This window comes from Oncorhynchus keta, chromosome 14 (genome assembly GCF_023373465.1).
Source record: "Oncorhynchus keta strain PuntledgeMale-10-30-2019 chromosome 14, Oket_V2, whole genome shotgun sequence".
NCBI lineage: Eukaryota > Metazoa > Chordata > Actinopteri > Salmoniformes > Salmonidae > Oncorhynchus > Oncorhynchus keta.
This window is the reverse complement of record NC_068434.1, coordinates 67743583-67879402: the sequence shown is the minus strand read 5'-3', so window position 1 is coordinate 67879402 and position 135820 is coordinate 67743583. Positions and strand designations below refer to the sequence as shown.

At 42.5% G+C, this 135820-nt stretch overlaps 5 protein-coding genes and 1 pseudogene across 17 annotated transcripts; 2 read left to right on the top strand and 4 right to left on the bottom strand.

Annotated features, from left to right (window-relative positions):
* Positions 1-15820: 15820 nt before the first annotated feature.
* On the bottom strand, positions 15821-73132 carry LOC118393850 (nuclear factor of activated T-cells 5-like). 8 transcript variants are annotated; one of them, XM_035786985.2, is made up of 15 exons: positions 72808-73132; positions 52393-52519; positions 45942-46070; positions 30473-31133; positions 29101-29290; positions 28047-28237; positions 27695-27867; positions 26389-26523; positions 26217-26269; positions 25420-25552; positions 24731-24799; positions 24371-24474; positions 22299-24222; positions 21902-22158; positions 15821-20229 (listed from the first exon to the last, which is right to left on the bottom strand). In XM_035786985.2, exons 2-14 carry the CDS (start codon positions 52406-52408, stop codon positions 21920-21922), a joined length of 4017 nt encoding a protein of 1338 aa, XP_035642878.1. In that variant the 5' UTR covers positions 52409-52519; positions 72808-73132; the 3' UTR covers positions 15821-20229; positions 21902-21919. The 8 variants fall into 8 exon arrangements, with proteins under 8 accessions (XP_035642878.1, XP_035642879.1, XP_035642880.1 ...); XM_035786986.2 differs by having other exon boundaries at positions 52397-52519; XM_035786987.2 differs by lacking the exons at positions 52393-52519; positions 72808-73132 and adding exons at positions 31725-31787; positions 44205-44326.
* A 1973-nt stretch (positions 73133-75105) lies between these two features.
* On the top strand, positions 75106-80056 carry LOC118393849 (26S proteasome non-ATPase regulatory subunit 7-like; annotated as a pseudogene).
* A 160-nt stretch (positions 80057-80216) lies between these two features.
* On the bottom strand, positions 80217-103043 carry LOC118394164 (polycystic kidney disease protein 1-like 2). Its single transcript, XM_052460772.1, has 37 exons — positions 102719-103043; positions 99575-99733; positions 99246-99434; positions 98219-98221; positions 97611-97718; positions 97280-97427; positions 96962-97182; positions 96458-96865; positions 96109-96366; positions 95592-95784; positions 93563-93755; positions 93250-93429; positions 92454-92591; positions 92213-92365; positions 91028-91152; positions 90732-90852; positions 90392-90523; positions 89982-90207; positions 89667-89854; positions 89330-89560; positions 89035-89136; positions 88762-88940; positions 88498-88644; positions 88199-88398; positions 87881-88113; positions 85625-85847; positions 83423-83892; positions 83231-83327; positions 82656-83072; positions 82196-82526; positions 81952-82085; positions 81726-81853; positions 81447-81607; positions 81119-81329; positions 80860-80961; positions 80629-80760; positions 80217-80467 (listed from the first exon to the last, which is right to left on the bottom strand). Exons 1-37 carry the CDS (start codon positions 103041-103043, stop codon positions 80306-80308), a joined length of 7128 nt encoding a protein of 2375 aa, XP_052316732.1. The 3' UTR covers positions 80217-80305.
* A 5511-nt stretch (positions 103044-108554) lies between these two features.
* On the bottom strand, positions 108555-111084 carry LOC118393848 (polycystic kidney disease protein 1-like 2). The gene is made up of 3 exons (XM_052462235.1): positions 110734-111084; positions 110465-110639; positions 108555-108807 (listed from the first exon to the last, which is right to left on the bottom strand). The coding sequence occupies exons 1-3, from the start codon at positions 110782-110784 to the stop codon at positions 108737-108739; spliced, it is 297 nt and encodes a 98-aa protein (XP_052318195.1). The 5' UTR covers positions 110785-111084; the 3' UTR covers positions 108555-108736.
* Positions 110925-114452, bottom strand: LOC127907082 (polycystic kidney disease protein 1-like 2). The gene is made up of 8 exons (XM_052460771.1): positions 113959-114452; positions 113678-113847; positions 113512-113572; positions 113033-113128; positions 112013-112144; positions 111580-111805; positions 111279-111469; positions 110925-111161 (listed from the first exon to the last, which is right to left on the bottom strand). Exons 2-8 carry the CDS (start codon positions 113722-113724, stop codon positions 110925-110927), a joined length of 990 nt encoding a protein of 329 aa, XP_052316731.1. The 5' UTR covers positions 113725-113847; positions 113959-114452.
* Positions 114453-122575: 8123 nt separating this feature from the next.
* On the top strand, positions 122576-133387 carry LOC118393847 (beta,beta-carotene 15,15'-dioxygenase-like). Of its 6 annotated transcripts, none has more exons than XM_035786979.2 (12): positions 122576-122718; positions 125544-125632; positions 129327-129455; positions 129543-129672; positions 129804-129951; positions 130048-130195; positions 130294-130514; positions 130639-130908; positions 131266-131371; positions 131555-131649; positions 131750-131861; positions 131954-133387. In XM_035786979.2, exons 2-12 carry the CDS (start codon positions 125626-125628, stop codon positions 132112-132114), a joined length of 1527 nt encoding a protein of 508 aa, XP_035642872.1. In that variant the 5' UTR covers positions 122576-122718; positions 125544-125625; the 3' UTR covers positions 132115-133387. The 6 variants fall into 6 exon arrangements, with proteins under 6 accessions (XP_035642872.1, XP_035642873.1, XP_035642874.1 ...); XM_035786980.2 differs by lacking the exon at positions 122576-122718 and adding an exon at positions 125259-125404; XM_035786982.2 differs by lacking the exons at positions 122576-122718; positions 125544-125632 and adding exons at positions 126454-127648; positions 127848-128767.
* The last annotated feature ends 2433 nt before the right edge of the window (positions 133388-135820 follow it).

Sequence of the window (135820 nt, the reverse complement as noted above, 5' to 3'; positions counted from 1 at the left end):
AATCTGTGAGCTGCTCTGACAGTTGGTGCTTAAAGCTAGTGAGGGAGATAAGTGTTTCCAGTTACAGAGATTTTTGTAGTTCGTTCCAGTCATTGGCAGCAGAGAACTGGAAGGAGAGGCGGCCAAAGAAAGAATTGGTTTTGGGGGTGACTAGAGAGATATACCTGCTGGAGCGTGTGCTACAGGTGGGAGATGCTATGGTGACCAGCGAGCTGAGATAAGGGGGGACACTACCCAGCAGGGTCTTGTAGATGACATGGAGCCAGTGGGTTTGGCGACGAGTATGAAGCGAGGGCCAGCCAACGAGAGCGTACAGGTCGCAATGGTGGGTAGTATATGGGGCTTTGGTGACAAAACGGATTGCACTGTGATAGACTGCATCCAATTTGTTGAGTATGGTATTGGAGGCTATTTTGTAAATGACATCGCCAAAGTCGAGGATTGGTAGGATGGTCAGTTTTACAAGGGTATGTTTGGCAGCATGAGTGAAGGATGCTTTGTTGCAAAATAGGAAGCCAATTCTAGATTTAACTTTGGATTGGAGATGTTTGATATGGGTCTGAAGGAGAGTTTACAGTCTAACCAGACACCTAAGTATTTGAAGTTGTCCACGTATTCTAAGTCAGAGCCGTCCAGAGTAGTGATGTTGGACAGGCGGGTAGGTGCAGGTAGCGATCGGTTGAAGAGCATGCATTTAGTTTTACTTGTATTTAAGAGCAATTGGAGGCCACGGAAGGAGAGTTGTATGGCATTGAAGCTTGCCTGGAGGGTTGTTAACACAGTGTCCAAAGAAGGGCCAGAAGTATACAGAATGGTGTCGTCTGCGTAGAGGTGGATCAGAGACTCACCAGCAGCAAGAGCGACCTCATTGATGTATACAGAGAAGAGAGTCGGTCCAAGAATTGAACCCTGTGGCTCCCCCATAGAGACTGTCAGAGGTCCGGACAGCAGACCCTCTGATTTGACACACTGAACTCTATCAGAGAAGTAGTTGGTGAACCAGGCGAGGAAATCATTTGAGAAACCAAGGCTGTCGAGTCTGCCGATGAGGATGTGGTGATTGACAGAGTCGAAAGCCTTGGCCAGATCAATGAATACGGCTGCACAGTAATGTTTCTTATCGATGGCGGTTAAGATATCGTTTAGGAATAAGCATATTGGAATAGGCCGATATTAGCTAAAAATGCCAACATCAGCATCGGCCCGATGTCTAGTTTAACGCAGATGTGCAAAACCGATGTCAAAGCTGACGTACATACCTATATAACGTAGGTAGATGACACCACAAAAAATATAGCGCTACACGTGAAACACAGCATTCATAACCTAGCCCACATGAGCATGATGAGTCTGACAGCACAGTGGGTTAACAAGGATTTCCTACTGAGGAAAGCCGTATTGCCACCCCAAGAATGTGCTGGTTCTCATAGCACTGCTGCGATTTCAATGGCATTTGAGAACATGTTTTAAACTTGGAAACACGAACACTCCTAGCTCCATTCGAACAACTGACTCAAGAAATAAGGTCAACTGCGTCTGCAGCAGACGTGATACCCTCTGTCATGGCATAGAAACACCTGCTCAACAAAAATACCAACACAGACCGTCAGGTTAACTTCAAAAAGTACTCTACTAGAGGCTGTGAACAAGTGATCTGGTGGCACTTTCTCTGAGTCTACTGTGTCACCACCATGCTTGATGCTAGGTACAAGGACCGCTACTTCAATGCAGACAAGAAACAGGGTTTACGTGAAATGTTACAGACACAGCTGGACAAGATGGAAATGGACACAGTGACAGTGTGCACCGAGGGAGAGAGGTCACGGACAGACAGAGATGAAACTTCACTGCTTGACATGTATGATGAAATCCTGGTTGAGACTGAACAAATGAACAACAAAACAGCACAGCAAGTAAGTGAAAGAAATAGGTTTTCATTATGTTTTACTGGTAATGAGGACATATGTAAATGCCAACTGAATAACTTTTTGGTCAGTGTGTGTGTGTGTGTGTGTGTTTCAACTATTTAACTGTACTAGAATGCTTAAAAGGCTACTAAAATTTAAAGTTCCGGTTATGGGTATTGTTTTTTGGCAAGGAAAATATTGGATATCGTATCGGCCAAAAATGTCATAACTACAAGAATATACAAATGCCCCAACAAAAGCAAAAATACATTTTATATGGATTCATTTTCATTTCATTTATGGTAACATTTAAGTTGTTCACATGGTAGCTAAAAACACATAGGCAACATGCACTCCCCATACCTATAACCTGTCAGTGCTATCAACAGGTTCACTACTGACCCCCCAAAAAAATGCCAAGTTTGTTTGAATTAGGTGAAATGTGTTTGTCTTGGTTGACAAAAGCACAATCATAAAAATAAAATATAAACCCAGTGGCACACAGTATGAATACTATTCAAAAAGATACAGAAATAACTCATAGAATTACAATGTTTCGTTATAGTTTCCCCTATGCAATGAACAATCAAGAGAGGCTAAATAGATAAAAATATATATTTAAAAAGTAACAGATACACACTACCATTCAACAGTTTGGGGTCACTTAGAAATCCTTGTTTTTGAAAGAAAATAAAACATTTGGTCCATTAAAATACCATCAAATTGATCAGAAATACAGTGTAGACATTGTTAATGTTGGAAATGACTATTGTAGCTGGAAACGGCTGATTTTTTTATGGAATATTTACATAGGTGTACAGAGGTTCATTATCAGCAACCAATACTCCTGTTTTCCAATGGCATGTTGTTAGCTAATTCAAGTTTATCATTTTAAAAGGCTCATTAGAAAACCCTTTTGCAATTATGTTAGCACAGCTGAAAACTGTTTGTCAGAGTATCTGGAGCATCAGCATTTGCGGGTTTGATTACAGGCTCAAAATGGCCAGAAACAAATAACTTTCTTCTGAAACTCGTCAGTCTATCCTAATTCTGAGAAATGAATGCTATTCCATGCGAGAAATTGGCAAGAAACTGAAAATCTCGTACAACGCTGTGCACTACTCCCTTCACAGAACAGCACAAACGGTCTCTAACCTGAATAGAAAGAGGAGTGAGAGGACCCGGTGCACAACTGAGCAAGAGGACAAGTACATTAGTGTCTAGTTTGAGAAACAGACACCTCACAAGTCCTCAACTGGCAGCTTCATTAAATAGTACCCGCAAAACACCAGTCTCAATGTCAACAGTGAAGAGGCAACCCCGGGATGCTGGCCTTCTAAACAGAGTTGCAAAGAAAAAGCCATATCTCAGACTGGCTAATAAAAATAAAATATTAAGTTGGGCAAAAGAACACAGACACTGGACAGAGGAACTCTGTCTAGAAGGCCAGCATCCCGGAGTCGCCTCTTCACTGTTGACAGACTGGTGTTCTGCGGGAACTGTTTAATGAAGCTGCCAGTTAAGGACTTGTGAGGCGTCTGACCAAGGCCCTTATCCCCGATTGCTCAGTTTGGCTGGGAAGCCAGCTCTAGGAAGAGTCTCAGTGGTTCAAAACTTCTTCCATTTATGATGGATGGAGTCCACTGTGTTTTTGGGGGCCTTCAATGCTGCAGAAATTTGTTGGTATACTTCCAAATCTGTGCCTCGACACAGTCCTGTCTCGGAGCTCTACGGACAATTCCTTTGACCTCATGGCTTGGTTTTTGCTCTGACATGCACTGTCAAATGTGGGACCTTATTCAGTCAGGTCCATAAGAATTTGGACAGTGACACCGTTCCTGCTTGTTCTTGGGGCTATTTGCCTTCAGTTTTGCCTTCAGCAAGTGAAATGCATGCTCAATTGAATTCATGTCAGGTGATTGACTTTGCCATTGGAGAACATTCCACTTCCTTAACTTAACAAAAATAATTAGGTTGCTTCCACTGTATGCTTTGGGTCATTGTCCATCTGCACTGTGAAGCACCGTTCAAATAGTTTTGAAGCATTTGGCTGAATCTGAGCAGATAATATAGCCCTAAACACTTCAGAATTAATCCTGCTGCTTTTGTCAGCAGTCACATCATCAATAAATACAAGGGAACCAGTTCCATTGTCAGCCATACATGCCCACGCCATAACACCACCTCCACCATGCTTCACAGATCAGGTGGTATGCTTCGAATCATGAGCAGTTTCTTCCCTTCTCATCATTCTGGTACAAATTATCTTTGTCTCATCTTCACATAGGATGTTGTTCCAGAACTGTATAGGCTTTTTTAGCAAACGAATCTGGTCTTCCTGTTTTTGAGGCTTACTAATGGTTTACATCTTGTGGTAAACCCTCTGTATTTACTCTGGTGAAGTCTTCTCTTGATTGTTGACTTTGACACAGAAACACCTACCTCCTAGAGGGTGTTCTTGATTTGGCCAACTGTTGTGAAGGTTTTTTTTTTTCACTAGGGAAATAATTATTGTCATCCAACACAGTTGTTTTCAGTGGTCTTCCAGGCCTTTTAGTGTTCCTGAGCTCACCAGTGTGTTCTTTCTTTTTAAGAATGTACCAAATAGTTGATTTGGTCACACATAATGTTTTTGCTATCTCTCTGATGTGTTTGTTTTGATTTTCAGCCTGATGATGGCTTGCTTCACTGGCAGTGACAGCTCTTTGGACTTCATATTGAGGGTTAACAGCAACGGATCCCAAATGCAAATGTCACACTTGAAATCAGCTCTCGACCTTTTATCTGCTTATTTGTAAATGAACTAATAAGGGAATAACACACACCTGGCCATTGAACAGCTGAGCAGCCAATTGTCCAATTACTTTTCGTTCCTTAAAAAAGGGGGGCACATATAAAAAGTGCTGTAATTCCTACACCGGTCACCCGATTTGGATGTAAATACCCTCAAATGAACGTCTACACTTTCAGCTCCTTATTTCATTTAAACTCCAATATGCTGTGGTAGACAGCTACAATAATAATAACTTGGTCAATGTCCAAGAAACATCTCAAGGACGATCAATGGAAACAGGATGCACCTGACCTCAATTTTGAGTATCATAGAAAAAGTGTCTGAATACTTATTTGACCAAATCAAATATGTTATGTTTTTTATTTTTAATACATTTGCTACAATTTCTAAAAATCTGTTTTCACTTTGTCATAATGGGGTATTGTGTGTAGATTGACGAGGGAAAATCTATTTTAGAATAAGGCTGTAACGAAACAAAAACGTGAAGGGGTCTGAATACACTGCATACCAGTGTGCACAGTCTGTTTGATGTAATTAAATAGTATATTATTATTTGTATCATTCTATGGCAAATGTACATAATGTGTTTTGTAGTGATGTCTCCATGGAATATGTTTGTATTGGCTTGTGTCTGGCATGCACAAACGAGACTTATTTATAGATCTGAGAGGAGAACACTGCCATGTTATAGAAAAGCATCATTCCTTTATTATTTAATCAATCGTTTAATGTTGCCATTGTGTTACATGCATGAGTGAGAAAGATCAGTGAGAAAAAGTTGTAATGGACTACTTTCTGCACACTGTCAGTGTGAACCGGAGTGACTCAGTATTGCCACATGCAATGGTGTTCCCTGCACTCAGCCCCTCCCAAGCTTCATTATGGCACCCCTCATGTCTCTTTTGCAACTAATGTTCCTATACTTCTGAGTATAACAATGTTCAAAGTTTCACCCAGAATCCAACAGTGGCTAGCTATGACAATCTGTTTGCACTGTATGGGTTGGGATTATGGTTTATTGTTTGGCTAGCTAGATGGTGAAGCATGATTCCTCACTGCAGAGAATGCGTTTCCACTTGCTCTAGAGTCCAATGGCTATCTTAGGATTGTGTGCGGCTGCTCGGCCATGGAAACCCGTTTCACAAAGTTCCCAGAATAGTTATTGTGCTGACATTGCTTCCAGAGGAAGTTTGAAACTCAGTAGTGAGTGTTGCAACCGAGGACAGACAACTTTTACGCGCTACGCGCTTCAGCACTCGGTGGTCCCATTCTGTGAGTTTGGCAGCTGAGACATTACTCCTAGATGTTTCCACTAAACAATAACAGCACATACAGATGATTGGGGCAGCTCTAGCAGGGCAGAGATTTCACAAATTGACTTGTATGGTAGAAAATTACGAGATTGTGTTAATACTGTTTATGCATCGAATGCGGTTTCTCAGTACTTCCTCATCTTTGTCTGTGTTAACTGAGTTGGCCTCTGGGGTTTGAGCTAGCAACTGATTTAGGATGGTCTTGTCCTCTCTCAGAGCCTGGTATTCTGGTGTTTGTGTACTCTGAGGTACCAGGGAGGAGATGGCTCTGGTATGGACAGCTGATAAGAATAACCTTGTCTTAGGGGCCTAACTTTGGTTTCTATACAATTAGAACAGTTTTCACAGCAAATGATATCTGGCTGGGGAATACTCCTTTCTCAAATACAAAACCTCACCCTTTGACCCATTCCACACATGTTGTTTGTCATGTAGACTAAGAGGTTGTATCTTTGCCATCTTAACCCAACTCTGTTTCGAGGTTCTCAGCGATCACCAGATGATTGTTTGTCATTACTTCAGAGTCTCTCTCACTTGGTTAGAATTTCCACGACACCTGTTGGAAAGGTGGCATCCTATGCCACGTTGAAAGTCCCTGAGCTGTTCAATGTGGGCCATTCTACTGCCAATGTTTGTCTACAGAGATTGCATGGTTGTGTGCTCAATTTTACACACCTTTCAGCAACGGGTGTAGCTGAAATAGCTGAATCAACTGATTTGAAGGGGTGTCCATATACCTTTGTCCAATGCATGTATTTCATGAACATGTGTACATGTCTAGACAATTGTGACCCATCCACTTAGCTATTTATGGTTGGGGGTGGTTACAGCATTTCTTTCACATGAACCATGAATTTAGACAAGTGTGTACGGGTAAGCATCATTTAATAATAACATATTTATACAATATTTTCATCTGGACCCGTTCTATTTTTATATTGCAAAAGCAGACATGCAAGTAACCATTTCACTGTAGCTTTTACACCTTCTGTATCCTGTGCATGTGACAAAATTTGATTTGATATATTGTGTGTGTTTACCAGAGATGGTAATGTGAAGAACAACATGACCTGCACCAACATCAGATTAGAATTTAGGCCAAGGACTAGATAAAGTGTACTAATACTTTTTGCTGCTACTTTCACCACTTTAAGTCTTGAAAACTTTGTTTGTTTCGCACATGGCCTCACATGTGAATACTTAAAGAGATGGGTGGGGCTAAGGCTTAAGAGGGTGTGAACTCTGCTGAATGGGTATAGAGAAATAAGAACTCTCCAGTAGGTGTACCAAAACAAGGGCCATTTTCTCAGAAGTGGGGTTACAAGGTAACCAGTGTAGTTTTTGATATAAATATACTGTTTTTAAACAAAAATCATGCTTTCTGATTTGCCTAATATAAGTAATAAAAGTAATAGTATTTTTTACTTCTGAGAATTAAGTATACATAAAAACAAACATAGACTTTTCTCAAGGAATATATTTTATTCTGACTTTCACTTGAGTCATTTTCTATTCAGGTAACTTTACTTTATGACAATTGGGTACTTGTTCCACTGAGTAGGAAGAACATTTTCACTTTCATTCTGAGCTGATCAGTCAGACCTGTCACACCCTGACCATAGTTTGCTTTGTATGTTTGTATGTTCTATGTTTTGTTTGGTCAGGGTGTGATCTGAGGGGGCATTCTATGTTGGATGTCTTGGTTGTCTGTTTCTGTGGTTGGTCCTGATATGGTTCTCAATCAGAGGCAGGTGTTAGTCATTGTCTCTGATTGGGCGACATATTTAGGTAGCCTGTTTTGTGTTGGGTTTTGTGGGTAGATTGTTCCTGTCTTTGTTGCACCAGATAGGACTGTTTCGTTTTTGCACGTTTCTTGTTTTGTAGATTGTTCTATTTTCATCTTTATTAAAGATGTACAAAAATAACCACGCTGCATTTTGGTCCGCCTCTCTTTCACCAGAAGAAAACTGTTACAGAATCACCAACCAAGGACCAAGCGGTGTGGCAAACAGAGGCAGCAGCAAAAGCAGCAGCAGGAGAAGCAGCAGGAGCAACAGCAGCAGCAGCAAAAGCAGAAGCAGGAGAAGCAACAGAGGCAGCAGCAGCAGCAGCAGCAAAAGCAGCAGCAGGAGAAGCAGCAGGAGCACAGCAGCAGCAAAAGCAGCAGCAGGAGAAGCAACAGAGGCAGCAGCAGCAGCAGCAGTAGTGGGAGAGGCTGCACTATTTGGAAAAATGGACTTGGGAGGAGATCCTAGACGGGAAAGGACCCTGGGCAGAGCCAGGGGAATATTGCCGCCCCAAAGCCGCGCTGGAGGCAGCAGAGAGGCGACATTATGAGGAGCTAGCACGGCAGAGCGGCTGGAAGCCTGAGAGGCAGCCCCAAAAATGTATTGGGGGGTGGCACAAGGAGAGTGTGGCAGAGTCAGGAGCCAGACCTGACCCAACTCCCCCTGTTTACCGTAAGGAGCCATGGATGTTATTGGAGCTATCGGAGAAGCTGAGGGCTGAGTCTAAGAGGGTCGAGGAGTTATTGGACAGAATGGAGGAGAGTGAACGGATGGGAGATGAGGATACACTCGAGGAGGTGTTAATAGAATTGGGGGAATGTGAGGAGAGAGAGCAGTTGATTTGGCATAGTATGCACGGCAATCGCCCTGAGGAGCGTGTTAGCTGTCCGATGCCACCTGTGTCAGTTCCTCGTACTCAGCCTGAAACTTGTGTTGGAGTTCCGGAGGATTTGATGCAGGCTATACACACCAGGTCTCCAGTACACCTTCACAACCCGGTGTGTCCTGTTTCTTGCACTCACCCGGAGGTGCGTGTCCCCGACCCGGTACCACCAGTGCTGGCTCCCCGCACCAGGCTGTTTCTCCATCCCATCAAGACAGGTGCTACCGCCTGTTTGGCGCTACCAGAGCTTCCGCCCCTCAGTCCAGAAGCGCCAGAGCCCCTCAGTCCAGAGGTGCCAGAGCTCCTCTGTCCAGCGCTGCCGGAGCCTTCCTCCTCTCCAGCGCAGCCGGAGTCTCCCGCCTGTCCAGAGGCGCCAGAGCCCCTCAGTCCAGAGGCGCCAGAGCCCCTCAGTCCAGAGGCACCAGAGCCCCTCAGTCCAGAGCTGGCCGCCTGAGCTGGCCGTCTGCCCAGCGCCGCCTGAGCTGGCCGTCTGTCCAGCGCTGCCAGAGCCTTCCTCCTCTCCACCGCTGCCGGAATCTCCCGCCTGTCCGGCGTTGCCAGAGCTTCCGCCCCTCAGTCCAGAGGCGCCAGAGCCCCTCAGTCTAGAGGCCACAGAGCCCCTCAGTCCAGAGGCGCCAGAGCCACTCAGTCCAGAGGCGCCAGAGACTGCCGGAGCCTTCCTCCTCTCCAGCGCCGCCGGAACCTTCCTCCTCTCCAACGCCGCCTGAGCTACCCGTCTGCCCAGCGCCATCAGTCTCTCCCGTCTGTCCTGTGCCGCCAGTCTGTCCTGAGTAGCCAGTGCCGCCAGTCTGTCCTGAGCCGCCAGTGCCGCCAGTCTGCAAGGAGCCGCCAGTGCCGCCAGTCTGCAAGGAGCCGCCAGTGCCGCCAGTCTGCCAGGAGCCGCCAGTGCCGCCAGTCTGCCAGGAGCCGCCAGTGCCGCCAGTCTGCCAGGATCCGCCATTCAGCCATGATCCGCCAGTGCCGCCATTCAGCCAGGATCCGCCAGTCAGCCAGGATCTGCCAGAGTCATCAGTCTGTCCCGAGCTGCCCCTCTGTCCCGAGCTGCCCCTCTGTCCCGAGCTGCCCCTCGGTCCTGAGCTGCCCCTCGGTCCCGAGCTGCCCCTCAGTCCAGTGGGTTCATTTAGAAGGGTCGCTGTGGTTAGGAGGCCACGGAATCGGACAATGGGGCGGACTAAGACTATGGTGAAGTGGGGGCCACGTCCAGCACCAGAGCCGCCACCGCGGACAGATGCCCACCCAGACCCTCCCCAATAGGTTTAGGTTTTGCGGCCGGAGTCCGCACCTTGGGGGGTGGTTACTGTCACACCCTGACCATAGTTTGCTTTGTATGTTCTATGTTTTGTTTGGTCAGGGTGTGGTCTGAGGGGGCATTCTATGTTGGATGTCTTGGTTGTCTGTTTCTGTGTTTGGGCCTGATATGGTTCTCAATCAGAGGCAGGTGTTAGTCATTGTCTCTGATTGGGAGCCATATTTAGGTAGCCTGTTTTGTGGGTGATTGTTCCTGTCTTTGTGTTTGTTGCACCAGATAGGACTTTCGTTTTTGCACGTTTCTTGTTTTGTAGATTGTTCTATTTTCATCTTTATTGAAGATGTACAAAAATAACCACGCTGCATTTTGGTCCGCCTCTCTTTCACCAGAAGAAAACCGTTACAAGGCCACGTAGCCCAGAAGTAGCTAGCTAAATACACTAGCTAGCAAGCCATCCCATTACAGAAGTGAGATTATAGAATAATGCAAAATACTGATGAGTTCAATGTTTCTTCACAAAAATAGCACATCAGTATGACCTGCAAGGTTGGTGAATTTGGCAAGCGACTCATTATGATAAAGCTAAAAAGGCAAACACTTCGTTAGCTAAAACGTGGTTTTGTTAATCAGCCTACATGAAAACAAGAAACTTCAAATCAGCAAATAACCTTGGGTAATTTGTACGATGCAATATTGGTTTTGTAGTTATATCCACTCACAGAATAGGATGGAGAGCATGCATACGTGTACATTACTGAACTGCAAGCAGCACGTGTGATAAGCTGCTTGAACCTAATGGACCATTAGAATATGTATGTACATTCGCTATGGTACACTTATTTTTCCATCTTGCTTTATCTGATCTGATGCAACCGTGTGCAACAATATCCTACTGCTTTTATGGAATAATAACACGGAAGTGATCCACACACACCAACGTGTTGCACACGTCTTCATAAATGCTGTCCAATAAACGAGTGAATCGACAATGGCTTACTTTTTGCTTAGTTTCTCTGCATCCACCTCCGTAACGTCTGCCATCTTATTTTTCTCTTTTGCAAGGCTTTGTCGGGCGTTGGCATCCAAGTTATGGTGCATTACCGCCACCGTCTGTACTGGACTGTGGGCCAGAGCAAGGGAGAAATGAACTTCTACCTGCCAGCCATGTACGTTTCTCTTAAAAAAGATTAACAAATATTTGAGACTATATCTAATGACATTCTACTCAATATACTCTTTAAACTAATTTCCTGTATTCCCTTCTCCCCCATACAAGATCTCTGCCTCTCTCTTTCCCTCTCATACTGCCCACACTGTATCAATACATGCTCCACTGTCTCCTGCCATCCAGGACCTGGATGACGACCTCCAAATATCGCGCCATACCTGAGAGTAAACATCATTGACCATGAATGAAAACAACAAAGGCCTAATTACGCTCCCCAGCGGTGTATCGTTATCCACCTTGTCCTTCCCATCTGGACAAGAGGAATACCTATGTAAGAATGCTGTTCATTAACTATAGATCAGCCTTCAACACCATAGTACCCTCCAAGCTTGGGCCCAGAGTCTGAACCCCGCCCTGTGCAACTGGGTCCTGGACTTCCTGAAGGGCTACCCCAGGTGGTGAAGGTTGGAAACATCACCTCCACTGAGCTGATTTTCAACACAGGGGCCTGACAAGGGTGCGTGCTCAGCCCCCTCCTGTACTCCCTGTTCACCCATGACTGCGTGGCCACTCACCTCCAACTCAATCATCAAGTTTGCAGACGACACAACAGTAGCAGGCCTGATTACCTACAGGGAGGAGGCGAGGGCCCTGGCGTAGTGGTGCCAGGACAATAACCTCTCCCTCAATGTCAACAAATGAAGAAGCTGATCATGGACTTCAGGAGACAGCAGAGGGTGCACGCCCCTATCCACATCGACAGGACTACAGTGGAGACGGTGAAAAGCTTCAAGTTCCTTGGACTGCACATCATTGGCAACCTGAAATGGTCCACCCACACAAACAGTGTGGTGAAAAAGGCACAACAGTGCCTCTTCAACCTTAGGAGGCTGAATAAATTTGTCTTAGCCCCTAAGACTTTGTCTTGGCCCCACAAACTTTTACAGATGCACAATTGAAAGCATCCTGTTGGGCTGTACCACCCCTTGGTACGGCAACTGCACTGCCTACAACGGAAGTGCTCTCCAGAGGGTGGTGCGGTCTGCCCAATGCATCACCGGGGGCACACTGCCGGCCCTCCAGCACCCGATGTCACAGAAAGGCCAAAAAGATCATCAAGGACATCAACCACCCGAGCCACGGCTGGTTCACCCCGTTATCATGGCTATTAGACTGTTAAATACCCATCAGTAGCTGGTTACCACCCGGTCACTCAACCCTGCACCTTAGAGGCTGATGCCCTATGTACAGTTGAAGTCTGAAGTTTACATACACTTAGGTTGGAGTCATTAAAACTCGTTTTTCAACCACTCCACAAATTTCTTGTTAACAAACTATAGTTTTGGCAAGTCGGTTAGGACATCTACTTTGTGCATGACAATGAATTTTTTCCAAAATATTTTTCCAGTGGGTCAGAAGTTCACATACACTAAGTTGACTGTGCCTTTAAACAGCTTGGAAAATTCCAGAAAATGATGTCATGGCTTTAGAAGCTTCTGATAGGCTAATTGACATAATTTGAGTCAATTGGAGGTGTACCTGTGGATGTATTTCAAGGCCTACCTTCAAACGCAGTGCCTCCTTGCTTGACATCATGGGAAAATCAAAAGAAATCAGCCAAGACCTCAGAAAATAAATTGTAGACCTGCACAAGTCTGGTTCATCCTTGGGAGCAATTTCCAAACGCCTGAAGGTACCATGTTCATATGTACAAACAATAGTACGCAGGTATAAGCACCATGGGACCAAGCAGCCGTCATACCGCTCAGGAAGGAGACGCGTTCTGTCTCCTAGAGATTAACGGACTTTGGTGCAAAAAGGGCAAATCAATCCCAGAACAACGGCAAAGACCTTGTGAAGATGCTGGAGGAAACAGGTACAAAAGTATCTATATCCACAATAAAACGAGTCCTAAAATGACATAACCTGAAAGGCCGCTCAGCAAGGAAGAAGCCACTGCTCAAAAACTGCCATAAAGCCAGACTACGGTTTGCAACTGCACATGGGGACAAAGATCATACTTTTTGGAGAAATGTCCTCTGATCTGATGAAACCAAAATAGAACTGTTATAATAATGACCATCATTATGTTTGGAGGAAAAACGGGGAGGCTTGCAAGCCGAAGAACACCATCCCAACCGTGAAGCACGGGGGTGGCAGCATTATGGGGTGTGGGTTGTGGGGTGCTTTGCTGCAGGAGGGACTGTTGTACAAAATAGATGGCATCATGAGGGAGGACAATTATGTGGATATATTGAAGCAACATCTCAAGACATCAGTCAGGAAGTTAAAGCTTGGTTGCAAATGGGTCTTCCAAATGGACAATGACACCAAGCATACTTCCAAAGTTGTGGCAAAATGGCTTAAGGACAACAAAGTCAAGGTATTGGAGTGGCCATAACAAAGCCCTGACCTCAATCCCATATAACATTTGTGGACAGAACTGAAAAAGTGTGTGCGAGCAAGGAGGCCTACAAACCTGACTCAGTTACACCAGCTCTGTCAGGAGGAATGGGTCAAAATTCACCCAATTTATTGTGGGAAGCTTGTGGAAGGCTACCCAATTTTTTACTAGAATTAAATGTCAGGAATGATGAAAAACTGAGTTTAAATGTATTTGGCTAAGGTGTATGTAAACTTCTGACTTCAACTGTACCTCCATACAGAAAATCCTTTATCCAGTTCTACGTTCTTCCTCCTACCCCCATAATATCAAGCTTGATTAACAACCCCTCCTTCCACATCATATCATGCGCCTTCACATCAAAAAAGACTGCTACAACATTCTCCTTGTTCACTTGAGCCTTTGACCTGATGCTAAGCAGAGCACTGGGTCCATAGTCCCCCTTCCCTTCCTGAACCCACTCTGATGTGGTGATACTAGCCCCTTGCTCTCCAGGAAGGAAGTTAGCCTCGCCGTAATCATATGTTCCATAATCTTTCACACGTGATGTTAAATCTATTGGCCAATAACTTGTTGGCCTCGCTGGGTCCTTCCCTGGCTTCCGGATTGGTACCACTACTGCCTCCCAACTGCCTGGTAGTTTCCCCTCCTCCTCCCACACGTTGATGTACAACACCAATACCTTATCCAGTGCCCCATCAAGAAGATGGGTCGACATAACATAGCACACTTCATATTTCCCAGGTGAAGATAACCCAGCCTTACCTATTGCCCTTTTCACCTCTGCCATGGTAAATGGTGCATTCAACACATCATTTACATCCTCCCTCCTGTCCAGCACTCCTGGGTGCTCCTCTCTTTTTCTCTCTCTCCCCCTCTGCCCCTCTGACAAATTTGCTGTGCTATGCACTTGGACAAACATTTTGGCCATCATCTCTGCCTTCTCATCTGTTACTGCCATATCCTCCCCATTCGTCAACACTGGATAATCTCACTCCCTTTAACCCCACTTCTCCCACAGGTGTCGCCCTTCCAATGGTGTCCCAGAACCGACGCCAACGTGACCTCTTTGCCTGACGGATAGTTCTCCTCACCAGGGCCTTCTTATACCGAGTCAGATGTTGTAAGTCATGCGTCCTTTTCAGTACTCTAAATGTCCTCTTTCTACTCCTCCATTGCCATTGCCCTTCACACCTCCGTCAACCATGGGACTGCTTTCCCCCTCCTCCTTCCTGAACTCTTAGGTATAGCCACAGTAGCTGTCCCACTCAGGTATTCATACTATCCACATCCCCACTTATATCCACCCGAGCCATCACCTGCTCACTCAGCTCCTGAAACTGATCCCACTTTGCCCTTCCAAACACCCACCGGTCTACTCCACTGACACCTCCTCCAACCTACTGTACATAGTATGGGATAATGATCACTCCCTACTGTCAACTCCTCCCATACATTCCACTCAAAGGATTCCTGCTATCACACTAGACACCAGAGTGAGGGCCAAGGCAGACTCCTTCCCTGTGGCTACATCAATCCTGGTCCCTCGGCCATCATTCAGGCAAACCACATCTTTCAATACTATCAGATTTTCCATCACTTGGTCATTTCCATCGATCCGTTTCCCTACACCACATTACCTTACTTCTATCCTGGCCCTCCATCCTCTCCAGCTCCAAACGAGATCAACGCACGTACACACACTTTGACGTTGAACTGTACACAATGACGTCTCAGCGTGTTCGAGGGGATCAGTCACAGAAGACACTGCGCAAAAGTAGTACTGCACCCAGACCACCAGAGGGATCAGATTAGTTAATTTTGTTGTGGGCGGTCTTCATTTTTAAAAATGTATGTAACTAGGCAAGTCAGTTCAGAACAAATGATTATTTACAATGACGGCCAAACCCTCACCTTCTTCATTGAAGAACACAGGTCATTTACTAATTATACATCTCTAATCACAATATTAAATTACATTTTAATATGTGATCATATTCATCTGGTTTCTGAGCATGCAAGCATGTTTTTCCCTTTCTACTTCCCTCGCTCTCCTCCCTTCATAATGTTAAAACATGTTTTGGATGGACAACTAGGGTAAGGCCATGGCGCATATGTTACTCTTGAAACGTAATTAGATTGGTGTGCTTGTGATTTTGCCATTTCCAATCTTTCACGGTATGGGAAATTCATGTTGTCTTTGTCTCTCCTGAGCAAAAACAAAAAGTTGATCAATGCAAAAATCAAACGAAAACCAAACATCAGAGGGTGGGGAAATAAACTAGACAAAGGAAAACGTATCATCTATCTTTATTAATATAGATACCAGCAGGTTTACATAAATATAATTGCAAGAGTATACAAATGCCCCAACAAAAGCAAAAATACATTTTTATATAGATTCATTTTTTTAAAGGTAATATTTAACAGTTGTTCACACGGTAGCTAAAAACACATAGGTGATATGCACTCCCCATACCTATAACCTGTCAATGCTATAAACAGGTTCATTACTGATCACCAGAAAAAAACCTAATGGAAATAAAGCAGACTTTCACATCAAACCAAAGCCAGACAGGTTAAGGGGACACAAACAGAACAGTGTGTGAACAGACTAACAGATTACATTTACAATAAAAACAAAACACCCATGATGAAAATTCTGAATGACAAGTTTGTTTGAATTAGGTGAAATTTGTGTTGGTCTTGACTGACACAAGCCCAAACATAAAAATAAAAACAAATCCCGGTGGCACACAGTATCAATACTATTTCAAAAAGTTACATAAGTAATTCACATAATTACAATATTTCGTTATAGTTTCCCCTTTGCAATGAACAATCAAGAGAGGCTAGATAGATAAAATATATATTAAAAAAGTAACAGATATACATTTATATTGAATCAAGCTGCATAGCAGTTTGAGACAAAACTTCAATTGCAACGACGTTAAACAAATGCAATTCATATTTTCGTGAAAATAAATCAGATGCACCACAAATTGCACAACACTATACATTTATCTGGTCACTCATCTCTGTACGGCATTAGAAGTCGTATGAAGTCGTATGGCTTGCAAGATACTAGTTATCAAGGGCTAATAACCACTGACAAGTGTCACAGCGGTGAATAAATCAGGCAACACTGGTACAAGAAATCTGGTCTCTACTATAAAAGTTTGTCAAGGCACAAGTATATCATCCAATGTACTGAGCAATACTTCTAAAATATATTTGCTGTACACTGTGATGTCATAAATCATTGGTTAGTCTGGGTGCAAATATGGTAAAAATATAGATGAACTTTCAAGGTGACCCCTGCATTTCTGTCGTCATTGGTTGAGTAGGAAAAGTCGTACATTTTTAGGTCTTCAATAAATTAAACCTTTACCGGCACAATAAAGTATAGCGCCACTCAATTACAAAGACTCATGTCGTCATCAATGTAAAACATGTAGCCTACTTGACAAATAGGCCTCCTATTTTGTCAAAGCCCATACTACATGGGATATTCATGGGTTACATTTGAAAATAGGTATTTCTTTCCTCAATATCCTTATGCTTGAAAATAACAATAATCTTATTGTGTATTCATAACACAAAACATTAACATGTTGCTAACAAAATATTGTATGTATACTATATATAAAGAATGTACTTTATCATTGAAATTGGTCCAATGTTGAGTAAGGTGGCCTGATTAGCAACCTGCTCGGGTTGAGGTAACAAACACATTCTGCGTTTGGAGTTTTTTGTAAACCCTATTAACAAATATTTAATAGATGCTGTTTTAAACTGTCTGTATGGCTTTATAACTGGCATAGTTGTCCAATAACTTCCTGCTCTTTCCTTATTCAAGAGGTGAAATAAGTTGTAGATGTGACAGTACAGGTTAAATGTTTCATGGATGATGTCACAAGGGTTTGACTTAAACTATCAGCTTTGGACAAACATACTGTACAATTGATCTCAACCTGGCATATGAACAGAAATCTATCAAAGGGAAGAAAACAATGCACAGGAATGTACATGTGACTCAGTGTACATGTTACATTTTAACTCCCTCAATCATAAAGTTGTATCCCTGTCCTCACATCTACAAGGAGAAGAAAAGCTTCACTGACAGATATGTCACACAAGACCACAGCCAACTACAGTTTCAACAGGTGGGGAAGGGCCAAATCCACATAACTAATATTAATACAATTACGGAGTTAAATCAGAACCAAACTTGTACATCAAGTAATTTGTAGCACAAATATGATTGTGGGACACAATTTAGACAATATCTAAAACAAGAAATACCAAATAAATTAGATATGATTTCTGAAAAGATGTATTAGAACTACACCAGTAAAAAAGATATGATAAAATATTTGTAAATATGATAAGAATTCACAAATACTCACGACTACTGGAAACAAAACTACTAGTATTTCACAAGAGTTGAAGAAGGCCAATCACAGACAGCTCTTTTCTCCAAAGCAACTTAAAGGTTCATTATTCATGAGTAGGGTCCCTTTAAATATCTAAAAGAACACAGCTCAAGCTCTGGGATGGGGAATATGGGGCCCCACCAATCACATTACTAAAAATAATTTAAATACTCTCCACTCTCTGCTTGTTTTTAAAGTTAAAAAAGGTAATGATGTTCAGAACACACAATAAAATACAACACTAAGAGAGAAAGATGGAGGCACTCAACGAAGCTGTTATTGTTGTCATCAGAGACCAGCCCCTTGTTCATGTGTATATTCAGATTCAGACAAAAAACAAGACACAATCTTACCGTTGGCTCCACTTCAGCCCAATACTCACATGTAAAGAATAAAAGCACAAACCAGTTTGGCAGCAGTACAGGTGTAGGGTCTTAATCTGAGCCAGTTTGCTATAGCAGAAAAATAATCCTGCAGCAAAAGGAAATGTGAATTATTCTGTGGATTATAATTAATGGACATTTTTGTAGAGGTTGATACATTTTTCATTAGGGTAAATCAAGTCTGAAATTTCAAAGTCGAAATTTGACACACAAGCGAGCTGTGCGTCAAGAAGCAGAGCGGCTTGGCAGAGTCGTGTTGCAGTTGCAGAGTTGCAGCGATGGTACAAGACTAACTGCCAATTGGATATCATGAAACTCGGGGTACAAAGTATAACAAAAATATATACAAAAATTATAAAATACAAATAATAATAAAAAAGTTTTTCTTCCAGTGCAGGAAAATTCTCCGCAAAAAAAGAGTGATCAAATTAAGATCATACATCTGTATATCACGCCTGACACTAATAATCCAACTACAAACAACCATTCATGCTCAAGGCAAAACAGATAACTGCTCCAGTCACTTTCACCACTTTCTTCCTGTCAAAACATGGCGAGTCTCAAATGACAAATATGAACACACCAATCAATATGAGCCATAAAACTGGCCATTCATGAAGAGGAAAAAGGAGGCTGTGACTTGAGGCCTTGACTCAGGTCCTGGGGTGACCCACTGTAGGCAAGAGAGTTGGTATTTTACAGTAAGACAAACATACGGAAAACTCCTCTCTGATCTATGGATAAAAGTCCAGTTTGTGCGTGCCAGACGTGAGCTAATACAAACATCTTCCATGGAGACATCATTACAAAACAACACATTATCTACATTTGCGATAGAATGATACAAATAACAATATACTCTTTAATTACATCAGACAACCATGCACACTGGTATATAGTACACATATATGGTTCTGATTTATTAAAAATGTAGGCCTATTTAATTATGTAGACTGGAAATTAATAATTTAAAGGCTGGATGATTTTTTTCTCTTGATCCACATTGACCCTAATCTAGAGCATCTCTCGTACTACAGAGTCTAATCAGGGAAAGAAATCCATGGTGTAATACTGAAATATTTGGAGTTATTCTCATGAATGGGTAATGGGAAGATGGCTGCCAATAAGAAACTGGTATTTCATGAAAGGAACAATAAAAAACTAAAGCCATAATTCAAAACACATGCATGAGTAATAAAGTTGTCGAGATGTACTGACTAAATAGCTGACTAGCGAATGCATTGGCCAACTTAATGAGTAACTGGCCACAAAAGGAAAGCATCGTAAAGTGCTGAAAGAACTAAAGTCAAAATATATTACAAAGGTTTATTTTTCATGAATTGTATATTTTCTTTTGCTATTTCCTAAAATACTTTTAATATCGTATAAAAAGGACAACAATGCGTTATAAACAATTGTGAGCCCACACTCTGGTCCTGGAGAAGACAGAATGCTGTGCTAGCTTCCACCACCATCCTTATAAAACCACACCGCAAAGTGCTGCTCTGAGAACTGATGAGTTAGCCAAACATTACATAGTGTCATGTTTCATTAAGAGCTGGAGGCGACTAGCTGCGAGATACAATGACAGTTGTGGGGTAACTACAACCTATGTCCTATTTTGAGGTCCAGGTTTAGATGCAGTGGAGGACTTCATGTGTGGAGCATCTACACATGAAGACTGTCCTTGGAGAAAAAGGCAGCTGAGGCTTACATGTAACTTGGAGTTAGGACAGGAGCCCACCATTGAGTTTGTTTTCATTCTTATGCCGTCTGTAATGGGGGTCCACACCGGGGTCTTCTGCCATCTGTAATGGGAGTCCACACTGGGGTCTTCTGCCATCTGTAATGAATGGGGGTCCACACTGGGGGTCTTCTGGGCTCCTAAAGGGAGGGGCAATTACATGTTTAAAGACATAGAAGCATGTAAACAGTAGTCAGTGATTCAAATTGGAACTAGAATTCCAAATGGTTAATCGTGCTTTCTGAGATACCCTCAAAGATGTTTAAAATGAACAACGAAAGTACAACCGTTTTAACCTCTTAAGACTAGGCCTCAATACTGCCCCCTTTGGAGGAAGTGCGTGCCCATAGTAAACTGAAAATATTTTTCCCCAAAATTGCTAATATATGCATATACTTATTATTATTGAATAGAAAACACTCTAAAGTTTCTAAAACCGTTTAAATGATGTCTGTATGTAAAGCAGAACCCTCAGGGCAGCCTTTCTCCCAAACTCTCTCTTGTCAAGAGAAAAGTTGGGTCAACTTTGACGTCATCGCCCCCACCCTTCCCAGGCAGCTACCGATCTGGGAACAGTATGTATGTGTTCAGCGCGATGCCTGCTTTCAAATGGCGAAAATGTTAGTGTCACTCTCAAATACATGCACTCTATTGCGCGCGGCCGATTTGGGGCACGTTCTTTTCCTAGTAACAGCAATTGAAGGCAGTTTGTCTGTTCGCGCTGATCATTGTTTTACATGTTAAAAACATCATAAAGCTCGATTCTGCACATAGTTTGACCAGTTTAGTCGACATATAATATGTACATTTGAAGTTTTGATGCGCAAGAGTGCGGGATCAGAAGTCATTTTGGGTGCATTTCAGCTGAAGCTGTTAGCATATGCAGAGACACAACGTGAAACCAAACGATGTATTGGGTAAGTATGACTCCTTCTACGTCTCCTGATGGAAGAACATCAAAGGTAAGGGAATATTTATGTGGTTATTTTGGGTTTCTGTGGACTCCAAACGTAGAGGAGACATACTGCTAATATCTGTGCGCCGTCTCATTGTATAGCCAGTGTACAAATTCTGTAACGTTAAAAATAAATGTAATACAGGGGTTGCATTAAGAAGAAGTGTATCTTTGTAACTATATGTAGAACATGTATATTTAGTCATGTTTATTGCTTGTTATCTGACGTTATCTGTCGGAGCTATCATCATTTCTCCGGACATTTGAGTAGCATTTTTTGAAATGTCGTCATTGTAAACAGAGATTTATGGATATAAATGGCATATTATTGAAAAAAATTTTTATTGTGTAACATGTACTATTACTGTCATCTGATGAAGATTTTCAAAAGGTTAGTGAATGATTTATTTTTTAATCCTGCTTTTATAATTTAATATTTTCTGGGACAAAGTGTAACATGTACTATTACTGTCATCTGATGAAGATTTTCAAAAGGTTAGTGAATGATTTATTTTTTAATCCTGCTTTTATAATTTAATATTTTCTGGGACAAAATGGCTGCCTCTCGTCTTTTGTTTCGTTGGTGGTCTAATATAAATATGTGCTATGTTTTCGGCATAAAACATTTTAGAAATCTGACTTGCTGGGTAGATGAACAAGGTGTTTATCTTTCATTTGAGCTATTGGACTTGTTAATGTGTGGAGGATAAATATTTCTAAGAATATTTTTTTGCATTTTGCGTTATGGTAATGAGCTTGAGCCGTAGTCACGATACCGGATCCGGGATGGGTCGCCGCAAGAAGTTTTAAACACAAACCAAACTTTTTAACATGTTTATAGAGAGATGAGCATTCACCTGAAACCTATAGCAGGCCTAGTAGGAGCGAGTGAGGTTGTTGCCCTGCTCCTGCAGGCTGACAAGCAGGTCATCTATCTTCTCCATGTTCTGGGAGGCGGTCATGCTGTTCTGCATGCTCCCTGACTCAGACATGGACTGGTTGAGCAGCGACTGGATCTGGGCTTCGCTCTCTCTCTGGTTCTGACCAGACTGACTGATGGCAATGATCTGATCAGACAGAGTGGTTCCAGGAGAGGTTATCAGCTGGCCACACTCTGTATGGGGAAGAAAAGGGTAGTCACTGACTACATGCCACATGAAATGTTAACGAAAACCAAACAATGTTTTTCTGGAGCATATTAAAAAAAAGATGACATTTGATAAAAGGACAGATCACATAATCATGAATCCTTACCATTCTGAATCCCAAAGAGGAAGAGGCCTGGCTGCTGGGCCTCGCTGGGCTGGTTGAGGCTCCCACTGACTGCTGTCTGGAACAGAGACCCTGGCTGCTGTACGGGGGAGGAGGTGGTGGTCTGCAGGCCTGCCACCCCATTCTGAGTGCTGAAGATGCCTGTCTGCGGGAGTTCCCGGGCAGCCATGCAACCCTGCAGGGCAGACATGTTGGATTGGGGCATGAAGAGAGAGACGGGCTGCTCTGGGCCGTTGTTGGAGCTGGTGATCAACTGCATGGGCTGCTGCTCTTGGAACAGGCCGTGATGGCGAGGCTCTGAGGGGTTCCCCACCACCTGGCTCTGGTCCTGGAAGGCCATGGGCTCAGAGGATTCCTGTTGGCTAACAGTCACCATGCTGGCCTGAGAGAACAGCATGGAGGGGTTTTGGGGCTCCTGAGAGTTCAGGCTGCTGCTGCTCATGGGGGGCATCTGGCCCTGGCCACTGAACAGCAAACTGGGGGGCTGCTCTGGAGTGGAGAGGTGTTTGCTGCAGAACAGTAGGCCAGCCTGCTGCTGCTGGGTCTGAGAGAGAGTGTTTGCAGGTGGATGAGGGGAGATGTTCTGAAACATAGAGTTCTGCTGAGGTGGCTGAGGCTGGGAGGGCTGCTGCTGCTCCATGGGGGTCCCCTGCTGGATAGGAGAAAGCTGGGTCTGAGCCTGGAACACTGACTGGGGCTCAGGGGCAGAGGTCTGCAGGGCACTGAGGAAGGCCAGCTGCTGCTGCTGGCTGCCGCTAGCGGAGAGCTGAACAGGCAGGGCACTCTGGGGGAGGAACAGGTTGGTGGCAGAGGGGGGCTGCTCTGGGGAGAGGCTGGTCCTACTCAACACTGTCAGGGTGTTCTGGAAGAGGGTTGCCTGGACCTGCTCCTGGATGGGAGAGGCCTTCTGAGTGTGGAACAGCGCCCCCTGTGGGTCCTGTGCCTCAGCCAGGGGGCTGGGGTTATGGAAGAGGGGTGGAGAGGGATGAGAAGGCGTCTGATGGAGGAAGTTGGTCTGAATGGAGAGGAGCTCATTTGCTTGCTGAAAGAGTGCTGCTTGCTGCTGCTGTTTCTGTTGTTGCCTCTGCTGCTGTTGGGCCTGCTGAAAGAGGGAACCATGGTTCTGCACCATGCCCTGCTGGGAACCCTGCTGTTCAGCGTTCTCACCTAGAGAACCGCCCTGAAATATACCACACTGCATTGGCATCTGTGATTTAAACAGCTCCTGCCGCAGGTTCTCCAACACATGCTGTTGCTGTTGTTGGTGTTGAATTTGTTGCTGCTGAATTTGTTGCTGCTGAATCTGTTGCTGCTGAATCTGTTGCTGCTGAACCTGTTGCTGCTGAACCTGTTGCTGCTGAACCTGTTGCTGCTGAACCTGTTGTTGTTGCTGTAGTTGCTGTTGCTGTAGTTGCTGTTGTTGCTGAATTTGTTGTTGTTGAATCTGTTGCTGTTGTCGCTGTTGCTGCTGGCTGCAGTACCCTTTTGCCTGCAGTTGTCTCACTGCTTGTTCCAGTTGGGCCACATCGTCTGGGGGGAATATGGGCAGCTGGTGCTGCTGGGGGGCAGGTTGAGGGGCCTCCACTTGTTGACTGAGCCTCCCTACCGCCCCAGCATTGTTGCCAGCCCTGTCCTGACCTCTCTCTCTGGGCTCCAGGAGGAACTGCTGAGGCCCAGGTTGGAGTAGAGAGTCTGCAGGCGCAGGCACGGGGAAGGAGTTGGTGAGAGCGATGTCCTGCTTCTGTATGGTGCTCAGGGCGTCTGCACTGTTGAAGACTGCTGTTTGGGATTCGGCAGGGTCCTTGGCAGGCCGCGGCAAGGAGTTGGAGAACGGGCTGTTGTTGGGGGGAAGGTTGGAACTCATATCCAGCGTCTGCTGGGCCGAACACATGACATCGGGGGTCCGCTGAGAATTCAAAAAACAGATGATACCTGCTAGCTTTTCATATATATTGGGGGAAAGATCGATATGGTTCATATGGATATGAATGAGTCTACTATTTAATGAGGCATTATCACAGCCAAGGCTGGGAATGCAATTATAGAGCTTTTACCTTGAACACGCCAGCAGAAGGGAGGTTGCTGGAGACCTCCATTGGAGTGACCTCTTCTCTCTTCACAAGAGGCAACATTGGGGGCATCAAGGCACCATCAATTACTGTAGGGGCATGTAGGGACAATGTTACAATTTTGTCATACAGGAAGGAGCACACACACACACACACACACACACACACACACACACACACACACACACACACACACACACACACACACACACACACACACACACACACACACACACACACACACACACACACACACACACACACACACACACACACACACACACACACACACCTATGCATTACAAACAAGAACACACAATACAGCATGGTAGAGATATACTACACCTTTCATCCGTTGATCAAAAGAGCAGGGCTTGCCTGGAGATGGAACTTCTTTCTTCACAGATATGTCCACTGAGACATACACAGATAAGCAGGTTGAGTTAAGAACATGCAAATCAGATGACCTTATTATTCATACCCAGTCTCATTCTCCCTCGTCTGCATGTCAGTTTTCATATACAAAAAATATAATATGAAATGAAACTGTATAGATTGAAAAACAATCAGGACTAAATCTGTATGACTTGACTGTTTTGTATAGGACGCTGCCTAATCCGGTATCATGTTTAGTACATACTGTATATAGAAGGGCATTTTTGTTTTTAGATGGATCATCTACACTTCCATGTTTTGTTTCATTGTTTTAGTTCCTTTCCCTGTCACTTCCTGCTCGCTCATTGATAGTTCGTGCCACAGTGCCCAAAGGACATTTTGACGCTTGGAAGTGATGAGGAAAAAGGAGGAGACAAATACCCCCCTGTTCCCAAGTTGACATGGCTTCCTGTACTAAAGACTGTAAAGGTAAATTTAGAACAGGCTAGATGATATATCCACCTAATACAGTTGTCGTGGTAGAGTACTGGTTGTAATTTACTCTGGCTGAAGACATGGTCTGAGGAAATGTTGTTTTGGTCCTAATGTGGCGCAGAAGGTGAAACAAAAGAACATGTGTTCATGGACTTATCACAGACCTGGTTCTGGAGTGTATGTAAAAGGCTGCACGTCATGGGATCGGCCAGCATTGGTCACCACGTAGATTCCCACACACACTGCAGACGCGATGGCTGGGTTCTGGTAAGGAGGAACCTTCACAATCAAGTGATTCTGAGGGGAAACGCATAACAGACAAATCGACTTAGCAAACAGAAATGTACAGTAGCCCCAGTCTTATAATTACATACATCAAGTCATGTGACAAACGTGTCAACATCCCTTATAAAACAGGCGCAAGCGCATAATTACTTAGATGAAATAATCAAGTGATCTCAGCACAAATTTAGAGTTTAAAGAGAGAGAGAGAGCCACAATGGACATAATCCTGGCACAGACGATGAACTGGAGATTCCATACGTCATCAACTAGTTCAGATGTGCAACACCTTTCAAACTTTTCTGACTAGTAGAAGGTGTGGCGATGATTTACAGAGTTTGCCTGGTTACACATGGTTACAAATTGTGAATAACATGTGAAAGACATCTAAACAACTCAGGGCTAGACAACTGATTGAGGCTTAGCTAATGGGAGCCAGAGGGTCAGAGCTTCAAGGGCAAAGGTTTACGCAGGACTGTTGAGACCTACTTACCACTGTGGCTCACAGTAATTAGGTGACAAAACAATGAGGCCATTCACCTCCCTCAGTGAGTAGCAATTTAAGATGATTACATCTAAACCTACAAATCTCAAATGGCTGCTGTTATCTAACCACCCTGTTAAATCATTAGCATGAATCATTCTAGGACCACAATAAGCAGAGAATAAGCTTATTTACCTGGTGAAACAGCTCCATGTCAATTTCAGCCTCTGCCTTCCAACACTTCTCATCTTAGGGGGGAAAACAGTGAACAGTTTCATTAGTATGGTAGGTAAAGGAATAAATATAAATGTTAGTCATATACTGTAAGGACATGGATTTCAGACAATAATTGGTTGTGTAGACCTACCTGATACATTTTCCTGGAATATGACTTTGGTATCCTTGAGGAAGTTCTTCCCAATGATGAAGACCTCCTCACCCCCCCTCACTGAGCAACTGTGGAGGGACTTCTTCAGAATCTCAGGCACCCCTGCAGGCTGGGCTGTAGACAGGACACCAACATACCGTCAGGCTCTGAGTTCTGCTTGACCTAGCTACTCTAACTAATATTCTGTCACGAGTACAGAACTGCTGGCCTTCTCAGAGGAACCAGGGGAAGCCGACAGAAAAGCTTAAACCAATTGCTCAAGAGTACCTTGTGATTTCTTGGAAGGCACATGTGTAATCTTGGGGAAATAGTAATTGTGCTTTAATTGCTTTGCCAGGACAAATGTGAGCTGAGTTGGTGTTTAAAAAATGGTGTGTATGTGCATGTACTTGAGATTTTAAGTACATTTATTATTTGTTATTTTACAGTATATGATCATTAACCAGACAGTAAAATGACTGTACTATAGGTAAAGTTGACACTCTTTGCAGTCCCCCTTTCTCACAGGCAAATAGAAATCCCCAAGTTTCTATAAACAACAAGCTCAGACTCCTCCCACTCCTCCTCCCTCCCCAGTTTTCACAGGCCTTCCACACTCTCACCACCCCGCTCCACAACACACACAGACAGACGCCATTGGAGATTTATATTTTCTGGACAGATTTTTGCTTGGTTGGATTGCACTCTGGCATTGTAAACAAAAAAGTCCACACCTCTTTCACCGGCCTTTCTTTCTCTCCCTCGATTTTTTGGAGTTCTGCTTCTAAAACCACCGACAAATAGAATTTCTTATACCCCAGAGCAGTCTTTCCTGTTTTTGCCACTCATAGCCACACCCTATGCCCACAACGGGAGGAGCACATGATGCTGAAGAGAGTCTATAGACATGGTCTCTGAAAATGTACTTAAATTAGAAAATGATCTGCTAAGCATACATAATGCATTAGAAAATGAAACTTCTAGACTGAATCAACTCTTCAAAGTGTCCAAGTCTTCAGCGTGGAACTTAAAAACGAGATGAAAACAATAAAACAAACCTATATTACAAATGCACGTAAGACTATCCAGTCAAATTTGGACAGTAACGGCTCCCAATGGAGACTTCATTATTTACATAATTGTCCTGACCCACGCTCCTTTTCATTTTCCTCCTGTCCACCCAACCCCCTGAATGAACCTCTCCCTCCCCCTAATCCTCTGGTGACGTGCGTCAGCTCTAAGCTCCGACAGCGTTCCTGAGAGAACTCCGGTGGGCAGATGCTATGAATAACCTAAAGCCACTCACTGCACAGGATGGGGGACGACGGTGTCTGTAACGTGAGCACCGAGCCGTCCGGCCTGGAGATGTTGACCCGAAACACCAGCCTGGCACGTGTGCTCTTCTTTTTGGAGCCGGCCACCCCGATACGAGCTTCCACATCAGCGTTACGCAGCTTCAGGATCCCCACGCAGTCCACCCTGCAGAGAGAGACACACACAGCACAGCTGTTAGACTGGCAAGCATGCCTGCTGAACAAGGCCCCAGCGGCTGTAACAGCCCCCAAATAACTCCCATTGGAGGTCTACTAAGAGGAGCAGTCTCCAGTATGTGTGATTTTACAGAATTGCAACAGCTATGGCAATAAGCAGATACATACGCCAGGGTCATATTATTGCTGGGGTCCAGGGACACTTCAATGACAGTGGTGCCCTCGATGTCCACCTCCTTGCAGGCTGTGGTGTTGCGCCCCGTCACCCTGCAGGCCTGGTAGAACCCATGTGGCTTCACACGCCCAGCATCATTACCCACAAACACCTGCAGCACCACTGCCTCATTCACACCCTCCAGCTGTGGACAAGAAGGAAACAAAGAACACTCAAATCAGAAAATAGCACAGCTGCTCCAAAGTCAACTCTACCTATTTTTGTAAGTCACTAGAGAATTTTGAGCGTGGAATATATTGTGCAAGTGGGGTGGAGCTAAAATAACATACAAAGGTGAATAGACAGTGGCAGCTTTCTGCTTAGTAAGATGATATCTAATAGCATTCTATGATAACAGAGCTGTCACTGCACAACTGTCTGTTTTGCTGTCTACTTTGAGAGTAAAACATTTGAAATAAGGAATACATTGCTGATACTGAGATATGACAAAGAAATGCAAACAAAGTCACGATTTGCGGTTGTAATCATTTCAAGAGAATAATGATAGTTACCTATTTTCTCGGTGGACAAGAAAATCTGTTGTGTTTATGTAGTTTATATACTATATTGCATTTAGCAGGCACATTTATCCAAAGCGACTTAGTCATTCATTCATGGGAATTGAACCCACTATCCTGGCATTGCAAGAGCCATGCTCTACCACCTGAGTGCTGCCTTCCAAGGTGTGTTGTAACCGCTAGCTATTAAACCTTGTTTCATAAAAAGAAAATAACCTGGGGTTGATATGTTGCATCACTTTTTATACAAGTTTCTACATAGCCTGTGACAATCACTGAATCACTGACGTAAGCATGTTAAGCCAATGTAGAGGTGTTATGTAACAATGAGTATGGAGCAGGTTGATGGTGGCATTTGATGAAGGACAGATAAAGGCATACTTTCAAAGGGGTAGAGTCAAAACAGTGACACGTGTATGGGGCACTGACTGTCCACGAAAAGCCCTAGAGGCCACAGCCCCCCTGGTCCTGGTGCTGGTTTAAGGCATACCTTTAGGGTAGGGAAGCCCTGCTGAGTGCGGTCCTTCACTGACCCCCTGCTGCCCTCAGTCAGGTAGCGGGCTCTGTGCTGGGTCTCAGGCTGGACCAGGATCTTCAGCTCCTTGCACTCACTCTTCTGAGGGAACTGGCTCGCTAGGGTCCCACATTTCTGATGGGTTGTTTGGGAGCCATCTGCCGAACTGCAAGACAGACTGGTTAGCTACTGTGTCAGCCCAACAGCTCCTAAACAACCTACATTGAAACACGCAACACTAACATTAACTACAATACACTTCCACTTCCATATATATTTAATGCAGGGGACTGTTTCCTTTCACTCATTCACAGCACTGTCCCCTGCTAACCCTGCCTGTGACCTTGTAATCATTGGGGACTGAGGGCCGCACAACCTGGCGTTGGGTGACAGTGGCAGCAACCCTCACCCCCACTCCTCCTCTCCGCTCCACCTTGTGTTCGTTTATGTAAGGGGAGGGAAGATCAGCTCCACTGTTGGCACCAAGCTTCCTCTCAGTGGAAGAGAACTTGACAGGACTTGGAGACCATCCACTTACTATCAAAGTTCCAGCCAAGCTGTGACCCCCACCAGCAAATATCTGTGTGTGTTTGTGTGTGAGTGAGTGTCAGTATGTGTGTATGGTGGAGCATAGGGGGTATTTGGAACTAGAGAGCAGCAGGGGATGAGTGAGGGATCCCCAAATAGCTGCCATGGTTTCCCAGTGACACTAGTGAGCAATGCAGAGTTTGGAGGCTCACTACAAAGCAGGGTCCATCAGAACCTCTTAGGAGATGGACTTATTGGTTTATTTAATCTGCTCTGCTTTCTCAACGCTTTTCAAACAGGCTCAGTGTGATTCACCATGGCTGACCATTGTTTGTGCTGTGGTATCCTGCCCCTCCCGAGCCTCTGATCTGCCAGCTCTTCTTCAAGCACAGACAAACATTCAGCCAGTGGTTTGGTTCGATTTCCACTTGTGGTATAGGGGTTTACACATCTTAACAATGGGAATAAGTATGGAGCAAATTTAGATAAACTTCTTCAAAATCAGGCAAGGTATGAACAGTTCTGTTGAGATGTCCATTCAATAGTAGTTGTAATGGTATAAGTTTATCAGTGTTTTTCGATGAATTAATAATTTTATGACATTTAACTTGTCGTAACGTATTTCTGAATGTATTTCCATTCTGTGTTAAGAACAAGATTCAAACTGAAAACGGAAACTCAACCAAAGTCCATAGAGCCATCTCAGAGATGTAAAAAGAACAGGAAAGTTAACTCTGCAGACCAAAAGGAAGTAAACAGTAGGCTAGATATGTTTCCACATGGGCTAATTTCACTGTAAAAGAGATCCAGGGGCACCCACCTTCCTTTGGTACAGGTCTTGCTGTCTGAGCCCAGCTGTGAGAGCACAAAGTGAGGCCCTTTGGCACTGTCTGCATCAAACACGTCCATGCTGGCCTCCTCAGCCGAGGCAGGCTTGGGCCCGGGTCGCTGGCGGGGGGTGCGCTTGCGCGACTTCCGGGGCACCTCTGTGTTGTCGTTGTAGGAGCTGGAGCTGACGATGCTGAAGTTGGAGGCGGAGTCATCCATCCAGATGCTGTTGCTCTGCTCGGAGTCCTGGAGCTGATCCTCCTGGCAGGACATGCGGCTGTCGTCAAACAGGTCCTCGGGCGGAGGCGAGATGTTCAGCACCGTGCGCCGCTTGGAGGGGGTCATCTGGTGGTGCTGCTGGGCCTCCTGGGATGCCCCCCCTCTTCCTCCTCCACCTAGGGATCCGGCCCCTCCTCCTTTCTCGCCGCCAGCCCTTCCGCCACCAGCACTCCCACTGTTGCCAGTCCCGCCCTCAGCGCCAAGCATCTCCGCCACCGCTCTGCTACTTACACCTTCGTCTGGAGCAGCGATGCTGGTGTGAGCAGAGGTCTGGTCGGTGGCTGAAGTAGTGGAGTGCACGATGAAGCTGGAAGAGGTGGGAAAAGCACTGCGAGGGCCTCCCATGGTCATAGAAGAGGAGACGGTGGTGGCATCTACAGTGTATATAATTAGACAGTAAATAAAGGCATCTCAACCAGCATTGGCTAGCAGTCCCATTCAAGCAGCGAAATTTGTGCATAATTGTTTTTTTTGTTTTTTTCCTTTTCTTTGGTCATCCAATTATAATTTTCCCTTTTCTTTTATTGCATCATGATGTGTGAGTGTGTCTATGTGTGTGAGAGTGTATGTAGTGTGTTCTGACACAAAAAAATGGGGGAAAAGAGTCATATTATAGGACATAATATACATGGAAAGTCATGCATTTTCTGACATGAATATCTAATTATCTGAAATTGATACGTAGAGAGTTTCTAATTCAATCTGCAAAAAAATTGTGCCCCAGAACGTGCAGTAATCCAATTCTCTAGCCATCTTTCAGTGACACTGGACCTTGATTTTCAATAGCATTTGCCATGAACAGAAATTAACTGGGAAATCTACACGTAGAGGGATGTTCAAATGAAAATGAAGATTATCTGGTGTGTAAGATGATGCGTGCCAAATGGAGCTTTTTCTCATACAGGTTCAAACAATTTAGTTGGGACTGAACGTAGCCACAGAGACAAAATAAACAAGCTTCTGACCTATGAAGCAGAGAACTGCAGACCATTTTATATGCAGACACTCCCTGCTTCAGAGGGAACTTCCTGGAATAAAAACGAGACAGCGAATGAGCAATAAGAGCTGAACATTCAAATGTAATTTAAAAAAAATAATTAAAAACTGTTGAACAAAAAGTATATGTGAAAATGGAACCGTCATTCAAGGGTCTCGTTCTATTCCTGCTCAATATGTTTTTCTGAATGTCCTCCTAAAACACCTGAGGAAAATGGCAGCAAATGTGGAGTACATTTCAAAAGCATTCCTAGTTATCAGGTCCTCAATGCAGGGTACAGTAGAGTGCAGCTTCAAGCAGGTGAAATGGCAGATGCTGCATGGTAGATTGTCATCTTCCACTTCTGTGAAAACAAACTGGATAGTTTGGCTACTGGCATAAAAGGGCGACAAAAAACATGGGATTTGGAGAAAGCTTATGACACCCCATGGTAAGAAATAAACACGCAATACCCGACTGTCTACTCAAGATGATATGATGGAAGAAATGTAAGCCTTGGAGGCCTAAGGGCCTAGCTCTAGGATAAGGTCTGAGCATGGAGGTGAAATCCTGAAGACTGTTGCAGGAGAAGGGAGAGGAGTGAGAGGACGGGCAGACAAGCTATCCTAATTTGTAAAACCTTTATCGATACTGTGAATTCAACATGTCAATAAAAACAATTAAAAATAAGAGGTGCAACTAGGCGGCACATCATTCAAAACTGTAGCTACAGTGCTTTTGACTGAAAAATAAGATAGCTTTTTTTTGGCAATCGGAAGAATGCCAGATATCTATGACTCATTACAAGCCAATGTGGTGCATTGTCTATGAAGAAATTCCAGTCACTTTACATTCCACCCACAAGCCCTCTCACTTTTCCCATTCCAAATGCACTCATATGTAGGAACTATCCCTGACTGCAACAATATGGAACATAATTTTGCTTTAATTAATAGGTTTTTATTTTTCTCAAATTAATTTTAGTGGCTAAACTATTTTAATTTATTGAAGAGTAGCCATGATAAAAAGAAGAAATGGATAAAGCCATAACATCTATTTATGCTCTGATGAACAGGAATGCTTTCAAAACATACAGCACATTGTATGGATTTCTGCAAACAGAAGCAATCTAGCAAACAGACAAAAAAAACTCCACCTGATTGCAGATGGTAGGGAGCAGCTATTTTACCCAATAGATTATAATTAAATGTTTTATTCGAGAGACAGGAATAATTTTAGTTCGATTGGGATCCTGCAAGACAGCAATTTGTTCCCCATGGCAGCAAGAAAGCAATTTGTTCTCCATGGCAGTTGTAAGCTTCCTACCACAGAACCAAAAGAACCAAAAGAACTAGTTCCATTTTCACAACCATGTAATATCAAACGGAAATCAGTTTTAAAACAAGAATAAACATTTCAGAACAGTGGATTTGAAATGCTGAAGAATTAGTTCATTACAAAATGAAGTCAGGTACACAATCTAAATATGACGAATTCCTTTGAAACACATTTCATGATGTGCTGTTCATGTAGATTTTAGGAAGCGTAGCAAACATGAGAAACGTACAGGCCCTGCTAAGATTGGAACCGCAGTGAATGATTTGCAGCCACTTTGAGCGCCCCCTCACTACACTTAAAAACACTCACAGAATCTGGAGAAACAAAGGCCTCAAAGAAACCCAGTCCAGTAAATCTCTCCAGCTTTGTAAAGGTTCACAGCTCTTACTCTGCTCCCTCCAGACTTATTTATATGGCCTAAAAGCTTTCTGTAGACTACTGTACATTGGCAAATATGCCTGAGTAAATTGTCCCATCCGTGAGTTGTGTACACATTTCAAACAACTGCCCTTTTATGTCCTGCTGTCTGTCCAGAGGGAGGTAATCTAGTTTTTTCTCATATAAAACGAGTTGCCCTGCTTTGAGTGTAATGAAACTAAAGACAAACGTGTAATAAACGTCAGGAAAGCAAACGCTGTGGGAGAGAATGAAATCCCTCTGTTTTTGGCCTGTGCTGTGGAGCAGTAGAACTGTTGGATAGAATCTCCCTCTCCGTCTCTCCCTCTACCACACCCGCATTAGGGTTCTAGTCTAAACACGCAAGGCTGATTTGTTTAAAATGTAGCCAGGTCTTAAAGAAGAGAAAACCCAGAGACACCTACAGGGAGGATGGAGGAGAGCACTGCTGCATCTCTTTATCCAGGGTATAAATCATTTAAATCAGGAAGTCTGATTTATCACAGGAGAAAGGCACCTGGCCACAGAAAGAGACATTTATCACATAAACCTTTTAACCCCTGTTGTTAAGCCTCTTTAAAGCATAATGTGTCTTTTGGTTATCAACATGTCAAGTTAAGACTATTTCTGGACTAAAAAGCACTTTCATTGGAGAGTCTTTTTAATTCAGGAGTATGCTTAATCTGGGTCCAGGAAATTGGCCCTCGTAAAGCATTGCCTGGTGTTAAACCTTTTGATCTTGACAAACTATTATACCTGTAAACAGCACAGTACATCTGATAACCTTGAAATGCTGAGTGCCAGGTGGTAATTAAGACATCCTGTTCAATAGGAGCCCATCCATTCTAATAGAAAAAGACAGCTGGCCAATAGGACAGCTATAACCACCAAAATGGCTGACTTGAAGGGCAGGGATTCAGGATTCATTTCTTGCTTGAATTTTGAGTCATCACCTGCTCCGTTTGTGCATAATACCCTGGCTAACGAAATGCATTGCAATTCAATATTCAAAGGGAGTTGGAGGACAAAAGGTTGAAGGCTTCATGTATAATTACTCTGAGGAGGTTTGGTTCAGAGACATCCAGAGGAACAGAGTACAGATAGGTTGAAGCTAAAGAACTTCATACATAAAATGGTGTATATTATGAACACATTTTATACAGTGCCTTCAGAAAGTATTCACACAGTAGATGTTACAGCCTGAATTTAAAATTGATTCAATTGAGATTTGTCACTAACCTACACACAATACCCCATAACGTCAAAGTAGAAAAAAATGATAATAAATGCCTTGAGGCGATAATTATTCAAACTCTTATGGCAATCCTAAATAAGTTGAAGTAAAAATAATTTGCTTAACAAGTCACACAATAAGTTGCATGGACTTACTCTATGTGCAATAATAGCGTTTAACATGATACGGCGCACATAACGCTATAATCTGTAATGTCCCTCAGTCGAGCAGTGAATTTCAAACACAGATTCAACCACAAAGACCAGGGAGGATTTCAAATGCCTCCTAAAGAAGGGCAGACATTGAAATAAAAAAAGCAGACATTGAATATCCCTTTGAGCATGGTGAAGTTATTACACGTTGGATGGTGTTTCAATACACCCAGTCACTACAAAGATACAGGTATCCTTCCTAACTCAGTTGCCGGAGAGTAAGGAAACTGCCAAAGGATTTCACCACGAGGCCAAGGTGACATTTAAACAGTTAGAGTTTAATGGCTGTGATGGGCAAAACCTGAGGATGATCAACAACACTGTAGGTACGCCACAATACTAACGTAATTGACAGAGAGAACAGAAGAAAGTTTGTACAGAATAAAAATATTCTAAAACAATCATCCTGTTTGTATCAAAAGTAATACTGCAAAAAAATGTGTCAAAGCAATTAACTTTTTGTCCTGTGTTATGTTTGGGCCAAATCCAATACATTATTGAGTACCACTCTCCATATTTTAGCATAGTGGTGGCTGCATCATGTTATGGTTATGCCTGTAATCATTAAGGACTGGGGGCGTTTTCAGAATAAAAAAAAATAAAACAGAATGGAGCTAAGCACAGGCAAAATCCTAGAGCGAAACCTGGTTCAGTCTGCTTTCCACCATACAGGAGATTAATTCACATTTCAGCAGGACAATAACCTAAAACACAAAGCCAAATCTACACTGTAGTTGCTTAACAAGACAGTGAATGTTCCCAAGTGGCCGAGTTTTTACTTAAATCTCCTTGAAAATCTATGGCAAGACCTGAAAATGGTTGTCTTGCAATGATCAACAACCAATTTGACAGGGCTTAAAATAGGTGTGGAAAGCAGACGTACACAGCTGTAATCACTGCCAAAGGTGCTTCTAGAAAGTATTAACTCAGCGGTGTGAAAACTTATGTAAATTCAATATTTCTGTATTCATTTTCAATAAATTTGCTCAAATTTTTAAATACATGTTTTAATTTTGTCATTATGTGGTATTGCGTGTAGATGGGGGAGGGAAAATAATCATAAAACACGGGACGAGATGTTAAAAACTGTCCATTGTGCCAATAGATGGAATGCACTCACATGAGATTTGCCGTGATGTTGACAGAGTGGCATGGGAGGTTTATTTCTTAGACTGGGGTAAGATGTCAATTTTGGGACACATCCTCAGTAGTGTGCCTTCGAATCAGTGGGTGTTTTGGCCTTTAATCACTAAACACCCTCATCAAAGGTGGCCAGCTAAAGGGTAATCAAGCCTTAGCTTGTGTCCCATGCCCAATTAAGATGTCCCACGGGACTATGCAAGGCAGGGGCGTCCTCTTCCCTGAGCCAGCCATACAGCTGACCGCATACCTCATATGCCCTCCTCAAGTTGGAGGGATCTGAATTGGGTTCTCAGGTGGGGGTGGGGGGTCATGAAGTTATAGCCCAGCAAGGGTCCTTCCGTTTGATCCAGATCCACTGGCTGCCTCTTTCAGCTGCTTGAGAAACTGCTCTGACGGTCTGCCGCAGAGCCTGTGGATTCCAAGTTCTGGTCTTTCAGCAACCTGATGATGGAAGAAGCCACGAATCCTCTGCATCCCACTTCAACTGGCCAGACCTTTGCATTCCAGCCACGCTGAGTTGCGTCTGCTGCCAACTCTGTGTAACGCAGTTTCTTACGCTCGTAAGCCTCTTCAACAGAGTTTTCCCACGGGACTGTGAGCTCTATGATGTACACAGCCTTTCGTGAAGGGGACCAGAGTACCATGTCTGGCCTAAGGTTGGTAGAAGCAATCTCAGGTGGAAAAATTAGTTGCTGGCCAATATCGACAAGCATCTTCCAGTCCCGGGCCATGGCTAGGTGTCCAGTTTCTGGCTTTGTAGGAGGATACTTGGGCCTTTTCTGTCCCTCCCGGATGAATGTTGTTGTTTTGACGGGATTGCTTGTTTTCGGAGGTAATGAATTGGTTGCACTCCTCTTGGTCTCAAGTGCTGCAGCCAGGCTCTTGAGGACCTGATTGTGCCTCCAGGTGTAGCGGCCTTATGAGAGGCTGGTCTTGCAACCTGTCATTATATGCCTGAGAGTCGCTGGAGCTGGGCAGAGGGGGCAGGTCGAGTCCTCGCCATACCATTGATGTAGATTTTTTGGTGATGGAAGCACATCATAAACAGCTCTTATGATGAAGCTGATGTTGCTTGCCTCCATTTGCCAAAGCTCACTCCAGTTGATCTTTCTCCTCTCCAGGCCTTCCCACCGCGTCCATTGCCCTTGTTTAGCAAGAGAGACAGCCTTTGCACTTCTTGCAGTCTCCTCCTGTCTGCGCACCTCCTCGACCACCAGCTTCCTGCGTTCAGATGTTGTTGCCTTATGGAACGTTGGTTTGCTTGCTGCCAGGCCAAAGCCTCCTCTTCCATGCTGGATATTCCCCACAATGTCTTGGTGTCTCAGGGCTGATGTTGCTTGCTGCACAGCCTTGGATGATGTCCATTTCCGTCCAGTTTGTAGAAGAGGTGCAGCCTTGCTAATGGTCTGGTCTTTGGAGTCCTTCAATGTGAATCTGAAGTCTTACTTTAGAGCACTTGTACTCCTCCGTTAGACTTGTAAGAGGTAGTTCAAGGACCCCTTTGCCATAGAGGCCGATGTTACTCAGGCATCGTGGGACACCCAGCCATTTCTTCACGTATGAGGTAATGGTTCGCTCCATCTTCTCCACTGTTGTTATTGGGACCTCATAGATGGTGAGTGGCCACATTACCCGGGGGAGAAGTCCAAACTGTAGGCACCAAAGCTTGAGCCTCCCAGGCAGTAGGGTCTTGTTGATGTTCTCAAGACCGTCGGCGATGTCCTGCCTTACTTGCTGCACTTGATCTTTATCCCGGAGGCTTTCGTTGTACCATCTACCCAGGCTCTTGATGGGTTGCTCAGATACCGTTGGTATCGGGTCATCTCCAATGCAGAACCTCACATCTTTAAGCTGTCCCTTGACTATGGAGATGCTTCGAGATTTGCTTGGCTTGATTTTCATCCGGGCCCACTTGATGTAATCCTGCAGTTTTGCAAGTAGCCGCCTGGTGCATGCTGCAGTGGTGGTCAGTATAGTCATGTCATCCATGTATGCTCGGATAGGTGGGAGACGGAGCCCTTCCTTAGTTCTCTCACCGCCGACCACCCATCTCGATGCCCTGATGATGACTTCCATGGCCATAGTGAAGGCCAGAGGAGAAATTGTACAGCCTGCCATTATGCCTACTTCCAAGCGCTGCCATGTTGTTGTGAAGTCAGGTGTTGTGAAACACAATTGCAGGTCTTGGAAATAGGCCTTTACCAGTGTAGTGATGGGTTCTGGTACGTGGAAAATGTTGAAGGATTCCCAGAGGAGTTCATGGGGAACTGAGCCAAAGGCATTGGCCAGGTCGAGGAAGATGACATAGAGGTCTCTCTTGTCCTTCTTAGCTGTTTGGATCTGGTGCCAAATCATACTAGTATGTTCCAGGCAACCAGAGAAACCAGGAATGCCTGCTGTCTGTACAGATGTATCAATGTACTTGTTCCTTTCCAGATAAGTGGACAGCCTCTGTGCTATTATACTGAAAAAGATCTTCCCTTCGACGTTGAGAAGGGAGATTGGTCGGAATTGACTGATATCTGTCACATCCTTCTCTTTCGGGATTAGCACACCACCAGCCCTTCACCATGCCTTTGGTATTATTTCCTTCTGCCACACTATCCTCATGAGCCTCCAAAGAAAGCGTAGAACATCCGGGGCGTTCTTGTAGAGCTTGTATGGTACTCCATTAGGCCCAGGAGCAGAGGCCGCTCTTGCTCTTCGGACAACGTTCTCTACTTCCCTCCATTTTGGAGGGTCAGTGTCCAGATTGAATTCTGGTGGTTGAATAGGTGGGATGTCATGTGGGATGACTATCTGCTCATGCCTTTTTATGTCCTGGTGGACATTTTCCAGATGTTCTTCCAGTTCAGGCTTTGGAGTTTTTAGGATTCCGCACTTTTCCTTTGCGAAGAGATCTTTGACAAACTTAAAGGGGTTTTTATAGAACCGTGTTCTTGAGTGTACCTTCTTCCTACGAAGTTTCCTTAAGTTTTCCGCTCTTCGCAAGGTTGCCAGCCGACATTTAATGTCTGCTTGGAGTAGCATGAGACCTTCTCTCTCTGCATCAGAGGCCTTCTTCCACTGCTTCCTCAGCTGCCTTCTCTCTCTGACAAGTATCTCGATCTCCTGCTGTCTCCTAGATTTGACTGGCGGGGGTGGTGTCTTGCCACTTCTCCTTTCGTTTACTCCAAAGCGCTCTTCTCCGTAGTGGTAGATAATGTCTCCCATCCTTTCAAGCTTTTTCTCTGCTGTGCCTACCTGTTGTTCCAAGATTTTTGTCAGGTCGTTGTTGATTGTTTCCCACTCTCTCTTTTCAATAGCTTTGGGCCACTTCACACTCGGTCTGTGCCCTTTGATCTTTTCCTCTTTTAGAGGTCTCTGTGGTTGGGTGAGTTCATCCACCGGCATTTCTGTGCTTGTGTTATCCTCCTCAGTTACAGGGGTGCTGATGCTCTGCGAACTTTGGTTTGCGTCCCGTCGCTGTGCTTCATTCAACTGATTTGACTGGCTGCTTCGTAAGAAGTACTGGTCAATGCGAGGTCCCTGTCTCTGCTCTCCCAAGCACCTTTTCCTCGCTTGATGGATCCTTAACCCCCTTGCCGATGTCTCCCAACCACAGCTGCACACCTGAAGTGTGTGTCCTGCTGCTGTTATGGTTGTCTCATGTGCTGTGTTCCTACTCGTAGTCGTTTCCGTTCCTGGGTCCGTAACCGTGTGATCAGTCGTTGAGCCATCTTGCGCCCCAGCTCTCGCAGGCTCTATGGGTATGTTCCTTTGTTGACTTTCAGTAGCACTTAGCGGGTGTCTCCAACATACTGAAACAGCGTCGGAGACTGCCAACATGGGTAGCTAGCCCATGACAGCCCCAGTGGGGTCTATTCCCTCCGGTCAGCTGTCTCTCCAAGCTGTCACACAGACTTTCCTATGTTGTCAGCTGTCCTTTCACAGCAGTCACTGGACTGGTCCAGATGATCAGAATCATAAAACACGGGATGAGATGTTAAAAACTGTCCATTGTGCCAATAGATGGAATGCACTCACATGAGATTTGCCGTGATGTTGACAGAGTGGCATGGGAGGTTTATTTCTAAAACTATTTCATACATTTTGAATTCAGGTCTTAACACAACAAAATATGTAATAAGTCAAAGGGTATGAATACTTTCTGAAGGCACAGGAACTATTTGTTTCGGCCATAAAATGGTAGTACCGGTAGTATCACTCAATATATTTAGGCTATTCTTTCCACAAACCCTACCAATTTCCACTGAACAAAAATGCTGAAAGTGGCTGCAAATCACCATGCTCTTAAAACCAATGTGATTATTGCCCAGTCCCAGCAGATGGAGGCAATAATACTCAAGGTGTATTACAGCGTAGACTTAATACATTTTCAAATAAACATAGAACATTTACTCTTATTGTAGACACATTACCGAAGACCCATGCCTCCACCTATGGGACCATTGCATGTTCCATCCTAGCCCAAGTTCTGCTTTTCTGTACCCTTAAACCCATGAAGGAAAACTCTTTCTCAACGTCACATACATCATCTCCAGCACCACCCCAAAATCAACATAAGGGAAAATGGAGCATTTCTATGTTTTATAGTAAAAAAAAGATAGCGGAAGATACGTGTTTCCAATGACGACATCGGTGTGCATCGTGCGATTGACACATTTTGAGTAGATATTACCTACTAATTGGTTCATGATGTCATTGGAAAAACAGATCTTTATATTTTTTACTACAAAACACAGAAATGCACCTTTTTCGCATATGTTGATGTTGGGGTGGTGCTGGAGATAATGAATATGAAATCGATTGAATTTTTTTGTATTTTATGTCCCTTTAACTTCACCCCTTCCACAATATGTTCCACTACCATTTAAATGCAGAATTAAAGAAACAAAACCTTTGACATCAAAAACTCAGTTGCAATACAATACAAAAAATGGTAAATGCAGTAAATGAAAATAATAAGAAGTCTAAAAGTTTAGACGGACCTACTCAACACCTTGGGTGAATTTTGATGGGTTAAGAGCCCTTGGGACTAAATGTCTTCACTACTGATAGACAGACACAGTACCACAACCCACCACGACGCCTGTGGGGCCCAGCTAAAATGCAAGTTAAGTTCATTAATAGCAAAACAACTTGCATCCAATCAATAAAAAAGCAATTCACTTTGTGCATTTGCTGAATATTATTGAAACAAAGAAAGGAAGAAAATTTCAAAGGCTTTGTGGAGTATGTTCACTTGTCAATATATTGCTGAGGTGTGTGGATGCCGATATTGATCAGGTGCTGTTCAATGTACAGGCTGAGTGTCATTTTGGAGCTTGTAAAATAAAATGCATTTCCACTTTAAACTCATGCAGAAGCTAAGTTGGCACAAGCAAACTCGGACCCTTTAGCATGGGTGGGAAGCAGGAGAAGGAGTGGCTGGGGTAGTAAGGTCTGAACTGAACAAACATTCCTAAAGATGAACTGAATGAAATTATGGGCAAAAGTAACATAAGGTCCTTTCCCTCTCTAATGGGTGTTCACCTATAAAAAGACTCCCACTGCAATTACCTACTTAAAACGGAAAAACAGACTCTCTTGTGAACTGCACTACTTGAAATGACCTCCCTTAAATGGCTTGGCATTAGATCCAATTTGGATTTCCTTTTACAAAATGTTTTCCCATATACAGTCATGGCCAAAAGTTCTGAGAATTCCACAAATATTAATTTTCACATATTCTGCTGCCTCAGTTTGTATGATGGCAATTTGCAGTTACTCCAGAATGTTATGAAGAGTGGTCAGATGAATTGCAAAGTCCCTTGTTACCATGCAAATGAACTGAATCCCCCAAAAAACATTTCCACTGCATTTCAGCCCTGTCACAAAAGGACCAGCTGACATCATGTCAGTGATTCTCTCATTAACACAGGTGTGAGTGTTGACAAGGACAAGGCTAGAGATCACTCTGTCATGCTGATTGAGTTTGAATAACAGACTGGAAGCTTCAAAAGGAGGCTGGTGCTTGGAATCATTGTTCTTCCTCTGTCAACCGTGGTTACCTGGAAGGAAACATGTGCCATCATCATTGCTTTGCACAAAAAGGGCTTCACAGGCAAGGATATTGCTGCCAGTAAGATTGCACCTAAATCAACCATTTATCGGATCATCAAGAACTTCAAGGAGAGCGGTTCAATTGTTGCGAAGAAGGCTTCAGGGTGCCCAAGAAAGTCCAGAAAGCGCCAGGACCGTCTCCTAAAGTTGATTCAGCTGCAGGATCGGGGCACCACCAGTACAGAGCTTGCTTAGGAATGTCAGCAGGCAGGTGAGTGCATCTGTATGCACAGTGAGGTGAAGACTTTGAGGATGGCCTGGTGTCAAGAAGGGCAGCAAAGAAGCCACCTCTCCAGGAAAAACACCAGGGACAGACTGATATTCTGCAAAAGGTACAGGGATTGGACTGGTGAGGACTGGGGTAGTCATTTTCTCTGATGAATCTCCTTTCCGATTGGTTGGGGCATCCGGAAAAAAGCTTGTCCGGAGAAGACAAGGTGAGAGCACTACCATCAGTCCTGTGTCATGCCAACAGTAAAGCATCCTGAGACCATTCATGTGTGGGGTTGCTTCTCAACCAAGGGAGGGGGCTCACTCACAATTTTGCCTAAGAACACAGCCATGAATAAAGAATGGTACCAACACATCCTCCGAGAGCAACTTCTCCCAACCATCCAGGAACAGTTTGGTGAAGAACAATGCCTTTTCCAGCATGATGTAGTACCTTGTCATAAGGCAAAAGTGATAACTAAGTGGCTTGTGGAACAAAACATCAATATTTAGGGTCCATGGCCAGGAAACTCCCCAGACCTTAATCCCATTGAGAACTTGTGGTCAATCCTCAAGAGGCAGGTGGACAAACAAAAACCCACAAATTCTGACAAACTCCAAGCATTGATTATGCAATAATGGGCTGCCATCAGTCAGGATGTGGCCCAGAAGTTAATTAACAGCATGCCAGGGCGGATTGCAGAGGTCTGGAAAAAGGGTCAACACTGCAAATATTGACTCTTTGCATCAACTTCATGTAATTGTTAATCAAAGCCTTTGACACTTGTGAAATGCTTGTAATTATACTTCAGTATTCCATAGTAATATCTGACAAAAATATCTAAAAACACTAAAGCAGCACACTTTGTGGAAATTAATATTTGTGTCATTCTCAAAACTTTTGGCCTCAACTGTAGACTGACTGAAAGGCAAGGAAGAAAGTTGACCTCAGACAACAAATAATTCATGCTCATTTCAGACTTCTAAATGGAAATCAATAACATGTTACATCAATTAGAAAAATAAAAAGGGGTGAGCTAATCAACAAAGTAAAAGCAATATGAATTTTGTATGGCCAGAGTTGACAAAAAATAGCCGACATTCCTACATAACAGCTGAAGCCAACCTAGAGTGATGCTACATCTCCATTCAGCCATATCTCAAAATGGAGGGATCAGGGGAGGGGACAAACAGAAGTAACCAAGCCTTAAAGTTACAGGCAGGAGTGGTAGGACAGGGATAAGAACAGGGATAGAAACATGGAAGTGTGCAGCCGCATAGAGCTAAACAGTAAGGACACTGGCATCATGGATGTGGTGACAGCCAGGCCAAGCTATAAAAAGTAGCAGGGCAGGCCACGGATGGGTGATGGGAGTAGGGTAATATCACAGCCAGCATGCACCCGCCTTGCAAAGTACAGTAACAGCACAGAACAGTAAAGGTGTAAAAATGCCAGGGCAGAGATGCTTCAGCAGAGAGCTATATGGCTGGCAAGTGGAGGAAGGCTGTGCAGGGATACGGGGAGGGAGAAACTACTTGAACAAAGAGCCAAAGCGATGGGGAAAATTGGCTGGTGTGACCAAAAAAAACTAACCTGAACTGCTGGACAGTCTAAAATTAAAAAGTTGTCCTCATTTGACAGAGAACCAATAGAAACCTACATTTTAATGTCAAAGTATTTTTTCAATACTTGATTTGAAAGATTTGTGGTACAAAATAAAATTCACAAAAAAAGTGAAAAGAAGAAGAGATAGCCAGAAGAAGTAAGGCCAATTTGCAGTAAAACCTACAGTCCCAAATTAAATTTCATGTAAACTGAAAAATACTTCACCTTCCTCCAGCTACAGTCAGTATGTCCCGCCTTGTCTGAGCGCTGCATTGGCTGCATTGAAGCACTGATGTCCGAAGGCAACAGACTTCTGGTTCTACTGAAACTCACTCTAAACCGGGGCACTTTGGTAAGGGGCAGAGTAAAAAGAGCTAAAGTGAATTGCATTTTGAACGTTCAGGTTGTGACAGATTTAACCAGAAAAAGGTGTTTTGTTTTATATTTTTTCCTCTTGCTTTGAATATGATATTGGGTTAATTAACATTTAGGCCTACAGTTGCAAACATACTAGATTTTCTGGATTCCTTATGTGCAAGTACTGTAGTGTACGAGATTTATCTATTTATCCTTACACAGACTGATGCATGGTGTCAGAAGATACTACTTGAACTAATGGTGTGGCAGTAACTGGTTAAGCAAAATAGCTGCAAAACACATAAGTAAACAGTTAGTGATATTTCTGGAATTTTGCAAAGAGATATCACTGAATTACTTCACATTTTTTAATCTCAAACAATGATTTTGTGAGCAGTACAGAAATGGTTTTGTACCCGGCTTCTGACTTGTGTCTTGTCCCAAAGAGAGATGGTTTGCATTTTTATAACATCTATCTTCACAAATGTACAATAACAGACTGGGAGCCAATTGCTATTGGGGTACATTTTGCCTTTCATGATTTAGTGGACCCCAAATAGACAGACTGCCATATTGAAGATCATTCAGACAGCCCAAAAAGATGGGGACTCGGTAGGTCTTGTGTGCCCCGAAATAATCAGGGGTGTCCTCTAATGGCATGGAATGAAGAGAGTTTCTTTAGACTCCAACTGCAAGGCACAGTGTTCCCAGCAAGGACTGTAGGCATGACTTTGTTTTGGCATAACCCAACCACTCAAAACAGTGCAATCCGTTTAGCCAATTGTTGAGCTAGGATCATGAAGTTGGATTTCTATGGAGAGCGAGAATGCCCTCTCTGTTAGTGTGTAACAGCCCCTACGCCCTGATGGGAAAACCTTTAAAAATGTCTACTCTAAAGCACATTAAAAAGAGGCCTTTCTGATCTGCTTGCAACCTGTAGGCCTGTGTCATAAAGATATGTTTGGATCCTAGAGTCCCTGTATAGAATCATTGTTTCAGCACAAAACCAGGCAATGCTTTATTACAGCTCATTTTCAGTCTAGCCCTCTGATTGGGATTCTAAAAGGGGCTGCAGCTGGAGCTGATTACATCTGAGCTGTGAGGTTTATAGAAACCAGCAACAGATCACGATATAAAGGTGCTCATAGTTCTGCATGTCTGCAATAATTATCTCTGTGTAAAAACCCAGGGGATAATGCACACCAAAACAAAAAAACAGGAACAGGTTAATTCCCATCACTCACAGTTAGAACTGTTCACAGTCTTCAGAGACGTGAGCAAGCCCCCAGGGCCCAGGGATGGCTGGCTGGCATTGTGTGCAGTATGATTTCTGAGGGCCACAGGACGCCCAAGGGAGAGGGCAATAAGGCCTCATAACTCCGGTCTTCAGCAGCTGCTCTTTGCCTATTGGCTGTACTCTCTACATGCAGGTGTAAGCCTACAGGTACAGACTGTGTGCTGCCTACCCCTAATGTAGTTGGAAGTGGTCTTGCAGGTAGCCTAAAGAAGGGTTGACTCCAGGAAACAGGATGGAACCATTACCAGCACTGCTCACTGTTACCATGGAGGCAGAAGAGACGAGGGGGTAGAGGAGGAGGGGCTTACCTGAGTCAAGGGCAGCTGAGGGAGGAGGAACTGCCTCTCCACCGCTCTTCTGGCTCATGGCTGCTGCTGGGATTTGCTGAGTGGAGGATGGCAGCTGCAGCTCTTTGGGGAGAAGGTCATACACTGATTCTGTGTAGAGAGAGAGGGGGGGGGGGTTCAGGAGATGAGTCGAGTCCCTTTGTAAGGACTTGAAAGGTTGTTGATAATCTAACGGCATGAGAGCGCTTGCAAAGAAGTCAGCAGATTTACTGTAGATGAAGCTCTTTCAGAATTCTTAAGACAAGTTTAAATTTGCAGCTCCTCCTTTTCAAAATTTGAGTAAAATTGTCAAATACAATTCTGTGAGTATAGTTCTTTTTTTCCTTTCACCTATACTTATAGGCTCTCCTTATAAACATCAAGAAAAATGTTAAACAGCGAAAACAATAACCTTCATAAACATTGTACAGCATGCCTTTGTCAGTTGACACTGACCCTGTACCAGGCCCAGAGCATTATCCTGCCTGGCCAGCACTCTGGAAAATGACCTAGCAGTTTATAAAATGCACTATAGTGATAAATACAGACCCAGTCCAGATTCCTACCATGTCTCCACAGCCTGGCCTATCAGCTGCTGCCCGGATGCCCCTACCAACCCCCATCCCCACATGCCTGTGCCAGGGGCCTGGGAGGTCTTGCTAGGCCCCCTCCCTGAAAAATGGCAGGGAGCTATTTAGAGGAACAAGAGCGCAATGCCCTCCGAGCCATGTTAAGTATGCTGATGAGCAGCACAATGAAAACAATAGGGGCTGAGGAGGACTGGAGGAAAGCGGGTGTGGAGGGAGGTGACTTCAAGCGCTACACTACTTGCGATGACGACCAGAACATTCACACATCCAACTCCTCCATTCAATAGGACTATCTATGGTTCTGCAGATAGAGTCTCTTCACACTTACTAGACTTTTACTAATATAACGTTGGTTACACATATTACTTCAGAGGTAGCGCATGACACTCGCCCGACAGTTGCCCCCTTGAAGCAGGGCAGTGCGAACAGAATTGTCTCATTGAGACAACACTCCTAAAGTATAAATGGCAATACCAGAGCAATGTTTTTGAAACAGCTGAAATGTATAGGCGTTTTCCTAATATTTGAGACTTGTTTTATTGAGTTTTTACCTGAAATTGCAGTAACAGCCTGTTACATTCTGAAATTGTCGCAGTAGGTGCCGGCTGCACTGAGCCTGATCTGAAGAATAAGAGAGACTAGAAATCTACCACCACTATCAGATTTAGGGGGGCAATGTAGTTTATGTTTTTTGTCTCCCCACTTTGGTTCTGAAATCAATTGTGCCCATTAATTAATTAGTCATTTATGCAGATTAAGTGTTTGGGCAAGTAATGTATCAATACTTATTGTTTACAAATTAGCTATGACATAGCCAATGAATATAGCGCAACTTTGGATTTCACCTCATCTCAAAACCGACTGATTTGAACGTTTGACATTTAAAGGACCAAAACGATTGCTGATGGTGAACCTGAACAATTGAAGTAATATATATTTCTTCTTATTATTATGATGTATTTTTTAACCCCTTCCTCGACCAATTACGTGGTATCCAATTGGCAATCGCTGCATCGCTGCAACTCCCGCACGGACTCGGGAGTGGCTAAGGTTAAGAGGCGTGCGTCTTCCGAAACACAACCCAGCAGCATTGCTTCTTGACACAATGCCCGCTTAACCTGGAAGCCAGCCGCACCAATGTGTCGGAGGAAACACCGAACACCTGGCGACCGTGTCAGCATGCATTGCACCTGGCCCACCACAGGTGTCGCTAGAGAGCAATGGGACAAGAACACCCCTACCGGCCCATCCCTCCCCATGTGGCTAGTAGATATGGCTAGTTTGACAATGGCTAGTTTGACAATGAATGAGAGGACACATCAGTTGTCACAAAAAAAAAGTGAACCGGCGATTCGCAATGTTTGAATCGATTTTCTGACTTATGCATGCTACATTTGGATCGTTTTGAGGTCCACCGACCGATGTTAAACAACTGAAAAATCAGGGGGGAATCGTTACATCCCAACTATAAATAAATAGCGTAGGCTATAAAAACATGACGTTCCCCTGGCCAGGCACAGATGGGATAGAATTGCATAGGCTTCTCTAGGCTACCTGCAGCTGTGGTTGTTATCAGTAGACTACAGTTGATCAGACTGAAGATCAGACTAATTGTGCACGTTGACAAATCATGAGGAATTTTTTTTTTTTTGTGGCATTTATGGGCTTCCATATAAAACAGCTTTGATAGGCTAACTTGGCTATAACATGCCGTTATAGCAACTCTATGCTAAAATGTAACGAGTGTAGGCTATGGACGAGAAAACAAACCCTTTAATTGTCTGCACATACATGCTTGTGAATTCTTGTATTATTCAAGAGTGTAATATGGTTTGGTTGCATTATTTAACAATGTTATATGTTTTAGAAGAAAAGTTGGATATTGTTGAATAGTTCGTGCTTTATGGCTAGTGGCTACTGTGATATTTATGTTAAATTTGAGCTGCGGACAAAGAATGTTGTGTTGCCTGCCACTACGAAAGGTAAAGCAAGGATGTAATGTGAATTGAAAAGTTGAATTTTCTTTCACCACCCCGCTCCTCAGACCTTCATATCTCGTAGTGGGAATAGGGCCATCGTCAGCCCAAACAAACAAGTCCTACTGAGCACCAAATTCCCTATCCCAATTATCATTTGAATAGATTGCTTTTAGTGTCCTAGTAAAGCCCCTGCTGATACTTTATATATTTTACAAGACAAAAAGCTCAATAGCTACTTTTCTCTTTATGATTGAGATTGCAACACCAGATCTGAATGAATCCATGCAGTCGTGTCAAATTAGAATCAAATGAATGGCCTGCTGAGGGTTCTCTGAGAAGGAAACCATCTTTTACTCTCAAACCCGAGACGGTAACACCTCAGGGATAAACGACTTCTATGGAAAAAACAAGACTACGCAGGTCACAACAAAAGCCCTCGCATGTCAATAAGTAGCATTTCAGAAGTGATTACAGTAGAGAGAGCAGGATTTACAGAGGGCCTGTCTCCCTCGGACTCCCCCATTAGGGTGAACAGGACAGAGGGAGGGGAGCTAGAAAGCCTTAGGTCAACAACAATACAACACGTTTACTGCCAGACCCTATTCATCTTCCAAATATTATGGTATGAACTTACAGTGACCATTACAGTCGCCTGACTCTCTGCCAACTGCCAGCTTTAATTACTTGCAGCTGAGTCCCGGGGTTTGGTGTGTGTGTCAGATACCTAACCCTCCCATTGTTACCGCTGGCTGTCCACTACAGACTAACCTGGGAAGCAAGCAGTGAAACAAGCCCACAGGCCTTGAGAGTCCCACAGCACGGCTCATTCTGGATGAAAACACAGTTTCCCACACAGAGGGGCCTGAAAATGACAAAGTCCGCCGCCTCCTCATCCCTGCTTCACGTTGCAGCGGCACAAGGGGACCTGGTGTGGTTGGAATGCTCCTATGTTAGGTAACCTCTTCAGAAAAGAAAGGCATAAACAAACACACACTTTCTCTCCAATTCTCTGAGTCTGCCGCTCCGTTTTACCAGTCCCTCTACCAGTCCTCCCTGGCCACACTGATGGCGCATGCGGGAACATGTGCACTCTGCACGGGGCCCTTCCAGTAAACAGAATGCAGACCGCACAGACAGAAAGTGTGTACTCTGCTCTCAGAGCTCTGCTCTCGAATCAGTGGCTGGCCTGTTTTAGTGTTTCCACAGTCCCAGGACTTTATAAAGAGTGAAAATTCCCATTCTGCTGCATAGTTTCCTCCCTCGCAAACAGAGCACAGTGCTTTCTTTTCACATCGCTAAACACGATTTTCCTTTCGCATGGGGAAAAGAAAAACAAGGGTCAATATCATTAACTGGCTAAATAAACACATTGACTTGACACCATGTGTTGCCTCCATTCTAATACGCTCTGTTTTGCTGTTCTGTGAATTTGATCAAGTCAGACTGAAAATGAGGATAACTTAATTTCCTCTTCTATTCTGACAGACGTCACAGTTCAGAAAGTGAATCAGTTCACAGCTCCAAAACTGGATTTAAGATGCTAATTATTTGATTTGATCTGCTTCTAAACTAAAATGAATGAAGGGAAAGATGCCACCATCCCATTTCTCAAATAAATAATGCTGTTACTACACATGCAATGATGATAGGGTACAAATGAAGGTACAATTTATTTAGCCCAACTCTGCCACATGTAGCCTACTGTTCAAAGATTAATCTTCTTTAGAAGCAGGGTAGCCTAGTGGTTAGAGTGTTGGACTAGAAGGTTGCGAGTTCAAACCCCTGAGCTGACAAGGTACAAATCTCATTCTGCCCCTGAACAGGCAGTTAACCCACTGTTCCTAGGCCGTCATTGAAAATAAGAATTTGTTCTTAACTGACTTGCCTGGTTAAATAAAGGTAAAATAAAAAAATCCAGGCGAAGTGGATCTCTAAACATCCACACAGTTAAAAATCGTGTCCATAGCATGTGACACCCTTGTGTTCAGTTTTTACTGCACAACTCTATGTCGAAGTAAAAGTGTAAAGAGAGACCATTCACCATGGGAAAGGCAGGACTTACACTCCCATTCATTTCCCTCACATTCCTGCTGCTTGCTCTCACTAGCCCTAGCACCTGGGGCGTGGCACTGTGCTTTTGGCCGAATGACTGTTAACACCCCTTCTGTGCCCCTCCCCTCCCACCACTTGTCTTGTTATGGTGTTCACCAACCTTTTTCTATCAGCTTGTTCAACTTGTCATTTGAAGCTTGTCAAATAGAAATGGAGGCCATTGAGAAAAACACAAACAGCAGTAGGATAAAGGTGCAGGGTGGCGAGGCTACATTATGGCGGGACAACACTAAATGAAGAGACACTAGGAAGGATAAAGAATAGGCTTACCTTCACAGCAACACATCTGATGTGCAACCCAGGCAGGGAGAAACACATTCAGAGGGCTGGCACCTGCAGTGAGCTATTTACAACACTCCTGATATGTTTACAACCAAGCCTACATGAGGGATGCCACTGACACCATAGCAACAGGGAACATGGGGGCACTTTCCAGAAGAGAGTTGTCTCTTCTCCTGAGCTAATGAGGAGAAAAACAGACACATATATCCCTAAATAAGATAGCCTAATATTACAGGTGGCTATTTCAACAACTGCCATAGTTACTGTAAATACTGCAGAATCATCTCAGTAAGCAATGGTAACACACACACATGTTAAAAAAATAAAATAATAATTGTTCAACTCTGTAAACGCCACCCACGGCCTCCCCTGACATCTAAAGCAGTCAAAGGATCTGGGCAGCCATCAATCAACTCTATATTCAAATCAGGTGCTACTCTGGTATGAGCCCAGAGGGAGAACTCAACATCTTCGCAAAATACACTCCTAACGGCAAACCAACACAAACCATTGAAGCACAAGTCACATACGGCCGGCCGGCCTACTTTGTATAACATTGACACAGAAAAATACGATTTTGAGTGAGGAATGCTGAATGATGACGTCAAAAGCGTGGTTTCAAATTTGTTCAACAGGAAGGAAGATGTTGCCACCCATGCGACTTGATAAAATGTATGACTGAAACATGGTGAAATTGTTGCGACAAAAATAAGTGCTAAAAGTATTCACCACAAATGTCAACCAAAACTTATTTGACAAGTAGGCCTAACCTACCCTGTCCACTGTGATCCTCACACCCAACAGTAACCTACATCACCAAGAGTCCACTCAAGCCACAACAAAAAGGTTTCCCCATAAGGCAACTATGACAATCTCAACCATTGCAATGCCCTTCGGTTCAATTTGGCCAACCTAACAGAGGCATGATTCAAATGCGCCTGACAACTAAGGGATGGAGTGATAAAATGCTTCCACGGTATCACCCAACAGCAAATGTCCCCTCTCACTCTCTCCAGGAAAACTGGAGGGCTGGTGGAGAACAAAATGAGGGGTCACCAGCTCTGGTGTCAGGGATTAATGTAAATGTGTTGACGTCTAGGAGGCAAGCTCAATTCATAGCACAGTTGGACTGCGCGTTACCAGTGTCACCGTACCGTCATCAACCCTCATCTCTTGCTGCTGTGCCCGCTGCCCAAATAGAGGTGTAAACAAGGACCACACGGCCTAGTGACATTATTATAGATGTGGTCACCAGCACACCTCCAACAAGGACATTGCAAAAAAGACTAACAAAGACACTGTGATGATGTGTGTCAGTCAACATTCACATCTCCATCTAGGGTACCTGAAAACCGGAAACCAAATGCAAATGTGACCATCCTCAGCCCCAGACCAGTCACAATCTCTCACTACCTGAGAAAAAAACATAATGGCTTCATTAATCCAATAGAGCAGGTCTGGTCTTCTCACCTACTTCCTGTGCCATGTCCTGTCACCTAAGCCATCCACTGATGAATGTTTTATGACAATGCTCTCCATGGAATTGAATCCCAGAGCAGATCTATTCTTCACACAGAGACAGAGAGGAATCAACCACCTGAAAGAAAAAAACAAAACACAATGTGTGACTTACACAGGGGCCCATACCCTCAGCGCCCAGTGCACTTCCTGTTTCGTAGGGACATTTTAGGTGAATTTGTTCACAAAGAACAAGATAAGGATTCTCAATTTTATCTGTATTTTCAAATCACTGTACTACTTGGAACAATGTTGTTGGGGCAAATAGCTCAAATAAATTACTTAATGAGTGGCAATATTTGAGTTATATACCAGTTGCAGTACAATGTTTGGAAGGAGTCACGAGGAGTGTAGAGGTTAGGTGAGAGCAGATGTACTTCAGGCTTCTTTCCACATAACCAGTCCAGTGTGTATCTGTGTGGTTGACCATTAGTACAGCACCATAATGTCTCACGCAAACAATATCTTAACACTGAGATGAAAGAAGACAATTTTAGACCAATGCAAGAGCAGTGCATGGACAGATGGGTTAACAGAGTGGATGTTTATCATTTCCCTTCCATGTGCTTCCTAGTGTGTGTCATTTATTCCATTCAGTATGACAGGGGAAGAAACTAACTAGCTGAGGTTGGTTAACCATTGAGTGAAACGCATCACAAGGTAGGTTGAGAGGTTTGGTTTTATAGACTGTGTATTATCTTTATCAGGTCCCATATCACCTCTCAGAATGTGATCTGTGTCGTCTATGCATCTTTGGTCTTCTCACTCTTTATTCTTTCTCCATCTGTGTTTGTTTGTGAAAGGCAGCCAGGTCCTGGGTTAAGGGCAGCCGTTGGTGTCATGCAAGGCTCAGAGATCGTGACCTGCTTCCTGTTTCTGTCCAGCTAATCTCATGGTGACCAGAGACCACTTCTTGGAATCAGATTAGGCCTACCTCCGACTGGCTCGCAAGACAACACCACCAACCATCATCAGGATAAACTAGCCAGTCACAGTGAGCCCTACTGTGGAATTCAATTGTGCGTGTATTTTTGTTAGTTGTTATGATTCTTAATTATCACGCATGCACAGTTTACAGATACAGAGCGTAATTTGAGTGGAAGATCTGTGCGAGAGCTGCTGCTACAGATCCTGTTGCTGCTGAAGTGAAACGTGCTTCTATTAGCCCAATCATTGTGCAACAATTCTACAGATTTGATGGTCACGCTTAAAGATAGCTACTATTTTTTATTTCTCAACTGGTAATTGAAGAGCGCTTCTCATTCACCATTCAAGTGCTTAGGCAACAGTGGGCAGGGTTTATAATCCCACCACAAGAGCTGGAGGCAGTATGCATTTTGAAAACGTATACGTATTGTGTGAAGCCTTAACGTTTTACTTCATATCATGAGGCATGTCTTTACATTGCTTCAAAGTAGCTGAGCCAAAATCCGTTTCTATAAACGAGGAGGTAATTATTAAAAACAACAACTCCATATGCCACTGAAACAATTAGCCTGATTTCTCCCATGTTCTATTGGTTTTCAAATCAACTTTCCTTCATTGTCCAGTAGCCTAAGGCACAATCCTAGTCATATTAGCAACCCATGTTTGTTGCTGCATCTTTAGATGTCCCATCTCTCAACATTTCTAATGGATATTTTCATTCATCTCTGTCACATGAAACCGCTTGCATGTGCAGTGTGCTTTTGATAACGCTGTTGTTTTCTCTCTAATTGCATTATGGAAGGAACATTCACGCATAGCCTACTGACGTGTGTGCTTTGCCACACAGCTATAATGTTAAGAAATAATTGTTTATCATCATTTTAAGCCAAAAGTTCTGATCGGTTGCATCAGCCTCAATGCTTTTTAAAGTTATTTTCATGTACTAGTTGTATGAATATGGGATCTATTATCGCACAACTGTCCCAGAGTCTGTTTGGAATTTCTTTCTCGCACAGAACAAGCTGACCAACAGAGTAGGTCAACTTTTTGACTATGGAGGATAGTAGATTGACATAGGCTACAGATTTTGCTGTTCGTTACTCATCTTGTTGGCTGAGAAACATTATATGTGGACAGTTATTCTAACATCTTCAAACTGCGCATCGGAATTCAGTAAGAAGGACGAATGCTGTTGCATCTGTGATTTGCATGTCCTGTTTAGAGAACGACCGATATGGATTTTTTAGGGCTAATGTCCATAATAATTTTGAGAGGCCGATGGCCGATATTTTAGGCCGATATTCAATTTCATTAAATTTCCCAGAGACAGCCATGTATGCATTAATTCATCAATTAAAGAAAATCTAACAATACATTTGCCTTTTTTTAAAGTTTTTACCAATCTAACTACATAACATTTTATTTGAATGGTAAATCTCTTGATAAACTGGGTAAATTAAGATGGCATAGGCCTACTCACAATACATGTGAATGCATATTCAATAAGAGTGTGTGCATGCATTGAGTTATTGAGCTTGTTTTAGCTGATCAGTGGATGCTACAGATGACAATCTGTTTCCCTTGTATTTGGGACATATAGTAAGTAGCCTACTGATCAACAACATTTGCATAGCAGAATCACTCAAGTAAGTCACCCCTGTATGGAAGGACATCATATAGGCACTGCTGTTAGTTTGAGAATATCTATTCAATGCAAATGGGTCCAACGTAACGTCATGATTTATGATCATGAATTGTTATGAAACTAGTATTTTTAGTCATTTTCTGTGATCTGGAATATATTTGTATTTTTTTTTGTTGCCGTCAGGATGCACCTCTAAACAACTCAGCTGCCATGACTAAATTCGAAATAACTCAATCATTTGTTGAGGTTTTCAGATACTACGAGAACTAGCTAATGGTGATTACATTCGCTACGAAGCCATATATGTGGATAATATATCTAACAGGGAGAGCGAGGGTAGCAAAAAAAGATTAAACGACAATGCACATTCTGTCTGAACAGCTGAAATCTGCCCATAGTTTGAGAAGTGAGAACACACATACACGCACCGATCTACAGATTTTAGTCCATAAACATGCAGTATGATTCTTAAGTAGCTAAACCTATTGCCAACCTTTATTTAGCCATTTTAAACACTTCCTTCTTTACCTATTACGACAATCATTTAATCCGACTCATCAACTACATTTCATTACAAGACCATGGTGCTTGCCTACGGAGCTGTGAGGGGAACGGCACCTCAGTACCTCCAGGCTCTGATCAGGCCCTACACCCAAACAAGGGCACTGCGTTCATCCACCTCTGGCCTGCTCGCCTCCCTACCACTGAGGAAGTACAGTTCCCGCTCAGCCCAGTCAAAACTGTTCGCTGCTCTGGCCCCCCAATGGTGGAACAAACTCCCTCACGACGCCAGGACAGCGGAGTCAATCACCACCTTCCGGAGACACCTGAAACCCCACCTCTTTAAGGAATACCTAGGATAGGATAAGTAATCCTTCTCACCCCCCCCCCTTTAAGATTTAGATGCACTATTGTAAAGTGACTATTCTACTGGATGTCATAAGGTGAATGCACCAATTTGTAAGTCGCTCTGGATAAGAGCGTCTGCTAAATGACTTAAATGTAAATGTTAAATGTAATCAACTGTCAATTTACCGGTACGATTGCAGACCAGGCCTTGCATACCATCAGGCTGTCAGTCACAATCAGGTCCATCTGCTAATATCTATCTTGTTACTGCTTGTCTCATTCATAGGACACATCACAGGACTGCCATTCCCCCATTCCCCCATATTCACAAGGACGCTGCTTCACAATGAGCTTAGTGTGCCCACATAGGCATTTCTCCAGCCAGAGGGAAAACCATGCTTAGGCAACAAGGAGGCCTGTGGTCACTCAGCACGCACAAGTACACTCACTGCATGACATCACCAAGCCAAGCTTTTAGCTTCTCAGCCGCCCAAACAGGACAACCAGAAAAAAAAACAGCCATACAACACTGAAATTAGAGTTAATTTACCTCAGAGAATCTGCACCTTAGAGATGAATTGCACTGACTAGTGATGAAAAAAAAAATCCATACAGTTACATATCGGGATATCATTTTGGACGATGTATCGTTTCATATTGACAATATCGCAATATTTTTGTGCTAGTTGCACCAACGTTCCAGTATTTTTCCTTCATAGCTTGTTCTCCATCTTGTTTTTAAATAGGGAGCCAATTTGGTTTGAGCACTTTTATTGCCACAACTGATCAAATTCATTTTCTCATGGCTCTCTCGTCCCTCTGCAGAAGACATATGGTGAGCAATATGTTTGTAACACAGAACAGCAATAAAATGTAAGTATTTATACAGTGGGATCCAAAATTACTGGCACCTCTGACTGGCAATGCACAAACAATACTAACAAATTATATTGTTTATATTCTTATAGAGAGAAACTAAAAATACCAACATGTGAGAAATACTGTACTTTATTAATGTTTCAATGGAACCAACCAAAATCATACAATTATTTAATACAAAATACATTTCACCAAATTCAAGGTTTCATCATTTTTGGCACTCCTTTTATTTGATTTATTTATCCTAATTTAGTACTTAATGCAACCACCCCTGGCAAGCATAACAGCATGGAGTCTTTTCCTGTAATGTTTGACAAGGATATAGAACACATTTGGAGAGATTTTACAGATCCTTTCAAGATTCTTCACATTCTTGGCTTTACGCTTCTCAACTGCCCTCCTCAACTCAACCCACGGGTTTTCGATTGGATTGAGGTCCGGCGACTGAGATGGCAATGGCAGAACATTGATTTTGTGGTCACAGAACCATTTCTGTGTGGATTTTGAGGTATGTTTTAGGTCATTGTCTTGTTGGAAAGTCCACCTACGGCCAAGTCCCAGCCATCTGGCAGAGGCAACCAGATTCTCAGCCAAAAATTGCCTGAAACTTGGTGGAATTCATTATGCCATCAATCTTAACCAGTGCCCCTGGACCTCTGGAATAAAAACAACCCCAGAACATCACTGACCCACCACCATATTTCACCGTGGGTACGAGGTGCCTCTCCTATTATGCATCTCTGTTTCGACGCCAAACATGCCAATGCTGTATCTGACCAAAATGTTAAATGTTGGTCTTATCTGACCAGAGCACCTTCTTCCAGTCATAATTTAAATGATGGTTGGCAAACTACAAGCACTTGCGTCTTTGTTTTGGCGTCAGAATGAGCCTGGCAACCCTTCCAAAGAGCCTGTGGTTGTGGAGGTGGAGTCTGATGGTGCTTTTTGAAACCTGGTGACCCCAAGATGCCACCAAGGCCTGCAATTCTTTCACAGTGATTCTTGGGGATTTTGTTGATTCTCTCACCATCCTCCTCCCTATCCTGGGGGGTAAAATGCATTTGCGTCCTCTACCTGTGAGGTTTTCAACTGTTCCAAATCTTTTAAATTTTCTGTTAATTGCTCTGACAGTGCTCAGTGGTATATTCATTTGTTTGTGGATCTTCTTGTAGCCATTACCAGATTCATGAAGGTCTACAACCATCGGTCTCTTTTGAACTACCAGTTCTTTTTGTTTTCTTCATGGTGTTGGATGACAAAGGGATATTGCATGCGTTACCTCATTTTTATACCCTAGTGAAACAGGAAGTGATGTAATGGCTCAATATAGTTTCTTAAGACTTAGATCAACTTAAATAAGTGGAATTTAATTCCTGGTTTAATTTTGTTAGATGTTATTTACAATAATCTTTAAGGATGCCATTAATTGTGAAAACTTGATTTGGAGGATCTATAAATTATTTTGGTTGGTTCCATTGAAACATTAATAAAGTACAGTATTTCTCACATGTTGGTATTTTGAGTTTCTCTATAATTATATTGTTTATATTTTTTTAAGTATTGTTTGTGTATTGCCAGTCAGAGGTGCCAGTAGTTTTGGAGCTCACTGTGTGTATATATGTACAGTGTGTCAAAAAAGTATTTAGTCAGCCACCAATTGTGAAAGTTCTCCCACTGAAAAAGATGAGAGAGGCCTGTAATTTCCATCATAGGTACACTTCAACTATGACAGACAAAATTAGAAAAAAAATCCAGAAAATCACATTGTAGGATTTTTTATTAATTAATTTGCAAATTATGGTGGAAAATAAGTGTTTGGTCAATAACAAACGTTTATCTCAATACTTTGTTATATACCCTTTGTTGGCAATGAGAGAGGTCAAACGTTTACTGTAAGTCTTCAAAGTTTTCACACACTGTTGCTGGTATTTTGGCCCATTCCTCCATGCAGATCTCCTCTAGAGCAGTGATGTTTTGGGGCTGTTGCTGATGGTAGGCTTTGTTACTTTGGTCCCAGCTCTCTGCAGGTCATTCACTAGGTCCCCCCGTGTGGTTCTGGGATTTTTGCTCTGGAATTCTTGCTTGTGATCATTTTGACCCCACGGGGTGAGATCTTGCGTGGAGCCCCAGATCGAGGGAGATTATCAGTGGTCTTGTATGTCTTTGATTTCCTAATAATTGCTCCCACAGTTGATTTCTTCAAACCAAGTTGTTTACCTATTGCAGATTCAGTCTTCCCAGCCTGGTGCAGGTCTACAATTTTGTTTCTGGTGTCCTTTGATAGCTCTTTGGTCTTGGCCATAGTAGAGTTTGAGGTTGTGGACAGGTGTCTTTTATACTGATAACAAGTTCAAACAGGTGCCATTAATACAGGTAACGAGTGGAGGACAGAGGAGCCTCTTAAAGAAGAAGTTACAGGTCTGTGAGAGCCAGAAATCTTGCTTGTTTGTTGGCGACCAAATACTTATTTTCCACCATAATTTGCAAATAAATTCATAAAAAATCCTATAATGTGATTTTCTGGATTATTTTCTCTCTAATCTTGTCTGTCATAGTTTAAGTGTACCTATGTTGAAAATTACAGGCCTCTCTCATCTTTTTAAGTGGGAGAACTTGCACAATTGGTGGCTGGCTAAATACTTTCTTGCCCCATGGTATATATTAGAATAATGAGAACCGCAAAACACATCGTATCGGCACCTAAATATTGTGATAATATTGTCTTGTGAAGTCCATGGCAATTCCCAGCCCTACTGACTACACACACAAACAAGCCCCCACATGTACTAATAGCTCTCTCACACACACACACACAGTCAACACTGCAGTTCTACTATATTATATTTATTTCACTGCGTGACCAAGTCACTACCCACTCTATATGTATAAAAATAGTGTAATACAGTCCATTATTACTATGCATACTACCTCTCTTATTACTTGTTATTTTTGACTCTTTTTTTCGGTATTAATGTTATTGACTGAAGTACTGCATTGTTGAGGGAGCTAATCAAGGGGCCAGGGTTCCAGTCTGGAAGCATACTTTTGACTGCACCTACAGTATTGCAGTTTAACTGAATCCTGGCCAAGAAAGACAATTCCCATTGACGGCGCCGTAGAGAAGTCGAATTATAAAATTTGCAATAAGACTTTAGTCACCCCCTTTATGCACAAAACAATTTTGAATTATTCAAATAATTGTCGCTGAGAGTCCTTTTTAATATTTTTTTCATCACTCACAGCAGAAGTTTTTTATTCTTGCTCTGAGGTCATGACCCCAGCTAGCCAGGGGAAGTGCCGGTTGGCTTGTTTAGCTGCCCACCTGCTTTGACTGAGTTCCCGGAGCAGGTTCGCGCGATACTGCTGTCTGTCCAGTGCTCACAGAGTGCTACTGCGCAGGCAGCGTAGACCCAGTAAGAAAGTTGGCAGCAACCACAGAACGGTATATGCGAATGTGAGAAGATTAAGATGAAAACAACGATCAGCCATCTTGTAGTCCGTTTCTAGTTCTTCTTATACCTCAGTGGATCTAGCACATAAGCATTTTGCTTCCCCCTTTATACCTGCTGTAAACTCTGTATGTGACAAATACAAATTGATTAGATTTAGATTTTGTTAAAAGACAAAAAGGGAAATACTATTTACTAGGATCAGGAAGATACCAGTATCGTGGCAAGAAAACAAAACAATATGGATTGAACTTCTTTAGGAAAACAGCCCTAATGTTGGAAACAAACATCATTATGTTGTCATCCAGAGTCACATTTATTTATTTTCCAAGCTATAGTACAGAATATTTTACACACAGCAGGTTAAAGGACCAAATAGTCTGCTTCATGGTTTCATTTTTGTCATGGAAAAAATAAAATCGCAATACTGGTATAGTCCCGGCCCTATGATTTACCCAGGATCATATGAAGGAGAAAAATGCATCTCTTCCCAAGTGAATGATTGATGAACAATGGTTAGTGGTTGAGGCTCTATCAGTACCAGCCATGTTGACATAGGAGAACTATGAAAGACTCCAAACCATTTACCCAGCAGCCCATGAAATCCACAGTCAAACGTCAGCTCTGTAGAGCATTGAGAAACAGAGACCCCTCTCCTACCATCCATCTATAAATCCCAGGAGAGTTATTAGTGATATGCTTAAAAATAGCCTGCGGCGTCACAAGGCTCCAAATTTGGAACCTTTGTGTATTTGCTCTTGATTTTGCTACGGGCGCATGTTGACTCTGCTGATAAGAATGTTGAAATAAGCTGATAAAATATTTGGCATTAACAATTTATGTTAGGAAGGGTTGTTTTGGCCTTGAGGCTCCCCCTTCATGGGGGTTGGGGAGGGAGGTTGTGGATGCATTTAGAATAATCGGCAAAACATGAAAATAACATAGGTTATTACTGAGCAGAGCACTATGAAGGACTGCAGCAACAGCAGTCAGAACAACCAAAATGAAACCAACTGTGTATTTACCCATTTGTATAATTTAACCCGTGATGAGATATGCTTGCTGTACAAATTGACCACAATCCTGATTGAATTCTTCAGTTGGACCATGATGGTGCCGCATGGAGGGCTGTGTGCGTTTGGAGTAGTCTTTGTCTTGGCCAGTGCTGCACGGCAGGGCTAATTTGTCCTTCAGTCTCACCTCTCCTTGCCATACTAAGACCACACCTACAGTATATTAATCACCTAAGAGGATTTGGCACAAAATCTAATTAAGGCTTTAGAATGTCTGCTGATTAATTAGAAACAACCATGGGAGAATGAGGCTATTATCAGAGCAATGGTACATGCCAACACCACCACAAATAAATAATTGATGGCAACTCAGTTTGCAATGTTTGGGGGCGAGGGTGTTATCCTGAGAAGAACAAAATGAATTAAGCTACAAAATTCAGTTCAGCAGAATTGTTCGGTTACCAAGGCTGTATTGGATGGGATTCAAAACTATGAGGGACAATGAATGCTGTTCCAGATACGTTTTGAGAAAGGTAGTAGCCCATTTTTTTGCCACACAGATTGATTAAACAGTGCTATCAAGCAAGAGGCCCTGAGATAAAATGTAATCAGTCCCATCTCTAACCAGAAACAGGTTCCATCTGGTTCAGAGCTTGGCAGTGGGACACCGTCATACCTGATGATGACGTCTGGTTTTCCCACTCACCAAAACCCTTCTAACATTTCACAATTTATCAGGCTGTGACTAAGAGGCAGTTCAGCTGAGGTAAAATTATAACTAACTGTACTTCAGTGAAAGTGAACCTTATTATGCTCCCAATTACAAGTTACTGAGACTTAAGACGGGGAGCTAAGCTACTTACATAAAACATAAAATATATATATTTTTTATGACAGGATGTTAGGGGGAACAATAGGACACTGTCACTCCAAAAGGTGCCATTCTTTCTGCCGCCACCTCCCTGAGAACTAACAGGTGACTCAGGAAAAAGGAATGAAAACACAGGAAATTAAGATTGCACAACCGTTATGGTGTGCTGGAATGTTTGTCTCTTTATACCCCCCTTGAAGTCACAGTGTTGCCAAAGCCCTTGGCATACGTCCTGTGTATAATAATCTATCGTTGGGCAAGCTCTCTGACACAGAGCACGTGTTGGTGTGGCAATGGCAGGAGCAGAGGGAGGGAGGAGAGAAACAGCTTTAACAAGAATCACAAATCAGGAATAGGACTTTAAATAGCACTAAAGAGCAAGGGGTTATCTGAAAACTACCACAAGAGGAAAAAGCTTATGGTCTTTGGTTAAGATTGATGAACAATGCTCATTAGCGGTGGATCCAAGTGGGGCAGACATGTCACGAAGTCCACATAAGGAGCCATGCTCTTTGAGGAGGGACTAGTAGAGCTGTAAGCCTACACTGAAACCTGACCGTGTCTCCTCAGCTGCTAACGGAAAAGCTCCTGACAGCTATGATTTAGCCCTCTAAATATTTAACATCTTTGTTGACATAAAAAAAGTCTTCATTTCGCTCTGGGTAGAAACAGAGGGATCAGAGCTCGGAGACGCATTTGGGTTTTCACAGAAAGGTGTCACAAATCAGTCTCCTACGAGGGAGAGGCACAGCGAGAGCAGAGAGCGCCACAGCCAACCTCCCAGACGATCCCGTCTATCACTGGTACAGCACCTGTGGCCAGAGAGGATTTAATAAACCACTAACCTCGGACATCCAGAACTAAAACCTTGCGTAATTGCGTCAGTTGCTCTATTAGGTTATAGGGGAGACGTATTCGAAAAATTACTAATGAGACAAGCGGTCTCCGCCCCTCTGAACATAAACTCTCAGACAGTTTGGGGCAAGTCTACAGCCCAGATACCTCTTCCCCTTCTGAAATTTGAAAGATGTGAGGACCTGCTAAATCGTGATTTGTCCAAAAGACCAGTGACAAAAAAATCTGTGTACCTGAAAGCTCCACGTAAATGGCGTCTGCATGCTAGGTTCGGTTTGCTCCTAGCAGAACCCGGCTAGGCAAAGTGAACGTCTGTGCCTCGCGTGATCCTTTAAAAAAGACCTTTGCTTGAAAAACTTGAAAAAAAAAAAGCAGCAAAATGATGATTTGTCCCTCTTGAGTTGCTGTAGCAACAACATACCCAGTAACACTTCCTCAAAATAATTACACAAAGATAAATCAAGAAATCTGTAATTCATTTGAACGATTTTGCAAAGGAGGTCTTAGTTGTGCAATTTCACATCTAACTGGAGTATTTAAGTTAAAAAAATTGAATGAAAACTAATTGTCTCTCGTTCAATGACAACAAACACTATTGAAAAATCCTGTCCATAGTTCCCACTCCTACTAGGAGTAGTACTGTTGACCAATCACTGACGAAGGGGAGCAGACTTCAGCTACCAAACTTCGACTCTCCTTAAGAATTTTTTGTGTGCGCGTGAACAGATGAAAAAAAAACCCTGCCAAACACCAAAACTTCACCAAATGTTTTCATAATATATCCACAAAATGTTTCGATTGGGAAGCATGCAGCAGGCTTCAGTCGTCGCATCACACTCTGTCAACAGCTGCTATTACCATTTATGTTACGTGCATCTGTCAACAAGAGATTTCTGAAATACTAAACGTGAGAATGAATCTACTACCGGAGTGGGCACAGGGTATCACTGAATACAGCAGGATCTGTCTCTGAGACAAAAGCCAAGGGACAGTGTTGAGGCTGGGCAATTGTATCGCCCAATTTAAGGCCCTATTTGGTCAGAGACTATGCTGTTAAGTGCATAGGCCTACCTAAGGCCGACATGTATTTCCTTATAGTTACTGGCAGTAGCAGAAATCAAATAGTGCCAAGTTCTGATTCCAAAGATAAGCTAGAACTTGGGTACGTGCAAATCATGTGGCACAAGATTATGATCACTTTGTTGATTGTACAGAATGTCTAACCGAAATGTGACTTCTGCTTTATCCCAACCCCACCAAAAGACACATACAGGTTAGAGAGGTTGGAGCAGGGGTTGCCACACTGGGCGCCCGTGGAGCAGTTGTTACGGGGAGTTTACTGCCTTGCTCAAGGGCACAGTGGCAGGCAATGGCATCTAGGATACCAGCAACCCTCCAATTGCCTGGCTCACTTTCAGCCAGATTTTCCCCCCTTCAGAACCGGGATTCAAACTGGCAACCCTCCGGTAGCTGGCTCGCCTCTCTAACTGATAGGCTACCTACTGCCCGATGTGTCATTCTTCCTGCACGATTGTGTCTTTCCTGAATTGTCCCCAACAGACAACTGATCTGGGAAACCCTTCAATAGCTCCTAAAACAGGGTTTCTGAATGGCTATGTAATCAATTAGAGTCACATTAGAGACCACAGTTTTGATGTTCACCAAAATCACAAATGGCATTTAACAGTACAGATAAAAGCCACACTTTTAAGCTCAATGAGGCAAGGCACTTCATTCACAGCAGTGACTTATTGTATCAATACAAACCATGCAACAGGGACTGGTGTGTCAATCATTATGTGTGCCACCAGAGACTCTGGGTTCGCGCCCAGGCTCTGTCGTAACCGGCCACGACCGGGAGGTACGTGGGGCGACGCACAATTGGCCTAGTGTCGTCCGGGTTAGGGAGGGTTGGCCGGTAGGGATATCCTTGTCTCATCGCGCACCAGCGACCCCTGTGGCGGGCTGGGTGCAGTGCGCGCTAACCAAGGTTGCCAGGTGCGGCTTGGTTGGGTTGGGTTGTGTATCGGAGGACGCATGACTTTCAACCTTCGTCTCTCCTGAGCCCGTACGGGAGTTGTAGCGCTGAGACAAGATAGTAGCTACTAAACAATTGGATACCACGAAATTGGGGAGAAAAACGGGGTAAAATAAAAAATAAAATAATTAATCTGTCAATTTGATACGAGAACAAGAAGGATGATAACCACTGCAAGGTGAAATGACAAGTGTTGATGTTACTATCAGTGACTGTTGCTAGGGGTGCTAGGAGGTTAAACCGCTCACGCATAGAATGGTTAGAGCCTAAACAAGATCACAGTAAATACTGGAAGAGGTAATGATTTGACCTGATGCAAATTGCTCCTCTTTACTGAGGTTTGGTTAGTGTTAACCATTAACCTCTGAGTTTCTAAAAGGAAGTTATGGGGGAGAAGGAAGTTACGGGGGAGGGCCCCACGGCCGCTATGGGACCCCCAACCAAAAGGAAGTATTACTCGTTATGTCAGTTACTGGCAGCCAGTCAATAAGCCCATGTCAGCTAACAGTTTAGTTTGCTAGGTAAATGAGTCTAGCCAGCTAATCTAAACCTTGTTTTAGTCATGAATTAGTGACTGGGCACTCAAGGCATGTTCCCAGTGAGAGTGAATATCAAAATCAATGAGGGTCCCCTAGAGGTCAGGACCCTCATTGATTTTGATATTCACTCTCACTCAGGTGTCATATGAACATGGAATAAGTCATGGTAAAATGTGGATTTAAGATCCATCAGTGAAGACTTTAGTGTGCAGCCTGGTTTGAAGTAGGCTAGTGTGTTGAGGGGGAGTTGGCTGTGCGTTCAAATTTCATTTCTCAAAACAAGTCTCACTTTTATGCATACACCGCTTTAATAACTCTAGTTAGTGCTGACAGCTCTTGTTCATTGACAACATTGTACTCTGAGAGCATAAAAAGCATTTTCCTGGCCACCGTGCTTCTACACCTGCATTGCTTGCTGCTTGGGGTTTTAGGCTGGGTTTCTGTACAGCACTTTGAGATATCAGCTGATGTACGAAGGGCTATATAAATACATTTGATTTGATTATGAACCTGTTAAACACATTGGCCCAAGACATAGTTTGAACAATAACATTGGGTGAAAAAACTAGGCTATTGGTAAACCTATCATCTTCCAGAAAACGTGTTGTTTTCACATACAGATTAAGGATTTTAATTTGATCACTCTTGTTGCTGAGAATTTTCCTGATTTACAGGAAATGCAGATTGTGATTTACAGAAATTCCTCATCACGTCAGTTACTGCACTAACACAGTTATATTAACAGTATTCCACGTTTCATATAGCCTCATTTTGACCAGTTAATTACCTAACCACCGATGAAGCAACATTATAGACTAAACGTTCAAATCCTGTTGCTGCAGGACTATTTTGCTGCGACAATACAGGTCAAATTAAGATCCTACACCCGTAACTGTCATCTGTATTGTCTCTTTGAACCAAGTGAAAGAACCACCACTCTCAGCCATGTCAACACAGCGGACGCGATGCCGACCCATTTCCTTCCATGCCGGTGGTGACATACAGCTTTCAATATCCAGACAAGCACAAAAACAATGAGCTACTCAGAAATAACCAAGCATTTTGGTAACCACTGGATGGATTCACAACAAAGAGTGACCCAGACCCACAGATAACAAAGACAAGGGCCTAAGCCATAGATTGGCATTGAACATTCCTTTTACCTAAAGTACACAGCAATTTACATGACCATGACTCTTAAAAATAGTTCTGGATTAAGCTAATCCTAGAGACGGAAATGGGACTGAAAAATACCAGCCATATTTCAAAATGTCCAGACCACACTGTAATTTGACTGTCCTACAGTCAGAGTCCTAAAGTAGGTCTATCTCTGTAAAGGGCAAATGAAAAAAATAGTCTTTGGATACAAAACAATCCATTCATTGATATATCAACTATTCCTATGTGAATGATACTAAAGTATGAAACCATTTTGCCTGGTTTATGACAATGTTCCTAAAGCAGTAGCCTATGCCTAAAGAGACTAAATCATACGATGGTTCTTGGAAACCAAATCCAATGGATTTATCTGTGTGTAACTAGACATTGAGACAAGCATCCACTTTGGCAAAAACCTTACACTTGCCCCTTACTAATTCACTGTGGAGCCTAACTCACTGACACGGATGGCGTTGTAACAGCCCTCTGCAGCCCTTGTACCTGTAGCACCCCAGCTGGCATAATCTTCCCTGCATGACATATAATACCCAGCGTATCATAACTTGGTCTCTGGCTAAATTATGTTTTTTACATTTTTATTTTATTTATTGTTTTGAATTTTACCCCCCTTTTTCTCCCCAATTTCGTGGTATCCAATTGTTAGTAGCTACTATCTTGTCTCATCGCTACAACTCCCGTACGGGCTTGGGAGAGACAAAGGTCGAAAGCCATGCATCCTCCGAAACACAACCCAACCAAGCCGCACTGCTTCTTAGCACAGCGCGCATCCAACCCGGAAGCCAGCCGCACCAATGTGTCGGAGGAAACACCGTGCACCTGGCGACCTGGTTAGCGTGCACTGCGCCCGGCCCGCCACAGGAGTTGCTAGTGCACGATGAGACAATGATATCCCTACCGGCCAAACCCTCCCTGACCTGGACGACGCTAGGCTAATTGTGCCGTAACTCTGCACAACCTCATCGGAAGGATTTAGGGCATGTTTGAAAAGTGTGCCTGGGTAGTAGTGTGAAACTGACACCATCAACTGCTGTGATTAGGCTAAATTAAATTGTGTGGAGCAGAAAAAGAGTGGGATAGCTGATTCTGGCTTCTTTCTAAACGATGATCCCAAAGGTTAAAAAGAGAGATCACTAATCCGTCCTTTCTCTGTATATGCCATGCCTGGAGATTTGAGGAAGAAGTGCAAGCACAGGAGTGTGGGACTGAATGTTTGTGCATCGGTTTTAAAAGAGAGAGGATATTGGTATTGTAGTCTCATTGTTCCGATGAGAAAGTCAAACAAGTAAAATTATTATCAAGAATCTAATCAAAAACTGGCTTCATTTGTTGTCCCTCTGAGGTCTTTGGTCTTTCATCATCATAAATATATTAGCATTCAAGGCAATCAAATATTTTTAAGCGCATGCCACCAAGTTTGTTTAACATAGCAGAGTCAATATTAATTGAGCGCAAGCACAGGTTTACACACAAAGCAGCCGCTCCCTTGTGATGGTTAATGATTGACCCTATGGGCTCTGGTGGGCCAGTTTAGTAGAGATAAAGAGGGCCTCTGCCAAAGGGAGATCTGTGGTCCAGGGTAGGACAAAGACAGCAATACTGATGGAAAGCATCACTGTGAGATACAGTCATTAACACAGGGACCAGTCTTCCTAGGCCTGAGCTCTTAAGCTTACCAAAACCACAGGGTTTGTAAATTGGGCCGACCAGTTAACTTAACAGTGAAGTAAGTGTTCAGGAGTAAAGGTTTCATTGTGTGACTGGCCATTTCAAATATCTTGCCTTGTAATCTACCAATTCCATTTGACTTCTAATGGTAGTTACACCTTCTCCTAAAATGCCTGTCACATTGCAAAATGGTCACAATTCTACAACTTGACAAGGCACTCTAGTGATGGGGGTAAAGAAAATTGCAAAACATATTTGTTTGCTAGGTAGCATTTGCTAGCACTAGTGGCTGTACCTGCGCCAAACCTCCAGTATTTTTCATCCTATATCCTCAATCTTCTTCAGAAAAATAGAGCCAACATGTTTTCAGCTTTTATTATCATGACTGATCAAAACAAAATGTTATCATGCTCTCTTCTCTCTGCAGCAGACATATAGTGAGCAATATGTTTGGAATATCAAAACACAACACATATGTATTGAGATGATCAAGATTCTATCGTATCAGAACTAAGTATTGTGATATCATATTGTAAGGTCTGTGGCGATTGCCAGCCCTAAGACAAGCAAAGCATGCCCTTATCCTATAGTTTCAAATATTCTTACGTCTATGGTACTGTACCTGGATCACATTACAAAACCCAACTGAGATGTACTAAATGCAACCTAAGCCCTCACTGCCCCTACATCTACATATAGACTATGTGAATTCTGACTAAAAACAGATGTAATAGGAGAAATGTACTAGAAATAGAAGTGTTTCACCTCTAGGGCATTCTGCCATGTTTTCAGGACAGCAGAGACATGGCCATATGCTTGGCTCCATCTCCACAGCCGTGTTTGCAGTGTAGTGTGATTCACTGCCTCATTAGAGAGCTCCCAGAGGCCCCGGAAGTCTCTCTGAGCCAGAGGGGGACACCACAATACGATCCATAAATGACAGCAAAGAAAAGTACAGTATGACGACACAACCTCACGCAGCCATGAGGGAAACAGCTGTCTGCTCCAAATTCCATGTAAGCTGTGAATGTTTCATGTTTTGGATTCAACTTCAGCTGCAGGCAAACTTTGCATTCACACTTTGCATGTTTCAATTCACATATATTTATATCCTTTAACATGAAAAGAATACTCTAAAATACACAAGGATGAAAATCCTTACCCAAATTAAATCAAATTTTATTGGTCACATACACATGGTTGGAAGTGTGTGTTAATGCGAGTGTAGCGAAATGCTTGTTGCTTGTCCATCATAAAAGTCCTTGTACAGTTTTATACCAGCCACATTACATTGTAATAGATGTAACCTACGTACAAGTATTTAGGTGTTTGACAATTGATTTAATAAACTACCACTTATAGGCTAAAAATCAGGTTAAGAGAGTCAACAGAACGGCGGACGTTCATTGCACTCTGTCCTGTCTATGTAATGCTTATCACCATGCCTCGGCTGACAGCAACATCTGCTTTATCATCCCAGTGTCTCCCCTATATTAATTTCACTGCAAAAAATATATATACTTCTGCCAAGACGTGCTTTTAAAAGGATAGTCGTTGGCTCAATGACTGGAAGTCTATGGGAAGGTATCAGCAGGTAGCCGAGTGGTTAAAAACAAGAGTGACCGGGCGTTGGGCCAGTAACCGAAAGGTTGCTATATCGAATCCACGAGGTGACAAGGTAAAAATCTGTTGTTCTGCCCCTGAACAAGGCAGTTAACCCACTGTTCCCTGGTAGGCCGTCATTGTAAATAAGAATTTGTTCTTAACTGACTTGCCTAGTTAAATACATTTTTTTTAGGATGCTCTCTCTTCCTCAAATCTCTACTTTCCCTTCTTATTACAAAACTGGATAAACGTCCTCTAAGCCCGCACAACATCTTTTGGATTACGATTATGTAAGGGGCCTGCCAGTGTAGAGAATCATACATGCCCGGTCACTCATTCCACCCTTAAAAAAGTAGTGACAGAAAAAATAGATAGCCATGTGAGCCTACTGTAATGATATCCATATTTAGCTCCTCAAGAAGCAGACTTTCAGTGAAGAAACTAGGCCTAGCCAAATCATTTGAATATTCTGACATGGGGGAGTCCAACACAGCCTCAAATCAGGCCAACTCAAGTTGACCCATTTATGAGCAACTTCCTGACATTAGTCAAGAGGATGATTAAGTCATTTCTTCACTCCACTGGCTTTAAACCACACAAATTAAGGGTGGCTCTTTGACCCCCTCTGGGATTCAGTCTGCCACCTCTCCAACACTGCTGGGCCTATGATATTTAGGCTACTCTCAGCAAATCTGAGCCACAGATACAATCTGATCGTTTGTACAGAGATTACTCTGGGCAGGCAGCCTATGTGTGGTCACTGCCAGCAGCCAGCCAGGTAGAGGATTAACAGCAATGCACAGCACGGTCAGACACACCCACTTCTCTACTTCAGCACCTAACAGAAAGTCAATACAGCCCTTTATACTTCAGGTTACCCAGATGATTAATGTGAATTCAGTTGAAAACCACAGTCAAAGTCTTATGGATACCTTCAGCAAACCACAAACATACCAAAGACATCAGAAAAACATACACACTGTTTTTCTCCTTTCTCAGTTGAGGGAACATGCAGCTTAAGTTATACAGTATCTGTCTTTGAATGTAGGCAATGAAGACTGAAGAGTCCTCTAAAATGCTAAGGAACTCAAGACTCAGGTGCAACACTATACCCGCAGAGTCCCTACTTGGCTAACAGTGCGATTGAAGTTGAATATTCACACGCACCCTCGGAACTTACTGCATGAAAATGCTGGTAAATGTATAGTAATTAGGGGTTTGATAAAAGATACCAGGATAAAAGTTTAATTTCTCTCAGACTAAATTGCACAGAGATTACTGGGGTCCTGTACTAGGAACCAAAGACGTGTGTATATTTACAAGCAGAATATATATCTCTGCAGTATACTCAGGAAATTGAAAACATGTTTTCAGGAATGGGTTACAAAAAAAGTTCTGATTTTAATAAAGACTGCATTTTCCACTTTGTAGGGGATTTGAGGGAGTAAAAAAAGAGACATAGGCTAGCCTAAGTCCATGGGCTGTTTGTTTCACAATTAACTTTTACTGTGACATTGGACATTAATACCATTGTTCGTCAAAGGGCTTATAGATATGTTGTTGAAGTGCTGTATTGAGTCATATTGCCAAAATATATGAAAACTGTTCAGACAACCAGTGCACTCCCCCTTGGTTGTTTTTCAGTGGGACTAGGCCATGGTGAATATAATCTATTTAGACCTACAACTACACCATGAAAATAGGGCCTAGGCCTATATTGTACTCTAGTATCTGCCTCTTTTTTTAAATCACCATCTGAGTGATGAGTGTGTTTGTTTAAACATGAAATATTGCAATTACTGCTGGCATAGTGTTGGTAAACACTTCCACTGAATGCATGGCAGTGTTGGTAAACACTTCCACTGAATGCATGGCAGTGTTGGTAAACACTTCCACTGAATGCATGGCAGTGTTGGTAAACACTTCCACTGAATGCATGGCAGTGTTGGTAAACACTTCCACTGAATGCATGAATATGCTTTCAACATAGGGTATCAGGAATTAACTATTTTTGTGTTGTGACATCAATGAGGCAGCCTTTATCCTCTCATACTCATGACAGCACCTAAAATATGTGTAGGGTATGGGACCATAAAAACAAATAGTTTAATTACCATAATTACATGGAAAATAAAAATTAAATAGTTAGTGTAATCATTTACCAGCTGAATAAATAGCCTAGTTGACTTGTGACGAACAAGAGTAACATGTTGACATTGCATCAAGGTAAGCAGATTTTGGTCCATTATCAGATACCAGTCTGTATATCATATAAAGGTACATTGAATGGTATCAAAATCTTAAAATGTCTTACATTCATAAGACTAGCCTATAATTAAGAGGCAACTTTCTGTTTTCTTATATAATCTACACATGGCTCTCATACAAAACAGATCACTTGATGGTGCTTTCAAGACAACTGGGAACTTGGAAAAAACGAGGTCAAATCATGACGTCAGTGATCTTCAGGTCGGAAAAGTCGGCGCGCTAGGAAGATGCGATTCCGATTTACAACTTGGAATTCCATATTGGATGACCGTTCAAAACGATTTTTCCCAGTCGGAGCTGTGTTTCCCCCGAGTTCCCAGTTTACTTAAATGCATTGTCAATCGGATATTTCCGATTTCCCAGTTGTTCTGAACGCGGCAGCAGCTATATAGCCACGGTTTAGATGTAATGCCAAAGCGACACCGTGCGCTGGCGTTCACGCCGACCGGTGCAGTAAAAAAAACAGGGCAGCGCTCTCAACACACATGTACGAGAATAACAACAGCGTATATCAACGAACAGAACCAAAACAACACAAACAAGAAAATAGGACAGTCTCTGCTTAACATAAAATAGATGTATTACCTTTGGAATATAGGGATTTGGGGGAATTCAAGTCGAGATCCGCGCTGAGTAGGGATATAAAATCAGAGGGCATCGTAATGCATCTGAAGAGGAGGGGAAATCGGACCCCCTCAGATATGACCGTCGTTGAGCTAGCAAACTAGAAATAAATATTTATCTGACACCGAATTAATGGGAAATAAATATACTGATACCAAACAAAACGCTATTTGACATATAGGCTATGTATATCTTGAACCAGTCGTTATTAGCCTGTGTAACACGCTTCTTTCTGCCTCCTTTACATTAGTATTTGTCAAATATGTTCAGTTCGTCTATTTTCTGTACAGCCCCGCCCACCCATGACGCAAACCCGTCAGCCAAGATAAAACAGTAGCCACTGGACAATAATCTGTCACATGATTGTAGGCCGACAACTAGTGAGAAATTTGCATAATTGAACGTGTAAAAGCACTAAACCTACACAAATAAGGGAAAAGTAAATCGAATAATTTTCATTCTTGCATTTGGTGATCTCCCCCTAATTGTAATGTAGTTCTAGGATAATGCACAAGCAAATGGTCATGATGAGATTGGTCACAGCTTTTCTTTCGGGCAAAGTGGCTATAAGTCATGCAGGTGCATCCACTCATCACATTGGCCACTTCTGACGTGTTATGTCATATGTGATATTACATTTTTTAACTTTCAAAAGTTTAAATAGATATAAAGACTTTTAAAAAACAACAATTATAAAACACAATGAGCTTCTTGAGTGGAATGAATAATGATATGCTTATAAATCCTAACAATGGCCAAGAGCAAAGTTAATGCAGCAGCAAGGTAATTGCAGAAACCAATTTGTTGATTGGGGCATGACTGTAACAATGGGTGTACTGCACCATACTGTAGATCTTGTGAGGTATGTGAGACTTTTTCGTTATTCATGTCATATGTACCCTTAAGAAAGTTTGCAGGTTTGCAGATAGGCATTAAAGTACTCTTTCCTGACTTCTGCCAGATCAAATCCCAACATCATTGGACATCAAATCAAATTGTATTGGTTGCATGCACCGAGTACAATAGGTGTAGATTTTACAGTTAAATGCTTACTTACGGGCCCATTCCGAACAATGCAGAGACCTAATCTCACCACTGCACTCACCAGTGCCTCCTAAAATAGCCATGTGTATTTCATCATCACTTTCTCAGTGCATTGAGTTAATGTTTCATCAGTTGTTTCAAATTCACAAGTTCATTCATTACTCTTTCTATAAAAAGAAAGGAACACTGAAAAATAAACTTCAAACGACCTGTGGCCTTAGTGTTTATGACCCTGTCCTTGGGATTTAATGCCTTTATTTACCCCCTGATGTTGATGACCATCAGGCTTCTCTGACCACCCTTCCAAATACTTTCTGTTCAGTGGTAATGTCTTAATTTGCCTCCTATGGTGGACACAAGGAACGGTTAATCATAAAAAATGTTTTACCGGTAGGCTACATTTGAAGTAAAATAGACAGTAGGCCTGCAATAAAATTAGCTCCCTGCCCAGCTTGTAGCAACTCAACAACCTAAGGATTTACAACGAGGGTTATAAGTAGTTTATAAACTGCTCATTATTAGTGTATAAAGGCAATACCCTAACTCCTCAATCACAAGAAGCCTCATCAACCTTTGTAGAAAATACCACACAACCAAAATTCGAAATATTATGTACCGTTAGATAACACACCCAGGGTGAAGCATGTCATGCACACATAATGTGGCAACTACTTCTAACCTTGGATGAGCATGAGGGTAATGAAGTTTACCAAAGGCGGATTATTATTTACTCTAAAGAAACGCGAGAAGAGAGTTCAGTATAAAGTGAAGCACCAACTCTAAGAGCTACAGCTATAAACGATGGGAAATAAATTATGATACCATTTATTGATTGATTTGTCCACCAAGATCCCTGTCTGTATTGCCATCATGAGCAACATTGAAAATAGGTCAAATGTCTAAATTCAAAAGCACTTTCATGCTAGAATCAAACTATGACAGGAGGGGACGTGGTTATTATTTATGCGTTTACAGCCCTCTTGTGTTAAAAGCAGGGACAGCCCAACCCATGGAGGAATCCATACAAAAAAAAAATTGCACATGAACTTCGCAAAGAATCTACACAAAGTATATTCTCAACTCATTTGGGTAAAAAAAAAAATAGCATGTCAAATTAAGATATTTCGCCCGCCTAAAAATGTTTTTGAAAGAGTATTCAAATGAATGAAAAATGCACGTTAAAACCCAACGGAGCATTTTTTTTGCGCAGTTTTGACAAATCGATCCCCTTTGGCTCTTTGGTCACATGACCCTACGCGAAGGATTGTGGAGCACTGACGGTGGTTGTGGTTCTCTATGGCGAAAATATTTTCTATTGAATTGAATTCACACATAAACATGCCGGAGTTGGCTGTTGAAAAAGTGACTGTCCATCCCTTGGTGCTCCTGAGTGTGGTGGATCATTTTAACAGGTAAATGATTCGAATGAGCTAGACAGTTGTTGATGATTGTTAAAAAATGTGGATTTATTGTTGTTTCCCAAATAACAGTAAAGTTTAGCTAGCTAACTAACGACAGTAAATTAACGTAGAGCAACCAAGCTAACGTTAGCTAACTAGCTACTATGTAGCTAACTAGCTGATTCACCTCAGAAGGCTATGGTTCACCTAATGCTATCCAGTATAGCTAGAAGCTAGCTAAATACACAAGTTGTCATATTACACAAATGGCAGGTTTCCTCTACGGTTGGTGCATCGTTTTATGCACTTTGCTAGCTATTGTAACTAGCTAACATTAACCAGCTTATAACGCGTTAGCTCCATCCGCACTCTCTTGTCAGGGATAATGCTGTCACATGTCTGTAGCAAAGACAGTTCAGAAACTCTGTGTCTGTAGCTAACAGCCTACTCTCGTGCTGTATTTGATCAGAATCGGTAAAGTTGGAAGTCTGAAGAGGGTTGTGGGTGTACTGCTCGGCTCATGGCATAAGAAGGTTCTTGATGTGTCCAACAGCTTTGCAGGTGAGTTTCCTAACGTTACCTATTTCTACAACCACGGTCCATTCTTTGATTACACTCTGGTTTCTTGTTGATCTGGCTGATCCCCCGGAGGATGACAAGGATGATTCTGTGGTTCCTGGACCATGACTATTTGGAGAACATGTACAACATGTTCAAGAAAGTCAATGGTAAGATGAGTTCTTTGTAAATTCGTATGCATTTTAACAACACTAGGATTTACTTGTTAATGTGATTTGGAGATTAAACATGTATTCCTATTGTGTTTCAGCAAGAGAAAGAATAGTTGGTTGGTATCACACAGGACCCAAACTACACAAGAATGACATTGCCATCAATGAACTCGTGAAGCAATATTGTACCAATTCTGTAAGTATAAGTACAACATATTAATTTATGTAATTTCTTTACTTAGTAATTACTTTTTACTACTGATGTCACTGATATGAGTAAACATACTACGGTACAAATATTTTAATTTGATTTTTTTGGGTTGTTTATAGGTTTTAGTCATCATTGACGTGAAACCGAAAGATCTGGGTCTACCAACGGAGGCCTACATATCTGTGGAGGAAGTGCATGATGTATGTTTTTATCAGTGGAATTATTGAATGAATGTAATAGTGGAACTACAATTCTCTACTATTACCTCTGCAACAAAGGTGTATGCTGCATGTCAGTCTTACATCTACCACTTAGTGAACTCAAAAAATTGTAGGATTAGAAAGAATGTCACTGTACAAATCTAAGTTAAGGGTTGTGGAGCAACATATGCCTTTTGAGCTTTAATGTTGAGGAAAACCTGCACATTTGCTTGAGACGGTCTAATAGTTGTAACATTCCTTTTGTTTTTAGGATGGCACTCCCACATCCAAGACCTTTGAACATGTCACCAGTGAGATTGGTGCTGAAGAAGCAGAGGAAGTGGGCGTGGAGCATTTACTCCGGTAAGACTGGGCCCATGCATGTAGTCAATGTGTTTGTTCTTGTCATTGGTCTTGAAGTTCAATATGTAAATTACTGTTCTTGTATTATTGCTCATCTTTTTTTTCATATCAGACCTGGGTTCAAATACATGTATATTTGATTATCTGGTATTTAAAATACTTTTATTCTCTGAGTATTTTCAAATACACAGCCCAAAACAAGTACTTTTATTTGAGTATTTTAATGTTTATTTGTCAAATTAAAATAAAAAAAATATTTTAAAAAGTCTACCAAATTGTATTTGAAACCATTTTTAAATACTGTTTTCAAATATCTGGGCTAAGTGCATGGGTGTGTATTTGAGTGTTTTCAATGCTTTCCAAGTGTATTTCTAAATATACTGGACAAAAATATAAATGCAACATACAACAATTTCAAAGACTTTACTGAGTTAAAGTTCATATAAGGAAATCAGTCCATTTAAATACATTTATTAGGGCCTAATCTATGGATTTCACATGACTAGGAATGCAGATATGCATCTGTTGGCCACAGATACCTTTAAAAAAAATAGGGGCATGGATCAGAATGCCAGTCAGTATCTGGTGTGACCACCATTTGCCTCATGCAGAGCGACACATCTCCTTTGCATAGTGTTTATCAGGCTGTTGATTGTGGCCTGTAGAATGTTTTCCCATTCCTCCAGCGAAGTTGCTGGTTATTGGTGGGAACTGGAACATGCTGTTGTACATGTTGATCCAGAGCATCCCAAACGGGCTCAATGGGTGACATGTCTGGTGAGTATGCAGGCCGTGGAAGAACTGGAACATTTTCTGCTTCCAGGATTGTGTACAGATCCTTGAGACATGTGGCCGTGCATTATCATGCTGAAACGTGATGGCGGTGGATTAATGGCACGACAGTGGGCCAAAGGATCTCGACACGGTATCTCTTTGCATTGAAATTGCCATCGATAAAATGCAGTTGTGTTCATTGTCTGTAGCTTATGCCTGCCCATACCATAACCCCACCACCACTGTAGGGCACTCTGTTCACAATGTTGACATCAGCTCATGAAACATGGGAGCAACACTTTACATGTTGCGGTTATATTTTTGTTCAGTGTACACTAAAATATTCAACTACTTTCCAAGTAAAATGTTTCTGAATACATATAGTACCAGTCACCTAATTTGTGGAATTTATTTTCAGTTGTGTTGTGAAATGGTAGGGGTGGTATACAGAAGATGGCCCTATTTGGTAAAAGACCAAGTCCATATCATGTCAAGAACAGCTCAAATAAGCAAAGAGAAACAACCGCATTATTACTTTAAGACATGTAGGTCAGTCAATGCAAACAATTTCAAGAACGTTTCTTCAAGTTCAGTCAAAAAAAACCATTGTGCGCAATGATGAAACGGGCTCTCATGAGGACCACCACAGGAAAGTAAGACCCAGAGTTAATTCTACTGCAGAGGATAAGTTCATTAGAGTTACCAGCCTTTGCAGCCCAAATAAATGCTTCACAGAGTTCAAGTAACAGACACATCTCAACATCAACTGTTAAGAGGAGACTGTGTGAATTAGGCCTTCATGTTTGAATTTCTGTAAAGAAACCACTAATAAAAGACACCAATAAGATGAGACTTGCTTGGGCCAAGAAACACGAGCAATGGACATTTAGACTGGTGGAAATATGTAGGTTTGATCTGATGAGTCGAAATGTAAGATTTTTGGTTCCAACCGCCGTGTCTATATGAGATGCAGAGTAGGTGAACGGATGATCTCTGCATGTGTGGTTCTCAAGTGAAGCATGGCGAAGGAGGTGTGATAGTGTGGGGGTGCTTTACTGGTGACACGGTCAGTGATTTATTTACAATTCAAGGCACACTTAACCAGCATGGCTTCCACAGCATTCTGCAGCAATACGCCATCCCATCTTGTTTGCGCTTAGTGGGACTATCATTTGTTTTTCAATAGGACAATGACCCCAAACACACCTCCAGGCTGTGTAAGGGCTATTTGACCAAGAAGGAGAGTAATGGAGTACTGCATAAGATGACCTGGCCTCCACAATCACCCGACTTGAGTTGGACCGCAGAGTTAAGGAAAAACAGCCGACAAGTGCTCAGCATATGTGGGAACTCCTTCAAGACTGTTGGAAAAGCATTCCAGGTGAAGCTGGTTGAGAGAATGCGATGAGTGTGCAACGTTGTCATCAAGGCTACTTTGAAGAATCTTAAATATATATATATATTTAAACAAATCAAAATAAAAGTTACTACTTGATTTCATGTGTGATTTCATTGTTTTGATGTCTTCACTTCACTATTCTACAATGTAGAAAATAGTACAAATAAAGAAAAACCCTTGAATGAGTAGGTGTCCAAACTTTTGCCTGGACTGTACTTTAAATGTATGTGAAAGTAACTGAACAATTTGAACTAGTATTTGAACCCAAGTCTGATTCATACCATAAACATGTAAGGCCAGTTTTGCCACCAAAAAGGGAAACAGGGTAACTTAAAACATGCAAGTTTCTAAAATAAAATGATTTGTATCTCTATCCAGAGACATCAAGGACACAACAGTTGGCACCCTGTCTCAACGCATCACCAACCAGGTGCATGGCCTAAAGGGCCTCAACTGCAAGTTAGTGGATATCAAAGGGTATTTGTCCAAAGTTGCTGCAGGTAAGCTGCCCATCAACCACCAGATCATCTACCAGCTGCAGGATGTCTTCAACCTGCTGCCTGACGTCAACCTTCAAGAGTTCATCAAGGCATTTTACCTCAAGACCAATGACCAGATGCTGGTGGTTTACCTGGCTTCACTCATCCGCTCCGTGGTTGCTCTTCACAACCTCATCAACAACAAGATCGCCAACCGAGATGCAGAGAAGAAGGAAGGCCAGGAAAAAGATGACAGCAAGAAAGAGAAGAAAGAGGACAAGGAAAAAGAGAAGGAGAAAGAGAAAAGAAGGACAAGAAATGAAGCAATGCTCATTTTGGACTACGGACTGGCTTTTTTATCTTCGTTCTCCCCACCTGTCAGACACTATCTTTTTTTAATGGATTCAAAGAGTGAAGGGAATTGGCTATTTGGTTATCTACTCCACATAAGTCTTATTGTTTTTTTTATTCTTATAGAGATCATTTGGTTAATGTTTCAACCATTTTTATTAATTTCACAACAAACATAATACTAATAGAACAACATTGGAATTATCTTTGTATCCTTTTCTCATTGTTGTCTCCTAACATGTTACCATAGTAACCATACATATGTGTATTTCTGACAGTGTGAGGTAACAGAAGGAGCTGTTATTTCCTATAACTTATTTTTAAAGCTTTGCATTAGATCACAAAATGGCACAAATAGCCTCATTTATGTGTGATATGTTAGATAATTGAACAGCTAGAGGCAACAAGTCAACAAAAGCATCACCGCTCCTAGAAAGCAACATAAATGAAAATGACAGCTCACTATGAATACATACAGAGTGATACACCAGTACTTCGAAGTAACATCTATGAGGATATAGTGGAGAATCCTTTGTTAGTTGCTGAGGCAGTCATGCCATTCTCCTTGGGGCTGTCACTGTCTTCTTTCTCCTCCTTCTTCATTTTGATTCCAAACAAGCTGCAGAGCTTCATCAGCATCAGATCCACTATCTCCTCCTCCTCTGAGGGCTGTGGAATAGTGAACAGACAGCTCAGAATTGATAGTCAAGTGACCACCTCTGTCAAAATGTATTAAGGTATTGGTCCCTGTTGATTCTATTCTATATTTTACAACCTAATATGACCAGAACAAGGTTAATTTTACATAGTGTACGATTGATGCGCAGTACCTTGTGATGTATTTGCTCTTGAGTGAACGCCACCAGGATGACTGAGATGAACAGGTTTAAAACCACAAAGGTCATGAATATAATGCAGGAGCCGATGAGGAACGCACCAAGCACCGGGTTGTAATCAAGAACCTGGATTAGAAGGAGAAGTTACAGAATTGAATTACAAAGCTACCATCATGACTACAGCAGTAATCGGGGAGTCTAGTTGAGCTGTCCTACTTTACTAACCTCGTCATAGTTGAAGATGCCCAGTTGTAAGCTGACCATGGTCAGAGCAGCATCCAGGAGAGTCCTATATGAGTACAGCTTCCAGCCATACATTAGATAAGACTGCAGACAGAGAATGATCACAGTTTAGACACTCACGCAGAAAGTCAAGGGAACACCCATCATACACAAGCACAACATCACATAAGAAGAGAATGAAGTTGAAGAATGACTGTACCATGGACAACTTCTAGGTTAGGTGTTTCAGAAAGATGCTTACAGCGATAGAATAGGCCAGGAACATAATGGTGATGACCACGAGGAAGCCTGATATGTCAGTCCAGGCCCGTTGCAGTGTGGCTGTGATCATGTGTAGCTTGGGGTTGAGCCTCAGCAGATGCCACAGTTTGACTGTAGCCAGTAGCACCAGGAATGCGATCAGATACCCCAGCACTGCATCTGCTGTGGCTGTCTCATGGAAACTGGCAAACCTGGATAGGGAGCGGAGAAGTTGAACATCACACAGGAGCAACTGATCAACGATAGGGGTAGCAGACTGGCGAAACTAAAGCAGAAACCTGTGATACCCCAACCCAGTGTGAACTCACTGGTCTTTATGGTTGTGGTAGTACTCCATGTCCCGGTTCCCTAACAGGGTCCTCTTAATGAAGACAGACAGCGCGCTCCAGCTCAGGAGGATGATGGCGAGCTCCAGCAGGTTCCACTTTGTCTTGAAGTAATCCCACTTCTGCAGCTTCATCAGCTTTCCCTGTGAGGAGATGAGAAGAGTTAGACTGAGGAGGAATTCCAGAACAATGGCACTAGACCATTGTTTCACAGATGTTATACTCCATACACATGAGAAAGGTATTTAAATGAACACTTACCTGAACATACATATAGTAGAGGATAAAGAGGAAATAGATGACCTCAGATGCCATGACAAAGATATGGAGTCCACCGGTAGACTGGTATAGTCGGACACTCTGCAGCTCACTGCGAAACTGGAACGCTCCTGAGAGAATAAGACAGGTGCTGACAATCTGAGCTTTGGACGCCTTTAAAATACTTACTTTGTGCTGTATTCATGGAGTGATATAAAAACTGTCTCACCTACAGCTGTGGTCTCCAGCATGAGTGTGACAGTGCAGAAGAGGTTGACATTGGCATTGTACACAGTGAACTCTACAAAAACTGCTCGGGTGAACATATCAAGCCAGGTGTTGTCAAACAGATATTGAAGGGTACTGCAGAGACAGAAAACATTGATGAATAAAATAACATCTTTCTCTACCACAAAGATGGTTTGATAATTCTGATCATTTTTAAACATTAAGTACTGTAAATGTTAATTTACCTGCTAGCATTCTGTGACTCTGGGCCCAGGTCCACCACATACCCCCCTCCCCTGTAGAGGACCACACTGCCCCAGGTGGGTTGGGCTCTGAGTCTGGCCTGGGTTTGGTACTGCCAGGGACTGTGGAGGGTCTTTGAGGCGTTTTCGCTCGCAGAGCGGTTCCAGCCTGGCCCATAGGAGCCCATGTCCTCCACCTCCCATGAGTATGGAGCATGGCAGTCAGGTACAGCCTGGCGCATGGAGCGGGCGATGCGGCAGGAGTTCTTCTGCACCCTCACCTGGCGAAGTCGGGCATTACCAACCAGTTTGGAGTTCCCATCAGTGATGAAACCTATAACACAGCATGCAAAAAAATACCAAAAGATAAAACGCTAGCACGCTTCCAGCTATACATTTTCTCTTTAACTTTCTAGAAATTAATGTTCTCTCTGAAATAAACATCCTCTTCAGAGAATCCTACCTGGGTACTCTCCGAAGAGGTTGCTGAGAAGAGAGGTATTGGCCCAGGTTAACACATCTTTGTGACTCATGCTGTCTGAGATCCCTTGGCTGAAACTCTGCCGAATGTGCTGAGTCAGGAAGTAAGCATTAGGGTCCCGCTGGCCATATGCCACCAGGAGCAACATCCACATGAACCCCATGTAGGCTGCAACAGAATCATAGGCCTTAAACATGTATGTTAACCAATAAGTGCAGTGAATGACAGTGCGGTGAATGAAAAAGCGGTTCCTCTTACTGAGAATCTCTTTGATGAGGGCAAAGACCTTCTGCTCCTTGATCATGTTGCTCCTCATCCTCTCGATGTCTGTTGGAGGAGGGGGCTGGTAGAAGCTGCATGTGCTATCCCTCCTGACAGCCCGCACCACATCAGGGTCATCTGTGGACAAGATGGTTGTAAAAGTTGAAAACAAGCTGTATCTAGTCTTAGCTATCTCATATACAAGTAAACACAATATTCATAACAATGATTTAGGAATGCAGAATGTACATGTTGTTATGCCTGAGATATGGAAAATTAGCTTGAAGATAAAGCACCTGGGTTTCGGAGCTCCCCCTCAAACTTTGCATCCCCATAGTCCTCCTGATCAACTTTCTTCAGAACGAGAGCAAAGAAGGCTGCAAAACCAAGCACCTGTGATAGGAAATCCACAAAGTAATACCCAGATTTCAGATACTTGCTGCACGGCATTTGACATTGTACAGTATGTATTGTACTGTAGGTCTCACCTTCAGCGGCTGAGTGATAAAGAGGCTCTCAAAGAAAGACACGACCATGGAGATGAGCCAGCTTATAGAGCGGTCCTTCCCATAGGTCAACCCATACATCATGGTGAAGTATCCTGATACTCCGCTGGTGGCTAACACCAGAATCCAGCCAATAAACACAAACCACCAGGGCAGCCCGCCCTGCTTCTGACTACTGCTGTCTCCCTCACTGCTCTCTGCTGGGCTGGGGCTTTGAGACAGCTGGTCCCCTCCCAGGCTGGAAGAGGAGAGGTGGGACTCTAGCAGACCCCTCATGCCTTGGACCTGCTGCACTGCCCGGCAGTAGCTGTCTGGGTTGGGGAAGCGAGAAGGTCCCAGTAGGCTCAGCTCCTTCTCTACATGGTGTAGCTGCCTGTACAGATACTGGCTGTTGTTGCTCCTTTTCTGTCTCCCATCCCCAGTCTTCTCAGGGCTCCCACACAGGCTGGTCTCTGAAAACAGCAATTCTTGATTTGATTTATTTCATTATTAAAGTGTCTTGCATTTTCAAAATGCCCAGCCCACATGGGCTTGTAGGAGCACTGTATCTGCAGTAGCAAAGAAAATAATTATACATATGCGCACATACAAACTCCCCAGTTAAAATTCAACTGTTCCTTCCATATTTATTTTGATCCTGAGAAACTCCCCAGTCCCTGCTGGTGACAAGCATACCCATAACATGATGCTGCCACCACAATACTTGAAAATACAAAGGGCTTCACTGTGTGATGTATTTGACCCAAACCTGTCATTTTTAAAAGTACATTAATTTGCCGTATTGTCTTGCAGTATTACTTAACAGCCTTGTTGCAAACAGATTTGGAGTGGATTTTTTTTACGCAGGGTTCCTTCTTTTCACTTTTTCATACAGGTCAGTAATGTGGAGTGAATGCAATGTTGTTGATCCTCTGTATTTTAAACTATTGTGGTGGCAGCATCATGTTATGGGTACTGCCAAAGACACACCGGAATGGCTATTCAATAGGGGTTGAGTGTTCCTGCGTGGTCCTGACTTAATTTAGCTCGAAAATCAGGGATCAAGGTTTGAATATTTGTTGTCCATAAATTATTCCCAACCAAATGTACTGAGTTTGAACAATTTTGACAAAAAATATGTACAAACATTAGGAACACCTTCCTAATATTGAGTTGCACCCCCTTTGGCCCACAGAACAGCCTCAATTTGTCTGGGCATGGACTGTACAAGGTTTGTTAAGCGTTCCACAGGGATGCTGGCCCATGTTGACTCCAATGCTTCCCATAGCTGTCAAGTTGGCTGGATGTCCTTTGGATGGTGGACCATTCTTGATACACATGGGAAACTGTTGAGCGTGAAAAACCCAGCAGCATTGCAGTTCTTGACACTCAAACCGGTGCATCTGGGACCTTCTACCATACCCTGTTCAAAGGCACTAAAATATTTTGTCTTGCCCATTCACCCTCTGAATGGCACACATACACAATCCATGTCTCAATTGTCTCAGGGCTTTAAAATCCTTATTTAATTCACCTGTCTCCTCTCCTTCATCTACACTGATTGAAGTGGATTTAACAAGTGACATCAATACGGGATCATAGCTTTCCCCTGGATTCACTTAGTATATGTCATGGAAAGAGCAAGGGTTCTTAATGTTGTGTATACTCAGGTTAGCTTATCTTGATGTATCTTCCATGCTTTGGAAACATTTGTGACCAGCAACACTTATTTTGTAAATAAGCATTCCAGTTTCTCTTCATATCTAATTTCTGGTTTCAGTTGTTGCATTTTATCAAACACAGTTACTCTTAAATTATCATGTAAATCAAAATGTAAATGTAAATTACAGTTCATTCTCAACCTGCCCTAAATCGCCCCTAGCTGCTCTTCAATTATTGCATTTAACCTGCTTACCTTAATTGCCAGAGGCAGTATCCCGGTTGTCAACGTGGCACACAGGGATCTTTTGGTTTCTTGTAAGGTGAGAGGTGACACAGGGTTCTGGATCCTAGCTGTTTTTAATCTGGTTATAATTTCTGAGTTTGAGCCAAATACCATATGATTATACTTTTGCTGACTGACAGCAATGATTAAACTTTGGCCACTAAATACTGTAAATATTGCATCTCTGGACAAGCTACCAGAACATCAGATTAACCAGCAGTGCAATGCAGGACCCCCCCTCTCTCCCAACTGGGCTGTACCTTGCAGATTGGCTACCCCTAGTGAGAGAATGAGCGATCCCTCTTTCTTGGAGGCATCAGTGTAGAACTCTCCACTGGCTCGGTTCTGCTGCCGGATGATGTCCTCCACCAGAGAGAGCAGAGAGTTGATATCAGTCTGTGGTCCAGACTTCATCTCTAACTCCAGGCGTGGAATGGGGCTCTTCATAGCCTTGGAGAGTGACTGAGCAATCTTCTTTATGTCCTGCGAGAATAACGTATTTACAGTTGAAGTTGTAAGTTCTCATACATTTAGGTTGGAGTCATTAAAACTGGTTTTTCAACCACTCCACAAATTTCTTGTTAACAAACTATAGTTTTGTCAAGTCGGTTAGGACATCTACTTTGTGCATGACATAAGTAATTTTTTCCAACAATTCACTTTATCACAATTCCAGTCAGTCAGAAGTTTACATACACTAAATTGACTGTGCCTTCAAACGGCTTGGAAAATTCCAGAAAATGATGTCATGGCTTTAGAAGCTTCTGATAGGCTAATTGACATAATTTCAATAAATTGGAGGTGTACCTGTGGATGTATTTCAAGGCCTACCTTCAAACTCAGTGCCTCTTTGCTTACATCATGGGAAAATTAAAAGAAATCAGCCAAGACCTCAGAAAAAGAAATGTAGACCTCAAGTCTGGTTCATCCTTGGGAGCAATTTCCAAACACCAGAAGATACCACATTCATCTGTACAAACAATAGTACGCAAGTATAAACACCATGGGACTACGCAGCCGTCGTACCGCTCAGGAAGGAGACGCGTTCTGTCTCCTAGAGATGAATGTACTTTGGTGCGAAAAGTGCAAATCAATAACAGAACAACAGCAAAGTACCTTGTGAAGATACTGGAGGAAAAAGGTACAAAAGTATCTATATCCACAGTAAAATTAGTCCTATATCGACATAACCTGAAAGGCCGCTCAGCAAGGAAGAAGTCACTGCTCCAAAACCGCCATAAAAAAAGCCAGACTACGGTTTGCAACTGCACATGGGGACAAAGATCATACTTTTTGGAGGAATGTCCTCTGGTTTGTTGAAACCAAAATAGAACTGTTTGGCCATAATGACCATTGTTATGTTTGGACAACTGTGAAGCACGGGATGGTGCTTTGCTGCAGGAGGGACTGGTGCACTTCACAAAATAGATGGCATCATGAGGGTGGACAATTTTGTGCATATATTAAAGCAACATCTCAAGACATGTCAGGAAGTTAAAGTTTGGTCGCAAATGGTTCTTCCAAATGGACAATGACCCCAAACATACTTCCAAAGTTGTGGCAAAATTTACTGACGACAAAGTCAAGGTATTGGAGTGGCCGTCACAAAGCCCTGACCTCAATCCTATCGAACATTTGTGGGCAGAACTTTAAAAGCGTGTGCGAGCAAGGAGGCCTACAAACCTGACTCAGTTACACCAGCTCTGTCAGGAGGAATGGGACAAAATTCACCCAACTTATTGTGGGAAGCTTGTGGAAGGCTACCCAAAATGTTTGACCCAAGTTAAACAATTTCAAGGCAATGCTACCAAATACTATTTGAGTGTATGTAAACTTCTGACACACTGGGAATGTGATGAAATAAATCAAATCTGAAATAAATCACTCTACTATTATTCTGACATTTCACATTCTTAAAATAAAGTGGTGATCCTAACTGACCTGACATGAATTTTTACTAGGATTACATGTCAGGAATTGTGAAAAACTGAGTTGAAATGTATTTGGCTAAGGTGTATCTAAACTTCCAACTCTACCTACAGTGGCTTGCGAAAGTATTCACCCCCTTGGAGTTTTTCATATTTTGTTGCCTGGAATTCAAATAGATTTTTGGGGGGTTTGTATCATTTGATTTACACAACATGCACCACTTTGAAGATGCAAAATATGTTGTATTGTGAAACAAACAAGAAATAAGACAAAAAAACAGAACTTGAGCGTGCATAACTATTCACCCCCCAAAAGTCAATACTTTGTAGAGCCACCTTTTGCAGCAATTACAGCTGCAGGTCTCTTGAGGTATGTTTCTATAAGCTTGGCACATCGAGCCACTGGGATTTTTTTCCATTCTTCAAGGCAAAACTGCTCCAGCTCCTTCAAGTTGGATTGGTTCTGCTGGTGTACAGCAATCTTTAAGTCATACCACAGCAGTGTATTAACAGCTTTGCTACTGTGGCGATGCAAACTGGGGGTGACTCTTGATCACAAATTCTGTTAAAATTGTTTACTTCTTTTACCTTTATGACAGTGTCTGGTGTGAGTTCTCTCTCCCTCTGTGGGGACGGAGGCTGTGAAGGAGTCACTCTGCCAGTCTTCCCCTGCTTGGACACCTCTGCCTTGGGCTTTCCAGGCTTCGTCTCTCGGGGGCGGGTGTTTCTGAAGATACTCACAATGAGGAGATTAATTGGAAACATTATGATTGAACTCTGAACGCCGATCATCACCTGCTGCCAGGTGAACTCGATATGACCTACAGGAGAAAGAGAGAAAATCTTAATGTTCTGAAAACATGTTGTTATTTCCATACAGCACCAATACTGTGCAGGCGTCCATACCCAGGTCCATGGTCTGCTCAGAGGGGTCGGTAGGGATGCCCCAGAACATGATGCTGGTCAGCATGGTACACAGCAGCAGAGAGAAACAGCAGGAGACTCGCTGGACACATGTGAAGGTGCTCGTTGGAGGCCGGCTGATCACAGAAAACCAGATGTGGCCATCACGGAAATCCTTTGCTGTTTTCATGAAGAACAGATTACTGCAGAATATACAATGTAAGAAGATTTAGTTACATGATGGACAATTGTCCTGGTATATATATATTGCCATACCAAAATGCATCCATGCTTTACCTCACCTGAATTTCTTCAAATCTATGTCAGAGGCAACAGGGAAGACTTTATCAAGGATGCACTCGCCCATATCTATGGCCAGCCATGAGTTACACAGGAAGTGCCACTTCTGTCCAGTTTCTAGATCCTGCACCGTCACTTTGTTTATATACCTGCATGAAAACCGTTATTGTCAACTACATTTACAATTTCGAACGTCAGCTTTAATTAACGTAAAATCCATCTGTCCCTCTACTACTGTGAGACATCCTCCCCGTCCACTCTCCTACCAGGCTGGGTGCCCCCCTGAGTTGTCGTGCCACAGCCTGATGCTCTGCAGCTCCCCCAGAGAGAAGGGTGTGGTCAACAGGAACGTATCCACTGCACCCCTCTCAAACACAGGCTTGTCAGGGTCAGCGAGGTGGTGTGGCTCACTCTCTCCCTCCGTGCCCAGCAGAGTCACAGTAACCTGCAGCAGCAACACAGAGTCAGGGTGACTGAGTGTGGTTTTATCAGAGAACAGAATATGATGTCCTGCAGCAGTGGAAGCTGTTGGTACTGACCTGAGACGAGGTGGAAGCACCACGCCGATGCCCAGTGCTGATATTCAGCATGTAACGGTATTCAGCCAAGGGGTCATTATCTTCCAACAATGTTACCTTCACCTACAAGAAGTAACACTTGAAGATGAAACAATGCATCAACAGCAAACCAACAGGATGATGCATTCTCAAACTGGTAAATCTAAGCACTGGAAATCTGCTGATTGGATCACCAGAGTAGCATGTTCTCAAGGTGTCTGTATAGTCTGGACAAAAATTGTCTAGAAAATGGCGGCAGCGATTGTTCAAGGCAGACCTTGGCTATGTCCTTGATGTCCTTCCTGCGTGCCCACACGACCACCAAGAGATAAGCAATGAAGATGGCACCAACAAAGCACACCACCACAGGGTTGTCTGAGAAGGTGGCAAAGAGCTCAGCGGTACGTGACACATCCACAAGGTTGGGCATGATGAAGAAAGAGCTCCCGAAGAAGGTCAAATGGTTACATAAGCACTGAGTGACCAATGACGTGGTTAAAGGACCAACCTAAGGAGACCACAGTCAGTTTATGCATTTGATATTGGCAGTGCCTGGTTGCAGTGATGTGCCAATATTTTATTATAAGGTGTTGTGTAGTACTTGTTGAACTCACCCTGCAGCCATCTTCACTCCAGGTGGATAAGGTTTCATTCCAATACTTGCACTGGGCAGCAATGGAGGTGACAGTCACAGTGGCATTGACTGATTTAACCCCTGCTTCTACAATGGGCCTCACCACAAGGTAATGCACCCCAACTTTTCCTGTCAAATCATTGGGACCCAGGACCCAGGTGTATCTCTCTGTACCCAAAATAAACACAACACAAGCACATTTATCTTTCTAAACACTCAGTGTTGTTGGTTCATTATGCTTCACAATAGTTCTATGTCTGCCATTTACAAGAAGTCAGTTCAGGAGGTTGATCACCTTGTGAATTGCCTTGATGAGGCATCTGCGTCTTGGCTACATATTGCTTGTCCTTTGGGTAGTCTTTATACCCCAGCAACAGTACAAATGGTATGTCCTCTGAGGGCTCCATCTTTAGCACCAGTGTTATGTCTGGTGAAGGGACGTCAATCATCAGTGTGCTGTAGTTTCCCAGTTCAAGGATTGTGCTGTTTACCTGCCCGCCTCCAAGTCTCGGCAAGAGGATCTGAGAATCATAGAATATGTTGCAATATATACAACTGTAATCAACATTCTGTTTACTTGATCATATAGTCTTTAAAGTATATGTCTTGGACATTATCTTAGAAGATATACTGTACGTCTTGGACATCAAGGGCTCTCAAGAGAAAAGCCCCACTAAAATTGGTACATGTTTGCAGGGTTCTGACCTCAATTTCCTCAGACAGGTTCTCCACAGGGATGGCTGATCCATCCTGTCTGGTGAGTGTCACAGACCCCATGGCACCACTGATGTTACCCCCCTCACTCCAAGAATAAGGGTTCTTCTCAAAACTCAGCATCTGTAAAAGTAAGGAAATTATGAGATAAGAGAATGAGGGTTAAAACCGTCCACAATATATTAATAGACAATTACTACATGAACAATTAACCAAATGAAAACCTCCCTAATGCTTGACACAAAAAAAAAACATTTTCACTGCCGTATTCACTTCTGTGATAAATCCCTCACTAACCTCCACACATTCACTCGCAGACATTCACACTTACTCGCACATCCACTGGTTCCTCTGGAGAAAGGACATCAGCACCCAGGGGAGGGAAGGAAAAGCTGGCAGAGGAGCTATCTGGGATGTTTATAGACTGCATCTGAATGCTATTTGCAGACATCCTAAGAGAAGAGAGTGTATAATATACTGTAACTCAAAATTGAGCCAACTTAACAGGAGCATTTTGTATTTGAGATATTGTATTGTAAATACAAATGACATATTTCAAGTTACATTTATGTGACAGGCCTTGCATTTGTTATAGTAATGTTTCCACTCCAACGCTCTGTTTCTTACCTGTTAGCATACACACTGATCTCAGGGCTCTTGATAATGGCAGGCTCCTGACCAACCTTTTTACCATTTAACAGTGCACTCTGCACATTGTCCATACTGTTCAGGAGAGTCTTTGAGACCTTTCTCTGTGAAAGACAAACAAAATGCAGTAGTCCTGAAAAGGGCTGAAAAGTAACCATAATTCATAACTGTCATCAGGGAACTCAGTGAAGCTATATACAGTTGAAGTCTGAAGTTTACATACATTTAAACTCAGTTTTTCACAATTCCTGACATTTAATCCTAGTAAAAATTCAGTTTCAGGTCAAGGTCCTTTGCTTTTGTTCTGGGATTGATTTGCACTTTTTGCACCAAAGTACGTTCATCTCTAGGAGACAGAACGCGTCTCCTTCCTGAGTGGTATGACGGCTGCGTGGTCCCGTGGTGTTTATACTTGTGTACTATTGTTTGTACAGATGAATGTGGTACCTTCTGGTGTTTGGAAATTGCTCCCAAGGATGAACCAGACTTGTGGAGGTCTACATTTATTTTTCTGAGGTCTTGGCTGATTTCTTTTGATTTTCCCATGATGTCAAGCAAAGAGGCACTGAGTTTGAAGGTAGGCCTTGAAATACATCCACAGGTACACCTCCAATTGACTCAAATGATGTCAACTAACCTATCAGAAGCTTCTAACGCCATGACATCATTTTCTGGAATTTTATAAGCTGTTTAAAGGCACAGTCAACTTAGTGTATGTAAACTTCTGACCCACTGGAATTGTGATACAGTGAATTAATCAGTCTGTAAACAATTGTTGGAAACATTACTTGTGTCATGCACAAAGTAGATGTCCTAACCGACTTGCCAAAACTATAGTTTGTATAGTTTATAGCTAATACCCTGATGAAGACCGCTTGTCTGTCGAAACGTTGTACATAAATATTTTTGCATCTGAGCTCCTAGAGTGTGCTGCTCTCCTTCATTTATTTAAGTGTTCCACTCCGCTACCCAGCACCTCATCTAAACAGGTGTGCGTTTCTTTTGCCTTTGGAAACATTACTTGTGTCATGCACAAAGTAGTTGTCCTGACCGACTTGCCAAAACTATAGTTTGTTAACAAGACACTTGTAGAGTGGTTGAAAAACATGTTTTAATGACTCCAACCTAAGTGTATGTAAACTTCCGCCTTCAACTGTATATCACCTGTGTGCTTGCATTTGAAGAGACTCCCAGGATATTGCTGGCTGCCTCTACAATTGGTGTAGCTGCCTGCACCATCTCTTGTCCACCATGCTCACTGACATTCATATAGAGGAGGGAAGAGCTGAGGTCTGCCACCAGGGAGCTAGCTTCTAGCTGGAAAAGATCCACAGCATAACATAGACCATTGGGAACTAAATGTTTGGAAAATATTTTGTTGCCTTGCTCTCATATCCAATTGTACCTGAGCAGCGGAATTGACCTCTTCCCTCCTCTTGGTGATCCCTGCCACTGCTCTAGCCGTCAGCTCCACTTCCTGAGGAGTGTTGTTGGGGACATTCTTCAGCACTGCAGTCATGGTGCTCAGCATCTGTTCTCGCAGCTGGAACATCAATCAGAACACCTCACAAACATCCATCTAAAGAGACACTTCCCTTTGTCTTGAACTTCATACTCATTTATCATAACTCTTTTAGTTTAGTGTCATGTCTTACGTTCAACAATACACAGAGTCCCTAGACCAGGGATGGCCAAATTTGATGGGGGCGAGGGGAAACAAAAAATGTGAACTCATCATGAGGAGCTGCAGTGGCTCGCGGGTCTGCGTACCCTCATCCATAGCCAGACATGCAGTCAACTGAATTTTGCAATCGATCAATTTCTGCAGTTAAACTACTTAACGCTCTTAACTCAATGCATTACACCAGTAGGGCCCTCGCTCAGGGCCCTAGTCTTTTGGGGGCCCTGAGCGAGACTTGGCCTTGCACCTCGTGGGCCAATTTATTTGACTGGTCCCCGTCTTAGCAGCCAGGGGCCCTAAGTGACCGCTTATGCCTGGAGCCAACCATGATAAGTAGTTTATAAACTGCTCATTATTAGTCTATAAAGGCAATAAACAATTATAATTATTGGTGCTTCGTTTTTGGAAATTGATCCACGGGACTACAAAAGCGGGTCGTGGGTTGCCAATCCCTGGCGTAGACATTCCTGGCATGAAAGCCCATGCTCCCTATGACCATAGAATATTACCCCGTTCTCACCTCCTCCCTGGCACCTTTCTGATCCTCACTGGAGCCCTTGTTCAGAATGTCAGACACAGACTTGAACATCTGTCCTAGGGTCTCCCCAGTGAGCAACCCCTGTTGCTGTAGCTGAGCGACAGTGTTCTCAACCACAGACTGCAGATTCTCCACTGAGGAACTGGAGTTGGCTGGCCACACCTTGGTGGACAACAATCAAATGTGAGCTCCAGATACTACATTATAAATGTGAGCTCTATGGAGCAGAAAGGCAGGACAGTTACCATGCATTAAATCATTAAGTGAATGATAGGATTTTTACTTGATGACAAACCTCAGTGGTGATCGTGGCATTTGTTTTTCTATCCCCATTTATTAGAGTAACCACCACTGACAGACTGTAGTTGTAACTGTTGTTCCCGAGAGGTAGGAAGATTGACTTGACTTCATTTCCATAACTGCAGCGCAAATGTTTATCTGAAATATAAATAAATATTATATAATGTGTTTTCATACAGTGGATGAAGCTTCACCTGAATACAGGGAACTGCATTTTAAAATTTTGATTTAATGTCCTACTATTCAACTTCTTTGATCGGGGAAAGTCTCTTGAAATAGACTACATTGTCGACAGATTTCAGACAACTCACCTTTGTCAGTTTTGAAACAATATTGGCATTTGCCTGTGGAGCAGGAGGTTGTTGCACAGGTGATATTGAAAGCATCTAGAACTGTGCCTGACTGAGGGGAAATTACACAGGAATGGAGGCTGGTGATGGTAGTTGGGGCTGTTCTTTCAGGTACAGTTACAGATACAGTAGTAGTTGCCGCTATGGTGGTAGCAGCCGGTAGGGTAGTAGCTACCAGTGGGATGGTAGCAACAGGTATTGTAGTAGCAGATGGACGAGTAGTAACAGCCGGTAGGATGGTGGTAGCAGCCGGTAAGGTAGCAGGCGGTATGTTAGTGGCAACAGGTGCAAGTGTTGCAACACCTGGTATCTGAATGGTGTACTTGACAACGCCAGATGTCGTCTTACCTACAACAAAAAGTTGAATAGGTTACATTAATGTAAATAAATGCATTCTGTAAATGTTGGTCTGGATGTACACGATTTACTCTAAATATCCATGATCAAATGATACACTACCTAAAATATAACACATTGGAACACTTGATTCATTTTATGGCCCACATTACAATGGCTAATTTGACATTCTGATGTCAGGTTCAACATAAGTGATGCTCATCCTACTATAATCTGTAACTAAAGCACGTGTAACAACACATACTCTAAAATCAATGAATACCTACCATACGCTATCACATTGAGATTCAGAGATCTGGACTGGGCATTTTTCAGATTGTGACTTGTCACCATGTATTCATTGCCACCATCTATTCTGTGTAGCAGTGGTCTTTGCTTTGCTTTTTTGTAGCAGTGTTTGAGGTCTCCCTAGAAGAAATGAGCTCAAAATTAAAATTACATTTCCTTCATAGACACTGTCGTTGTACAGAATGACTACAGCTTTTGTACAATCCAACTGCGCATGCGTTCATTTCAGGTTACTTATTTTGCTCATGTGACAAATTACAAATGAATGTATGTTTGTGTGTATGTGTGTTCAAACACCTGTGTGTTTGTGTGTATGTGTGTTCAAACACCTGTGTGTTTGTGTGTATGTGTGTTCAAACACCTGTGTGTTTGTGTGTATGTGTGTTCAAACACCTGTGTGTTTGTGTGTATGTGTGTTCAAACACCTGTGTGTTTGTGTGTATGTGTGTTCAAACACCTGTGTGTTTGTGTGTATGTGTGTTCAAACACCTGTGTGTTTGTGTGTATGTGTGTTCAAACACCTGTGTGTTTGTGTGTATGTGTGTTCAAACACCTGTGTGTTTGTGTGCATGTCGGTGGGGTTGGTTAACAACAGACATATTTCTGTCTGGACTAATAAAGTATATCTAATCTTAAATTAGACAACATAAGTTCTATCTATTCATGCACTGAAACCACTATTCATAAATATGTTTGTGTGCACAATAGAGGAGTCTCACACTTACTGTCAAAGGTCTTGTGTCCTCAACATGCCAAACTACTGTTGGGCAACTCATTGCGGTGGTACACTCCAATTTGAGGGTTACATCGTTGTTTATGTTCACTGGGTTACAATTAGAACAACTGAAAGAACAAAGGTTAACTTTTATCATACAACAGATCTTCTGGGACATAGATTACTGTAACTTTGAATTTGATTCAAGTCAGCCATTTAGCTTCTTCGTTTGATAATGCAAACCTCTCCTAACCAACAAAATGTCACTCGGGACTATACATCTGTCTAATGAGCCATTCCCTCCCTCGTTTTACCTTATGGTAACATCGGTGAATTCTGGCGGAGTGACAGTGATGCATTTCTCTGCTTTAGCCACTTGAGCCCCGGTCCCATTTTTCTTCTGCACAGTAAAACTGTATATATAAAAAAGAAATGGGTCTGGAAGACAGGCTGCTGTAATCACATGAGTCTCCTGGTTTGTTTTGTCTCTGCATTTACATTGTTCATCTGTTGGAATAAATGGGGAACATGGTTTGAGTATAACATCTGTGCTGAAAGTACATTAAAGGTACTACACAATCTATACGGTCACCCGGAAACCAGAGAAATACCGCCGTTGTTACTTAGTGAGTTTAGAAGAACAATTCTATTCATAGAAAGATTGTGCCTGAACTGAAAACTAAAATCTTCGGATTTCAGATTTATAACTAGCACAGGCCTTGAAGATAAGACTTGAACAGGTGGGCCACGTAAAAGTCTTGACAGACTTTGTTACTGTAGCCTACTAATGAGTTGAACTGAGAGGTGAGTGTTCTCAGCTCTGGTACTTACTGCATTCCCATTCAAGTAGTATTCCAGGTTCACTGATTCCGAGTACTCCACTCAAGCCAGTTAACCCAAGTGTGACACTTTGCGTGTAGTCAGATGGACTTTCTGGATCAGAAGTGATTACCACATTAGCCTGGGGAAGCCTTTTATGCTCCTCTGTCTGAAATTCTGATTTATTGTGACAAACTGCTGCTGTGTTCCCCACATCCACGTCCATGTGTGAGAAGACATTCCAGGCTCTGACTTTCACTTGCAAAGCTCCTGTAACAAAACAGCTGATATAAATAAACAAGGAAACGTTTAATCTTTTCCTATCTTCTGTCATTGTTTCTGATTGTATTTGGGTAGGTACCTTGGATAGTGGTTGAGATATTGTAAACCTGAATGCTTCTGTTTTGCATGTCTCTGGTCTCAGAGATGCTGTCGTTGGCTCCAGACACCTGGAAGAGAAGCTGCACCGGGACTCCCCGGTCCAGGGAGACAGTAACGTAGAGGTCTGAGTCTGGACACTCTCCCTCCTCAGCCATCACTGATCCCAGCAGGCCCTCCACTGGCTCCAGCAGACACACCTGCAGCTCAGTGGACACGCCCAAGACCGAGACCCCGTTAGAGGCATGCAGGGTCAGCTGGTGGCAGCCAGAGCCCAGTTGTTGCTCCACCTCTGGTCCCACTGTGATGTTGTGGGGGACGATTCCTCTGACTGCTGATGAATTGGCCACCAACATCTCACCACGGTGGACTTTGTAGGTCACATTCGTACCTGTAGATAGCAAAGTTGTCTCATTCTACCAAGATTTGTACTCTCGGAAATGTAAGACCAAATGCTTTTATTTCTGCTCATGTTGGTTTTACTTACCAGCTTCTACTTCAACCTGGATTTGAAGGGGACTGCCATACAGGGCCTTGCAGTTTGCTCCATCTGTTGATTGGTTCATGCTATAGCACTTAATGACGCCAAACTCCCCGATGGGCTCCTGAATGGTGATGGCTTTCTGAGCTGTCACATGCCACTCACTGGTGGTACACTCCACCCCAACTATGAAGACACCTGGACGGGTGTATTTATGAACCACACTGCTCTCCAACCTGTGAGAGTGTAAATTCCATGAATTGTGAATGAATTAGGGACTTTTTGGCTTTGATGTTGGGTGATATACATTACTCAGTTACTCACTCTTCTGGACTATAAGGATCGATGTTGTGCCCATCTCCAGCACTTAGAGTGCAGGTCAGGTTGCCCTGGAAGGGATGGAGAAGCCACTTCACTGTTATGGAGACATTGTCAAAGACGGCAGCCAACTTGCTCATTAATAAGTGGAGACCTGTGGACCACAGACATGGCTAGGTTAGATTGTGTGTGTTAGCTGCCACTCATAATGTGTTGAAATACAACATTATAGAAAACGTCAATCGAGCCCTTCACTAGCTGAAAACATATTTGAGTATTTAAATGGAATGTAGAAGGGAGGGAAGGAGAGACAGTAACAGGGGTAGAATGTTCTGACCATCTTTGCAGTTGTATTCCACAGACAGGTAGCTTCCAAGCCCTGGGCATGGTTCACCAAAAGAGGCCACATCTGCCGTGGCTTGGCACGCCTGCAGCCCACGGCAGTCTCCTGGAAATAATGTACATTAAATAGAGATATGAGAGGTGAAGAAATAGAATAGTTTTCCACCATAATTGTCATCAGAATCATCATTAAGATCATCATCCACATTATCATTATAATAGACTTATCCAAGTGCTCTGAAAATATACATTGTGTGCAAACTGTTCAAAGGAAGGATTATTATCACAATGCCTATTCTATTTGTCATTCATACATGAAGCACTAACTTAAGCAATGGCTTAAACCTAGTGCAGTACATTTAGATTTCATTGACAGTATTACAACCATTTAAAACTGGTACATTTTGTGGCTTTACTTTCAGTCTTGACATTGTACCAGCATATGTACCTCTATTATGGTTTTTGTTAAGACACAAATACATATTTCTTTGGTGCTTTGTGCAATTAAGTTTTATTGCTGCCTCAGTGCATCTGGTGCCGTTGTTGAAGCTGTGTGTGTTTTACAATATTTACAGTTCTGCTCTATGCTTTGCAAATGCAAACGTTCTAAGAGCTCAATGTTTAAATATTGTTCATCATGTAGTTGTTTGGTAATAGCATCCTGCTAAAGTGAAACTAAGTTGAATTTCTGCCTCTATTGAATTGCTGGGCCCTTTATTGAATCTGTGTTTGCTTTACAATATTTACATTTCTGCTTTTTACTTTAAGCAGCGTGTCCTAAAAGTGCAATGATCAAATACTGCACAGCAGGCAATTACTTTGACCCATTAAAAGCACTTTGCTTAAAGGCCCAGTGCAGTCAAAAACGTGGTTTCCTGTGTTTTATATATATATACAGTGGTGAGAACAAGTATTTGATACACTGCCGATTTTGTAGGTTTTCCTACTTACAAAGCATGTAGAGGTCTGTAATGTTTATCATAGGTACACTTCAACTGTGAGAGACGGAATCTAAAACAAAATCTGCAAAATCGACAGTGTATCAAATACTTGTTCTCCCCACTGTATTTCTACTCTATTGGGCTGGAATAATACTGTGATTTTGTGCAAATTATGATAATGCCCTTTTAGTGTGAGAGCTGTTTGAAAAGACTGTGTGAAATGTCAGCCTGTTTTGGTGGGATGGAGAATTGGCCTGCCTCGCGACATCACCAGGCGATAAGTTAGTTAATAGACCAATAAGAAATATAGTTAAATCCAAACCTCTCTGCCAATAACAGCTAGTTTTCAGTTTCCCCCTCCCCACTCAGACCACTCCCAGACAGTCCTAGCAAAATTCTTGCTTTAGAAATGACTCTATCCTAAGAAGCTATTTATGTTTCTTTTTGACCATTTTAATTGAAAGCAATCACAGTAAGGTACTTAATTGTTACCCAGAAATGATTTGATTTTGAGATGTTAAAAAACGGCTGCATTGGACCTTTACTGTTCTTACTCATACAATGTAAGAACACGACTATTCTTGAATCAATATTCAAACCAAAACATATATCAATATCCTGAGTGATGGACAAAATACACCTTGCACAATATTTGAAAAGTTTCAAAAACATTAGACTTCACACCATACCTGTCACTGAATGTACAACATCTATCCAGCTACACTCCTCCTGTGTGGAGGTGGCTGAAGAAGTGGGACTCGTCCGGCAGTAGTGAACCGTCTTACGACCATAGAAGCTGTCATCAATCTCTATCACCTGACCAGAACCACACTGTAGTGTTGCATTGTGGGCAGCACAAGCAATGGAGCGCCCAGATTCTGAGACAAAGAAGTAAATAAGGTTTAATAATTAGAGTTAAAGGGAATAGCAAGCGCATACAGTATATTCCTCGCTACCTTGTTATTCTGCATACATGCACACACAGATGCATGTGTGCAAACACACATCAAATACAAACCAAATTGGCAGATGAAGTGCAGCTCCTGGCTACAGTTGCTTGTTGCCTCCCACTGAAACCCTGAGCTCCTCAGTATGTGACCACAGCCAGCCCCTGGATCAGGGTCGTTCACCCAGTTAGAGTAGCTGACATCAGAGCCATCAAGCCAGGAGAGAGGACCTGAGGATTTACAGCACAAACACCAATGAAAGTATTATATTCTATATACACTGAGGGTACAAAACATTAGGAACACCTGCTCTTCAAAGTAGAGGAAATAAAGTATGTAAGTACTCTGTCATATTATATTATATTTGTGACATATATTCCTACAAAATGATATCCCAGCTGTTCATCCTGATACATCATTCTGTTAATACTCTAATTCACGTAATAAAACACTTGAAAAGCAGAGTAAGGGATATGACGTAAGAAAACAAAGTCAATGCCACAGGAGCCGGCTGTGAATAGGTGATAAAGTTGGTCCTTTGTACGGGAATAAAAAAGGCCTGTCTAAATCAAGGGACTGGACAGCAGATCCAATTGAATGACAAGTGTTCTTCATCAGCCAGGTGCTGCTAAAAGGAGATATCTTAATGTGGCATGGTCTCCTAGCAATACATTATAAATCTCCCAGCGAGACACAGGAAGGCCAGCTGACTTGAGAGATAGCCACCAAACCCAGCCTGTGTCTACTTCCAGTTTTACTGCCAGATCAAAGAAGGTATACTGATAAAACAAGACCAAGAGTAACCATCTTTGTCTCAAGAGAAGTGGTGGGCGGATCATGTTCGTTTAGGAGACTGGGAATGGATCTGATTTCTGATGCAAATAATCATGAAAAAAAAAAAGATTGTGAGGAATACTTCTGCCACAGCTCAGCAAAGGAGTAGGATTATTCTATGAAAAAACAACAACCCCAAAACACTATTACCTCTTTCAAATATCAATGAAATATTTAGGCCTACTCTCACACAAAGTCATCATGGGCAATTCCATGGTAATGTACAGCGCATTCAGAAAGTATTCAGACCCTTTCACTTTTTCCACATTCTTTTACGTTACAGCCTTATTCTAAAATGGACTAAATTATTTCCCCCCCTCATCAATCTACACACAATACCCCATAATGACAAAGCAAAAACAGGTTTGTGGACATTTTTGAAAGTTTATTAAAAAATAAAATAATAATGAAATATCCCAGACCGTTTATTCAGTACTTTGTTCAAGCACCTTTGGCAGCGATTACAGCCTCGAGTCTTCTTGGGTATGACGCTACAAGCTTAGCATACCTGTATTTGGGGAGTTTATCCCATTCTTCTCTGCAGATCCTCTCAAGCTCTGTCAGGTTGGATGGGGAGTGTCGTGGCACAGCTATTTTCAGGTTTCTCCAGAGATGTTCAAATGAGTTAAAGTCTGGGCTCTGGCTGGGTCACACAAGGACATTCAGAGACTTGTCTCCAAGCCACTCCTGCATTGTCTTTCATCAAGGATCTCTCTGTACTTTGCTCCATTCATATTTGCCTCGATCTTGACTAGTCTCCCAGTCCCTACCACTGAAAAACATCCCCACAGCATGATGCTGCCACTACCATGCTTCACCGTAGGGATGGTGCCAGGTTTCCTCCAGATGTGATTCTTGGCATTATATGGACAGGTTTGTTCCTTTCCAAATAATTTCCAATCAATTGAATTTACCACAGGTGGACTCCAATCAAGTTGTAGAAACATCTCAAGGATGATCAATGGAAACAGGATGCACCTGAGCTAAATTTCGAGTCTCATAGCAAAGGGTCTGAATACTTATGTAAATAAGGTATCGGTTATTTCTTTTTTATAAATTTGCCCAAAAAAATTTAATCTGTTTTTGCATTGTCCTTATGGTTTATTGTGTGTAGATTGATGAGGAACAAATGTATTTAATCCATTTTATAATAAGGCTGTAACGTAACCAAATTTGGAAAAAGTCAAGGGGGTCTGAATATTATCAGAATGCACTGTAATTGCGCTGATGTTTTACATAAGACTACTTTTAACAATTTAAACTGAACATTTTACAAAAACACTTTTACTGGAAAAACTGTGCAGATGCATATTTGGTAACAGAATTTTGGTAAAATCTCCCTCAGGTTTTTACGGGACCACGTTTTCCAAAAACTCTCAATATCTGCTCCGAAGGAGGATTCAAAAGACAATGGGGTGTCAGCTATGACATGAAACCTTAACCTTGAACCTCTTTTGGATATTGAACTACAGTAATGAAGTGGATTTACACACCCGATAACATCATTATGGATAACATCATAATCATACACCTCCAATTGACTCAAATGATGTCAATTAGCCTATCAGAAGCTTATAAAACCATGACATCATTTTCTGTCATTTTCCAAGCTGTTTAAAGGCACAGTCAACTTAGTGTATGTAAACTTCAGACCCACTGGAATTGTGATACAGTGAATTATAAGTGAAATAATCTGTCTGTAAACAATTGTTGGAAAAATGACTTGTGTCATGCACAAAGTAGATATCCTAACCGACTTGCCAAAACTATAGTTTGTTAACAAGAAATTTGTGGAGTGGTTGAAAAACAAGTTTTAATGACTCCAACCTAAGTGTAAGTAATCTTCCGACTTCAATTGTATATCCACCTTTGCATATTTGGGAATTATTCTACACACTGGATATTATTTTAATAATGAGCTCCTCCCAAAACAAGACAACATTTTATTGGTTCGGATCGGATCAAATCTGAAGATGTAGATAGATGTCTGGTAGATGTTTTCTAAGACCCCTTTTCCATCTGTTTGACCAGCAGTCAAAGCCTTTGCTTGTTATTCCTAATATTTAGGATAGAAAATGGTCGGAAAATGTATATATTCCTTCATTTAAAAAAAGATAGCTTTCATTTGATGCTAGATTTGACATGATCCTATGAACTTCTCTTGTTAGTGCTTATGGGTCCTTTTACATCAAAATTCCCTCATATCATGGCAATTTCATAAGACTTTAAATCATACACTCTAACACAATAAAATAACTCTTTGCAAATACATCCATGCACAGGACAGTCTACTCTCAACCTTTGATTTCCTTTACATAATCATATCTATTATTGTACAGTATGTTGATTGCAATTAGTGTTTTCTTCAATTGTCCTCTTACCCTCAGCAGCAGCAGAGTCCATTGTTAGGTTTGGGGAGGCAGGTGCCAGACCCAGCCACCAATCCTGCTCCGTCTGCAGGTGCTTCTGTAGGAACTGCTGTGTTTCGTCGTTTAAAATGAAGGCCAGGTGTCCACCACCTCGCTCACACCAACCCTGTGCACTGAGGAAGGAACGCGAACGAGGTGGACCCACAAACTCATAACAGGAGCCGTCAAAGCTCTCTTGGTACTCTGGGCAGGATAGAGGTGCTATCTCATCCTCAGCACAAGACAGGCTTAAGAGGAAAGCATTCAAGAGTAATACAGAGAGCTTAGTGCTGTCCATCTTCACCCCTTCACCTGTACACTGTTACAGGCAGCCTGGTGACATGCTATCTTTAAAGGGGACTGACGTCAGCAATCCCTGTCACCACTTCAACATCACAGAATGATTTGTTCTGGCTCCAACAAAGGGCTGTCCACCTTACAGTCTGGCTTTGTGAGTTCCCATTGGTTGCATTATCCTTGTTCACAAACAAACGGAGCAAAGGCCTACAGTGAATGGGCTATAATAAGGTCCTCTGGCCCGTCTGTCAACAGCCTCTGAGTTATACTCTTTCTTTAAGGCTGCCAATGATGTAGCACTCATTGCAGCCTGCATGCAGTATAAGATGATTGTGTCCAGTACGCAGTGCTATACACTCCAGTAGGCTACTCTGGTTAGAGAGAGACCTTTATACTCAACAACCACCATTCAAACCCTAGCAGAAGCTCTAACCTGCCTTATTCAAATGATAAGAAATAAATATATTTTTACTGTCAGAATTTCCTTTTCAACATATTAGAGCCATAATGAACTATGTTCCCGCTCTCAACCCAGTACTATACTGCCAGTCAATTTGATGTCACTTTTGTAGGGGAATGAGGAAAACTTAATAAAATAAAAGCCTGCATTTCAACAGATTGTATTTATATCATTAGCTGATAAAAAATATATTGAAATGTAATCAATGGCCGCTTTAATTGTGGCAATAAGGTAAGGCAATAAGTATTTTATGGAAAAAAAAAAAGTTAAAAAAAGTTTTTTTCAATTAATGAAATAATAAAATGCTGACACTGGTATGTTTAGAATATTGGGCTGTAGAGAAAGAAACTATACTGTCTTAGGTAAAGTGGGGTGGAAAATACTCAGTAGGATCTTTACTAACCAAGAATGTGGTTAGTAAAGTACATGTGCAGTACATATCCAGCAACATTTTGTTATCCACCCCCTCCATAGCTCCCAATACAATAGATTACTATTAAGATCAGTTTAATGGTCAATTGCACACAAGGTCCAATTTAAATTTTACTTCCGCCTTTTAACCCAACCCCTCCGAAATACACACATACATATACATACAGTTGAAGTTGGAAGTTTACATACACCTTAGCCAAATACATTTAAACTCAGTTTTTCACAATTCCTGACATTTAATTATAGTAAAACTTCCCTGTCTTAAGTCAGTTAGGATCACAACTTTATTTTAAGAATGTTAAATGTCAGAATAATAGTAGAGAGAATGATTTATTTAAGATTTTATTTCTTTCATCACATTCCCAGTGGGTCAGAAGTTTACATACACTCAAATAGTATTTGGTAACATTGCCTTTAAATTGTTTAACTTGGGTTAAACATTTTGGGTTGCCTTCCAAAAGCTTCCCACAATAAGTTGGGTGCATTTTGGCCCATTCCTCCTGACAGAGCTGGTGTAACTGAGTCAGGTTTGTAGGCATCCTTGCTTGCACACGGTTTTTCAGTTCTGCCCATAAATGTTCTACAGTATTGAGGTCAGGTCTTTGTGATGGCCACTCTAATACCTTGACTTTGTTGTCCTTAAGCCATTTTGCCACAACTTTGGAAGTATGATTGGGGTCATTGTCCATTTGGAAGACCCATTTGCAACCAAGCTTCAACTTCCTGACAGATGTCTTGAGATGTTGCTTCAATATATCCACATAATTGTCCTCCATCATGATGCCATTTATTTTATGAAGTGCACCAGTCCCTCCTGCAGCAAAGCACCCCCACAACATGATTTTTCCACCCCCGTGCTTCACGGTTGGGATGGTGTTCTTCGGCTTGCAAGCCTCCCCCTTTTTCTTCCAAACACAATGATGGTCATTTTGGCCAAACAGTTCTATTTTTGTGTCATCAGACCAGAGGACATTTCTTCAAAAGTACGATCTTTGTCCCTATGTGCAGTTGCAAACCATGGTCTGGCTTTTTTATGGCAGTTTTGGAGCAGTGACTTCTTCCTTGCTGAGCGGCCTTTCAGGTTATGTCAATATAGGACTTGTTTTACTGGGGATATAGATACTTTTGTGCCTGTTTCCTCCAGCATTTTCACAAGTTCCTTTGCTGTTGTTCTGGGATTGATTTGCACTTTTCGCACCAAAGTATGTTCATCTCTTGGAGACAGAACGCGTCTCCTTCCTGAGCGGTATGATGGCTGCGTGGTCCCATGGTGTTTATACTTGCGTACAATTGTTTGTACAGATTAACATGGTACCTTCAGGCGTTTGAAAATTGCTCCCAAGGATGAACCAGACTTGTGGAGGTCTACAATTTTTTTTCTGAGGTCTTGGCTGTTTTTTTCCCATGATTTCAAGCAAAGAGGCACTGAGTTTGAAGGTAGGCCTTGAAATCATCCACAGGTACACCTCCAATTGACTGAAATTATGTCAATTAGTTTATCAGAAGCTTCTAAAGCCATGACATCATTTTCTGGAATTTTCCAAGCTGTTTAAAGGCACAGTCAACTTGTATGTAAACTTCTGACCCAACTTCTAACCCACTAGAATTGTGAATTTTAAGTGAAATAATCTGTCTGTAAACAATTGTTGGAAAAATGACTTGTGTCATGCACAAAGTAGATGTCCTGAACAACTTCCCAAAATTATAGATTGTTAACAAGAAATTTGTGGTGTGGTTGAAAAACAAGTTTTAATGACTCCAACCTAAGTGTATGTAAACTTCCGACTTCAACTGTACATATACAGTATGGCAGCCCCCCGCGCCCCTCCAAAACCAGTGCCTTCGGGAGAGTATTCAGACCCCGTGACTTTTTCCTCATTTTGTTGGGTTACAGCCTTATTCTAAAATTGACAAAATTGTTTTTCCCCTCATCAAATCTAGACACAATACCCCATAATGACAAAGCAAAAACATATATTGTTTTTGTGCTAATTTATTTCAAATAAAAAACTCATTTAACTTTTACATAAGCAATCAGACCCTTTGCTCAGTACTTTGTTGAAGCACCTTTGGCAGCATTTACGGTCTTATTGGGTATGACTCTAGAAGCTTGGACACCTGCATTTGGGGAGCTTCTCCCATTCTTCTCTGCAGATCATTTCAAGCTCTGTCAGGTTGGATGGGGAGCGTTGCTGCACATGTTCGATCGGTTTCAAGTCCGGGCTCTGGCTGGGCCAGTCAAGGATATTCAGAGACATATCCCGAAGCCACTCCTGCGTTGTCTTGGCTGTGTGCTTATGGTCGTTGTCCTGTTAGAAGGTGAACCTTCGTTCCAGTCTGAGGTCCTGAGCGCTCTGGAGCAGGTTTTCATTTTTTAATTTCACCTTTATTTAACCAGGTAGGCCAGTTGAGAATAAGTTCTCATTTACAACTACGACCAGGCCAAGATAAAGGAAAGCAGTGTGAAAATAAACAACAACACAGAGTTACATGTGGGATAAACAAAAGTACAGTCAATAAAACAATAGAAAAATCTATACACAATGTATGCAAATGGAGTAAGGAGGTAAGGCAATAAATAGGCCATAGTAGCAAAGTAATTACAATTTAGCAAATTAACACGAGTGAACAATGTGCAGATGATAATGTGCAAGTAGAAATACTGGTGTGCAACAGAGCAAAAAAGTAAATAAAAACAATATGGGAATGAGGTTGGTAGTTGGATGGGCTATTTACAGATGGGCTGTGTACAGCTGCAGTGATCGGTCAGCTGCTCAGATAGCTGATGCTTAAAGTTAGTGAGGGAGATATAAGTCTCCAACTTCAGCGATTTTTGCAATTCATTCCAGTCATTGGCAGCAGAGAACTGGAAGGAAAGGCGGCCAAAGTAAGTGTTGCCTTTGGGGATGACCAGGGAAATATACCTGCTGGAGCGTGTGCTACGGGTGGGTGTTGTTATGGTGACCATTGAGCTGAGATAAGGCAGAGCTTAACCTAGCAAAGACTTATAGATGACCTGGAGCCAGTGAGTCTGGCGACGAATATGTAGCGAGGCCCTGCCGACGAGAGCATACAGGTCTCAGTGGTGGGTGGTATATGTGGCTTTGGTGAAAAATGGATGGCACTGCATCCTGTTCATCAAGGAGCTCTCTGTACTTTGCTCCATTCATCTTTGCCTCAAACCTGACTAGTCTCCCAGCCCCTGCAGCTGGAAAAAAATACAGCATGATGCTGCCACCACTATGCTTCACCGTAGGGATGGTGCCAGGTTTCCTCCAGACGTGACGCTTGGCATTCAGTCCAAAGAGTTGAATCTTGGTTTCATCAAACCAGATAATCTTGTTTCTCTTGGTCTGAGAGTCCTTTAGTTGCCTTTTGGCAAACTCCAAGCGTGCTATCATGTGCTTTTTACTGAGGAGTGGCTTCCGTCTGGCCACTCTACCATACAGGCCTTATTGGTGGAGTGCTGAATAGATGGCTGTCCTTCTGGAAGGTTCTCCACAGAGGAACTCTAGAGCTCTGTCAGAGTGACCATCGGGTTTTTGGTCACCATCCTGACCACGGTCCTTATCCCCCGATCGCTCAGTTTGGCCGGGTTGCAAGCTCTAGGAAAAGTCTTGGTGGTTCCAAACTTCTTACATTTCAGAATGATGGAGGCCTCTGTAAATATACCCGCATTGCGAAAAGCACCTATGTTGTAGCTAGCTACAGTCGCTAGCCAAGCTTGCAGTTTATCCATGCAACTATGGGCCAGTCTAGCCAAGCTAGATTTCTGCTTAATCTATGCATGGTAGGGCTAGCTTAGCCAATAACCAACTGTATTCGTTTCCATTGTTTCATTGTGTGGCTTATTTATATTTTTGGGATAGAGGATGGTAGACCTGATGCAAACACCGGTGGTTGAAGATGGCGCCGTCAGAGATGACAGCATCGCAACTGGCTATTAGACAACTTTGCAGTGTGTTTAGATTTTTTGATGATTTATTTTTATATTATTAGCTCAGGAAATGTTTTGTGTCATTACATACAGCCGGGAAGTACTATTGGATATTAAGAGTGGCGGTAACTCACTAGAACTACCAGCATTACGACCAGGAATATGACTTCCCTCGAGTAGATCCTTTGTTCACTCTCCCCAGAGCAATTGCACTTATTCCAGAGGCTGACCCAAAACATCGCCGGCAGACGAGAGACACTCAAGGCGGCCTGCTGGTTCGACTTAGGAGGCGTGCACACCACCCACCACTTCCGAGTATATTACTTGCTTATGTTCAGTATTTGGATAATAAAAGTTGATGAGCTTAGATTAAGGATTTCTTTCCAGAGAGACATCGGGGCCTGTAACATACTTTGCTTCACGGAAACATGACTCTCTCGGGATACTCTGTCGGAGTCAGTAAAGCCAACAGGATTCTCAATACATTCTGAGGCTGCATTTATTGTAACTGGGAATTTTAACAAAGCAAATCGGAGGACTAGTTTGCCGAAATTCTACCAACATATTGACTGTCCTACTCGACCATTATAAATTATACACTCTCATGCATTTAACCCAGGTATTTGAAAATAGTTAGTTGGAACCATTCAAATACTCAAATAAAGGTACAAGTGGTGCAAAAGTCTTGATATAACGTGTTTTAATACTCCTATTGAGCAACATAAATGAAAGCAGTTCCAATATCAATTCATACAGATTGGCAGATCTTTACTGAGAACTAAGCATCTATGAGGATATAGTGGAGGGTCCTTTCTTAGTAACAGAGGCATTGTTGGGACTGTTACTTTCTTCTTTATCTTCTTTCTTATATTTGATCCCGAACAAGCTGCAGAACTTCATCAGCATCAGATCCACTATCTCCTCTTCGTCTGAGGGCTGTAAAAAAAAAAGAAGATCAGTCAAATCTGGTATATTGGTCTGACATTAATACACCTACAGTAGCCAATGGTCACTGTTAAATGGGGTAGTTGATACTGTATTGTTTAAATGACAATGCCCATGAAGCCGGTGTTTGGATGATATTTTGGCATGGGTGTTGGCCAACTGTGCTAATATATCCTCCAAACACCGGCTTCTAGGGCATTATCACGGGCCTGGACATGTACTGGCTTAAGCAGGGGGACACATCTGACACTGCAGGATTTGAGTCCCTGGCGGCGTAGTGTGTTACTGGTGGTAGGCTTTGTTACTTTGGTCCCAGCTCTCTGCAGGTCATTCACTAGGTCCCCCCGTGTGGTTCTGGGATTTTTGCTCACCGTTCTTGTGATCATTTTGACCCCACGGGGTGAGATCTTGCATGGAGCCCCAGATCGAGGGAGATTATCAGTGGTCTTGTATGTCTTCCATTTCCTAATAATTGCTCCCACAGTTGATTTCTTCAAACCAAGCTGCTTGCCTATTGCAGATTTAGTCTTCCCAGCCTGGTGCAGGTCTACAATTTTGTTTCTGGTGTCCTTTGACAGCTCTTTGGTCTTGGCCATAGTGGAGTTTGGAGTGTGACTGTTTGAGGTTGTGGACAGGTGTCTTTTATACTGATAACAAGTTCAAACAGGTGCCATTAATACAGGTAACGAGTGGAGGACAGAGGAGCCTCTTAAAGAAGAAGTTACAGGTCTGTGAGAGCCAGATATCTTGCTTGTTTGTTGGTGACCAAATACTTATTTTCCACCATAATTTGCAAATAAATTCATAAAAAATCCTACAATGTGATTTTCTGGATTTTTCCCCCTCATTTTGTCTGTCATAGTTGAAGTGTACCTATGATGAAAATTACAGGCCTCTCTCATCTTTTTAAGTGGGAGAACTTGCACAATTGGTGGCTGACTAAATACTTGTTTGCCCCACTGTATATGTAACGGATGTGAAACGCTAGCTTAGTTAGCGGTGGTGCGCGCTAAATATTGTTTCAATCAGTGACGTCACTTGCTCTGAGACCTTGAAGTAGTAGTTCCCCTTGCTCTGCAAGGGCTGCGGCTTTTGTGGAGCGATGGGTAACGATGCTTCGTGGGTGACTGTTGATGTGTGCAGAGGGTCCCTGGTTCGCGCCCGGGTATGGGCGAGGGAACGGTCTAAAGTTATACTGTTACATTGATGCTGTTGACCCGGATCACTGGTTGCTGCGGAAAAGGAGGTCAAAAGGGGGGTGAGTGTAACGGATGTGAAATGCTAGCTCAGTTAGCGGTGGTGCGCGCTAATTAGCGTTTCAATCGGTGACGTCACTTGCTCTGAGACCTTGAAGTAGTAGTTCCCCTTGCTCTGCAAGGGCCGCGGCTTTTATGGAGCGATGGGTAACGATGCTTCGTGGGTGACTGTTGTTGATGTGTGCAGAGGGTCCCTGGTTCGTGCCCGGGTATGAGCGAGGGGACGGTATAAAGTTATACTGTTACATTGCAAAAGCCTCTGTCCTGTCTCTACATCTTGCACCATATTTTGTTTATATACCTGCACGAAAACGTATCGTCAACTAGGCCTACATCTTTACTTCAAAGTTCAGCTTTGGTCATGGATTTTTCTCCTCCTCCCCCTTTCCTACCAGGGTGCCCCACTGAGTTGTCGTGCCACAGCCTGATGCTCTGCAGCTCCCCCAGAGAGAAGGGTGTGGTCAACAGGAACGTATCCACTGCACCCCTCTCAACTACAGGCTTGTCAGGGTCAGCGCGGTGGTGTGGCTCACTCTCTCCCTCCGTGCCCAGCAGAGTCACAGTAACCTGCAGCAGCAACACAGGGTCAGGGTGACTGAGTGTGGTTTTATCAGAGAACAGAATATGATGTCCTGCAGCAGTGGAAGCTGTTGGTACTGACCTGAGACGAGGTGGAAGCACCACGCCGATGCCCAGTGCTGATATTCAGCATGTAACGGTATTCAGCCAAGGGGTCATTATCTTCCAACAATGTTACCTTCACCTACAAGAAGTAACACTTGAAGATGAAACTATGCATCAACAGCAAGTTCAACGGCAAAGATGATAAAATGGTAGCAGTGGTTTTTCAAGTCAGACTTTGGTTGTGTCCTGGATGTCCTTCCCGCGTGCCCATATGACCACCAATACGTAAGCAACAAAGATGGAACCAATAAAGCACACCACCACAGGATTTTGGGCAAAGGTGGCAAAGAGCTCAGCTGTACGTGACACGTCTACGAGGTTGGGCATGAAGAAGAAAGAGTTCCCGAAGAAGGTCAAGTGCGTACATAAGCACTGGGTGGCCAATAGTGTGGTTAAAGGACCAACCTAAGGAGATCACAGTTGGTTTATGTATTTCATTATGGCCTGGTCAAGGATTGCAGGGATTCTGCAATGTGCCTTTGTTTTATTATAAGGTGTTGTGTAGGTACTTGTTGAACTCACCCTACAGCCATCTTCACTCCAGGTGGATAAGGTTTCATTCCAATACTTGCACTGGGCAGCAATGGAGGTGACAGTCACAGTGGCATTGACTGATTTAACCCCTGCTTCTACAATGGGCCTCACCAGAAGGTAATGCACCCCAACTTTTCCTGTCAAATCATTGGGACCCAGGACCCAGGTGTATTTCTCCTCTGGACTCAAAATACACACACACAGTTTCTAAACATTAAATGTTATCCGTTCATCATACTTCACAATTGTTACGTCTACGTGACTCATGTACGTTCAGGAGGAACATCACCTTGCGTGTTGCTCTGGTGAGGCATCTGAGTCTCGGCTATGTATTGTTTATCGTTTGGGTAGTCTTTATACCCCAGGAACAGTTGAAAGGCTATGTCCTTCGATGGCTTTATCTTCAGCACCAGTGTTACATCAGGTGAAGGGGCGTCGATCATCAGTGTGCTGTAGTTTCCCAAGTACAGTATTGTGCTTTTTGCTTGCCCTCCTTCAGGCCTTGGCAAGAAGATCTGAGCATCAAAGAAGAGGTTATGTTTTTCAAAGAAGAGATAATGAGATTATAATTTCTTATATACAACATGATGTCATTCGCCAATGATATCTGATCCAGGATCTGCATTCTTGTATCTTTAATTTCATAGGTTTTATTAAGGCAACGGTAGAGTTGTTTCACTCTCAAATGACATAGAATATGCAGGGATTTGCAGCGCCCTGACCTCAATCTCCTCAGATAGGTTCTCTATGGGGATGACAGAACCATCTCCTCTCGTCAGGGAGACAGACCCCACAGTGCCGGTAATATTGTTCTCCTCGCTCCATGAAAATGGGTTATTCTTCAAACTCAGCATCTGTAACAAGTGGGAAATAGTGAATCAAGAGAGAGAGTTTAAAAGCACTACCTAATTGGGTAGTGGGTTGCTTATGTAGATTAGCCACTGTGTTCACCACTGCAGATTGGAGCTTGTAGAATCTATGCAAGGTGCATTGAAACAGTTCTGGTGGCTCGTGGTGACCCAACACCCTATTTTAAGACACTTTATGTTGGTGTTTCCTTTATTTTGGAAGTTACTTGTACTTCTCTGAGGATGATTATGATGATGATACTAGAATTGTAGTGCAATTTAAATAGCAATTTGTATAATATTGTCATTGCCTGTTTCATAATGATACTGATAGGAGTTGTCATGAAATAAATAGCATGACATATATATTTACTTCACTATTTTAGGCCTATCCCCATATTACCAAATTCTAAAGTTGGTGAATTTTGTTGGAGTAACCGTGATACATCGCAATTTTAAATCCAGTCAACCCATTTCCCATTGCCAATCCGTCTCTTCACAGAAAAAGTGCTCGAATGGGTTTGGAAGACAGTCTTTTTCAATCAAACACGTCTTGTCCGTTGTTTTATCGTTGTATTTTCCCTTACCCTTACAGTCTTCTTCAATCGGAGTTGGAAAAGGAAAATGGTTAGAAAACACCACAATAAGGCCATGCTGTAAAAAGATGAGACACGACACTGAGTAAACAGTGAAAAAAAACAATTAAGATTGTTACCGAAAATGGATGTTATGAAACAAAGTTTACAGTCATTGTTATAATTTAATACTGGAATAGGGTGGGGTGAGAGGGTTCTCTTCAACAGCCCTGTGGCTTAAAAGCCCTAACTGGTACTTACTGCATTCCCATTCAAATTTGCTCTGCTTTCCATTAGATAGTCCTCCTAAGCCAGTTACCTCAAGTTTGACGCTTTCAGTGTCTTGACTGGCAGTTTCTGGACTGGCAGTAATTCTCAAGGTGTAGGCCCGGCGAACTCTCATATGCTTTTCTGTCTGGGGATGAAAACAAATATGTGAAGATAAACTGCAGGAAAATAATTACCTTCACATTAGTGAAAAAGGAAAAGACAGTACATATTTTTGTAATTCTTAGCTATTTAACATACTGTGTTTGCATAGCCATCCTGCCTGAGGTCTGAACTGTTGTGACAAACAACTGCTGTGTTCCCCACATCCATGTGTGAGAAGACAATCCAGGACCTGACTTTCACTTGCAAATATCATGTAACAAAACAGTTGATATGAATAATATAAACAATAATATTATAAAGAATAAAAAAATAAAAAAGGTATCTTCGTCAGTCACTGTTTTAATCTCTGAGTAAGGTTTGTTGGATGACAGTTTGAGTAGAGATGTTGGTTGAGATATTGTAAACCTGCATGCTTCTGTTTTCAAATGTCTTTGGTCTCTGAGATGCTGCCGTTGGCTCCAGACACCTGGAAGAGAAGGGAGACAGTAACATAGAGGTCTGAGTCTGGATACTCTCCCTCCTCAGCCATCACTGATCCCAGCAGGCCCTCCACTGGCTCCATCAGACACACCTGCAGCTCAGTGGACACGCCCAAGACCGAGACCCCGTTAGAGGCATGCAGGGTCAGCTGGTGGCAGCCAGAGCCCAGCTGTTGCTCCACCTCTGGTCCCACTGTGATGTTGTGTGGGACGATTCCTCCGACTGCTGATGAATTGGCCACCAACATCTCACCACGGTAGACTTTGTAGGTCACATTTGTAGATAGAAAAGTTGTCTCATTCTACCAAGATTTGTACTCTCGGAAATGTAAGACCAGATGCTTTTATTTCTGCTCATGTTGGTTTTACTTACCAGCTTCTACTTCAACCTGGATTTGAAGGGGACTGCCATACAGGGCCTTGCAGTTTGCTCCATCTGTTGATTGGTTCATGCTATAGCACTTAATGACGCCAAACTCCCTGATGGGCTCCCGAATGGTGACGTTTTTCTGGACTGTGGACCAGAGACACAGCTGGGTGATGCATATAACTGTGTGTGCTAGGTGCTAGTCTCTGCTCAAGTTTGCCAATGTCTTCAAATTCAAGAACTGAAATTTACCAAACTAGAACAAAGTTTATGGCCTACTTGGGTATTTTTGTTTAGTTTCATTTGAAATGCATCACATTGCATTCTGCATTTGAATTTCATGTATTTTCATGTGTGTTACTGTATTATTTGAATTTGTCTGAGGGACAACTACAGTTCATTGGCTGATGATGCTGTGCCATTTTTCACATTGTGGTCGACTAAAGATTAGTTGTGTAATCCAACTGATAAGGGGTAGAGAGATTAGAATCAAGCAGAGAAGCACGTAGTACAGGTACTGTCCGAAAGCCGTACAGCAACCACTGCTTCCTATATACTGCAGGAGAGGAAAATCACTTTACATAGTACATACTGTAACAGAGTGGTATAAGTTGTGTAGATGATAAGGGGCATATATTGTAAGCCTGCTTTTGTCACTACAGAAAGTGCTACTGATAATGTGAATTATATGTGATTTTCATGATCGTTTTCATCATTAGGCTGTCTTCCTCTTTAGAATTGAGTTGTACAAACCCGTTGTCAGCCGACGACATAGCCCAGGCGGTGGAAACATATCGGTCTACAGGGGAGTTGTTAAAAAGTGGCAAGGAGGAACGGAAGGAGTCTTCCAATCCCGTACCACGACTCACCCCGCCGCGCCCGCCACCGAAACGTCCATGCCCCCCCCGGAGGTGGGAGAAGTCAGCCACCACACAGCCGGGTCGGTGTTATAAATGTCAGTCTCTCAACCATTATGCCCCACAATGTCCTAGCAAGGATGAGCCCATGGTCACGGAGTCGTCACTGCCTACCCCCACACATCCCGTTTTGAGGGGGCAGGATCAACACTGTTGGTTAGCGGAGATAGCCCCAGCCTCAGAGATTCCGGTGCGAGTTGAAGGACAAGATGTGGTAGCTATTCTCGACTCTGGAAGTATGGTTATGTTAGTAGAGGAGCGGATGGTGACCTCCGCAACACTGCTACCAGACAAAGTAGCCGTATCCTGTATCCATGGAGACACCCACTATTACCCCACTGTGAATCTGCCTATTCTCACTCCAAAAGGAAGGTGTACAGTCAGGGCAGGGAAAGTGCCCCAGCTGAAGGTGCCATTATTGATCGGGAGAGACTGTCCCCCATATAAGGAGCTTCGGCAGATGACGTTATGCATGGGAAGAAGGGGGACAGGAAAGAAGAGAAACTCCAAGCCCGAGGTAGTAGTACTACAAGGAGACGTAGCCGCGTCCTCGTCCTCTACAGCAGAGGAAGAAATAGCGACCCAACGTTTACGACAGATATTCCAGGAAACCACCGATGAAGACACCTGTGAAGGGTTATACACAACGCAGGAAGGAAGGAGCAACCAGGCACTAAGGGATATATTTGAAGCTCCATCCGAGGAGGGAACCTGGAAGGGATTCTCCTCGGTCCCCCCTGATGGGGATGTGGAACAACCTCCACATCCCTCTACTGAGGTTGACCTGCCCCAGGAATTAAAGGGACAGTTCGGCACCTCGCAGCATAGAGACCCAGACCTAAGGGAGGCCATGAGGAAGGTGAAGGTGATCGACGGGAGGAACGTCGACGGATCAGGTGAGCCCCCTCTTCCTTACTATGCAATCAGGCGGGGTCTCTTATACTGGGTCGTACGACGAAGGGGGGAAAACCAGGAATTACTAATGGTGCCTAGACCATACAGGGATACAGTTCTACAGTTAGCCCATTCCCACGTCCTACGAGGACACCTGGCACGAGACAAGACTATTGACAGAATCATGCAGAGATTCTATTGGCCCCGTGTCACCCGAGATGTGGCCAGGTATTGTAAGACGTGTGATCAATGTCAACGTACAGCCCCACGGCCACACCTACGTAACCCTTTGATTCCTCTCCCCATCATAGACTCCCTTTGAACGCATAGCTATGGACCTCGTAGGACCCCTCCCAAAATCCGCCAGAGGACACGAGTACATCCTAGTGGTTATAGATTACGCTACCAAGTTCCCGGAGGCCATACCCCTGCGTAACATGTCGTCAAAGGGAATTGCCAAGGAGTTATTCCTGATGTTCTCTCGTGTGGGCCTTCCCAAGACGATCTTAACCGGTCAAGGAACCTGTTCATGTCCCGGTTGATGAAGGACTTGTGTCGGTTATATCAGGTTCAACAGATACGTACAAGCATATTCCACCCTCAAACAGATGGGTTGTGTGAACGCTTGAACAAAACAATTAAAAGCATGTTGAGAAGAGTGGTGTCCCGAGACGGGAAAAACTGGGACATGCTTCTCCCACACTTAATGTTTGCCCTGCGAGAAGTACCCCAGGCATCCACTGGATTCTCTCCGTTTGAATTGCTCTATGGCAGACCCTGTCGAGGAATCCTCGACTTAGCCAAGAAGACCTGGGAGACCCAACCATGCCCCTTTCGATCCACAATAGAACACGTTACCCTGATGAGAGACCGCCTGTCAGCAGTGTGGCCCATAGTCAAGGAGCATATGGAGAAGGCCCAAAGGACCCAAGGCCGGGCCTATGATAAATCCAGGACCCCCCGTGAGTTCACCGTGGGAGAGAAAGTGATGGTGCTTGTGCCCACGGCCGAACATTGCTTGCTGGCGCAGTGGAGGGGGCCCTACGAAGTAATGAAAAGGGTCTCACCGGTCAATTACCTCATCAAGCAACCTGACAGGAGGAAGAAGGTCCAACTCTATCACATAAACCTGCTGAAGACGTACCATGGACGAGAGGAGGAGGTGGCTTTGATGGCCCTGGAGGGCAAAGAAAAAAAAGAGGCTCTACCACAGGTGCGCCGTGGCCAAACTCTCCTACCGGAGCAGTCAAGACAGCTAGACAAGCTGATTATTACATTTACATTTACATTTAAGTCATTTAGCAGACGCTCTTATCCAGAGCGACTTACAAATTGGTGCATACACCTTATGACAACCAGTGGAACAGCCACTTGCATCTAAATCTTGTTGGGGGAGAAGGGGGGAACTTTGGTCGAATATGAACTTTGGTCGAATATTCTCTCCATTCCCAGGACAAACAGATGTCCTGTTCCACCATATCCACACTGAACCCGGCAAGAAAGTGCATATCCACCCTTACAGGATTCCTGAGGCTCGCCGAGTCATCGCTAAGAAAGAGGTGAGGGAGATGTTGAGGATGGGCGTGATCGAGCCCTCGACGAGCGAGTGGTCCAGTCCCATAGTCCTGGTCCCCAAAGCCGATGGTAGTATGAGACTCTGCAACGACTTTAGGGGCGTGAATGCCATCTCTACATTCGATGCGTACCCCATGCCCCGCATGGATGAACTCTTGGAGCGCTTAGGAAAGGCCAAGTTCATCACTACCCTGGATTTGACGAAGGGATATTGGCAAGTGCTGGTGGCTCCGGAGGATCGCCCAAAGACTGCCTTCGCCACCCCAGAGGGGCTTTTCCAGTATGTGAGGATGCCCTTCGGACTGCACGGAGCCGCTGCAACCTTCCAACGCCTCATGGATGCCATTCTACGGCCCCATCAAGAGTATGCAGCGGCGTACATAGACGATGTGGTCATCCACAGCGAGGACTGGGATAGTCACCTCCTGCGATTGCGGGCGGTGCTCGTGAGTTTGGAAGCCACAGGGTTGACAGCCAATCCAAATAAATGCTGCCTGGGCCTGTCCGAAGCGGAATACCTGGGGTATACCGTGGGGAATGGGAAAATACGCCCGCAGGCAGAGAAGACCAGGGAGACGTTCGGGCCTTCTTAGGGATAACAGGATATTATCGCCGTTTTATCCCTGGATATGCAACCATTGCCAACCCCCTCACAAACCTCATCAGGAAAAACCTGCCAAACCAGGTAGAGTGGAAAGACGAGACGGAAGAGGCTTTTCAATTGCTAAAAGATGGCCTGTGTTCTGATCCCGCTCTACAGGCTCCGGACTTCTCACAAGAGTTCATTGTGCAGGTCGACGCCTCGGATACAGGGCTCGGGGCCGTACTAGCTCAGGGTAAAGGTGAAGCAGAGAAGCCGATTCTCTTCATTAGTAGGAAACTCAGCGATCGGGAACAGAGGTATGCGACCGTAGAGAAAGAGGCCTTAGCCATCAAGTGGGCCCTCGATTATCTCCGGTACTACCTACTGGGTCGGAGGTTTGCATTCGTTACTGACCATGCGCCCCTCACGTGGATGGCTGGTAAGAGAAACAATAACAACAGAATAGCCAGATGGTTTTTGTCTTTACAACCGTTCTCTTTCCATGTCATCCACAGGGCCGGATCGAGGAACGGGAAGGCAGACGCGCTGTCCCGATGCGACCAAGACGGTGAGTCTGCCGCCCGACCCTCCGGTTCGGTCCTGGGGGGGAAGGTATGTGGAAGGACCACTAGAGGGCAGGCTGGGCTCATGGATAGTAGCCCAACAAAGCATGGGAGACAAGGTAACCAGAGTCAATTAAGCACAGCTGACGGTACTAATGACATACTCTCCTTCCCCTATAAAAGAGAGAATGGAACCAGCAGAGAGAGGGGAAACTATCTCTGGAAGATGTCCACTAAGACGGTGACAAACCCGTGATTTATGTTTGTTGTAGTTTAAAGATAATCCTATTGTGTTCTTGTTTCATCTGGAGAAGAAGATGTGTGTTTTTCCTTGGAAGATTTTTCATTGATTATGTTAGAATGTTTTTGTTGACAAAATACCCTCAATAGAGAACCGTGTTCAATCAAGAAAACCTACTCCTGACTCGTTTATTCCACCTTCCCGCTTTAGAGTGACGCCTAATTACTTGGTACGCTCACAATTTCTTTGTATTGTTTTTACATCCAAAGCACATCATTTCCATTGAAAGGCTATACTCAGTGGCTTTTCTTTTATTCAGGTACTGTGGTTTCCTGTGTGATAAATACATATTTTATGTTGATTATACAATAGCTCCTTCCTCAAGTGGAATTTTGTTTTAGTGCATTTCCCTCCTTCGCTACAGCTGTGTTTGTTTTACAATATTAAAAGTTGAATCCAGCTGCAACTCCTCACTCTCTACCTCACAAACACACACATCAAATACAAACCAAATTGGCAGATGAAGTGCAGCTCCTGGCTACAGTTGCTTGTTGCCTCCCACTGAAACCCTGAGCTCCTCAGTATGTGACCACAGCCAGCCCCTGGATCAGGGTCGTTCACCCAGTTAGAGTAGCTGACATCAGAGCCATCAAGCCAGGAGAGAGGACCTGAGGATTTACAGCACAAACACCAATGAAAGTATTATATTCTATATACACTGAGGGTACAAAACATTAGGAACACCTGCTCTTCAAAGTAGAGGAAATAAAGTATTATTTTCCCACAATATTAGATGTTCAACCTGACATGCTTACTGTGTACTATCTAGTTAATTTGATAAGTACTATGATAGCTTGCATTCTCGTGAGGGATGAGAACAAAATCAAAGGACTGGACAGCATATTGAAGACACTATTGAATGACAAATGTTCCTCATTAGCTGCTAAAAGGAGATATCTAAATGTGGCATGGTCTCCTAGCAATGGTTTGAGATTAATACATTATAAATCTCCCAGCAAGAGGCCAGCTGACGTGGGAGTCAACAAGCCCAGCATCTGTCTTAGGTTGGGAGACCAGTGGAAATATAACGGTTTTCTGTACAATTTCTGCTCAACTGAATACAATGCACTCTACTCCCACCCTTTGGTGATCCTTTGCATGATCAAAGGATCTAATGCATTAGTGTTATCAAATAATGCCCACTTTAGTTGAATGGGCTGCTCTCTTACCTTCAGCAACAGTGTTAGGTTTAGGGAGGCAGGTGCCAGACCCAGCCACCAGTCCTGCTCTGGCTGCAGGTGCTTCTGTAGGAACTGCTGTGTATCAATATTTAGAATGAAGGCCAGGTGTCCACCACCTCGCTCACACCAACCCTGTGCACTGAGGAAGGAACGTGGTAGAGCCACAAACTCATAACAGGAGCCGTTAAAGCCCTCTTGGTACTCTGGGCAGGATAGAGGTTCTATCTCAACCTCAGCACAAGACAGGCTTAAGAGGAGAGCCATCAAGAGCAACACAGAGAGATTAGTACTGTCCATCTTCACTGTTACAGGCAGCCTGCTGACATGGTGTCTTTAAAGGGGACTGACATTACAGAATGACCTGTTATGTCTGACTGCACTTTCTTTGTGAAGTTCCAATGGACATAATCCTTGTGTACAAACCAACAGACCACAGGGATATAGTGAATGGTCTGCAATAAAGTCCTCAGGGAAGGACCCTCTGTCAACAGTAATAATGGGTGCCTCTGAAGGCTGTCATTAATGTAACACACTGCAGCTTGCAGGTGTAGATCAACTTTATACAGGTTTGGCAGCAACAAACCAATGAACCAGATAAAGACCATCCGAGTTATCAAAGTCCAAAATACAGAGCCTCTTTATATTTATACCACATATTAAACTTTACAGGGCCAAGAATTTCATGATCAACATTGGTACTGCTGTGAGATTACTTTTCAATCAACCACTGACCCAGACAGTGGCCTTGTCTCCCGACGGTCATGCCCAACTCTTCTGGACTTTTGACATCCTCAGTTGTAAAGGAAAATACATGTGTTAGTGTGGTGAACTCGACAAGCCTTCTGCCTGTTTTGACTAATAAGAACATGTCTCTTTTTAGGTGCTGCGTGTGAGTCAGTACTGTGCCTTTTAAAAGTATTCATCTCCCTTGGCGTTTTTCCTATTTTGTAATTTAAATAGATTTTTTATTTGGATTGCCTGTAATGGACATACACAAAATAGTCCAAATTGGTTAAGTGAAATGAAAAAAATAACTTGTTTTAAAAAATTCTAAAAATAAAAAGGGAAAAGTGGTGCGTGCATGTGTATTCACCCCCTTTACTATGAAGCCCCTAAATAAGATCTGGTGCAACCAGTTACCTTCAGAAGTCACATAATTAGTTAAATAAAGTCCACCCGTGTGCAATCTAAGTGTCAAATGATCTGTCACATGATCTCAGTATATATACACCTGTTCTGAAAGGCCCCAGAGTCTGCAACACCACTAAGTGGCATCATGAAGACCAAGGAGCTCTCCAAACAGGTCAGGGACAAAGTTGTGGAGAAGTACAGATCAGGGTTGGGTTATAAAAAAAATATCAGAAACTTTGAACATCCCAGGGAGCACCATTAAATCCATTATTAAAAAATTGAAAGAATATAGCACCACAACAAACCTGCTAAAAGAGTTCCGCTCACTAAAACTCACGGACCAGGCAAGGAGGGCATTAATCAGAAGGGCAACAAAGAGACCAAAGATAACCCTGAAGGAGCTGCAAAGCTCAACAGTGGAGATTGGAGTATCTGTCCATAGGACAACTTTAAGCCGTACACTCCACCGAGCTGGGCTTTATGGAAATGGGGCCAGTAAAAAGCCATTGCTTAAAGATAAAATTAAGCAAACGCATTTGGTATTCGCCAAAAGGCATGTGGGAGACTCCCCAAACATATGGAAGAAGGTACTCTGGTCAGATAGAATTGAACTTTATTGGCCATCAAGGAAAACGATATGTCTGGTGCAAACCCAACACATCTCATCACCCTGAGAACACCATCCTCACAGTGAAGCGTGGTGGCAACATCATGCTGTGGAGATGTTTTTCATTGGCAGGGACTGGGAAACTGGTCTGAATTGAAGGAATGATGGATGGTGCTAAATACAGGGAAATTCTTGAGGGAAATCTGTTTCAATCTTCCAGAGATTTGAGACTGGGACGGAGGTTCACCTTCTAGCTAGCAGGACAATGACCCTAAGCATACTGCTAAAGCAACTATAAATAGGAATGGCCCAGTCAAAGCCCAGACTTCAATCCAATTGAGAATCTGTGGTATGACTTAAAGAATGCTGTACACCAGCAGAATTCATCCAACTTGATGGAGTTGGAGCGGTTTTGCCTAGAATACTGGAATCCCAGTGGCTAGTTGTGCCAAGCTTATAGAGACATACCCCAAGAGACTTGCAGTTGAAATTGCTACAAAAGGTGGCTCTACAAAGTATTGACTTTTGGGGGGTGAATAGTTATGCACGCTCATGATTTCTGATTTTTTTCTCTTATTTCTTGTTTGTTTCACAATAAAACATATTTTGCATCTTCAAAGTGGCAGTGTCACGCCCTGACCTTAGTTATCTTTGTTTTCTTTATTATTTGGTTAGGTCAGGGTGTGACAAGGGTGGTTTGTGTAGTTGTTGTATTGTCTAGGTTTTTTTGTATGTTTATGTGGTTTTCTAGTCTAGGTGTTTTTATGTCTATGGTTGCCTGGATTGGTTCTCAATCAGAGGCAGCTGTTTATTGTTGTCTCTGATTAGGGACCATATTTAGGTAGCCATATTCCTTGGATAGTTTGTGGGTTGTTATTCTATGTTTAGTTGCCTGTTTGCACTAGTCATATGTTGTTTTGTAGAGTTTTGGTCAGTGTTCTTTCTTTTCATTAAAAGAGTTATGTACGGTTATCACGCTGCACCTTCGTCTCCTCATTATGACGACCGTGACAGGTAGGCATGTTGTGTAAATCAAGTGATATAAGCCCCCCAAAAATCTATTTAATTCCAGGTTGTAAGGCAACAAAATAGGAAAAATGCCAAGCGGGGTGAATATTTTCGCAAGCCACTGTATCATGTCATTTAAAGTTTATTCAGTTTTAGGTCCCTTGTTTATGAAAATGTAATCTAATGAAAGAATGTTGGCGTATATGGGACTCTAGACCAGCATTTCCCAAACTCGGTCCTGGGTGCACGTTTTGGTTTTTGCCCTAGCAATAATCAGCTGATGCGAATAATCAAAGCTTGATGATGAGTTGGTTATTTGATTCAGCGGTGTAGTGGTAGAGCAAAAAACAAAACGTGCACCCATGGGGGGCCCCAGGACCGAGTTTGGGAAGCGCTGCTCTAGACCAGCTGTACTATGTGGTAATCAGTGACAGTAGAATTGACCTCTATAAAACCATAAACACAAATAGCTAATTATGTGCACAGATAAAGGCAAATAAACTTAGGTCCAAAGTATAGGCCTGCTCTACATTTTCTAATTGACTAAAGAGAATCCAGGCCATGGTGGATGAATGCATTTTCCATTTGGATACATTTTATAAACTCCAAGGAGTTTGTGGGATTAAACTCAAGTTGCCTTACATCATCTCAACATGAATCTTAATAGGCTACAATAATTGCACTGAGATAATAACACAACATATTAAATGTGTTATTCCCAGATGCCTGAATGTGTGTAACCTTATTGTGTGTTTAACAGACATGATCTGTGTTTGAAAGAATTGCGTGATAATTTGGCATTTAGATAACCTGAGAAATTGTTGTGACACGAACTGTTATCTTTTACAAGAATAGTTGAAAAGGCATGTGTGTGCGTGCATGCGTGCACTTTTGTGTGGAGTGTGCATACTAGTCCATGAGCCAGGGCGGGGGATCGGTCGGGCTCACTTGGGGTGGCGATGTCTCACAGTGATTTCTTTAAAGGTCTATGTCCCTAGAGTTGCAAAATGTGTGATAGCACTGCAGCAATTGGAGCTTTCTCCGGTTATCACTCTTTCTTTCATCCCTCCATCCCCATTAATTTTCCCATAGGGATTTTGTCCCATTGCGCACTAGCGACTCCTGTGGCGGGCCGAGTGCAGTGCACGCCGACATGGTTGCCAGGTGTACCGTGTTTCCCCCGACACATTGGTGCAGCTGGCTTCTGGGTACCACGCAATTAGGGAGAAAAGGGGGTAAAAAATAAATGAAAGAATGTTGGAAGCTGTCACGGATCCCACCGGTACTGCTGCTCATTCACCAGCTTCGGAGGTCTACGTCACTGGCTTTCTAGGTGTCACTGAACTGGATTCATTACCATCAACCCCAGACTGTCTTGTCTCATTACACACACCCGCACACCTGAATCCTGTGATGGCCCTGTATCTACAAATCTGGTTAAAACCCTGTTCTAGCTGTGTATGTCAAATTTGGTGCCTCTATCACCAAAGTTACAATTCAAAAACATAGTTGCCCCACTACATGGAATTCTATGGATAAGCTTCCAACATTCATTATAATGTCAGATGCTTAGCCATAGAATTCCATGTAGTGGGGAAACTATGTTTTTTAAATGGTATCTTTGGTGATAGAGGCACCAAATCTCTCACACAATGGCATAATATGGGTGATTATTAAAAAATAGTTGTAGCTAGTGCTTTCAAAGTTATATTATATATAATGTGAAAGGTAATTTCATGACCTTTCAGAGCCACTTGTTAAAGTTTAACATGTGTCAGGGTTTCCTTAAAGCAATTTATACAGGTAATTCTTTTAAATACCCTTTAGGTCAAAGGTTAAACTTCTGTTGACCTGAAAATTCCAATAATGTGTCTGATGGATAGCTGTCAATCTTTCCAATGATATATAATTAAAGCTTATATGTGAGCAATAGCATTCTGTCATAGGGTAAAACCCCTATGGGAAAATTGTATGGGATTGAGGGATGAGAGTTATTACTGGAGAAGGCTCCAATTGCAGCACTGCTATCACACATTTTCCAACTCTAGGGACGTAGACCTTCAAAAGAATCACTCAGAGACATCGTCACCTCATGTGAGCCTGACGGAGCAAATTTGGGGGTCTGGCTCATGGACTAATCATAATGTAGCCACCGTAGTAGCGTCCTGCTGGAGACTGGGAGTCTGGCCTCTCGCTAAAAGAGCCTCTGGCTAAATTGGCCTCTGAGTTAAACTTTGGAACTCCAACTGACACGAAATGTCTATCTACCTACACCTCGGCACAGAAGGACACAATTACCAGTGCAAGAAAATGAATTGATTGATTTATTGATACACTGATACACAAAAAATTACTTTTGTGCAGACAAGTAGTAAATAATGGTAAAATAAATATATCAATCTATAGTTAGCTTGTATGGCTCTTAGCTGTGTAACATGCAAATACAGTTCAGCTACAAAACCCATGACATTAATCTTTTTGGTGAACATATGCTTACTAGTTTATATGCTATCTGCCTAGAATAGATAATGCTTGGGCTTCCCAGGCTGGTCACTGTAGATAGGAGCCTGGCAGACTGATCAGTAGTGCCTCAGACTTCAGTGTATGTAGCAGCCTGCCAGACTGGTTGATAGTACATGGGCCATACCGCTCGCATTTGCCTATTTTCATCTTGGATGTTTTGTTGCAAGAGGTGAGGTTCCAATGAAGTCTAACCATCTACTGACACTTTCATGAATTTTAATGTCTGTATGCCTGTCTACTCCTTTAACTTCCATTTATCCATTCATTAAGTTCAAATGGTTAATTATTGTTTTTTAATACCGTCCCAGGCCACTATCCAGGCCATGACAGCCAGAGACAACATCTCTGTTGAGGAGGCGGAGAGGAAGTTTGAGAGGGGACCAATTTATCATGAAAGGTAAAAAGGTCTTAAAGGGGCAATCTGGGGTTGGCACATACAGTGCATTCGGAACGTACTCAGACCTCTTCACTTTTTCCACATTTTGTTACAGCCTTATTCTAAAATGGATTAAATAAAAAACATTCCCCATCAATCTATACACAATACCTCATAATGACAAAGCAAAAATATATATTTTTTTGCAAATGTATATAAAAAGAGACCTTTGCTATGAGGCTTGAAATTGAGCTCAGGTGCATCCTGTTTCCATTGATCATCCTTGAGCTGTTTCTACAACTTGATTGGAGTCCACCTGTGGTAAATTCACTTGATTGGTCATGATTTGGAAAGGTACATACCTGTCTATATAAGGTCCCACAGTTGACAGTTCATCTCAGAGCAAAAACCAAGCAATGAGATCGAAGGAATCATCCTTGGAGCGACGAGACAGGATTGTGTCGAGGCACAGATCTGGGAGAGTGGCCAGACGGAAGCCACTCTTCAGTAAGAGGCACATGACAACCCGCTTGGAGTTGGCCAAAGGGCACCTAAAGATTCTCAGACCATGAGAAACAAGCATCTCTGGTCTGATGAAACCAAGCTGGAACTCTCTTGTCTGAATGCCAAGCTGGAACTCTTTGGTCTGAATACCAAGCATCACGTCTGGAAGAAACCTGGCACCATCCCTATGGTGAAGAATGGTGGTGGGAGCATCATGCTGTGGGGATGTTTTTCAGTGGCCCAGCGAGAGCCCTGAGTTGAACCTGATGTAACATCTCTGGGGAGACATTAGATCAGGTACTGTAAATGTGGAATTTGTTTTTTTTAAATGATAAATTAGCAAAAAACCTGTTGTCATTATGGGGTATTGTGTGTAGTTTGATTGAGGGGGGTTTAATACATTTTAGAGTAAGGCTGTAACAAATTGTGGAAAAAGTCAAGGGTTCTGAATACTTTCCAGATGCACTGTACATGTTTTTAATTGTAAAATAATGACACTGTATATAGCCATTGATTCTTGACGGATGTCATTTGTAATGCCTGATGAGTGTATCTAACTAACACCATCAGAACCCTAAATATAAACGTGTTTTACTCCATTGTTTGTAAACAATGTAACTGTAAATGAACACTATGCTCCAAAACATGGTTAAAACTAAAAATGTTATCTCATGGCTGAGCAGTCCTTGCATCCATGTCTATGAATATGGGTGCTTACCATTATCCAGTCCCATCCCTCAGTAGTTTACCAGGTGAGGGATGAGATGGATACACCGAGGACTTTTAGTTTTCAGTAATAACACTTTCTGTAGGGCAGCCCATTACACTTATAAACTCAATAGGGCAGCCGTCCATTATCATGGCGACTGCACAAAAGCACATTCAATTTCTAATATCACCTTTTAACTCGGCAAGTCTGAAGTAATTCTTATTTTACAAGGACGGCCTAAGAACAGTGGGTTAACTGCCTTGATCAGAGGCAGAACGAAATATTTTTACCTTGTCAGTTTAGGAATTCGATATCGCAACCTTTCAGTTACTGGCCCATCGCTCTAACCACTAGGCTACGTGCCGCTCCAAGTTCAAGAAGTCAATTTGTTAACGGAGATTAGGAGTCGTGTCAATTCAAAGTTGTAATAATTGCATTAATAAGTCTAGACTTTTGTTTCTTAGTCATGTTAGATAACCACCATTATGTTAGTTTGGTTATACATACACCTGGCAGTAGATGGCGATAGTATTAGTTTTAGTGAGTGATCACTGTGATTGCTTTACATAAACAAGCCAGGAGATGGCGCCTAGTAGCCTACGTGATACAGTTATGTAACACATTTGGAATTTTACCCCTAGACTATTGTCGTCAAAGATATAGACGGACCCGTCATAGTCTAGTCTGATATAAGCTATTCTAGTTGATAAGGGACCACTGTACCACATAGCATCAGCTATTAAGGCTATCGGCTGTTATGTCTCAATTCCTCATCGGCAAGAACGGGACTGAATCACCCGAACCTGTCAAAGCAGAAGTAACAGGTAAACCGAAGGCGTATCCCTTTATGTACTAAAAACCGATCTTTCAAGGTAGCTCAGTGTTATTGCTATTTCAGTAAGTTATTTTCCTATTTTCTAATGACTTGCATAATAAAAATATTACTTTCTTCTGAGCAATTTTACTTTTTACTTTGGCACATTCTGATTAATCTCATGTGCAGTGTTTCCAACTATTTTTCAGTGAGATCCGCTATTGGCTCCGCTAGATGACGGTTTGCCGTTGCCGCGACGACGTGACAGCACGAATTTGTCTTGCTGCAGTCTCCGAAGTAGCGTTTTCGACCGCTCTCTCGTCGCACCTCTCTCTCTTTGTGCTTTTCTGCCTGTGTGTTCGCAGTTGCTTTGATTTCTGGTACAGACAGCTTCTCCCACTCGTTTGCTGCATAATTGATTGGGGAAATATGGAGCGAGATGGCTGCCAAAAAGTTGAACATATGTATTTTTAGGATCTTAAGAAAATCACATGGAAAAAGCCATGCATGAAACATGAAACGTAAACGTTAAATTAGATATGTAAATGTAAAAACCCAAAGTTACGAATATGAATGAACATTTACACTTTCAATTCTTACTTTGTCTCCCTTTACTTGGTTACAGATCTTTCTTTTTTTGTATCCGTGTGGGGCTGCTGTGGTATAGCCAAGTGGTCCCAAATAGTCTTGACTATTTATAGCCAATTCTTATTGCCAGATCTGTTTTCCTTATCAGCCACTGCATGTGCTGCTTCAACTATTTTGTAAAAAAAAATGTAAAGACTATATTTAGAGGCCTGTGAGCTAGGATCTCTTAAGTGTAGCCCTATAATACGTTATTAAACACAACTAGAGTTAAAAAATAAAAATAATTCCGCAAGACATCAGTACCCACAATGATGGCCTAAATTGAAATGCTTACAAGTTGAAGGCCTATTTTTTGTTTGTTGCTGTAAACCTTCATTGCAAAATAGTGTTTTAATCAATTATTTGGTGATGTGATTTATATTAGTTTAGTTTTATCAAATGTTTTACAATTTACATTTTTCTCAATCACTGAGGCGGCTGGTCATCCATCCCTTCCTCCTGAGGAGCCTCCACGGAAACACACCTATATACAGTATATGAGGTATAATGAACCTCTAACGTAAACTTTCAAAAATTATCAAATTTACCATTAAAAAAATATATAGGCTGAAGTTCAAACTTTATCAGGGATCAGCTTCTACATTGTTTGGTTTATCATATTAGAATATGGTAAAAATTCTAACGGTTTTCTTCTGGTGAAAGAGAGGAGGACCAAAATGCAGCGTGGTTCTTTATACATCTCTAATGAAAGATGAAAAATACGAACAATTTACAAAAAAACAAACGTAACGTGAAAACCGACAACGGTCCTAACTGGTGCAAAACAAACAGGAAAAATCACCCACAAGAGACCTAAAGAATATGGCTGCCTAAATATGGTTCCCAATCAGACACAACGTTAAACACCTTCCTCTGATTGAGAACCACTCCAGGCAACCATAGACTTACTTAGAATACTTCACTAAACACAATCCTATAACCTACAAAAAAAACCTAGACAAAACACACCACAAATCACCCATGTCACACCCTGGCCTGACCAAAATAATAAAAAAAAATACTAAGGCCAGGGTGTGACAATGTACCTTCTGTGCTTGCAGGATGTGTCCCTGGGTGGCTACAAGGGACACTGCTTCGCAATGGGCCTGGTCTCTTTAAAGTGGGAGACACTGAATACAACCACTGGTTTGATGGCATGGCCTTAATTCATAGTTTCACCTTCAAAGATGGTGAGACCGGAACAAGACATTATACATTTCCACAAATGGTAAATTTCCAACTGGCTGAATAGCACTGAGAATCTTCGTGTTTTGCAGGTGAGGTGTACTACAGGAGTAAATTCCTGAGGAGTGACACCTTCAAGAAAAACACTCAGGCAAACAAGATTGTTGTTTCAGAATTTGGGACAATGATCTATCCCGATCCCTGCAAAAACATATTTTCAAAGTAAATACATTTTGAAACATGATTTATAGTTTATTTGTTTTTGATTTTACATTTCCCTTACATGGATGTACACACAAAATATATCTCGACAAACACCCAGAAATACATGATGCATCTTGTCCTTTTTTCAGAGCCTTCTCCTACCTTCTCGCTGCCATCCCAGACTTCACAGATAACAACCTGATAAACATCATTAGATATGGGGAGGACTACTATGCCTCATCAGAAGTCAACTACATGAATCAAATTGACCCAATTACCTTGGATGTAATTGGAAAGGTAAATTAAAATCTGTTGAAATGATCACTGTTGTCCATTATGTCTTATCACTTGCTTTATATTCTCCCTTTGCCTGTCATGTAAACTCAACCTCAGATGAACTACAGGAATCACATTGCTCTGAACTTGGCGACTGCACACCCTCACTACGACGATGAGGGAAACACCTATAACATGGGAACTGCCCTCATGAGGTTTGGCATGCCCAACTATGTCATCTTCGAGGTTCCAGTAAATGCATCAGGTATCGGAACATTTTAATTTGGGGGGTTCCTGGCCACATACATGTTAGGGTAAAAACCTCCATGAATGATTACACTTAAGTGTTCTTTCCCTCTCCAGATAAGGAGCATAAGAAGCCTGCCCTGCGGAAGGTGAAGCGGGTCTGCAATATACCGTTTCGCTCTACCCTCTTCCCCAGCTACTTCCACAGCTTCGGCATGACAGAGAATTACATCATCTTTGTCGAGCAGCCATTCAAACTGGACATCCTCAGACTGGCCACAGCTATATTTAGAAGAGTCAACTGGGCCAGCTGCCTCAAATACGACAAAGAGGACATTGTAAGCTACACTTGTCTGATCACAACCTCATGGAAAGTTTATTTTTATCTTCAACTTTCAACTAACTTTGGCAACAATCAAACTTCTTACATTCTCTCTGGTGATCCCCTTGGCCATTCTTTAGACGCTGATCCACCTGGTCGACAAGAAGACTGGGAAGGCTGTGTCCACCAAGTTCTACACAGATGCCCTGGTGGTTTTCCACCACATCAACGCCTACGAGGACGACGGCCATGTAGTGTTTGACATGATCACCTACAAAGACAGCAATCTGTATGAAATGTTCTACTTAGCGAACCTGAGAAAGGAAACCCATGAATTCATTGAGACCAACAAGGTCAACTTTTCCCCACCAATCTGCCATAGATTTGTCTTGCCTCTCACTGTTGACAAGGTATATATTGATTAGACTCCAACTTTCCTGTAAATACATGAATACGCTGGTATTAAACTCTGTTACACTTTACATGAAGCAGCTCCTTATGAACAGTTAAACATTCCGTGCACCTTAAAAGAGGGAGCCATAGAGCATAACAGGCATTAAAGCATGAGACGTTGTGATATATTGTGAATATATCACATCTAGAACTGATCAGGGCCTGTGATATTTTGCTTAATTAGACATTTTCATGAACTAGCTATGAATTCACATGTTTTCAAGGCAAAATAAGCTTCATACGAAGCCTGTTCAAATTAAATGTTACCATTACATGTTTATACAACAACTGAAGATTGGATACGTATGTTATAGGATACTCCAAATGGAACAAATCTGGTGAGGCTCAAAGACACAACTGCCAAAGCAGTGATGCAGAGAGATTGCTCGCTGTATTGCCTGCCTGAAACAATATTTGAAGGTGAGACTTTGATATCAACTGAACATCAGTAATCGGTATGAATTATACACCACTGAATGAAGAGGTGAAATGCTACGTTAGTAAAAGTGGAGTCAAGCAGTTGTTAGTCAAATAGTAGTTCGTTTTTTTTTTTTAATGGAACATTTCGTAAATACATGTTTATCTCCATTTATACACAAACAGGTTTGGAGTTGCCAGGGATGAACTACAAATTCAATGGCAAGAAGTACCGTTATTTCTATGGCTCAAGAGTGGAGTGGACTCCACACCCAAATAAGGTAGTCTCTTACCAATGTATTCTCCTTAACATAGAGAAGTGAGTCTTCCTCATTTCTCACTGACCACATGCTGCTGTTTGTGCTATTAATACTTACACAGATTGGGAAGGTGGACATCGTGACCAGAAAGTACATTGAGTGGACAGAAGAGGACTGCTACCCTTCTGAGCCTGTGTTTGTTGCTTCACCAGGAGCTGTGGAGGAGGATGACGGTGAGAAGCAGTAGGCCTACTTCTGCACGACAAAAGCATTTAATCAGCTCTGTCACTATAAAACGGTACATTTATTTATTTTCTGTTTTCAGGAGTCATTTTGTCCTCAGTCGTCTCACTCAATCCAAAGATATCCCCCTTCATGCTTGTCCTTAATGCCAAAACCTTTGAGGTAATTGCTCGTGCCTCACTTGATGCCAGCATTCACATGGATCTGCATGGACACTTCATTCCCACACATAGCACCAACTGACATAGCCAGCAGAGGGCAGGATTGTACCTTAACATTGTAGAGGGCAAAGTATTGTTCCCAACCATGGAAAGTCTATGTCCGTGCCCCCATGGAAATTCAATGAGCATAATAAACAAACATTCCCATGAATCATTCTGTTTAAAGTTGATCTGTTTTGCGTGGGCTGAATCTCAATCCACCACATCTGCTGATGACTGCCTTCCGCATCTGCGGTAGGAGGCAGAGCTTCAAGATGATGTCTAGATGGGATACAGGTTGTCAAATTTACAGCTAAGGTGATTATTTTTGCATTTTAGCTAACACTAACCCCTCTCCTAACCTTAACCTAATTCTCCTAACCTGCAACTTTAATTATCAAAACCTACTGTATAAGTTCTAAACCTGATACGAAAAGTAATGTTTTTCCATGTATGAATCTGTTATTCAATGTGTTTCTAAAGGCTAATAGCGTTAAGAACAAATTCAATGTTTTATGAAATGTTTTTATTTAAAAAATTGTATACATACAGGGGTCCTAAAATTCTAAATCAAATGGCTAAATGATCCTTGGTATGACCATCTTGAAACAATTCCACATACCTTAGTAAACTAGCTCTGGGCCCTTCAATTACTAGGCTACCTCTCCAATCGTATTTGCTCAAATGTTGCAGAATTTGTTTACAGAACGTCTACCACAAAGTGTCTTTTAAATCCTATTTTTAAACAGAGAACGACGTAACCTCTATTTTTGTAAATCAGGATGTATAAAATATAGTTTTGTATGTTAAAAGGGTTTATAATGTATTAATAATAATGTATTCATTCCGTCTATCCTGGTCACCCTATTGTAAATTATATTGTTTTTCTGTACAACAGGTAATTAAGGAAAACAATAGTGTGCTGCAAATCAGTTGTGGCATTGCTATTACCATGAGTCACTACAATGTACTTACATTAGGTTTGTAAATATATATATTTGAATATCCATTAGAATACTGTTTATTAAATACTTGTATTTAATTCACTCATAAAAAAAACATGTATACTTTTAGTACATTCTAGAGGAAGACTGAAACAAGACATTAATGCTCTGAAGTTAGAATGAAATTTGACAATTTGTTGTGCATTAAATGCCAGTTTGTTTTGTTTGATTCTGAAATCATTCTGTGACTTTGCTTAAAATGGATCCCCTGAAGTCTGTGTAAATGTGCAATTGAACTATTTGTCTTAGTCTGACCATGTCATCACCTAATAATTAATAAAGTCTAAAATGAGCATATTGCTTACAACTACAGTAATGCAAATCTCTATTTCTTGGTGTGATATAGTCCAACAACATGGCTGTGCCAGTAAACTACGTTTGCTTGCTAACAAACTAGATGGAAAAAAACAACCTTTTTGTTGCTTTATCCACAACTCTTGTTTGGAACCAATCTATCCCCACAAAATACAAAAATGTACAAAGAATATTACTGAAACTAGAAATGTAAAGATCAGTTAGTATGATTGATAGTGTAGCTCCTCTTCCCCCATGGGAAATGTGGTTTGACTCGGACTTCACCTGCACTAATAAGAGACAATAGATTTCCCTCTGCGCCAGGCATGCACAGTGAACAAAAATTGGCATAGGCTGGCATGGTACCAATGGCTTACAAATATATATTAGGTAACCTGGTGCAATCTCTCGGCTGGGATAAGACTAATCATGATATACATATAATATATTGGGTAACTCAGTGCAAATATAACTGCCATTATGATTTCTTACCCCTGACCTTACCTCACAGCATAGACACAATACAGAGATGCTTTTATTTAGACGGTTATCTTTTAAAATAATTTGACTTCGGATCACTGAAGTTTTATCACATTTTGCTATTTACATTTACTGTGCATGAGAAGCCATTTTGACAGCTTCACACAGCAAAAATGAAATCACCCAAGACAAGTCTATTTATTGTAACTGTGGAGTAATTACAGTAAAGTCTTGTGACTACTATCCTTACACTATTTTCTCCACACAAACTTGTCACAACATGGCACTTACAGTAAGGAGAAGCCTTACCTTAGTCTTGCCCTTACCTTTCAGACAGCAGAATGCATGGAGGAGAGGCTTTTCAGTCTTACAGGCAGTGTCACAGAGTTCACGGAAATCAATTTCACAGGTCTGTCTTGACCAACTGCGTAATAAAAGGGTTGACTGACATAAATATGCAACCATAACTGTAATTCCTAGAATGTTCAAGAGACTTAACAAAGAGAGACCAAAGATTAGGCCTACTATCTGGTACAGAGTTTATAGCCAAGTACATCAGATGAGTTACATAAATGGGCACCATGGTGAGTTAATTCAAAGGGTCAATCTGCAATTGGTACGTCCATTTTTGGACTTTTAAAATAATATGTTCCCATTTGATCTCGAAGAATATGACTTACAAATTCCTCATGAGCCTAGTTTAACTGTCATACCCCATCAAAACCCAACATATGATCTTGTATGTATGCATCATGACACTCTTTCATGAAAGACATATGACACTGGTTGATTATCTCAGTTGATACAATGATCATGGTTTGCTTGTATTTAAATGGTCCACTATACTGTAGAATATGTGGCTACCTCCATATGTGGAGGTGTATTGTGCTTATTTGCTTCTGCTAATGCATTTTATATTGCACCTGATACATATTTATTATACAGTAGTATATTTTATTCCGTTCTATGGTATTTCCAAGTAGACTTTGTCTAGTTGCCTAGCATTTATGCATTAGCATAGAAACATGTTGGTTAGTGTCATAAATCTGGTTCAGTAGTTTAGTTTGTCATAGTTTTGAGAATTAAAAAAAAAATCAAATACCAATTCTATGAAATTGACATTTTTGAGATTTTGTATTGTGAAAAAAATCCTGGTATTTCAGTTCTACAAAACATATTGCTGGCATTAGTTTCACTAAGCTGAAGTATGACAGCATGATCACTCAACAAAACCGTCAATCTAGCTGTATAACAGTAGAGTATAACTCTACTGTATAACAGCAGAGTTTAAATTCATTAAAATAGTTATAATCCAAGTGTGCATGAGGTCATTGCATTCAAATAAATACATTTGTTACAAAAAGTTGTCATGACTTAATTTAAAGTAATAATTCACCCCAAATAAATCACCAAATGCAGTTAATGTTATGGACGGTGGGAAAGTGGTCTGAGATTGCTTAGCATTAGCACCCTTGCAAAACAAATTGAACATGCAATCAAAGAATGGATTATCCTTTAGGGTATGATAACAGTGGTCATACAACTTCCACCCTTTTGCAGTCAACAATACTAAGGCTATATATGCTTTAGCTGAGTATACAAACCTTAATCTTAGGTTGCAGTGTCCTTATTCTGTTTTGAAACATTCTAGGAAGACTGAGCTTATGATTGCACCAAATATTGATATGCTTATCTCCAGTTCTAGTTACCTTATCATAGAGTACATAGCTGAGAGGGTCAAAGCTACATTCAATATACAAAAGTATGTGGACACCCCTTCAAATGAGTGAATTCGGCTATTTCAGCCACACCCGTTGCTGACAGGTGTATAAAATCGAGCACACAGCTATGCAATCTCCATAGGTAACATTGGCAGTAGAAATGGCCTTACAAAAGAGCTCAGTAACTTTCATCGTGGCACCAGGACCAGCAAGTCAGTTGGTCAAATTTCTGCCCAGTTAGAGCTGCCCC

What these genes read in the sequence shown, in the direction of transcription:
- LOC118393850 (XM_035786984.2), bottom strand. Translation starts at nt 72,880, where the DNA reads ATGCCCTCTGATTTTATATCCCTACTCAGCGCGGATCTCGACTTGAAT. An exon ending in ACATGGAGCTGTTTCACCAG is followed by an intron (nt 25,553 to 26,216) that starts GTAAATAAGCTT and finishes GTTTCCCCTCAG; the next exon opens with AATCACTTGATTGTGAAGGT. An exon ending in TACATACACTCCAGAACCAG is followed by an intron (nt 24,800 to 25,419) that starts GTCTGTGATAAG and finishes TGTATGTCTCAG; the next exon opens with TGGACATATCTGTGAAGAAA.
- LOC118394164 (XM_052460772.1), bottom strand. Translation starts at nt 103,043, where the DNA reads ATGGACAGCACTAAGCTCTCTGTATTACTCTTGAATGCTTTCCTCTTA. An exon ending in GGAATACAACTGCAAAGATG is followed by an intron (nt 97,428 to 97,610) that starts GTCAGAACATTC and finishes TGTGGTCCACAG; the next exon opens with GTCTCCACTTATTAATGAGC. An exon ending in GTGCTTCCACCTCGTCTCAG is followed by an intron (nt 88,941 to 89,034) that starts GTCAGTACCAAC and finishes TTGCTGCTGCAG; the next exon opens with GTTACTGTGACTCTGCTGGG.
- LOC118393848 (XM_052462235.1), bottom strand. Translation starts at nt 110,784, where the DNA reads ATGCTGAATATCAGCACTGGGCATCGGCGTGGTGCTTCCACCTCGTCT. An exon ending in GTGCTTCCACCTCGTCTCAG is followed by an intron (nt 110,640 to 110,733) that starts GTCAGTACCAAC and finishes TTGCTGCTGCAG; the next exon opens with GTTACTGTGACTCTGCTGGG. An exon ending in CAACTCAGTGGGGCACCCTG is followed by an intron (nt 108,808 to 110,464) that starts GTAGGAAAGGGG and finishes TTTTTTTTACAG; the next exon opens with CCCTCAGACGAAGAGGAGAT.
- LOC127907082 (XM_052460771.1), bottom strand. Translation starts at nt 113,724, where the DNA reads ATGCCTCTAACGGGGTCTCGGTCTTGGGCGTGTCCACTGAGCTGCAG. An exon ending in TTGAAAACAGAAGCATGCAG is followed by an intron (nt 113,129 to 113,511) that starts GTTTACAATATC and finishes TTTCATCCCCAG; the next exon opens with ACAGAAAAGCATATGAGAGT. An exon ending in GGAGTGAAGATGGCTGTAGG is followed by an intron (nt 111,162 to 111,278) that starts GTGAGTTCAACA and finishes TGATCTCCTTAG; the next exon opens with GTTGGTCCTTTAACCACACT.
- LOC118393847 (XM_035786978.2), top strand. Translation starts at nt 127,582, where the DNA reads ATGTCTCAATTCCTCATCGGCAAGAACGGGACTGAATCACCCGAACCT. An exon ending in GGTTCCAGTAAATGCATCAG is followed by an intron (nt 130,196 to 130,293) that starts GTATCGGAACAT and finishes TTCCCTCTCCAG; the next exon opens with ATAAGGAGCATAAGAAGCCT. An exon ending in GGACTCCACACCCAAATAAG is followed by an intron (nt 131,650 to 131,749) that starts GTAGTCTCTTAC and finishes ATACTTACACAG; the next exon opens with ATTGGGAAGGTGGACATCGT.